The sequence below is a fragment of the Tachyglossus aculeatus genome, unplaced genomic scaffold (genome assembly GCF_015852505.1).
Source record: "Tachyglossus aculeatus isolate mTacAcu1 unplaced genomic scaffold, mTacAcu1.pri scaffold_105_arrow_ctg1, whole genome shotgun sequence".
In the NCBI taxonomy this organism is placed as follows: domain Eukaryota; kingdom Metazoa; phylum Chordata; class Mammalia; order Monotremata; family Tachyglossidae; genus Tachyglossus; species Tachyglossus aculeatus.
In genome coordinates, this window is record NW_024044844.1 from 800,938 (window position 1) to 945,116 (window position 144,179).

The following is a 144,179-nucleotide window of genomic DNA, read 5'->3' on the forward strand; positions in this document are numbered from 1 at the left end:
TCTCTGTTGACGGCTCTACCATCCTTCCCGTCTCACAAGCCCACAACCTTGGTGTCATCCTCGACTCCGCTCTCTCGTTCACCCCTCACATCCAAGCCGTCACCAAAACCTGCCGGTCTCAGCTCCGCAACCGTGCCAAGACCAGCCCTTTCCTCTCCATCCGCACTGCTACCCTTCTCATTCAAGCTCTCATCCTATCCCGTCTGGACTACTGCATCAGCCTTCTCTCTGATCTCCCATCCTCGTGTCTCTCTCCACTTCAATCCATACTTCATGCTGCTGCCCGGATTGTCTTTGTCCAGAAACGCTCTGGGCATATCACTCCCCTCCTCAAAAATCTCCAGTGGCTACCAATCAATCTGCGCATCAGGCAGAAACTCCTCACCCTGGGCTTCAAGGCTCTCCATCACCTCGCCCCCTCCTACCTCACCTCCCTTCTCCCCTTCTACAGCCCAGTCCGCATCCTCCGCTCCTCCACCGCTGATCTCCTCACCGTACCTCGCTCTCGCCTGTCCCACCATCGACCCCCAGCCCACGTCATCCTCCGGGCCTGGAATATCCTCCCTCTGCCCCTCCGCCAAGCTAGTTCTCATCCTCTCTTCAAGGCCCTGCTGAGAGCTCACCTCCTCCAGGAGGCCTTCCCAGACTGAGCCCCTTCCTTCCTCTCCCCCTCGTCCCCCTCTCCATCCCCCCATCTTACCTCCTTCCCTTCCCCACAGCACCTGTATATATGTATATATGTTTGTACATATTTATTACTCTATTTATTTATTTATTTATTTATTTATTTATTTATTTATTTGTACATATCTATTCTATTTATTTTATTTTGTTAGTATGTTTGGTTTTGTTCTCTGTCTCCCCCTTTTAGACTGTGAGCCCACTGTTGGGTAGGGACTGTCTCTATATGTTGCCAATTTGTACGCCCCAAGCGCTTAGTACAGTGCTCTGCACATAGTAAGCGCTCAATAAATGCGATTGATGATGATGATGATGATGATGATGATCAAAGTGTGTGGTCTGGGTTATGATAGAGCATCCAGGTGAGGTATGAGGTAATTTAGTGATTTAAGGGAAGGCCTCTTAGAGAAGCTGAGCCTTCGGTATTGCTCAGGGCCATGGACAGGACTCTCCCTCGGCTCAGTGAAGTTCTTGTGTTTATCCCAGTGCTAAGCAGAGTGCTCAGTTTAGCGTGAGCTCTTGATCAAGACCATACATTTCATAATGAACTCACTGACCTCACTGACCTGATGGTATTTATTGAGTGCTTGCTGTGTGAAGAGCATTCTATTGAGAGCTTGTAAGAGAGAAAGGGCTTGGCTGAAGTGCAGAACCCGGGCCTGGGAATCAGAAGGATCAGCGTTCTAATTCCTGCGCTGCCTTAAGAAAGTCACTTCACTTATTGGTGCCTCTGTTCCCTCATCTGTAAAATGAGGTTTAAGACTGTGATTCCCCACGTGGGACACGGACTGTGCCCATCCTGATTATCTTGTATCTACCCCAGTGCTTAGTATTGTGATAGGCACGAAGTAAGCACGTAACAGATACCATAAAAAATTGACAGTTAGTAATAGTAATAATTTTGGTATTTGTTAAGTGCTAACTACGTGCCAAGTTCTGTACTAAGCACTGGAGTAGTAGGAATTATTGTGGCATTTGTGAATTACTGTGTACCAAGTATTGGGGTAGATAAAAGGTAATCCAGTCTCACAGGGAACTCAGTTTAAGTAGGAAAGAGAACAGGTTTGAATCCCCCAGGGACTGTGTCCAACGTGGTAACCTTGTATCTAGCCCAGCTCTTACAACAGTGCTTGACACATAGTAGACTATAGGTTCACTGTGGGCAGGGAATGTGTCTTTTATATTGTTATATTGTACTGTCCCAAGTGCGTAGTACAGTGCTGTGCACATGGTAAGAGCTCAATAAATACGATTGACTGACTGGCATAGTCATTGTTTAACAATAACATAATTATTTAAAATAACTCTTTTCTGGCTGGAGGGCCAAATATGATACCACGAGGAGTCAGATAGTCTTCCCAATCCCCAAGAGGTGCTTCCTGTCCTAGCGAACCGTTTCCACGCTGCGACCCTCCTCAGGGCGTCCTTCATGTCCTTGTACCTCAGGCTGAGCATGAGGGGGTTCAGGGCGGGGGGCACCATGGCGTAGAACACGGACACCAGCAGGTCCAGCATCGAGAGGGAGTCTAGCACGGGTTTAAGGTAGGCCACCTCGCCGGTGGAAATTAATAAAGTGATGACGATGAGATGGGCAGGAGAAGGCTTAGGATTGGCTCCCTATGGGCAGCATCCTTAGCTTGGCCGAGAAGATGTGAATTTAGGAGACAACGATGGGGAAGAAACAGACCAAGCTCAGGCTTGTCGAAGGGATCATGGCTACAAATTCCCAAACATTCCCGTTGGAAATCGGATAATCTGATGACGTGGGGGATCTCACAGAAGAATTGATGGATCACACCGGTCCCTCCCAGGGGGACGAGAAGGTGGCAGTAGTATGCAGGATGGCAGAAAGGACCCAGCTTAGCCAGGAGGTGACTACTATCTTCTCAAAAGTCCCTCGATCCATGAGAACATCATAGCACAGGGGGAGACAGATGGCCACTTGACTTTCGAGGGAGATCGCCTTGAGGATGTAGAGCTCAGCACAAGCAAGCAGCAGTAAGAAAAACACTTGCAAGATGCACTCCAGGAAGGAAATGGAGCTGCAGTCGGTCCGGGAGTTGAGGATTGATTTGGGGACTATGACGAAGATATAGTAGAGGTCAAGGTCAGACTGGTGCCTGAGGAAGGAGTACATGGGGGTGTGGAGGTGCCGGTCGAGGGCAGTGAAGGCAATGATCAGGAGATTTCCCATCAACACTGCCAGGTAGACCAGGAGGAACAGTGTGGCGTGGATCAGCTGCAGCTCCTGGACCTCCAAGAACTCCAGAAGGAGGAATTCTGTAAGTACTGTGTGATTGGACATTTCATTCCTGCCAAGTCAAGGGAGAAGGTCCCAACCAGGAGTTCAAATGAGGAAAGGAGAAATTCAAAATGGCAGATCCTAAGAGCAGTAACTAACCTCTCTGTGGGCAGGAAGACGTCTACTTCCTCAGTGGAGCAGAGCCTGCCATTTCCTTAAAGATCTTCATGGGTGGAATCTCTTCCGTAGCAACCTACTCCAATTCCTTATCCGTGGTATACTGAAGAAGTCGTCCTTTACAACCCACCCAATCCTCTCCATGCTCTTTCATGACCCCCCCCCCTCATTTTGGATTCTCCTTGCTTGAGAAGCAGCGTGATCTAGTGGAGAGAGCACAGGACTGGGAGTCAGAGGCCTTGGGTTCTCATTCTGGTTCTGCCACATACTTGCTGTGTGACATTGGGCAAGTCCCTTAACTTCTCTGTTGCCTGAGTTCCCTCAGCAGCAAAGCGAGGATTCAATTCTTGTTCTCCCTCCTACATAGACGGTGAGCCCCATGTGGGACCTGATTATCTTATATCTATCTCAGCGCTTAGTACAATGCTTGGCATATAATAAGAGCTTTTGAAGTACCATAATTAATTACAATAGAGTAATTAATTGAGACCCCTTTCAGGGGCTCACCTGGAGTGTTTCCAGTACTCTACCAGTCTCGGCTATGGGAGGGAGAGTCAAGCAGAGGCCTACCCACTCCATTCCTAGCTTGGGCAGTGGCTAGCGAGTGGAAGGCAATCTGCTACAAGTCAAACCTTCCCTGCGCTGGGAAGCAGCAGTATGGGAGAGAGTTGGGGATGTAGACTCTAGTTTACTGCACGGAAGGAGGCAATGGTAAACCACGTCCACATTTTTACTAAGAAAACTCGACGGATAAACTACCAGAACGAATACAGATGGAGAGCGGGGCGTTCTGTGAGAGATGATCCCATGGTGTCGCTATGGGTCAGAAACAAATCAATAGCACGGGGCAAGACAAGACAATTAATTGAGTGATTAATTACAAGAGATATGATCTCTGCCCATAAGGAGCTTAATGTCTACAGTATCTCTCTCTTTCTCTCTGTCAATCTCAATCAATCAATCAATGATGTTTATTGAGCATCTACTGTGTGCAGAGCACTGTACTAAGTTTTTAGGAAAGTATTACTTAGGACGGGATTGTGTCCAACCTGATTAATTTGTATCTACCCAAGAGCTTAGTCCAGTGCTTGGTATATAGTAAGTGATTAACAAACACCATAATTAATCTCAGTTCAATAGAGTTGGTAGATGCAATCTCTGTCCACAAGGAATTTACAGTCTCTCTCTCTCTCCCCCTACCTCCCTCCTTCTCTATGCCCAATGTCATCTCTTGTGAGGAGAACTTGGAAAAGGTACCTCACAGAATTGCCTGGAACTGACATAGCCACAACAGTTAATGTATGACATTTATCAGGCACATACTCTGTACAGATCACTCTTCTAAATGCTTGTGAGATTAGAGTTAGAAGACATTAATCCCTTCCTTCAGGGAGCTTACAATCTAGTGTAGGAGATAGACATTAAAATGATCAAAACTAAGAGGAAGCCAGAGGATAAAGATGTGTCTATAAGTGCAATACGGTGTGTTAGAGTAGCCATGGTCATTGGGCAGGAATTACGGTGGGGAGATGAAAGAACATTCTGGGAAAATCTCTTGAAGGAGATGTGCTTGTAGAAAGATCTTGAAGATTCAGAGAGTGGTGGTCTGCCGGAGGTGAAGGTGGAGGGTGTTCCAGGGAGGGGAAAAGCAAGGAATTAATGGTGAGAAAGATAAGAATGAGGCAGGGTGGCATGAGAGGAATGAAATGTGTGAGCTGGGGTATTGTGGGAGAGGAGAGAGCTTAAGGGGAGAGGAAAGAGTTAATTGAGTGTCCTAAAGCCAGTAGTCAGGAGTTTCTGCTTCCTTATGATCCTTGCATTCATGCAATCAATTAATGAATCAATCAATCTCCAACTTAGACTGGCAGCCCCATGTGGGACAGGGATGGTGTCCACCCTGATAAAACACAAGTGCTTAGAATAGTGCTCTTCACATTGTAAGCACTCAATGAATACCATTGGTTGGATGAGAGTTGAGGACCTCCATCAAGCGATCAGAAACGCTCTGTGCATGTTACTCCCCTCCTCAAAAATCTCCAGTGGCTACCAATCAACCTACGCATCTGGCAGAAACTCCTCACCCTCGGCTTCAAGGCTCTCCATCACCTCGCCCCCTCCTAACTCACATCCCTTCTCTCCTTCTACAGTCCAGCCCGCACCCTCCGCTCCTCTGCCGCTACTCTCCTCACCGTGCCTCGTTCTCGCTTGTCCCGCCGTCGACCCCCGGCCCACATCATCCCCCTGGCCTGGAATGCCCTCCCTCCGAACATCCGCCAAGCTAGCTCTCTTCCTCCCTTGAAGGCCCTACTGAGAGCTCACCTCCTCCAGGAGGCCTTCCCAGACTGAGCCCCCTCCTTCCTCTCCTGCCTTACCTCCTTCCCTTCCCCACAGCACCTGTATATATGTATATATGTTTTTACGTATTTATTACTCTATTTTACTTGTACATATTCTATTTATTTTATTTTGTTAATATGTTTTGTTTTATTCTCTGTCTCCCCCTTCTAGACTGTGAGCCCACTGTTGGGTAGGGGCCGTCTCTATATGTTGCCAACTTGTACTTCCCAAGCGCTTAGTACAGTGCTCTGCACACAGTAAGCGCTCAATAAATACGATTGAAGGAAAGAAGGAAGGACCCCCCCCCACTCCTCCAGCCCTTAGGCTGCTACTCCCCACCTGGCAGTTCCCAAATTAACACCTCAGAGGTTCACCTGTAGTAGAGTTCAGACCTCAGCAGTGCCCCTCTCTCCTCCTTCATTTCTCCATTTATAAAATGGGGGCAGGGAGGGGTCCACCCAGGGAACCTCAGTTTGATTATGCCTTGGAGACCATGATGCGCACATCAGCTTTCTGATCGTTCCCTAGGAGAAGGTGAAATATCTGAGACCTCCGAATTTTGACTTGCTAGCTCTTCAAGGGTCTAGAGGACTCAAAATCTAAAGGGTGAAGCATTATGCTTTATTATCAAGATGTCTTTAGAGATAGTCTCCTGAGAGTCCTAAAGAACATAAAATACACACCCGATTCCCAGTGGGCCCTGCAGTGGCAGTACACTTTCCCTCTCCCCTTCTTCTTCCTCTCCCACTCACCTCTCTCCTGACTCCTGTCACTTTATTCGTCTCTGCATTGCTCTCTCACTTTCTCAATTCTCCCCTTCTCTTTCGTCCTCTTCCTCTGTTCAATCTCTCTCTGCTTTTTAGAACAAGATAATAATAATAATTATTATTATTATCATTATTATGGTATTTATTGAGCACTTACTATGACAGTCATAGTAATCAATCAGTGGTATTTGTTGAGCACTTACTATGTGCAGAGCACTGTATTAAGTGTTTGGGAAAGTACAGTACAGCAGAGTTGATAGACCCGATTCCTCCCCTCAAGGAACTTAAAGCCTGGGGGTGAAAGAGGTTGGTGGGGCGGTGCTGGGAGACTAAGGAGAGGGATGAATCATCAGGAAGCAGCGTGGTCCAATGGAAAGAGCACTGGCCTGCGAATCAGAGGAACTGCACTCCAATCCTGCTCTGCCACTTGCCTGCTGTGTGACTTTGGGCAAGTCACTTCACTTCTCTGTGCCTCAGTTACCTCATCTGCCAAATGGGGATTCAATACCTGTTTTCCTTCCTACTTAGACTATGAGCCCCATGTGGAACCTGATCATCTTGTATTTTTGTACAGTGCTTGGCACATAGTAAGCTCTTAACAAATACCACAATTACTATTATCACCATTACTACTACCATTACTACTACTGCCACTACTTCTATCATCACCATTACTACTACTACTGATGCATTATCCTTTTCCAAGCACTTAGTACAGTGAGTTGCACAGAAGTGCTTAATAAAAGCCATTGATTAATTACTATGACTATCATGACTACTGCTACTATTACTATTGCTGCAACTATTACTACTATTGTTACTATTATTACAACTACTACTACTATTTCTACTGCTACTACCATGGCTACTACTATTACCACTGCTATTACTACAAATATACCATTGCTAATATATACTAATTATACCACTGCTACTATTACTGGTACTATTACTCCTACTATTACTGTTACTACTATTACTAGTAGGAGTAGTGTCACCCGTCGTGCGGGGATGGGTTCGTTCAGTAATCGGTGAGGCAAGAGAGAGAGAGAAAGCCCGGGGATGGAAAGCCTGAGTTTTATATAAAATTTATTCCGCGAGGTGAATTGAATTATGTAGTTGTTTAGGCACAATGGATTGAGCTTCCCTTTCGGGAGGAATGTAATCAATTAGCAATATTAGAGCTTCCCTAACGGGAGGAAAACAATCATACATTAATCGCGCGTGGGTGAGGCGGCTAGCTCTCACCCATGTGCACTTCCCACTCGGGAAGAATCCACTTATTTTCCCACATGAGAGGAATTCATTCCATTACCCGGGCACGTGGGGGGCGGCTAGCTCTCACAATGTGCTCTCCCTACATGGGAGGAATCCACTCATGATTCCCATCAGCAGCGGGGCATCTGTGTCCCACCCACGAGACACTCACCCATCCAGCGGCCCTTGCCTCAGTGTGTTTGTTCTGGTTGCGGAGTGGTCAACTGGCCTTCTGGGCAAAGAAAGACACGTGGGCTGCCGCTGCTGTTGCAGTTCCTCCTGCTGCTGCGTGTCACGGTGTTCTGACCCCGAAAGTCAGAGGCGACAGGTATTTATCGCCTGTAGCCCTAGGCCATTCCAGCTTCCGGCCTCAGTCTATCCAATCTCTGCCCTCCCCCTTCCTCCATATCTAATTTGCTTGGCACGGGGGCAAGGGTCACCTTCTGTATTCCTGGCTTGGTCTGTCAATCTAGCAGTTTTGGTTGTGGGGACGGTATCCAACCCTCACTTCCGAATTCAGCCTGCTGGCTCAAGTTGTCACGAGATAGCATTTGACCTTGAGATTGCCGGTACCCCAGGGTCACCTCGGGACAAGTAGTAAAGAAACAGCGTGGCTTAGTGGAAGGAGCACGGGCTTGGGTGTCAGAGGTCGGGGGTTCTAATCTTGGCTCTGCCACTTGTCATCTGTGTAACTTTGGACAAGTCACTTGACTTCTCTGGTCCTCAGTTACCTCATCTGTTACATGGGGAATAAGACTGTGAGCCCCACGTTGGAAAACCTGATTACCTTGTATCTACCCCAGCACTTAAAACAGTGCTTGGCACATAGTGAACACTTAAAAAATTCCGTTATTATTATTATTACTATTGCTACTATTATTACTACTACTAAGGCTACTATTACTACTGCTGCTACTATGACAGCTACTGCTACAATTACTACTGCTACTACTCCCACTACTTCTATTACTATTACTTCTGCTGCTACTACTACTTCTACTAATAATAATTGTGGAATTTGTTAAGTGCTTCCTTTGTGCCAGGCACTGCACTAAGACCAGGGGTGGTTACAAGCAAATTGGATTGGACACAGCCCCAGTCCCATGTGGGGCTCACAGTCTCAACCCCCATTTTACAGATGAAGTAACTGAGGCACAGAGAAGAGAAGTGACTTGCCTAAGATCATACAAGTGGTGATCAGGGATTAGAGCTCATGACCTTCTGACTCCCAGGCCACTGCTCTATCCACTACACCAAAATACTCCTCCTCCTCCCCCTTCTCCTCCTCCTCCTCTTTCTACTAGAACTATAACCACCACTAATACTACTACTACTACTGCTATTACTACTACTACTACTACTATTACGGCTACTCATGCCCCATCCCACTTTGAGTCACTGTCTGTGTTTTGTTCCTTATCATCTTTGTGGAAACCTAACACATGAGGGTCTACCTTCCCTCTAGAAGTCCCACCTACAAGTCCTAGAACTTTGTAGAAGCCAAACAGGGCATAATGTAAAGATGCATTACCCACTCAAACTTGAAATAATCAAGACCAGTTTGGGTGGAAGGGTCCAGCAGATCTAGCTGGCATTCATTCATTCATTCAATCATATTAATTGAGCACTTACTGTGTGCAGAGCACTGTACTAGGTGCTTGGAAATTTCAATTCAGCAACAGAGACAATCTCTACCCAACAATGGGCTCACAGTCTAGAAGAGGAGAGACAGACAAAAAACAAGCAAAAACCCCAGGTTAACAGGCATCAATAGATTCAATATAAATAAATAGAATTATAGATTAATATACATCATTGATAAAATAAATGGAATAATAAATATCTACATATATACACAAGTGCTTTGGGGTGGTAAGTGGGGTAGAGCAGAGGGAGGGAATCGGGGTGATGGGGAGGGGAGGAGCAGCAGAGGAAAAGGGGGGCTCAGTCTGGGAAGACCTCCCGAAGGAGGTGAGTTTTCAGTAGGGCTTTGAAGGGAGAAGTGTGCTTGTTTGGCGGAAGTGAGGAAGGAGGGCATTCCAGGCCAGAGGTAGGATGTGGGCCAGGGGTCAATGATGGGACAGGTGAGAACGAAGCACAGTGAGGAGGTTAGCGGCAGAGGAGCAGAGTGTGAGGGCTGGGCTGTAGAAAGAGAAAAGGGAGGTGAGGTAGGAGAGGGCTGTTTGTCTATTGTTTCCTATAATTTCCTCAGATAGCCTCCAGGAACCTGGGACAGGCTCAGCTAAACCAGGATATATAAGTGGCTGAGAGGTGAGGATGTTCGTTAATGCCAACCTTTGAACAAGATGCTCCCATGAACTTCAGCTCTAAAGTCAGGGAACCACTGAATTAGAATCTAGGGTCTGGAAGGAAGGAAATGTATTATCATTTGTATTTCCCAACTGCTTAGTACACTGCTCTGCACACAGTAAGCGCTCAATAAATACGACTGAATGAATAAATGAATGAATGAATGAATGAATGAATGAATGTGGCTGCTCAGAGACCGAAATAGCACCCTGTACGTGCTGGTTGCTGATGATGCTTGAGGAGCTGTGTGGCCTAGTGGATAGAACCAGGGCCTGGGAGTCAGAGGACCTGAGTTCTAATCCTGGCTCCTCCACATACCTGATGCATGACCTTAGGCAAGTTGCTTAACTTCTCTATGCCTCAGTTACCTCATCTGCCAAATGGGGATTCAATCCCTGTTCTCCCTCCTACTTACACTGTGAGTCCAATATGGTACCTAATCATTTTGTATCTGCCCCAGCGCTTATTACAGTGGTTGGTACAAAGGACGTGCTTAAGAAATACCACTAGTATGATTGCTCTCTCCCCCCTACTAGATTGTGAGCTCGTTGTGGGCAGGGATTGTCTCTATTTGTTGTTGAATTGTACTTTCCAAGCGCTTAGTACAGTGCTCTGCACAAAGTAAGATCTCAATAAATACAATTGAATGAATGAATGAATGAATGAATTATTATTTTCATTACTCTGACTGTCACCTCCATTTCCTTCACATCCAGAGCAGTTACAGCCCCGTATCATCACCTCATTATCAATGGTATTTATTGAGTGCTTACTGTGTGCAGAACACTGTACTAAACACTTGGGAGAGTACAACACAACAGAGTTGGTAGATATGTTCCCTGTCCACAGTGAGCTTACGATCTAGAGAGGGAGATAGAAATTAATATAAACAAATAATTTATAATATACAATTCAAAGATTTGCACAGAAGTGTTGTGGGGTTGGGAGTGGGGCAGACATTGAATACCCAAACATCACAGATCCAAATGCATAGGTGATGCAGAACCGAGAGAGAGAGCCGGGGAAAAAGGGTTTATTTGGGGGAGATGAAATTTTAATATGGCTTTGATGGTGGGGAGCATCGTGGTGTGGTCCATATGAAGGGGAGGGAGTCCCAGGCTAGCTAAACCTGAAGCCCACTTATGACAAAATGTAACTGGAGGTAAGAACATGAGGGGTTCTGGGGAAGAAGAGAGCTTCTTCTCCCACCAATGGCAGGAGAGCAAACTCTTCCTTCCTGAACAGTAGAGAAGAGAACTGAGGTGATAATCTGTGAGAGGAACAGCATGGCCTAGTGGAAAGAACACTGCCCGGGGAATCAGAAACCTGGGTTCTAATTCCGTTTCCATCACATGCCTCCTGTGTGACCTTAGGCAAGTCACTTAACTTCTCTGGGCCTCAGTTTGCTCATCTTCAAATGAGTATTCAAAATTTGTTCTCCTTCCTACTTAGACTGTGAGCCCCATGTGGGAGCTGCTTTTCTTGAATCTATCCCAACGCTTAGTTCAGTGCTTGGCACATAGTAAGCACTTAACAAATATTCATGGATTCAATCATATTTATTGAGCGCTTACTGTGTTCAGAGCACTGTTCTAAGTGCCTGGGAGATTACAGTAAAACAATAAACAGACACATTCCCTACCCACAGAGAGTGTACAGATATGCACACAAGTGCTGTGGGGCTTGGAGGGGGAAGAACAAAGGAAGCAATTTCGGAGCGATGCAGAAGGGAAAGGAAAAAGAGGAAAGGAAGGCTTAATCAGGGAAGGCCTCCTGGAGGAGATGTGCCTGAAATAAGGCTTTGAAGTGGGAGAGACTAATTGGAGTTTAGGAGGGAGGGCATTCCAGGCCAGAGGCAGGACATGGACAAGGAGTCAGCGGTGAGATAGATGAGATAGAGGTACACTGATAAAGTTGGCATTGGAGGAGCGAAGTGTGTGGGCTGGGTAGTAGTAGAAGAGTAGCAAGGTGAGGTAGGAGGGTGCAAGGTAATGGAGTGCTCTAAAGCCAATGGTGAGGAGTTTTTGTTTGATACAGAGGTAGATGGGTAACCCTGGAGTTTCTTGACGAGTGGAGAAACATGTACTGAACGTTTTCGTAGAAAAATGATCCAGGCAGCAGAGTTAAGTATGATTTGGAGTGGGGAGAGGCAGGAGGCTGGAAGGTCAGCGGGGAGGTTGATGCAGTAATCCAGGCAGGATAGGATGAGTGACTGTATTAAGGTGGTAGCATTTGGGTGGAGAGGAAAGGGTGGATTTTGGCGATGCTGTGAAGGTGGGACTGACAGGATTTAGTGATGGATTGAATAGGTGGGTTGACTGAAAGAGAGAAGTCAAGGAAAAAAGAAAGTTTTAGCATGGCTGAGTTCAGAGGCCAGAAAGGCAGTATCTTTCCTGGCCTGAGCACAAGAAAAAGTCACCAGAGAGGGATGGAAGGAATGACCCCTTGAGGCTGCTTCAGGCAATGCATTTCTATGATTTGATTCCCTGCCCTGTCTAATTGAGCCTCTTGCCGCCTGGATATCTGGGGACCAAACAACATGCCAAGTCAGCACCACCTCTCTCCTCTCCATCTCCCTGCTCCCCAAAACCACCGCCCCAGAGAGAGATAATTTCTCCTGCATTGTCTATTCGGTTTAATCAGAGTTTTGCTTTTTGCCTTTTTCCCCAGGTCCCCAGTTAACTTTCCATAAAAATTCACCTCCAACCCCAGTCTGGCCTCACTACTGAAATGCAGAAGCCGGGAAAGATCCCTTGGTCTCAGTCGTGCCTCTCTTCGTCATCAGGAGAGCTGATTCCTATATGGCCTTCCATTCCACCCTTGTGGTAGGACTTTAATGTCCCGTCTCAGATCTGCAGCTGCTGTGCTCATTCTGCACATGGGGAAACTGTGGCCCGCTGAGGGGAAGATGCATTTCTAAGGGAAACCGGTTATGTAGCCTGCTTGGGTTCTCCATTTCGATTCCCGACTTCCATCCAAATTCCAGCTCAGAAGAAAGATACCCTGGGCTAAGGATTTTAGGTAGGTTGTTGGTTTTGAGGAGAAGATGAGGTACATCAGGCGTGGTCAGGGAATGTCAGTCCTTTTACCCAGAGTCCGTTGAAAGTCCAGGCCTCACTGGAGCTGCCCAAAAGCTGGACCAGCCACTGTGTGTGTTGAATACCTCTTAATGCCAAAATAATAATAATAGCATTTATTAAGCACTTACTATGTGGAAAGCACTGTTCTAAGCGCTGGATCCTTTCGTGTCTTAATCTAAGTGAGCCATTTTCATATTGTCTTCATTGTTTTTGTCCCATGGTATCTGTTTAGTGCTTACTACGTGCCAGACACTGTACTGAGCAATGGGGTGATACCAGGTAATTAGGTAGGACACAGTCCATGTCCTACATGGGGCTCACTGCCTTAATCCCCATTTTAAAGATGTGGTAACTGAGGCCCAGTGAAGTGAAGTAACCTGCCCAAAGTTACGCAGCAGACAACTAGTGGAGGAGCTCGTTTTGACTGTGAGCCCCATGTGGGACAGGGACTATGTCCAGCTTGATTGAATTGTTTCTACTCTAGCGCATAGAACAGTACTTAACACATAGTAAGTGCTTGGCCTAGTGGAAAGAGCACAGGTCTGGGAGTCAGAGGGATCTGGGTTTTAATCCCAACTCCACCACATGTCTGCTATGTGACCTTGGGCAAGTCATTCAACTCCTCTGGGCTTCAGTTACCTCATCTATAAAATGGGGATTAAGACTGAGCCCCATGTGGAACAAGGACTTTGTCCAACCTGATTACCTTGTATACACCCCAGTACTTAGAACTGTGCTTGACAAATAGTAAGTGCTTAACAAAAACCAATATCATCATTATTAACAAATATCATCAAAAATTTATAATGCTGGGTCACATACAGGTGTGTGTGATTAAGGACCTTTTTCCTGGAGCGGTGAAGGGGTCTCAGGAATCCATGTTCCAAGATCTTTAAATACATATCTTCACATGATCGTTTTAGTTTATTCTACTTGTTGACTGTAAACTCCTTGTACACAGGTTACATGTCTATCAGCTCTGTTGCATCATACTTTCCCAAACGCTTAGTGCAGTGCTCTACACACAATAAATGCTCAATAAATACCATTAATCGGTAGAATGGTTCTTAGTGTTAATAAGGAGTATGATGGTATTTGTTGTCTTGTCTCAAGCTGTCGAGTCATCAAAGGCCTATAGCGATGTCATGGACACGACTCTCCCAGAATGCCCCGCCTCCATCTACGATGGTTCTGGTAGCTTATCCATAGAGGTTTCTTGGTAAAAATACGGAAGTGGTTTACCATTGCTTCCTTCCGCACAGTAAACGTGATCTCCATCCTGGACTCTCTCCCATACTGCTGCTTCCCAACACAGGGGAGTTTTGACTTGTAGCAGATTGCCTTCCACTTGCTAGCCACTGCCCAAGCTAGAAATGTAATGGATATGCTTCTGCTTGACTCTTCCTCCCATAGTCAAGACAGATAGAGTACAGGAAACTCTCCAGGTGCGACCCTGAGAAGGAATGTTATTTGTTAGGTGCTTACTATGTGCCAAGAGCTGTGTTGAGCACTGGAGGACTTACAAGATCATCGAGTTATCTATTGTCCATAATCTATTGTCATCACTCTAGGTATCCATGAGAAGCAGTGTGGCCTGGTGGAAATGGAATGGACCTAGGAGCCAGAGGACTTGGGTTCTAAACCTCTAAACAAGCTGTGTGACCTTGAGCATGTCAATTCACTTCTCCTGGCTTCAGTTTCCTCACGTGTAAAATGAGAATTCAATACCTCTTCTCCCTCCTACTCTTAAACTGTAAACCTCATGTAGGACAGGGACTATGTCTGACCCGATTATCTTGTGGCAGAGCCAGAATTAGAATCCAGTTCCTCTGACTCCCAGGCACGTGCTCTTTCCACTAGGCCACACTGCTTCTCTACAGTGCCACAGCACTTGGCACATAGTAAGCACTTAAATGAAATAATAATAACAATAATAATAATGGTAACTTTTATTCATTCAATAGTATTTATTGAGGGCTTATTGTGTGCAGAGCACCGAACTAAGCTCTTGAGAAAGCACAATAGAACAATAAACGGACACATTCCCTTCCCACAAAGAGCATACAGTTTAGAGTGGGGGAGAAAGGCATTAATATAAATAAATGAATTAAAGATATATACATAAGTGCTGTAGGGATGGAAGTGGGGGAGAACAAAGGGAGAATGTCAGGGTGACGCAGAAAGGAGTGGGAGAAGAGGAAAGGGGGGGGCTTAGGGAAGGCCTCCTGGACGAGATGTGTCTTAAGTAAGGCTTTGAAGGGAGGAGAGTAATTGCTGGATTTGAGGATGCAGGGCGTTCTAGGTCGGAGGCAGGACTTGGGCAAGGGGTCAGGGGTGAGATAGGTGAGATTGAGGCCCAGTAACAAGGTTAGCAGTAGAGGAGTGAAGTGTGTGGTCTGGGTTGTAATAGGAGAGAAGCAAAGTTAGGTCGGAGTGGGCAAGGTGATGGAGTGTTTTATAGCCAATTGTGAGGAGTTTTTTTGAGGTGGAGGTAGATGGGCAACCATTGGAGTTTTTCGAGGAGCGGTTGACATATACTGAACGTTTTTGTAGAAACATGATCCAAGCAGCAGAGTGAAATATGGACTGGAGTGGGGAGAGGCAGGAGCCAGGGAGGTCAGCAAGGAGGCTGATGCAGTAATCCAGGCAGGATAGGATGAGTGGTATTAAGTATGAGTGCTAGGTATTAAGGTGGTAGCAGTTTGGGTGGAGAGGAAAGAGTGGATTTTAGTGATGTCGTGAAAGTGGGACCAACAAGATTTAGTGATGGATTGAATATGTGGATTGAATGAGAGAGAGGAGTCTAGGATCACACCAAAGTTATGGGCTAGTGAGATAGGAAGGCTGGAGGTTCGCTCTACAGGGATGGGAAAGTCATGGGGAGGAAAAGGTTAGCATGGGAAGAAAAGGAGTTCAGTTTTGGACACATTAAACCTGAGGGGTTGGGATGATCCAAGGAGAGATGTCTTGAAAGCAAGATGAAATGTGAGACTGCAGAGAGGGAGAGAAATCAGGGCTGGAGATGTAGATTTGTGTATCATCCACATAGTGGTGGTAGTTGAAGCCACGGGACTGAATGAGTTCTCCAAGGGAGTGGGTGTGGATGGAAAATGGAAGGGGACCCAGAACTGAACCTTGAGGGGCCCCCACAGTTAGGGGGTGGGAGGCAGAGGAAGAGCCCAACATGGAGAATGAATGGCCAGAGAGATAAGAGGAGAACCAGGAGAGGGGTTCGGGGGTGAGATAGGTGAGATCGAGGCCAGTGAGAAGGTTAGCATTAGAGGAGCGAAGTGTGTGGTCTGGGTTGTAGTAGGGGAGAAGCAAGGTGAGGTAGGAGGGGGTTACACGGTATTCGTGAAGTCAAGGTTGGATAACGTTTCCAGAAGAAGGGGATAGTCCACTCTGTCGAAGATGTCTGAGAGGTCTAGGAGGATTAGACCGTTGGATTTGGCAATAAGGAGATCATTGGTGACCTTCGAGAGGACGATTTTTCTGTGTAGTGAAGGGGGCAGAAGACAGATTGAAGAGAGTCAAGGAGAGAACTGGAGGAGAGGAATTTGATACAGCGGGTGTAGGCAACTCACCCAAGAAGTTTGAATAGAAGTGGTATGAGGGAGATGGGGAAATAACTGGAGGGAGTCATGGGGTCAAGGGAAGGATTTTTTAGGATTGGGGTGACATGGGCATGTTTGAAAGCAGTGAAGAAGCCAATGGAGAGCAAACTGTTGAAGATGGTTAGAGAAGAAGGAAGGGGGCAAGAATTTTGATAAGGTATGAAGTAATGTGTTTGGATGCGCAGGTGGAGGCTTGTGAACGGATGGCTTTTGAGCCGTGGCAGGAGATCTCCTCTTGAGATACTGCTGGGAAGGATGGGAAAGTTGAGAAGGGGACCGGAAAGGGGAGAGACTGAAGAGGGTTATGGGAGATTTTAGGGAGTTCGTGTATGACAGTGTCAGTTTTCTAAACAAAATAGGTAGCCAGATCATTAGGGGAAAGGGATGGGCGAGGCGGAGGGACAAGCGGCTTGAGGAGGGTGTTGCATGTCTGGAACAACTGGCTAGGATGATGGGCAAGAGTGCCAATAAGAGTGGAGAAATAATTCTGCTGGGCAGAGAAGAGGGCGGAGTTACAGCATGCAAGGAAAAACTTAAAATGGACAAAGTCGACCTACTATTTAGATTTCCACAAGCAGCATCTTGAGCACAAGAGTGAATGAGGCTGACTGTGCTGGTTATCCAGGGCTGTGGGTTAGTGGTACGAGAACAGCGAAGGGATAGGGGAGCAAGTGAGTTGAGATCCACAGAGAGGGTGGTGTTGAGAGCATCTATTTGGTCATGAAGGGAGAGTAGTTGAGGTATGAAGGCTAAGTAGGGCATGATGGGTTGAGAAAATTGGATTGGGTCAAAGTATAGGAGGTCTCTGTGGGCCAATAGCACAGATTTATGGGGAGGAGGAGTGTGGGAGAAGAGGCAAGTAAAGAGGTTGTGGTCACATAGAGGGATTTGAGAGTTGGTGAGTGTAGAGATCGTACAGTGGTTAGCGATGATGAGATCGAGTGTGTATTCAGGTAGGTGAGTGGGGGAGGTGGGGTGGAGTAGGAGGTAAAGCAGAGTTGAGGTGTAGTAGAAGGTGGTCATCAGAAGGGTCATCAGGAACATCTATTTCATATGATATACTCATCTCCTGATGGTAATCAATAATAATTGTGGTATTTGTTAAGTTTTTATTAATGGGTCAAGGACTATATAAAGCCTTGGGATAAGTACAAGATAATTAGGTCAGACACAGTCTTCATCCCACATGGGGTTCACAGACTAAGGGGGAAGGAGAAGAACTATCAGATCTCCATTTTAAAGATGAGGAAACTGAGGCCCAGAGACTTCAAGGAACGGGCAGCTACAGAAATAGAACCCAGGTCCTCCGACTCCCATATTCATTCATTCAATCGTATTTATTGAGCACTTACTGTGTGCAGAGCACTGTACTAAGCGCTTGAGAAATACAAATCGGCAACATATAGAGATGGTCCCTACCCAAAAACGGGCTCACAGTTTAGAAGGGGGAGACAGACATCAAAACAAAACATGTAGACAGGTGTCAACATCGTCAGAACAAATAGAATTGTAGCTAAATGCACATCATTAATAAAATAAATAGAATAGTAAACATGTTCAAGTAAAATAAATAGAGTAATATATCTGTACAAATATATACAAGTGCTGTGGGGAGGGGAAGGAGGTGGGGCGGGGGGGATGGGGAGGAGGGGATGAAAAAGGGGGCTCATTCTAGGAAGGCCTCCTGAAGGCGGTGAGCTCTCAGTAGGGCTGTGAAGGGAGGAAGAGAGCTAGCTTGGCGGATGTGTGGAGGGAGGGCATTCCAGGCCAGGGGAAGGACTTGGGCCCGGGGTCGATGGAGAGACAGGCGAGAAGGAGGCTCAGTGAGGAGGCTAGCAGCAGAGGAGCGGAGGGTGCGTGCTGGACTATAGAAGGAGAGAAGGGAGGTGAGGTAGGAGGGGGAGAGGTGATGGAGAGCCTTGTAGCCGAGGGTGAGGAGTTTTTGCTTGATTCGTAGGTTGACAGGCAGCCACTGAAGATATTTGAGGAGGGGAGTAACATGTGCAGAGCTCTGTGCTCTGTGCTCTTTCTTTTAGAAGTCTGATTCTCCTTTCGCCTCCAGGAAAACACAACGTGACCTTAAAAGCAGAGACAATAGCACAGCGGTGACAGAATTCCTCCTTCTGTGATTCTCAGAATTCCGAGAGTTGCAGCTGTTCCACGCCGCTCTGTTCCTCCTGCTCTACCTGGCAGCCCTGATGGGGAATCGCCTCCACACCCCCATGTACTTCTTTTTCAGGACCCTGTCCATCCTTGACCCCTGTCTCATCTCCACCATTGTCCCCAAGTCCATCCTCAACTCCATGACCAACAACAGATCCGTCTCTTTCCCGGGCTGCGTCCTCCAGGTGTTTTTCTTCGTATTTTCTGCCAGTTCCGAAATGGCCTTGCTCACGGCAATGTTCCAGGACTGCTACGTGGCCATTTGCTGCTCCCTTAGCTATGACATTATCATGTATCCGAGGGCTCGTGGGAAGATGGCGGTTGCCTCGTGGCTGAGCGGGGATCTCAATGGTCTCCTGCACACGGCTGCATCCTTCTCCACATCCTCCTGTGGGTCCGAAGTGATTAATTCTTTTGTGACATCCCTCCACTCCTGAGACTCTCCTGCTCCAGAGGTTTCCACAGTGAGCTGGGAGTCATTGCTTTCAACATGCTTATAGGCTTCGGACTGCTTTGCCTCCATAACTCTATCTTACATGCACATCTTCTCAGCTGTTCTGAGGACATGGTCCACAACAGGCCAGGCCAAAACTTTCTCCACCTGCCTGCCCCACATCACCATCGTGACTTTATTTGTCTCCCCATCCCTGTTAGAATATGCCACCGCTATCACCAAGCCCCCATCCATTCTGGACCTGGTAGGGTCCCTCTTCTACAGCGTGTGCCTCCCACCGTGAAACCCCTCATCTACAGCCTGAGGAACCGGGGCGTGAAGGGAGCAGTGAGAAAACTTGTCTGCAGATCGAAAATGATCTGAGACAGTCCCCTCCTCAGCTTTGCCATACCACATTCCCCTTTTTCAAAGCCCTAGTTGGTGGTCTCCAATGGAGTTGGCTGTGTGAATGCCTGTGTCAATGTGGATTGTCCTTGGTTAGTCCTTGTGCTTAAATGCATGACAAGATAGACTGGGGTGATTCCTTGAAGACCCCAAAATTGGACAGGAATACATAGAAAAATCCCTCTTGCCTGTAGGATTCTTGAGGCTAGGGATTGTGTCTACCAACTCGGTTGTATTGTATTTTCCCAAATGCTTACTACAGTGCTCTGTACACAGTAAACACTCAATAAATATCATTGAATGATTGATTGATTGAAACCGTTTGAGAAGGAGTGTGGCCGAGTGGAAAGAGCATGGGCCTGGGACTCAGAAGATATGGGTTCTAATCCTATCTCTGCCACTTGTCTACTGTGTGTGACCTAGTGCAAGTCACTCAACTTCTCTGTGCCACAGTTGCCTCATCTGTACGAAGGGGATTAAGACTGTGAGCTCCCTATGGGACAGGGACTGTGTCCAATCCAATTAGTTTGCACCTACCCCAGAGTTAGTACAGTACCAGTACCTGGCACATAGTAGGTGTTTAACAATAACCATAATTATCATTATTATTAGTGGTAATCACTCAGGCCTGTGCTCTTTCCAGTAGGCCGCACTGCTTCTCATTAAAAAACCCTCTCTTGACCCCACCTCCCTTCTAGTTATCGCCTATCTCCCTCCTACAATTCCTTTCCAAACTCCTTGAATGTGTCGTCTACACACGCTGCCTTGAATTCCTCAACGCCAATTCTCTCCTTGATCCCCTCCAATCTGGCTTCCGTCCCCTACATTCCACGTACACTGCCTTCTCACAGGTCACCAATGACCTCCTGTTTGCCAAATCCAATGGCTCCTACTCTTTCTTAATCTTCCTCGACCCCTCAACTGCCTTCGAAACTGTGGACCACCCCCTTCTCCTCAAAACGCTATCCAACCTTGGCTCTACACTCTGTCATCTCCTGGTTCTCCTCTTATCTCTCGGGCCAGTCATTCTCAGTCTCTTTTGCGGGGTCCTCTTCCCCCTCCCATCCCCTTACTGTAGGGGTTCCTCAAGGGTCAGTTCTTGGTCCCCTTCTGTTCTCTATCTACATTCACTCCCTTGGTGAACTCAATTGCTCCCACGGCTTCAACTATCATCTCTATGCTGATGACACCCAAATCTCCATCTCTGCCCCTGCTCTCTCTCCCTCCCTTCATGCTGGTGTCTCCTCCTGCCTTCAAGATATCTCCATCTGGATGTCTGCTTGCCATCTAAAACTCAATATGTCCAAGACTGAACTCCTTATTTTCCCTCCCAAACCCTGCCTTCTCTCTGACTTTCCCATTACTGTTCATGGCACTACCATCCTTCCCATATCACAAGCCCGAAACCTTGGTGTCATCCTCGACTCTGCTATAAAATTAGCTATACTTCTATGTATTCTGACAGTTTTGACACCTGTGTACATGTTTTGTCTTGCTGTCTGTCTCCCCGTTCTAGACTGTGAGCACGTTGTTGGGTTGGGGACGTCTCTATATGTTGCCGACTTTTACTTCCCAAGCGCTTAGTACAGTGCTCTGCACACCGTAAGCACTCAATAAATATGACTGAACGATTGAATGAACTAGTGGACTACTGTAGACTGTTAACTTGACTCTAGACTGTAAGCTTATTATGGGCAGAGAACATGGCTTCTAATTATGATTAATAATGTTAACAATAATAATGATGGTAATGATTGTGATATTTTTAAGGGCTTAGTATGTGCCAGGCACTGTGCTAATATCGGGGGTGGATACAAGCAGATTGGGTTTGACACAGTTCCTGTCCCACATGGGGCTCACCATCTTAATCCCCCTTTTACAGATGAGGTAACTGAGGCACGGAGAAGTGAAGTGGCTTAGCCAATGTCACACATGAAGCAAGTGGCAAAGCCAGGATTAGAACCCAAGACTGTTACATTCTGTTTTACTCTCCCAAGCGTTGAGTACAGTGCTCTGCAAATAGTAAGGTCTCAATAGATACCATTGATTGATAGTTTGGAAAGAGCACCTGCCTGCGAGTCAGAGGACAATGGTTCTAATCCCAGCTCTGCACTTCTCTGCTGGGTGACCTTGGGCAAGTCACTTAATTTCCCTGTGTCTCTGTTTCTTCGTCTGCCAAAAGGGGATTCAATACCCATCTCTCTCCTAATTAGACTACGAGCCCCACGTGGGACAGGGACTGTGTCCGACCTGATTAATTTGTATCTACCTAGCACTTAGAACAACACTTGATACATAGTAAGTGCTTAACAAATACCAGAAAAGAAATGACGAAACGTTTCTCGGAAAGTAGTAATAATAATAATAATAATAATAATACATATGGTTCTTGGAAAGCTCTTACTATGTGCCACACCCTGTTCTAAGTGCTGGAGTAGATACAGGTTCATCAGGTTGGACATAGTTCCTGCCCCACAGGGGGCTCACAATCTTATCCCCATTTTACAGGTAAGGTAAGTGAGGCATAGAGAAGTGAAGTGACATGCCGAAGGTCACTCAGCAGACAAGTGGCAGAGACAAGATTAGAACCCAGGTCCTTCTGACCCCCAGACCCTAGCTCTAAGCCAATTGGTCTCTACTTTAGTAGTCCAATATGGCCCACAGATTCTGGATTTCCAGTTCACCTCACCCACTCACGAACTTGGTCACACCCTCGACCTCATGGTCTCCTATCGCTGCACTATCGTCACCCTCACCAACTCTGAAATCCCTCTCTCTGATCATAACCCTCTCACCTGCCTCCTCACTCACACTCCTCTCCCCTGTAAATCTATATTACTTCCCCACAGAGACCTCCGCTCTCTCGACCCCATCCATCTTTCTGAGCGCCTCACACCCCACCTCGACTCCCTTTCCTCTCTACCCAATCTTGATGATCAGATTACTGCTCTCAACTCTATCCTCTCTACTCAGCTCCACTCCCTCGCTCCTCTTTCCCTTCGCCGCTCTCGTACCACTAACCCTCAGCCCTGGACCACTGCAACGGTCCGCCTCCTTCGCTGTTATGCTCGAGCTGCTGAACGCTGCTGGCGAAAGTCTAAACACCATGCCAACCTCATTCACTTCAGATTTATCCTTTCCTGCCTTAACTCTGCCCTCTCCTCTGCCAGACAAAACTATTTCTCCTCCCTTATTGACACCCATGCCCATCATCCCCGTAAGCTGTTCCATACATTTAACTCCCTTCTCATGTCCCCGTTCCTCCCCCTCCTCCTTCCCTCACCCCCAACGATCTGGCCTCCAAATTCATTAATAAAATTAAATCCATCATGTCTGAGCTACCCACAGTCACTCCTCCCCCTTCTCCAACACCCCCGGCTGTCAACCCTCTCTGCTACTCTCCCATCCTTCCCAGCAGTATCCTCAGAGGAGATCACCCTCCTCTCAAGTACTACTCCGGCCACCTGTGCTTCTGACCCCATTCCCTCTCATCTCATGTAATTTCTAGCTCTATCCCTTCTCCCCTCCTTACCTTCCATCTTCAACCGCTCACGCTCCACTGGTTCCTTCCCCTCTGCCTTCAAACATGCCCATGTCTCTCCCATCCTAAAAAAACCCTCTCTTGACCCCACCTCACCTTCTAGTTATCGCCCCATATCCCTCCTACTATTCCTTTCCAAACTCCTTGAACGAGTTGTCTACACGCGCTGCCTCGAAATCCTCAACACCAACTCTCTCCTCGACCCCCTCCAGTCTGGCTTCCGTCCCCTACATTCCACGGAAACTGCCCTCTCAAAGGTCACCAGTGACCTCATGCTTGCCAAATCCAACGGCTCATACTCTATCCTAATCCTCCTCGACCTCTCAGCTGCCTTCGACACTGTGGACCACCCCCTTCTCCTCAACACGCTATCCGACCTTGGCTTTACAGACTCCATCCTCTCCTGGTTCTCCTCTTATCTATCCGGTCGTTCATTCTCAGTCTCTTTTGCAGGCTCCTCCTCCCTCTCCCATCCCCTTACTATGGCGGTTCCTCAAGGTACATTGCTTGGTCCCATTCTGTTCTCGATCTACACTCACTCCCTTGGTGACCTCATTCGCTCCCACAGCTTCAACTATCATCTCTACCCTGATGACACCCAGATCTACATCTCTGCCCCTGCTCTCTCCCCCTCTCTCCAGGCTCGCATCTCCTCCTACCTTCAGGACATCTCCATCTGGATGTCTGCCCGGCACTTAAAACTCAACATGTCCAAGACTGAACTCCTTGTCTTCCTTCCCAAACACTGCCCTCTCCCTGACTTTCCCATCTCTGTTGACGGCACTACCATCCTTCCCATCTCAAAAGCCCGCAACCGTGGTGTCATCCTCGACTCCGCTCTTTCATTCACCCCGCACATCCAAGCCGTCACCAAACCCTGCCGGTCTCAGCTCTGCAACATCGCCAAGATCCGCCCTTTCCTCTCCATCCAAACTGCTACCCTGCTCGTTCAAGCTCTAATCCTATCCCGTCTGGACTACTGTATCAGCCTTTTCTCTGATCTCCCATCCTCATGTCTCTTCCCACTTCAATCCATACTTCATGCTGCTGCCCGGATTGTCTTTGTCCAGAAACGCGCTGGGCACGTTACTCCCCTCCTCAAAAATCTCCAGTGGCTACCAATCAATCTGCGCACCAGGCAGAAACTCCTCACCCTCGGTTTCAAGGCTCTCCATCACCTCGCCCCCTCCTACCACACCTCCCTTCTCTCCTTCTACAGTGCAGCCCACACCCTCCGCTCCTCTGCCGCTAATCTCCTCACCGTGCCTCGTTCTTGCCTGTCCCACCATCGACCCCCGGCCCACGTCATCCCCCGGGCCTGGAATGCCCTCCCTCTGCCCATCCGCCAAGCTAGCTCTCTTCCTCCCTTCAAGGCCCTAATGAGAGCTCATCTCCTCCAGGAGGCCTTCCCAGACTGAGGCCCTTCCTTCCTCTCCCCCTCGTCCCCCTCTCCATCCCCCCATCTTACCTCCTTCCCTTCCCCACAGCACCTGTATATATGTATATATGTTGGTACATATTTATTACTCTATTTATTTTACTTGTACATATCTATTCTATTTATTTTATTTTGTTAGTATGTTTGGTTTTGTTCTCTGTCTCCCCCTTTTAGATTGTGAGCCCACTGTTGGGTAGGGACTGTCTCTATATGTTGCCAACTTGTACTTCCCAAGCGCTTAGTACAGTGCTCTGCACACAGTAAGCGCTCAATAAATACGATTGATTGATTGATTGATTGACCCTCCTCCGCTCCTTAACTTCCATCTTCAACCGCTCACTCTCCACTGGTTCCTTCCCCTCTGCCTTCAAACATGCCCACGTCTCCCCCATCCTAAAAAAACCCTCTCTTGACCCTACCTCCCCTTCTAGTTATCGCCCTATCTCCCTCCTACCATTCCTTTCCAAACTCCTTGAACAATGTTGCGGAGCTGAGACCGGCAGGTTTTGGTGACGGCTTGGATGTGAGGGGTGAATGAGAGAGCGGAGTCGAGGATGACACCAAGGTTGCGGGCTTGTGAGACGGGAAGGATGGTAGTGCCGTCAACAGAGATGGGAAAGTCAGGGAGAGGACAAGGTTTGGGAGGGAAGACAAGGAGCTCAGTCTTCGACATGTTGAGCTTTAGGTGGCGGGCAGACATCCAGATGGAGATGTCCTGAAGGCAGGAGGAGATGCGAGCCTGGAGGGAGGGGGAGAGAGCAGGGGCAGAGATGTAGATTTGGGTGTCATCAGCGTAGAGATGATAGTTGAAGCCGTGGGGACTCCTTAAAGTTCCTTATGGGCAAGGAACATGTCTGCTTATTCCATTGTACTGTACTTTCCCAAACATTTAGTAAACGTTCTGCACGTAGTAAGTAATAAATACCAATGACTGATTGACTGTCTGTCTCCTCCTTAAGACCATAAACTCACTGTGAGCGGGTAGCATGTCTCCTAAGTCCTTAATACAGTGCTTTCAGCCATTAAGCCCTCAATAAATACCATCAATTGATTGATTAACGTCTGTCTCCCCCTATAAGCTCATTGCAGGAAGGAAATGTCTCTACCAACTCTGTTGTTCTCTCCCAAGTGCTTAGTACAGTGCTCTGCACACAGTAAGCACTCAATAAATGCCACTGATTGATTGATACTGTACTTGCTGTTCTTGGAGTCAATCTTCAGCTTCTCTTTACTTAGGAATTGCAGTCCTATTGGTTGGAGAAAACTTGCCATCTCCAGCTACTTCTCCTTTCATGTTCGCATTGCCCCATCCTGCTTTCTAGAAGAGAAACCTCTAGACTGGAAGCACCTTGTGGACAGGGCACCCGTCTACCAACTCTGTGATACTGTACTCTCCCACGTGTTTAGTCAAGTGCCATGCACAAGGTAAGCGCTCAAGAAATGCAATTGATTGATTAATTGATAAATGACCACAGAGCATCAGTTTCCATAGTGACCCAACCCACAGGGCAGATCTGCACCACCAAACTTAAGGCCAATCCTTTTGAAAAAAATGGGTGCCACAATACAGAGAGTCAGGATAGAAAGGGGATTTTGTTTTGTTTTGTTTTTCTAACATCAGACTTGATTCTGAGTAATGCCACAAAGCAGAAGCAGTTCCTTTGAAATGAGAATGCCCGCCCAGGGATAGATAATCATTAACTATCATTTCAACTTAATCTAACTTAATCAGGTAATAAGGATGGAAAGAGGATGTTGTTGTTTTTTTCTGACATAGGACTTGATTCTGAATAAGGCTACAAAGCTGAAGCAGTTCCTTTGAAATGAGAAAGCCTGCCCAGAGACAGATAATCATTTAATTGTCATTTCAACTTAATCCAGAGAGGAATTGTCTTCCTCATGAGAAATAAACTTCAAGAGGCTACAAATGAGATGCTGGGGGAGTGATTAAGAAAGATGGAACTTAAATCATTGGGGCCAGAAAGTAGAAGAGCTTATCTGTATAATAGCTCCCTCAGGCACTTAAGGAAAGTTTCAATGTATCTTAAGCCCTAAGCACTAAACCCTAATTAGTATTTACTGTTGGGTACAAGAAAGAGAAGAGTTCATGAAATTGCAGTTCCTCTGGGTGGATCAAGCTCTACTAAGTGAAACTTGATCTAGTCATCTTTAAGTCTCAGTTCCAAAGAAGGAAAATATTAGGGCTTTTGTAGGGTTTTAAAGTTCATCAGAGATAAATTGTGTTCATTCTCCTGATAATTTTTCCCAGGTAATATGTTTTCCACTTCAGCAGTTTGGCCTAGTAGAAAGAGCACTGACCTGGGTTCTAATCCCTGTTCTGCCACTTGTCTGCTGTGTGACCTTGGGCAAGTCATGTTACTTCCCTATGCCTGATTCCTCAACTGTAAAATGGAGTTGAAATACCTGTTCTCTCTCCTAGTTAGATTGTAAGTCCCATGTTGGGCAGAGACTTTGTTCGTCGTGATTAACTTGTATCTACCCCAGACCTTAGAATGGTGCTAGATACATAGTAAGTGCTTAACTAATACCGTAAAAGAAGCAGCATGGCTTAGTGATAAGAGCACGGGCTAGGGAGTCCGAGGACATGAATTCTAATCTTTGCTCCACCACTTGTCTGTTGTGTGACTTTGGGCAAGTCACTTTATTTCTCTGTGCTTCAGTTACCTCATCTGTAAAATGGGGATTAAGACTGTGAGCCCCACGTGCGACAACCTGATTACCTTGGATCTACCCCAACGCCTAGAACAGTGCTTGGCACACAGTAGGCGCTTAACAATTGCCATCATCATCATTATTATTATTATTATGATTGAGAAGCAGCGTGGTTTAGTGGAAAGAACATAAGCTTGAGAGTCAGAGATCTTGGGTTTTAATCCCTGATCCGCCATTTATCAGCTGTGTGACTTTCGGCAGGTCACTTAATTTCTCTGTGCCTCAGTTACCTCATCAGTAAAATGGGGATTAAGACTGTGAGCCCCATGTGGAACAACCTGATTACCTTGTATCTACCCTAGCACTTAGGACAGTGCTTGGCACATAGTAAGTGCTTAACAAATACCATCATTATTATTATAATTTGGGTGGGAATAATTACTGGGCCCTCTCTGTGTTCTTTATGAGGCTTACTCTGATTTAGCCTCTCAACTGGCTTGAGCTTTGCTGGTTTTGAAGAAGTTTGACTTTCACCACTGACGGCATAAACCCAGCAGCCAGAGTTAGAGCTATAGACACCAGGTGTTCTGATTCTCAGAGCCATGTTCTTTCCAGTAGCCTGCAGAAAAACCTTTCTGTACACCAGTTCTGATTATATTCACAAACTCCCTTTCTGGATCTCCCGTTTCCAAACCAGAATAATGATTGTGTAAATAACATTTGCACACGCTTTCTTTTATGCCTTTATCTTCCCATTACACAGTGTAAAGATAAAACATTTTCTGTCATTAATGTTTGCTTCCGGATCTACCTCCTCAATCAAGATTTGGCTTTCTTTCTGTGTTCTAGCTGGGTTTCTCAACCTTCCAATGCAAGTGAAAACGATGGCAGTCAACTGTTCAGAGTTGATTTTTTTCATAAAGGTGGAAATACAATAAAAATTAATCATCTGAACTTTCTCATTCATCACATATCAGGAAATTGCACCTCCCAGGTATGACTCAAACGTTCTTGCAGATCTAGAGAAGACAATTTTCTCTGCACCTCTGTTGCCAAAATTTACTGAAAATTTACCTTTCCAATCAATCAATGGTGTTTATTCATTCAATCGTGTTTATTGAGTGCTTACTGTGTGCAGAACACCGTACTCAGCACTTCTTACTGTGCGGAGAGCCCTGCAGTAAGCACTTGGGAGAGTACAATGCAACAGAGCTGGTAGACTTGCTTCCTTTCCAGAACAAGCTTACAGTCTAGAGGAGACTGGGAATCCGATAAATTGGTCAATCAACAGTATTTATTGAGAGCTTACAGTGTGTAGACCACAGTATTAAGCATTTGGGAGGGAACGACATAATTGGTAAACATGATGCTGCCCTCAAGGGGTCTACAATTTAGCATGGGAGGCAGTCACTAAATGAATTAGCTAGTGGAAGCAATAGCATATAAAGATATGTAATTAAGGGCACAAGTGTACAAGGGATGCAGAAGGAAGTGAGGACAGGGTTGAGATATGAGAATTTCTTTAATGGTATATATTAAGTACTTAAAATATGCCAGACACTGTACTAAGAATGGGGTAGATATAAGACAAGCAGGTAAGATTGGACACAGTCCATGTCCCAAATGGGTCTCACAGACTTAATCTTCATTTTATAGATGAGGTAACTGAGACACAGAGAAGTTAAGTGATTTTCCCAAGGTCGCACAGAAGACAAGTGTTAGAGCTAGGATTGGAACCTGGGTTCTCTGACTCCCTGGCTGGGACTCTTTCCACTAGGCCACACTCCTCCAAAAGATAGGCGAGATCCAGAATACTCAAAGCCCACATCCAAGAAGCCCCCAGAATATAGGACACTGGGCTGGTCCCACGTACTCTGCCAATCAATCAATCGTATTTATTGAGCGCTTACTGTGTGCAGAGCACTGTAAGTACACGTGCGCTTGGGAGGTACAAGTTGGCAACATATAGAGACAGTACCTACCCAACAGTGGGCTCACAGTCTAAAAGAATGTTAGACATTCCAATGTTAGAAACATGCCAATGTTAGACCATGACCTACATGGGCTAGTAGAAAGATCACAACCTGTTCTGCCACTGGCCTGCCATGTGGTTTTGGGAAAGTCACTGAACTTTTCTGTGCCTCTGTATCCTCAGTATTAAAATGGGGATTCAGACTATAAGACATTGTCTCCTACTCAGATTACGAGCCCCATGTGGGATAGGGAATGTGTCCAACCTGATGAACTTGCATCTATCCCAGGGCTGGCACATAGTAAGTGTGCTACTAATGCTTGATTGAGTATTTACTGATAAAGGTATGTGTTATCATATTACGGTATGTGTATGTTCATTCATTCATTCAATCATATTTATTGAGTGCTTACTGTGTGCAGGGCACTGTATTAAGCGCTTGGAATGTACAATTCAGCAACAGATAGAGACAATCCCTACCCAACAATGGGCCCATGATCTAGAACGGGGAGACAGAAAACAAAACAAGACAGGTAGACGGGTATCAATACCATCAAAGTAGATAAATAGAATAATAGATATACACACATCATTAATAAAATAGAGTAATAAATACATACAAATATACACAAGTGCTGGGGGGGAAGGCAGGAGAGTAGAGGGAGGGAGTAAGGCCGATGGGATTGGGAGGAGGAGAAGCAGAGGAAAAGGGGGGGCTCAATCTCGGAAGACCTCCTGGAGGAGGTGAGCTCTCAGTAGGGCTTTGAAGAGGAGAAGAAAGCCAGTTAGATGGATATGAGGAGGGAGGGCATTCCAGGCCAGAGGTAGGACGTGGGCCAGGGGTCAATGGCAGGACAGGCGATAATGAGGCACAGTGAGGAGGTTAGCGGCAGAGGAGCAGATTGTGTGGGCTGGGCTGTAGAAGGAGAGAAGGGAGATGCGATGAGGTGGGCAAGGTGATGGAGAGCTTTGAAGCCAATAGTGAGGAGTTATTGCTTCATGCGAAGTTTGAGATTTTTGAGGATTGGGAGTGTCATTCCCAGAGCATTTCTATAGAAGGGAAGCAGTGTGGCTCAGTGGAAAGAGTACGGGCTTTGGAGTCAGAGGTCATGGGTTCAAATCCTGGCTCTGCCAACTGTCATCTGTGTGACTTTGGGCAAGTCACTTCACTTCTCTGGGCCTCAGTTCCCTCGTCTGTAAAATGGGGATGAAGACTGTGACACCACCCCCCCCTCGGGGGACAACCCGGTCACCTTGTAACCTCCCCAGGGCTTAGAACAGTGCTTTGCACATAGTAAGCGCTTAATAAAGGCCATCATTATTATTATTATTATTATAAAAACTCCGGCTAACAGAGTGAAGTATAGAGTGAAGCGAGGAGAGAGAGGAGGATGGGAGACGAGAAAGGAGGCTGATGCAATAATCCTGTCAGAATATGATGAGAGATTGTACCAAGAAGGGAGTGGTTTCAATAGAGAGGAATGAGCGATCTTGGCGATATTGTGAAAGTGAGACCAGCAGGTTTTTGTGATGGATTGGATGTGTGGGGTGAATGAAAGAGCGGAGTCAAGGATGACACCAAGGTTGTGGGCTCATGAGACAAGAAAAATGGTAGTGCCGTCCACAGTGACGGGAAAGTCAGGGAAAGGACAGGGTTTGGGCGGAAGGGAGTGATCTACACTCACTCCCTTGGTGACCTCATTCGCTCCCACGGCTTCAACTATCATCTCTACGCTGATGACACCCAAATCTACATCTCTGCCCCTGCTCTCTCTCCCTCTCTCCAGGCTCACATCTCCTCCTGTATTCAGAACATCTCCCTCTGGATGTCTGCCGCCCCCTAAAACTCAACATGTCCAAGACTGAACTCCTTGTCTTCCCTCCCAAACTCTGCCCTCTCCCTGACTTTCCCATCACTGTTGATAACACTACCATCCTTCCCGTCTCACAAGCCCGCAACCCTGGTGTCATCCTCGACTCCACTCTCTCGTTCACCCCTCACTTCCAAGCCGTCTCCAAAACCTGCCCGTCTCACCTCCAAAACCTTGCCAAGATCCGCCCTTTCCTCTCCATCCAAACTGCTATCCTGCTCGTTCAAGCTCTCATCCTATCCCGTCTGGATTACTGTATCAGCTTCCTCTCCGATCTCCCATCCTCCTGTCTCTCTCCTCTTCAATCCATACTTCAAGCCGCTGCCCGGATTGTCTTTGTCCAGAAACGCTTTGGGCAGGTTACTCCCCTCCTCAAAAATCTCCAGTGGCTAACAATCAACCTAGGCATCAGGCAGAAACTCCTCACCCTCCCCTTCAAGGCTCTCCATCACCTCGCCTCCTCCTACCTCACCGCCCTTCTCTCCTTCTACAGCCCAGCCCGCACCTTCTGCTCCTCTGCCGCTAATCTCCTCACCGTGCCTCGTTCTCGCCTGTCCCGCCGTCGACCCCCGGCCCACGTCATCCCCCTGGCCTGGAGTGCCCTCCCTCCCCACTTCCGCCAAGCTAGCTCTCATCCTCCCTTCAAGGCCTTATTGAGAGCTCACCTCCTCCAGGAGGCCTTCCCAGACTGAGCCCCCTCTTACCTCTCCCCCTCCTCGCCCTCTCCATCCCCCCGCCTTACCTCCTTCCCCTCCTCACAGCACCTGTATGTATGTATATATGTTTGTATGTATTTCTCTATTCATTTATTTATTTTATTTGTACACATTTATTCTATTTATTTTATTTTGTCAATATGTTTTGTTTTGTTCTCTGTCTCCCCCTTCTAGCCTGTGAGCCCATTGTTGGATAGGGACCATCTCTATTTTGTTCCCAACTTGTACTTCCCAAGCGCTTAGTACAGTGCTCTGTACACAGTAAGCGCTCAATAAATACGATTGAATGAATGAATGAATGAATGAATGAATGAGAACAGAAGGGGACCAAGAACCGACACTTGGTGAACTCATTCCCTCCCACGGCTTCAACTACCACCTCTACGCAGATGACACCCAAATCTACATCTCCTCCCCTGTTCTCTCTCCCTCCTTTTAGGCTTGCATCTCCTCCTGCCTTCAGGACATCACCATCTGGATTTCTACCCACCACCTAAAACTCAAGATGTCAAAGACATTTTTATAATCATTCATTCATTCAATCGTATTTATTGAGCGCTTACTGCGTGCAGAGCACTGTACTGAGCGTTTGGGAAGTACAAGTCGGAAACATATAGAGATGGTCCCTACCCAACAACGGCCTCACAGTCTAGGAGGGGGAGACAGACAAAACAAAACATGTCGACAGGTGTCAAAACTTTCAGAATGAATACAGTTAAAGCTATACGCACATCATTAACAAAATGAATAGATTAGTAAATATGTGCAAGTAAAATAAATAGTGTAATAAATCTGTACAAATATATATATATATATATATACAAGTGCTGTGGGGAGAAGAAGGCGGTAGGGTGGGGGGCTGGATGGGGAGGAGGAGAGGAAAAAGGGGGCTCAATCTGGGAAGGCCACCTGGAGGAGCTGAGCTCTCAGTAGGGCTTTGAAGGGAGGAAGAGAGCTAGTTTGGCAGATGTTTGGAGGGAGGGCATTCCAGGCCAGGCGAGGGACGTGGGCCAGGGGTCGACAGCAGTACAGGCGAGAACGAAGCACAGTGAGGATGTTAGTGGCAGAGGAGTGAAGGGTGCGGGCTGGGATGTAGAAGAAGAGAAGGGAGGTGAGGTAGGAGGAGGCAAGGTGATGGGGAGCCTTGAAGCCGAGAGTGAGGAGTCTTTGCTTGATTCGTAGGTTGAGAGGCAACCACTAGAGATTTTCGAGGAAGGGAGGGACATGCCCAGAACCTTTCTGTACAAAAATAATCCGGACAGCAGAGTGAAGTATAGACTGAAGCGGGGAGAGACAGAAGGATGGGAGATCAGAGAGGAAGCTGATGCAGTAATCCAGTCGCGGTAGGATGAGAGATTGAACCAGCAAGGTAGCAGTTTAGATGGAGAGGAAAGGGTGGATCTTGGCGATATTATTGAGGTGAGACCAGCATGTTTTGGTGAAGGAACTCTAACTTACCATATCTGTTATTAATTATCTGTCTACCCCAAAAGATTTTAAACTCCTCCAGGGCAGGGGTGTACTCTTCCATGTGCAGAGTAGAATGTGTTTCTACCAGAAAATACTCGGTGAATACTAACGCTTGATTGGCAATATATAGGGGAGTATGGTATGCGTTCAGTGCTTACTATGTGTCAAACACTGTTCTGAGTGCTGAGAAGCGCACAAGTCAATTAGGTCAAAGTGTCTGTTCCACATGGGGCTCACAGTCTATCTAGGAGGGAGAACTGGTATTCACGTTTTACAGTTGAGGAAACTGAAGCGCAGAGAAGTTAAGTGACTTGCCGAGGTCACACAGCAAGAAACCGACACAGTTGGGATTAGAGCCTAGGTTCTTCTGACTCCCAGGCATGTGCTCTCTCCATTAGGCCATGCTGCCTCCCACCAATTAGTAAATATAATAAAGATGTAATGATAACGATAAAAACTAGTCAGAGGAATCCTTTTTTTATATAACTCTGACGCTTATTGAGGCAGAGACTGGAAGTTTTGCAGCTTCCTTTCCTCACTGTCTTTATGGACACCGTCTCTCAGTTTTCCAAGTTAAGGCTAACTGTTAAAGGGATTTGGGTTTTGGATCATTAATGCCTTCTAATCTTAGAAATATGGGAGCACATGACTGTGGTGTCTAGTTCCTCACAGGCCTGCAGTGAGCAAAACATATAAAACCTGCCCAATTCTTCTGATTTTGAAACCCACAAAGAAACCTCTCTGAACCAAGTCTGCCCTCCTCTGTAGAGAGAAATTTCCAAGAATTTGCTGCCCTCGAGAGAAGATTTTCTTCATTCTCTCTAATGTGCAGGAGATCAGGGTGAGGATTCCACAAGACCAAGGGGTAACCTTAGGGGATTTTTATGGTATTTGTTAAGCACTTGCTATGTTCCAAGCACTGTACTAAGAGGTGGCATAGATATAAGGTTGGACACAGTCCCTGTCCCATTTGGGGCTCACATTCTTAATCCTCATTTTACAGATGAAGGAACTGAGACTCAGAGAAGTGAAGTGATTTGCCCAAGGTCACACAGCAGACTAGTGGCAGAGCTGGAATTAGAACCCAGGTCCTTCTGACTCCCAGTCCGGGGCTCTATCCATTAGGCAAAACTGCTTCTAGAGATTGAGAGGGGGTGGAAATGAACGGGTCTCCTCGGCTTGGCCTGGAGCAGGGCCATAATAGGGAGACCATGTTCCCTTGTGATCCTTGAATGTATTGGTAAAAGTGATTTATGAAGCCCACAGTGGAATTTTTCCATCCTATCTTTCAGACTGTGAACCCTGGCTAGTCCAGGAAATGAGCCTCATTTATTGTCTCATATCTACCCCAGTCCCCTCTCAGGGTCACACCAGGAGAGTTCCCAGTACTCTACCAGTCTCAACTGCGGGAGGGAGAGTCAAGCAGAGGCATATCCATTACATTCCAAGCTTGTCCAGTGTCTAACGAGTGGAGGGCAATCTGCTACAAGTCAAAACTCACCTGTGTTGGGCAGCAGCGGCATCAGAGAGTATCAAGGGCAAAAACTCGAGTTAACTGCGTGGAAGGAGGCATTGGTAAACCACTTCTGTTAGAACAGTGCTTGGCACATAGTAAGCACTTAACAAATACCATCATTATTTTTACCAAGAAAAGTCTTGATACACTACCAGAATGATTGCAGATGGAGGTGGGTCATTCTGGAAGATATGTGTCCTTGGTATCGCTATGGGTTGAAGATGACTCGATGGCATTAGACAAGACAATCTACCCCAGATCTTAGCACTGTTCTTGGCACACAGAAAGTGCTTAATACTCTCTAGTAACAGTATTGCTAACAAGGGGAAGAGGTGTACCCTAGTGGACAGAGCACAGACCTGGGACTGAGAGGACCTAGGTTCTTTTAATTAGGGTATTTATTAAGTCACTTACAATGTGTCAAGCACTGTTCTACGCTCTGGGGTAGATACAAATAAATCAGGTCGAACACAGCTCCATCCCACATGGGACTTCCAGTCTAAGTAGGATGGAGAACAGGTAATGAATCCCCATTTTACAGATGAGGCAACTGAGGCTCCGATTTATTAAGTGACTTGCCCAAGGTTATACAACAAACAAGTGTGGAGCTAGGATTAGAACACAGGTCTTCTGAATGCCAGATCTGGGCTCTTTCCACATTTGGGAGGAAAATCCATCCCTTTGGTGTGGTCTCCAAGTCCCTTCAGTAATCTCCTACTACAACCCAGCCTGCACACTTCTTTCCTCTAATGCTAACTCTCTGATTGTACCTCAATCTCGCCTGTCTCCCTGCCGACCTCTCATCCACATCCCATCTCTGGCCTGGAACTTCCTCCCTCCTCATATCTGACAGATAATGACATTCCCCCCTTACAAAGCCTTACTGAAGGCACATCTCCTCTGAGAGGCCTTCCTTGATTAAGCCCTCCTTTCCTCTTTTCTCACTCCCTTCTGCATCACCCTGAGTTGCTCCCTTCATTCATCCACCTCCCAGCCCCAACACATTTATGTACATATGTGTAATTTCTTTATTTATTTATATTAATGTCTGTCCTCCCCTCTAGACTACTGTAAGCTCGTTGAGGGCAGTGAACGTGTCTTTTATATTGTTATCTCGTCCTCTCCCAAGCATTGAGTACAGTGCTTTGCACGCAGTAAGCACTCAATGAATATGATTGACTGAATGAATGAATGAATGAATGACAGGTTTGGGAGCACTGATGCCCATCTGCCCGAGCATTATGATTCCATCTACCATATCTACTTTTTCTCACTTGTGGTTCCCTCATGATCTTCCCTTGCAGTTCAAGACTGAATCAAGTCGGCACTGAGAAATTGAACCTCCGTGACAGAATTCATCCTCCTGGGTCTGACAGATGACCCCTCCTTGTAGGTTTGCCTTTACTTCTTTTTTTCTCCTTGCCTGCCTGCTGAGCATCACTGGCAATCTGACCATGTTCTCCCTCGCCCTCCTGGTCTCCCAACTTCACATGCCTATGTATTTCTCCCTTCAAGGCCCTACTGAGAGCTCACCTCCTCCAGGAGGCCTTCCCAGACTGAGCCTCCTCCTTCCTCTCCCCCTCCTTCCCCTCTCCATTCCCCCCGCCTTACCGCCTTCCCTTCTCCACAGCATCTGTATATATGTATATGTTTGTACGTATTTATCACTTTATTTATTTATTTTACTTGCACATATCTATTCTATTTTATTTTGTTAATACGTTTTGTTTTGTTCTCTGTCTCCCCCCTCTAGACTGTAAGCCCACTGTTGGGTAGGGACCGTCTCTATATGTTGCAAACTTGTACTTCCCAAGCGCTTAGTACAGTGCTCTGCACACAGTAAGCGCTCAATAAATACGATTGATTGATTGATTGATTGATTGATTCTTCCTGTGTAATTTCTCCCTCCTGGAAATCTCTCCGCATTTCTGTCTGCATTCTGCCTGAACGCAGAAATTTCTGTCTGCATTCCCAAATCGTTTGTGAGCATTTCAACAGGGAACAAAATCATCTCCTGTAATTGTTCTACAACCCAGATATTATTCTACATCCTACTGGGGGTGTCAGAGTTTCTGGCCTGCATGTCCTATGACCGCTATGTAGCCATCTGCAGACCTTTACACTACACAACCATCATGACCCCCAGAGTCTGTTCTCTGCTTATCCTCTGCTGCTACTTAGCAAGCTTCCTGGACACCCCTTGTCCCTGCAGCTGGATTTCTGTAACACCAATGACATCAATTACTTCAGGTGTGACACTGTCCCCTTGCTGCAGGTCTCTTGCTTGGACACACGATCCCTGGAGGCGCTGACACTTCATTCTGCCATGATCAAGCTGCTATCACTCTATCACTAGTGATCCTGTCCTACGTATACATCATTAAGACCATTTTGAAAATTGCCTCCACCCAGCAGAGGACAAAGGCCTTTTCCACCTGTCCTCCCCACATGGTGGTTGCCTCCCTGTCCTATGGCAGTTGTATCTTCATGTACATGGATCCTTCCAATAGGGAGGTGACAACGACCCAGAATGTGGGTGTTCTCAATACGTGTGTGGCCCTCATGCTCTATCCCTTTATTTACACACTGAGGGATCCGCAGGTAAAACAAGCATTCACAAACCTTTCCGGAAAAGTCTTTTCCTCACAGAAATGAAAGGCCCCGTTGGCCCTCAAGTGAACCCCTAATGGACAAACCTAATGAACTAATCCATCCACCGATCAATCATTCAATCGGTGGCATTTATTGAGGACCTCCTGGGTATGGAGCACTGTACTAAGTGTTTGGGAGAGTACATAGAGAAGCAGCGTGGCTCAGTGGAAAGAGCACGGGCTTTGGAGTCAGAGGTCATGGGTTCAAATCCCGAATCTGCCACTTAGCCGTGTGACTTTGGGCAAATCACTTAACTTCTCTGTGCCTCAGTTACCTTATCTGTAAAATGGGAGTGAAAACTGTGAGCCCCCCGTGGGAAACATGATCATCTTGTAACCCCCCCAGCGCTTAGAACAGTGCTTTGCACATAGTAAGCGCTTAACAAATACCATTATTATTATTATACAACAAGGTTGGTAAACAGGGTCCCTGCTCACAATGAGGTTACAGGCTAAAGGGGGGAGACAGAGTGTGATGTGAATAAATACATTATGGTTGTTCCAATAAGTGCTGTGGTACTGAGGGAAGGGTGAATAAAGGGTGAAAATTCCAGGGCAAGGGAGTGGGGGAAGAGGAAGTGAGGGCTTAGTTGGGGAAGGCCTGTCAACAATCAGTGGTAATTTGTAGGGGAGCCTGCTATGTTCAGTACTTAGTACAAAGTAATAGCTCAATAAATGCCATTGATTGATTGATTGATTTAATCAGAGCACAGTAATGAGAGCCTAGTAGGAGTATAACAAAGTAAGTACGTAAAATACCTGCCTTCAAGGAGTTTGCAGTCTGTAAGGCAGGGACAGGCAGGAAAATAAATGACAGGTCACAGAATCACCCAACTATAAGGATATTTACATAAATGTTGTGGAAGTGGGTGGCAAATACCTAAGTTCTTAGAGGGTAGAAGTGATGCAGAAAGGTGGGAAAATGGGTTGGGAAGATGAGAGATTCATCAGGGAAGGCTTCTTGGAGGAAATGTGATTCATTCATTCATTCAATCATATTTATTGAGAGCTTACTGTGTACAGAGCACTGTACTAAGTGCTTGGGAAGTACAAGTTGGCAACATATAGAGACGGTCCCTACCCAACAGCTAGCTCACAGTCTAGAAGGGGGAGACAAACAACAAAACAAAACATATTAACAAGATAAAATAAGTAGAATAAATATGTATAAATAAATAAATAGAGTAATAAATACATACAAACATATCTACATATATACAGGTGCTGTGGGGAGAGGAAGGAGGTAAGGCGGGGGGATGGGGAGGGGGGGGAGGGGGAGAGGTAGGAGGGGGCTCAGTCTGGGAAGGCCTCCTGGAGGGGGTGAGCTCTCAGTAAGGCTTTGCTCTCAGTAGGGATCTTAGTGGGGTTTCAAGGAAGGGGAGAAAAGCAGATTGTTAGACTGTCCCTTCTAGACTATAAGCTCGTTGAAAGCAAGGAGCATGTTTACCAGCTCTGCACAAAGCAAGTGCTCAATAAATCCGATCGTTTGATTGATATGAAGAAGGAGGGAGTTCCAGGCAGTGGGGAGGGAGGGAGGGAGCAAGTGGGTCAACTTCATGAGAAGTGAGATTCAGGCACAGTAGGTAGGTGGGTGTTGGAAGAGTGGTGCGTTCAGGTTGTAGTGGGAGAGGAGTGAACATAGGTAACGGGAGACAGTGTACTGAGTACCTACAAATATGTCCGTGATTTGACTTGTACTGTACTGTACCACCATGCCTCCTTATTCTCTTCTCTCGGGTCAATAATTATATATGTTATCTATAAATTGTGTATTTCTTATCTTACAGACTTTAAATTATTAATTTATTTATATTAATGCCTGTCTCCCCCTCCAAACTGTAAGCTCAGTGTGAGCAGGGAATGTGTCTGCCAACTCCGCTATGTTGTCCTCTGTCAAGCACTTAGTACAGTCTAGCACTTAGAACAGTGTGTGGCACATAGTAAGCTCTCAACAAATGCCATTATTATTATTATTATTACAGGGTTCTGCACACAGTAAGCATCCAATAAATATGATTGACTGATAAACTTACTTCTGTTTGATAACACTCTGACCCCATTCTCCTCCTTCACAAATAATACTAATATTGTTATTTGTTAAGCACTTACTGGTTGCCAAGCACTGTTCTAAGCGCTGAGGTAAATACAAGGTTATCAGGTTGTCCCACATGGGGCTCACAGTTTTAATCCCCATTTTATAGATGAGGTAACTGAGGCACAGAGAAATTAAGCGACTTGCCCAAGGTCACACAGCTGACAAGTGGCAGAGCCAGGATTAGAACCCATGACCTCTGACTCCCAAACTCAGGCTCTTTCCATTAAGCCATGCTGCTTCACATTCCATCTCAAGCCCCCTCACCTTCCATCTATCTTCCCAAATCAAATCCCTTTTACGCTTGTCTCCTATTAACTGACAACAACTTGCTTGCATTTGGATCCAGGAACCTGAAACCATTCTCTGCGTTCCCCGGTCCCGCTGAAAACAGTGTGGAAGGTGACGCCTAGTACAGTGCTTTGCACACAGTAAGCACTCAATAAATGTGAATGAATGAATGAATGAACTATGGCAATAATGATACACACACCAAAGTATGACGTGATTGATTCCATTAGTGGAACGAATTTTCTGAGCAGCATTGCATGTGGCCATATGCTCAGGACAAATTTCTTTCTCCTGTTTATGAGTAACTTGGCGAACTTGCAAAGATTTTGTTTGCTGCCACCTTGTGGCTGAACTGAGGTCTTACTTGGATTGCACGTCTGAGCTGTTTAAAGAGCATTAAATGATTTAATAATAATAATAATAATAATAGTGACATTTGTTAAGCTCTTCCTATGTGCAAAGCACTGTTCTAAGCGCTACGGAGGATACAAGGTGATCATTATCATCATCATCATCATCAATCGTATTTATTGAGCGCTTACTGTGTGCAGAGCACTGTACTAAGCGCTTGGGAAGTACAAGTTGGCAACATATAGAGACAGTCCCTACCCAACAGTGGGCTCACAGTCTAAAAGGGGGAGACAGAGAACAAAACCAAACATACTAACAAAATAAAATAAATAGAATAGATATGTACAAGTAAAATAAATAAATAAATGAGTAACAAATATGTACAAACATATATACATATATACAGGTGCTGTGGGGAAGGGAAGGAGGTAAGATGGAGGGGTGGAGAGGGGGACGAGGGGGAGAGGAAGGAAGGGGCTCAGTCTGGGAAGGCCTCCTGGAGTAGGTGAGCTCTCAGTAGGGCCTTGAAGGGAGGAAGAGAGCTAGCTTGGCGGATGGGCAGAGGGAGGGCATTCCAGGCCCGGGGGATGACGTGGGCCGGGGGTCGATGGCGGGACAGGCGAGAACGAGGTACGGTGAGGAGATTAGCGGCAGAGGAGCGGAGGGTGTGGGGTGGGCTGTAGAAGGAGAGAAGAGAGGTGAGGTAGGAGGGGGCGAGGTGATCAGGTTGTCCCACGAGGGGCTCACAGTCTTAATTCCAATTTTACAAATGAGGTAACTGAGACACAGAGAAGTTAAGTAACTTACCCAAAGTCACACAGTTGACAAGCGGTGAATCCGGAATTAGAACTCATGACCTCTGACTCCTCTGACTCTTAAACCTGTGCTCTTTCCACTGAGCCACGCTGCTTCTACAGTGGCATTTGTTAAGCACTTAATATGTGTCAAGCACTGCTCTGAGTGTTATTGCACAGACAAGCTAGTCATTCATTTATTCAATCGTATTTAATGAGCACTTACTGTGTGCAGAGCACTGTACTAAGCGCTTGGGAAGTACAACCTGGCAACATATAGAGACGGTCCCTACCCAACAGCGGGCTCACAGTCTAGAAGGGGGAGACAGACAACAAAACAAAATATATTAACAAAATAAAATAAATAGAATAAATGTGTACAAGTAAAATAAATAAATAGAGTATTAATATGTACAAACATATATACATATATACAGGTGCTGTGGGGAGGGGAAGGAGGTAAGGCGGGGGAATGGGGAGGGGGAGGAGGGGTAAAGGAAGGAGGGGGAGAGGAAGGAGGGGGAGAGGAAGGAGGGGGCTCAATCTGGGAAGGCCTCCTGAAGGAGGTGAGCTCTCAGTAGGGCATGTTGGACGCAGTCCCTGTCCCTAGTGGGGTTCACAGTCTTAATCCCCATTTGACAGATGAGGTAAGTGAGGCCCAGAGAAGTGAAGTGAGTTGCCCAATTTCATATAGCAGAGAAGTGGGGAAGCCAGGATTAGAACCCGGGTCCTGCTGATTCCGTGCTGTACTCACTAGGCCATGCTACTTCCAGTAGGCCATTTGTATAGCAATTTCTGTATCATTAGAGTGAGGATCACAGAACTTCGTTATGGGCCTAGTGGGTAGTGAACCTGAGAAGGGCATGCTGAGAAAGGAAATCACTCCAGTTGAACTGCAACTGGAGAAATCATAATAAACTGTGGTGTTTGTTAAGCGTTTGCTATGTACCTAACGCTGTAGTAAGTGCTGGGCCATATACAAGATAATCACGTCCCACATGGGGCTCACAGTCTAAGTGGGAGGGAGAGTGGGTATTGAATTCTACTCTTAATATGAAGAATCTGAGGCACGGAGAAAATGAAGTGACATGCCCAAGGTTATGCAGTAGGTAAGTGGCAGAGCTGGGATTGAAATAATAATAATAACTATGGTATTTGTTAAGCATTTGCTATGTGTCAAGCACTGTTCTAAGCACTGGTGTAGATACAAGGTAATTAGGTTTTCCCACGTGGGGTTCACAGTCTTAATCCCCATTTTACGGATGAGGGAACTGAGACATAGAAAAGTTAAGTGGCTTGCCCAAGGGGACACAGCATATAAGTGGCGGATCCGGGATTAGAACCCATGTCGTCTAACTCCCAAGCCTGTGCACTTTCCACTAAGCCATGCTACTTCTCCAGGTTGAAAAAACAATCCTTCTTTTCAAGAAATTTGCACTCAAATAGTTTTAAAGGTAGTGTTACATCCCTAAATGAGGGAGAATGGGTATTTTATTTCTTTTAATTGCATTTATTAAGCAATTACTGTATTCCATGCACTGGGTAGATACAAGCTAAAGAGGTTAGACACAGTCCATGTCCTACATAGGGCTCACAGTATTAATCCCCATTGTATAGATGAGGTAACAGAGGCCCAGAGAAGTGAAGTGACTTTCCCAACGTCACACAGCAGAGACATCACAGTGGGTGAATTAGAACCCAGGTTCTCCTGACTCCCAGGGCCAGGTTCCTTCCACTAGGCCAAGCTGTTTCTCAGTTAATCAGTTAATCAGATCGAGCAGACTGGATTTTAGTTTTGCATAGCCTGATGAGTTTTCTGTGATCTTATCATAATTATATCATGGTACTTAATAGTTAATAATAATAATTATGGCATTTGGTAAGCACTTACTATGTGCCAAGCACTGTTCTAAGCGCTGGGGTAGATGCAAAGTAATCAGGTTGGACACAGTCCTTGTCCCACATGGGGCTCAAAGTCTTACTCCCCATTTTGCAGATGAGGTAACTGAAGCACAGGGAAGTGAAGTGACTTGGCCAAGGTCACACAGCACATAGGTGGCAGAGTCGGGATTAGAACCCATGACCTTCTGACTGCCAGGCCTGTGCTGTACCCACTGTGCCAGGCACTGTACTAAACACTGGAGTAGAATCAATTTAATTGGATTGGACGCAGTCCATGTTGCATATGGGGCTCGCAATCTTAATCCCCATTATACAGATGAGGTAAAAGACTTCAAGCATATAGTGGGAACAATGGTTATGGAAGAACAGATTCCCTTCTTGGAGAAGCAGCATGGTGTAATTTATAGAGCACGGGCCTGGGAGTCAGAAGGACCCATATTCTAATGCCGGCTCTGCACCTTGTCTGCTATGTGACCTTGGGTATGTCATATAACTTCTCTGTGTCTCAGTTCCCTCATCTGTAAAATGGGGATTAAGACTGTAAACCCTGTGTGGGCCAGGGAATATGTCCAACCAGATTATCTTGTATTTACTCCAGTGCTTATAACAGTGACTGGCACACAATAAGCACTTCTAACACATGCCACAATTATTATTAGTATTATCATTATTATTACTGGCTCTCCCAACGTCCAACTAAGTGCTTAACTGAAGAAGGGTCGAAAGGGAGAAAGGAATATGAACTCGGTGTGAACACAAATATTATATGTCTTTGTGATACAAGGGGAAATGGCTTTCAAAACCAAAAAGACTGGAGAAGCAACATGACCTAGTGGAAAGAGCACAGGGCTGGAAGTCAGAAGACCTGGCTCCTTACCCCAGCTCTGCCACTTGTCTGCTATGTGACCTTGGGCACATCACTTCACTTCTCTGGGCCTCAATCACCTCATCTGTAAAATAAGGATTAAGTCTCATTAAGGAATAAGGATTTAGCCCAGGTGTGACAGAGCACTATCCGATATCTATCCGAGCACTTAGTATTCACTTATTCACTTATTCATTCATTTATACAATCGTGTTTTTTGAGCGATTACTGTGTGAAGACCACTGTAATAAGCACTTGGGAGAGTATAACAATAAATATTCACATTCCCTGCCCTTAATGATCATATGGTTGAGAGTTGGGGAGACAGACATCAATACAAATAAATGAAATTACAGATGTGTATGTAAGTGCTGTGGGGCTGGGAGGGGGAACGAGCAAAGACAGCAAGTCAGGGCAACGCAGAAGGGAGTGGAAAATGAGCAAAAGTGGGGCTTAGTCTGGGAGGCCTCTTGGAGGAGATGTGCGTTCAATAAAGCTTTCAAGTGAGGGAGAGTAATTGTCTCAGATTTGAGAAAGGAGAGCATTCCAAGTCAGAGGCTGGATGTGAACTAGCAGTTGACACGGTGAGAAGGTTCCACTAAAGGAGTGAAGTGTGTGGGCTGGGTTGTAGAAGGAGAGAAGTGAGGGTGAGGTAGGAGCGGGCAAGGTGATGGAGTGGATTAAAGCCAGTGGTGAGGGTTTTTAGTTTGATGCAGTGGTGGATGGTCAACCACTGTAGTTTTTTGAGGAGTGGGGTGACATATCCTGAACATTTTTGGAGAAAAATAATCTAGGCAGCAGAGTGAAGTATGGACCGGAATGGGGAGAGACAGGAGGCTGAGAGGTCAACAAAGAGGCTGATGCAGTAATCTAGGTGGGATATGATAAATGATTGTATTAACGTGGTAGTAGTATGCTATCTATGCTATCTATGGATGGAGAAGAAAGGGTGGATGTTAAGGATGTTTTCAAGGTAGGACTGACAGGATTTAGTGATGGATTGACTATGTGGGTTGAATGAGAGAATGGAGTCAGGGATATCCCTAAACCTTTGAGCTTGTGAGACAGAAAGAATCGTGGTGCCATCTACAGTGATGGGAAAGTCAGTTGGAGGACAGAGTTTGGGTGGGAGGATAAGGAACGATGTTTTGAACGTATTAAGTTTGAGGTGATAGGAGGACGTCCAAGTAGAGATGTCTTGAAGGCAGGAAGAGATGCAAGACTGGAGAGACGGAGAGAGATCAGAGCTGGAGATATGGATTTGGGTACCATCCGCCTAGAGGTGGAAGTTGAAGCCATGGAGGTGAATGAGTTCTCCAAGGGAGTGGGTGCAGATGGAGAATAGAAGGAGACCGAGAACTGAACCTTAAGGGACCCCCACAGTTAGGGAGTGGATGGCTGAGGAGGGGGCTCAGGGGGAACAGAGAATGAATGGCCAGAGAGATAAGAGGAGAACCAGGAGAACCAGGAAAGGACAGTCAGTGAAGCCACCAAGATTGAAAAACATTTCCAGTAAAAGGGGGCGGTCCAGTGTCGAAAGCAGCTAAGAGGTCAAGGAGGAGTAGGTTGCATTAGAGGTCATTGGATTAGGCAAAAAGGAGATCATTGGTGTCCTTTGAGACGGTGGTTTCTTTCATTCATTCATTCAGTTGTATTTATTGAGCGCTTACTGTGTGCAGAGCGCTGTACTAAGCGCTTGGAAACTACAATTCAGCAATATATAAGGTTTCTGTGGAGTGAGGGAGATGAAGGCCAGATTCTGGTCGTTCTTTTTCAGTCTCTTTTGCAGGCTTCTCCTCCCCCTCCCATCCCCTTACTGTGGGGGTTCCCCAAGGTTCAGTGCTTGGTCCCCTTCTGTTCTCGATCTATACGCTCTCCCTTGGTGACCTCATTCGCTCCCACGGCTTCAACTATCATCTCTACGCTGATGACACCCAAATCTACATCTCTGCCCCTGCTCCCTCCCCCTCCCTCCAGGCTCGCATCTCCTCCTGCCTTCAGGACATCTCCATCTGGATGTCTGCCCGCCACCTAAAACTCAACATGTCCGAGACTGAACTCCTTGTCTTCCCTCCCAAAAACTGCCCTCTCCCTGACTTTCCCATCACTGTTGACGGCACTACCATCCTTCCCGTCTCACAATCCCGCAACCTTGGTGTCATCCTCAACTCCGCTCTCTCATTCACCCCGCACATCTAAGCCGTCAACAAAACCTGCCGGTCTCAGCTCTGCAACATTGCCAAGATCCGCCCTTTCCTCTCCATCCAAACCGCTACCCTGCTCATTCAAGCTCTCATCCTATCCCGTCTGGACTACTGCATCAGCCTTCTCTCTGATCTCCAATCCTCGTTTCTCTCCCCACTTCAATCCATACTTCATGCTGCTGCCCGGATAGTCTTTGTCCAGAAACGCTCTGGGCACGTTACTCCCCTCCTCAAAAATCTCCAGTGGCTACCAATCAATCTGCGCATCAGACAGAAATTCCTCACCCTCGGTTTCAAGGTTCTCCATCACCTCGCCCCCTCCTACCTCACCTCCCGTCTCTCCTTCTACAGCCCAGCCCACACCCTCCGCTCCTCTGCCGCTAATCTCCTCACCGTGCCTAGTTCTCGCCTGTCCCACCGTCGACCCCCGGCCCAGGTCATCCCCCGGGCCTGGAATGCCCTCCCTCTGCCCATCCACCAAGCTAGCTCTCTTCCTCCCTTCAAGGCCCTACTGAGAGCTCACCTCCTCCAGGAGGCCTTCCCAGACTGAGCCCCCTCCTTCCTCTCCCCCTCGTCCCTCTCTGCCTCCCCCGTCTTACATCCTTCCCTTCCCCACAGCACCTGTATATATGTATATATGTTTGTACATATTTATTACTCTATTTATTTGCTTATTTATTTATTTATTTTGCTTGTACATATCTATTCTATTCATTTTATTTTGTTAATATGTTTGATTTTATTCTCTGTCTCCACCTTCTAGACTGTGAGCCCACTGTTGGTTAGGGACTGTCTCTATATGTTGCCAACTTGTACTTCCCAAGCGCTTAGTACAGTGCTTTCCACACAGTAAGCGCTCAATAAATACGATTGATTGATTGGAACCAGTCCAGCAAGGCCGCCACTGAGCCAGGAGGCGGCCGCCACTTTTCTACAGGCCCCTTTGCTCATGACAACATCATATAGCAGGGGGTGGCAGATGGTCGCCTAGCGGTCGTAGGATATCGCAGTGAGGACGCCCATCTCGGTAGACTCCAGGGAGATGAAGAGCACTTGAAAAACACAGTCTGGGAAACGAATATCATGCCTGTGGGCCAGGGAATTGAAGATGGATTTGGGGACGTTGACAGAGATGTAACTGACATCTATGAAGGAGAGGTTCCTGAGGAAGAAGTACATGGGGGTGTGGAGGCTCCGGTCGAGGGTGGTGATGTACGACGATGAGGCAATTCCCCATCAGTGCCACCAGGTAGACCAGGAGGAAGAGCGCGACATGGATCATCTGCAGCTCCTGCACCTCTGAGAAACCCAGGAGCAGAAATCTGGTCACACGTGTACAATTGACCATTCCTGTCCTGTGATGCCCTGAGCATGTTGAAGGGGGAGGGGGGTAGAGAATGGAGATTTAGAAGAAAGGATAATGCTACTTGGTCTCCAAACCACTGAAGACTGTAGAATGTAAGCTCCTTGTGGACAGGGAACGTGTCTACCAACTCTGTTACAGTGTACTCTCTCAAGAGCTTAGTACAGTGCTCCGCACACAATAAGTGCTCAATGAACACCATTTATTGATGGGTTAATTGATTAATGCCTGTCTCCCTATGTAGCCTGAAAGCTCATTATGGGCAGGAAACATGTCTATTAACTCTGTTTTATCGTACTTCCCCAAACGCTTAGATCATTGCTCTGCACATAGTAAGGACTCAATAAATACAATTGATTGAGAGTTGACGTAGTGATTCACATCCGACATAGTAATTTCTGTTATATTCTCCTAAGCACTTAGTACAGTGCTTTGCCCAAAGTAAATGTTCAGTGAATACAATTGATTGATTGATTGATTGATAATAAGAGTAAAGATATCTTAGTGCCCTCTGGGTGCAATTGCTCTTAGAGAAGCAGCCTGGCCTAGTGGAACATGCCCGGACCTGGGAGTCAGAAAGACCTGGGTTCTAATCCCAGCTCCACCACTTGTCTGCTGCGTGACCTTGAGTGAGTCACTTCACTTCTCTGTGCCTCAGCTCTCATCTGTAAAGTGGGGATCGTGACCCTGAGACCCATGTGGGCCAGGGACTCTATAATAATAATAATAATAATAATGGTATTTGTTAAACGTTTACTATGTGCCAAACACTGTTCAAAGCGCTGGGGTAGATGCAAGGTAATCAGGTTGTCTCACGTGGGGCTCACAGCCTTCAACCCCATTTTACAGATGAGGTAACCGAGGCACAAAGAAGTTCAGTGACTTGCTGACGTGTCAGAGACAGAATGAGGAACCATGACCTCTGACTCCCAAGCCTGGGCTCTTTCCACTAAGCCATGCCGATTACCTCATAATCTACCCTAGCACTTAGAACATTGCTCTTATTACTGGCTCTCTCAATGACCAGCCAGGAGCATGACTGAACAGGGATGGCCAGGTGTCCTTATTCCCGACAGTAGGGCTGACAGGTCAGTTAAACATTACTTGGGATACGTAACTTCCCACTCCAGGAAAGCAATCTCTAGCCAAGGTCCTTGGACCAGGCTACATCGTACTAGGAGGCATTGGATGAATCAGTCGGAAACTTAGGGTGGCCGTTTGTCCACTTTTACACTACACTGACTACTTGCTGTTCTGTCTTCTTGCTTGTAGGTGGCATCATGCCTGGGATTTTATTTTTGGTTCCTAACTTCCTTTCTCCCCAGCTGCTCTTCCTTGGCTCAAATGAAAGTTGTTCCTGGGTTTAGAGGGGCCTGGAAAGCGAAGGCAAAGATCAGGCTCGTCTGCTGTGTGATCTTAGGCAAGTCACTTCACTTCTCTGTGCCTCAATTACCTCATTTGTAAAATGGGGAATAAAAGTGTAAGCCCTAATGTGGGACAGGAACTGTGTCCAACCCGATTATCTAATGTCTATCCCAGCACTTACTACAGTGTCTGACACTTACCAAATACCACAATTATTAATGGTTAGGGTTCTGAGCCCTTCAAGGGACCCACCCTAGGTTTGAACAGATGCAGGGGAACTTTTGGAAAATGTTATTTATGACACAGACTGCAAGCTTGCTGTCGTCAGGGAATGTGCCTGCTACACTGTTATGGTGTATTCTCCCAAGCACTTAGAACAGTGCTCTGCACACAGTAAGTGCTCAATAAATACGATTGATGGAATTATGCCGAGTTCCCATTGAAATGCCTACTATGTCATGGATACCTTGGTGACCAGAATCTGCAAGCAAAGGCCACAACAACCATACTGGGACAGGACTCTCATTCATTCATTCAATCTTGCAGGCAAGAGGGACTTTTCTGTGTATTCCTGTCCAATTCTGGGGTCTTCAAGGAATCACCACAATCTATCTTGTCATGCATATGATCACAAGGACTGACCAAAGACAATCCGCATTGATACAGTCATTCACACAGCCAACTCCAATGGAGACCATCCACAAGGGCTTAGAAAAATGGGGACGTGGTATGGAAAAGCTGAGGAGGAGACTGTCTCAGATCATTTTCCATCTGCAGACAGGTTTTCTCACTGCTGCCTTCACTTCCTGGTTCCTCAGGCTGTAGATGAGGGGGTTGAGGATGGGAGGGACAGCGGTGTAGAAGAGGGACCCTACAAGGTCCAAAGTGGATGGGGGCTTGGAGATGGAGGTGGAATATTCTAACAGGGCTGGGGAGACAAATAAAGTCACGACGGCTAGGTGGGGCAGGCAGGTGGAGAAGACTTAGGCCCAGCTGCTGTGAAACACATCCTCAGCACAGCCGAGAAGATGTGCATGTAAGATAGAGTTATGTAGGCAAAGCATCCCGACCCTATAAGCATGTTGAAAGCAATGACTCCCAGCTCACTGTGGAAACCCATGGAGTAGGAGAGTCTCAGGAGCGGAGGGATGTCACAGAAGAATTGATTAATCACTTTGAACCCACAGAAGGGTGTGGAGAAGGTCGCAGATGTGTGCCGGAGTCCATTGAGAGCCCCTCTGAGCCAGGAGGCAACCGCCATCTTCCCACAAGGCTTTGGATGCATAATAATGTCATAGCTCAGGGGGCAGCAAATGGCCACGTAGCAGTTGTGGGACATTGCCGTGAAGAAGGCCATTTCAGAACTGCCAGCAAATCCGAAGAAAAACACCTGGAGGACACAGCCCGGGAAAGAGATAGATCTGTTGTTGGTCAGGGAGCTGAGGATGGACTTGGGGACAATGGTGCAGATGAAGCAGAGGTCGAGGATGGACAGGTTCTTGAGAACGAAGTACATGGGGGTGCGGAGGCGCCGGTCAAGGGCGGTGACAGCGACAATGAGGAGATTCCCCACCAGGGCCGCCAGGTAGAATAGGAGGAACAGAGCGGCGTGGAAAAGCTGCAGCTCCCAGACCTCTGAGAATCCCAGGAGGAGGAATTCTGTCACCGCCGTGCCATTGCCCATGCTTTTAAGGTGATGTTGTGTTTTCCTGGAGGAGGGAGGAAAATCCAGACATCAGTAGGAAAGAGCACAGACTTGGGAGTAGGAGGACCTGGGTTTTATTCCTGTAGCTGCCCGTTGCTTGAAGTCTCTGGGACTCAGTTTCCTCATCTTTTAAATGGGGATCTGATTGTTCTTCTCCCTCACCCTTAGGCTGTGAACCCCATGTGGAATGGAGACTGTGTCTGACCTAATTATCTTGTATTTATCCCAAGGCTTAATATAGTCCTTGACCCATTATAAAAACTTAAGAAATACCACAATTATTATTTATTACCATTAGGAGATGAGTATAATATCATATGAAACAGATGTTCCTGATGACCCTTCTGCTGACCACCTTCTATTACTCCTCAACTCCGCTGACCTCCTGTTCTACCCCATTTCCCCCACTCACCAACCTGGACAGATACTCGATTTCATCATCGCTAACCACTGTAGAATCTCTACCCTCACCAACTCTCATATCCCGCTATGTGACCACAACCTCTTTACTTGCCTCCACTCCCACACTCCTCCTCCCCATAAATCTGTGTTATTCCGCCACAGAGACATCTGATATTTTGACCCCATCCAATTTTCTCAGCTCATCATGCCCCACCTAGCCTTCATACCCCAACTACCCTCCCTTGATGACCAGAGAAGCAGCGTGGCTCAATGGAAAGATCCCGGGCTGGGAGTCCAGGGTTATGGGTTCTAATCCCGGCTCAGCTTCTTGGCAGCTGTGTGACTGTGGGCAAGTCACTTAACTTCTCTGTGCCTCATTTAATTCATCTGTAACAGTCACACACAGTCTTCGTCCCACGTGGGGCAAACATATCACCTTGCATCCTCCCCAGCGCTTAGAACAGTGCTTTGCACATAGTAAGCGCTTAACAAATAACATTATTATTATTATTATTATTATTATTATTATTATTATTATTATTATTATTATTATTAAATAGGCACTCTCAACACCACCCTCTCTGTGGAACTCAGCTCACTTGCTCCCCTATCCCTTTGTTGTTCTAACACACAGCCCTGGATCACCTGCACAATACGCCTCATTCGCTCTTGTGCTCAAACTGCTGCTGGTAGAAATCTAAATATCAGGTCAACTTGGTCCATTTCACGTTTACGCTTGCAGGCTTTAACTCTGCCCTGTCCTCTGCCCCGCAGAATTCTTTCTCCACGCTTATTGGCACTCTTGCCCATCATCCTCTCCAGTTGTTCCAGACATTTAACCCCTTCCTCAAGCCCCCTGTCCCTCTTCCTCGCCCATCCCTTTCCCCTAAAGACCTGACCACCTGCTTTATTTATAAAATTGACACTGTCAGACGTGAGCTCCCTAAAATCTCCCTTTACCCTCTTCAGTCCCTCCTTCTTCCGGCTCCCTCTTCAACTTTCCCATCAGTATCTCTAGGATACCTCACCTTGCTTCTCTACTATTACATCCCAGACCACACACTTCGCTCCTCTAATGATAAACTTCTTCAACTTTCCCATCCTTCCCAGCAGTATCTCTAGAGATCTCCTACCTCCTCTCAGAAGCCACCACTCCACCTGCACATCCTACCACATTCCTTCATACCTTATCAAAACTCTTGCCCCTTCCCTTTTTCCCTAATAGCTATCTTCAACAGTTTGCTCTCCATTGGCTTCTTCCCCACTGCTTTCAAACATGCCCATGTCTCCTCAATCCTAAAAAAACCCTCCCTTGACCAGACGGCTCTCTCCAGTTATTTCCCCATCTCCCTCATACCATTTCTCCCCACCCGCTGTCTCAAAGTCTTCTCCTCCAGTTCTCTCCGCATCCCTTTCCAATCTGTCTTCTGCACCATTCACTACAGAGGAATCGCCCTCTCAAAAGTCAACAATGATCTCCTTCTTTCCAAATACAACGGCCTCTACTCCATCTTAATCCTCCTAGACCTCTCACACATCTTGGACAGAGTGGACTACCCCCTTCTCCTGGAAACGTTTTCTAACCTTGACTTCACCGATTCTTTCCTCTCCTGGTTCTCCTCTTATCTCTCTGCTCTTTCATTCTCAATCTCCTTTGTGGACTCCTCCTCTGCGTCCTACCCCCTAACTGTGGGGGTCCCTCAAGGTTCAGTTCTACATCCCCTTCTATTTTCCATCCATACCCACTCCCTTGGAGAACTCACTCACTCCCGTGGCTTCAACTACCACCTCTATGTAGATGATACCCAAATCTACATCTCCAGTCCTGAACTCTCTCCCTCTCTGCAGTCTCACATTTCATCTTGCCTCCAAGACATCTCTACTTGGATTTCCTCCCATCACTCAGGTTTAACATATTCAAAACTGAACTCCTTAACTTCCCACCCAAACCTTGTCCTCCCCCTGACTTTCCCATCCCTGTAGAGAGCACGACCATCCTTCCTGTCTCAGGGATATCCTTGGCATATCCTTGGCGTTGTCCTTGACTCATCTCTCACATTCAACCCACATATTCAATCCACAATTTAATACTGTTGGCCCCACTTTCACGACATTGCTAAAATCCACCCTTTCCTCTCCACCCAAACTGCTGCTGCTGTAATACAATCACTCAACCTATCTCGCCTGGATTACTGAATCAGCCTCTTTGCTGATCTCCCAGCCTCCTGCCTCTCCCTACTCCAGTCCATATTTCACTCTGCTCCCTGGATTATTTTCCTACAAAAACGTTCAGGACATGTCACCTGCTCCTCAAAAATCGTCAATGGTTGCCCATCCACCTCCACATCAAAGAAAAACTCTTCACCATTGGCTTTAAAGCACTCCATCACCATGCCCCCTCCTTCCTCACCTTGCTTCTCTCCTATTACAACCCAGATCACACATTTCACTCTTCTAATGCTAAACTTCTCACTGGGCCACGATCTCACATATCACGCCCCCGACTCCTCGCCCAAGTCCTGCCTCTGACCTGTAATGCCCTGCCTCCTCAAATCCAACAGACAATTACTCTGCCCCACTTCAAAGCCTTATTGAAGGCACATCTCCTCCAGGAGGCCTTCCCTGACTAAGCCCCCCACTTTCCTCTTTTCCCACTCCCTTCGGCGTCACCCTGACGTTCTCCTCTTGTTCTTCCCCACTTCCAGTCCTACAGCACTTATGCACATATCTGTAATTTATTTGTTTGTATTAATGTCTATCTCCCCCTGCTTTAGACTGTAAACTCTTTGTGGGTAGGGAATGTGTCTGTTTACAGTTGTATTGTACTCTCCCAAACACATTGTACAGTGCTCTGGGCACATTAAGCACTGAATAAATATGATTGAATCAATGAATATTCGTTAAGCACTTACTATGTGCCAAGCACTGAACTAAGCGCTGGGGTAAATACAAGAAAAGCAGCTCCCACATGAGGCTCACAGTCTATGTAGTAAGGAGAACAAATATTGAATACCCATTTGCAGATGAGTGAACTGAGGCCCAGAGAAGTCAAGTGACTTGCCTAAGGCCACACAGCAGGCATGTGGTGGAAACGGAAGTAGAACCCAGGTCTCTGACTCCCAGGGAAGTGTTCTTTCCACTAGACCAAGCTGCTTCTCTCATAGATCATCAACTCAGTTCTCCCCTCTACTTTTCAGGAAGGAACAGTTTGCTCTCCTGCCATTGGTGGGAGAAGAAGCTCTCTTTTCCCCCAGAATCCCTCATGTTCTTACCTCCAGTTCCATTTTGGCTTAAGTGGGCTTCAGGTCTAGCTAGCCTGGGACTCCCTCCCCTTCATATGCACCAGACCGCCACTCTATCCACCTTCAAAGCCTTAATAAGAGTGCATCTCCTCCAAAAGGTTTTCCCCTAAAAAGCTCTCTTTTCCCCAGCCCTCTCTCTCCTCTTCATCCACCTATGCACTTGGATCTGTGATATTTGGGTATTTAATATCTGCCCCACTCCCAACCCCACAACTCCTCTGCGCATAACTTTGAATTATATATTATAAATTATTTGTTTATATTAATTTCTGTCTCCCCTTTGTGATTGTAAGCTCTTTGTGAACAGGGAACATATCTACCAACTCTGTTGTGTTGTACTCTCCCAAGTGTTTAGTACAGTGCTCTGCACACAGTAAGCACTCAATAAATACCATTGAATGAATGAATGAATAAATACCACTGATGATGAGGTAGAGGGGGGTGCAGGTGCACTGGATGTGAAGGAAATGGAGGTGTTAGAGTTATAAAAATAATAATTCATTCATTCATTCAATCATATTTATTGAGAGCTGTGTGCAGAGCACTGTACTAAGCGCTTTGAAAGTACAGTTCAACAACAAATAGAGACAATCCCTGCCCACAACGGCTCACAGTCTAGAAGGGGGGAGAGAGAACAATCATCATAGTGGTATTTGTTAAGCACTTCCTATGTACCAACCACTGTACTGAGTGCTTGGGTAGATACCAGATGATCAGGTCCCAAATGGGACTCACAGTCTAAGTAGGAGGGAGAACAGGGATTGAATCCCCCTTTGGCAGATGAGGTAACTGAGGCATAGAGAGGTTAAGCAACTTGTCCAGGGTCTTACAGCAGGTATGTGGAGGAGTCAGGTTTACAACTCAGGTCCTCTGACTATCAGGCCCTGGTTCTATCCACTAGACCACACTGCTCCTCAAGCATCATCAGTAACCAGCACGTACAGGACGCTCTTCTGGGCTCTGAGTAGTCACAGAGATGATAATACCCTTCCTTCCTTCCTTCATTCCTTCCTTCCAGGCTCTACAGTCGAATTGAGTGGTTCCCTAACTTTAGGGGTGGAGCTCATGGCAGCATCTTGTTCAAAGGTTGCAGTCAACAAACATCCTCACCTCTCAGCCACTTTTTATCCAGGTTTAGTTGAGCCTGTCCCAGATTCCTGGAGGCTGTCTGAGAAAATTATAGAAAAACAATAGACAAACAATGCCCTCACTTCTCTCCTTTTACAGCCCAGCCCGCATACTCTGCTCCTCTGATGCTAACCTCCTCACTGTGCCTCATTCTCGCCTGTCCCGCCGTCAACCCCTGGCACACATCCTACCTCTGGCCTGGAATGCCCTCCTTCCTCACATCTGCCAAACTAGCACATTTCCCCCTTCAAAGCCCTACTGAAAGCTCACCTGCTTCAGGAGGCCTTCCCAGACTGAGCTCCCCTTTTCCTCTGCTCCTCCTCCCCTCCCCATTGCCCCAAATCCCTCCCACGTCTCTACCCCCCCTCCCTTCCCCAAAGCACTTGTGTACAAATGTGCCTATTTATCATTGTATTTATTTTATTAATGATGTATATAAATCTATAATTCTATTATGTTATATTGATGCTATTGATGCCTGTTTACTTGAGGATTTTTGTTTTGTTGTCTGTCTCCCCTCTTCTAGACTGTGAGTCCGTTGTTGGGTAGAGATTGCCCCTATTTGTTGCTGAATTGTAATTTCCAAGCACTTAGTACAGTGCTCTGCACACAGTAAGCACTCAATAAATATGATTGAATGAATGAATGTCAGCTATATCTGCTGGACCCTCCCACCCAAACTGGTCTTGATCATTTCAAGTTTGAGTTGGTAAAGCATCTTTACATTGTGTCTTGTTTGGCTTCACCAAAGTTCTAGGACTTGTATGTGGGACTCCTAGAGGGAAGGTAGACCCTCATGTGTTAGATTTCCGCGGTGATATGTTCAGAAGAATCAAACGCAGAGAGTGACTGAAAGCGGGATGGGGCATGAATAGCCATAATAGTAGTAGTAGTAGTGGTGGTGGTAATAGCAGTAGTAGAAAGTGGAGGAGGAGGAGAAGGCGGAGGAGAAGAGGGAGAAGGAGAAGTATTTTTGTAGTAGATAGAACACTGGCCTGGGAGTCAGAAGGTCAAGGGGTCTAATCCCTGCTCCACCACTTGTCTGCTGTATGATCTCGGGCAAGTCACTTCACTTCTTTTTCAGGCACTCAGTTTACCTCTTTCCTCTCCCCTTAAGTTCTCTCCTCTCCCACAGTACCCCATCTCACACTTCATTCCTCTCATGCCACCTTGCCTCATTCTTATCTTTCTCACCATCAATCTCTTGCTTTTCCCCTCCCTGAAACACCCTCCACCATCACATCCGGCAGACCACCACTCTCCACATCTGCAAGATCTTTCTAGAATCACATCTCCTTCAAGAGGTCTTCCCAGATTATTGTTTCATCTCCCCACCGTATTTCCTCCCCAATGACCATGGTTACTCTCACACAGCACATTGCACGTATAGACACATCTTTACTCTCTCTGGATTCCTCTTAGCTGTAATTATTTTAATGTCTATCTCCCACACTAGATTGTAAGCTCCTTGAAGGAAGGGATTAATGTCTTCTAACTCTATGGTATTCTCACAAGCATTTAGGACAGTGATCTGTACAGAGTATGTGCCTGATAAATATCATCCATTGACTGACTGCTGTGGCTATGTCAGTTCCAAGCAATTCTGTGAGGTACCCTCTCCATATCCTCCTCATAAGGGAAGGTATTTAGCACAGAGAAGGAGGGAGGGAGAGGGGAGAGAGAGAGAGAGAGAGAGAGAGAGAGAGAGAGAGATGGCGAGAGAGAGAGATGGAGAAAGAGAGAGACTGAGAGAGAGAGACTGTAAGCTCCTTGTGGACAGAGATTGCATCTACCAACTCTATTGTATTGATCTTAATTACGGTGTTTGTTAAACACTTACTATATACCAAGCATTGGACTAAGCTCTGGGGTAGATACAAATTAATCAGGTTGGACCCAGTCCCCATCCTAAGTAATGCTTCCCTAAAAACTTAGTACAGTGCTATGCACACCATCGATTGATTGAGTGAGACAGAGAGAAAGAGAGAGATACTGTAGACTGTAAGCTTCTTGTGGACAGAGATTTTATCTATTGTAATTAATCACTCAGTTGTCTTGTCTTGTTTCATGCTATCGAGTTGTTTCCGACCCATAGCGACACGACGGACACATGTCTCCCAGAACAACCCGCTATCCATCTGCAATCGTTCTGGTAGTGGATCTGTAGAGTTTTCTTGGTAAAAATGCGGAGGTGGTTTACCATTGCCTCCTTCCATTCAGTAAACTAGAGTCTCCATCCTCAACTTTCTCCAATACTGCTGCTTCCCAGCACAGGGAAGTTTGGACTTGTAGCAGATTCCCTTCCATTCACTAGCCACTGCCCAAGCTAGGAATGGAATGGATAGGCCTCTGTTTGACTCTCCATCCTATAGCCGAGACTGGTAGAGTACTGGAAACTCTCCAGGTGCGACTCTGAGAGGGGTCTCAATTAATTACTCTATTGTAATTAATTATGGTACTTCAAAAGCTCTTATTATATGCCAAGCACTGTAATAAGCGCTGGGATGGATGTAAGATAATCAGGTCCCACATGGGGCTCACCGTCTATGTAGGAGGGAGAACAAGAATTGAGTCCCTGCTTTGCTGCTGAGGGAACTCAGGCAACAGAGAAGTTAAGTGATTTGCCCAATGTCACACAGCAAGTATGTGGCAGAGCCAGAATGAGAACCCAGGGTCTCTGACTCCCAGGCCTGTGCTCTCTCCACTAGATCATGATGCCTCTCAAGCGAGGAGAACACAAAATGATGGAGGCCATGGAAGAACATGGAGAGGATTTGGTGGGATGTAAAGGAAAACTCTGTTAGTAGACCAGAGATAAGGAATTGGAGTAGGCTGCTACTGAGAAGAGGGAAGTTTGGACTTGTAGCAGATTCCCTTCCATTCACTAGCCACTGCCCAAGCTAGGAATGGAATGGATAGGCCTCTGCTTAACTCTCCATCCTATAGCCGAGACTGGTAGAGTACTGGAAACTCTCCTGGTGCGACTCTGAGAGGGGTCTCAATTAATTACTCTATTGTAATTAATTATGGTACTTCAAAAGCTCTTATTATATGCCAAGCACTGTAATAAGCGCTGGGATGGATATAAGATAATCAGGTCCCACATGGGGCTCACCGTCTATGTAGGAGGGAGAACAAGAATTGAGTCCCTGCTTTGCTGCTGAGGGAACTCAGGCAACAGAGAAGTTAAGTGACTTGTCCGATGTCACACAGCAAGTATGTGGCAGAGCCAGGATGAGAACCCAGGGTCTCTGACTCCCAGGCCTGTGCTCTCTCCACTAGATCATGATGCCTCTCAAGCGAGGAGAACACAAAATGATGGAGGCCATGAAAGAACATGGAGAGGATTTGGTGGGATGTAAAGGAAAACTCTGTTAGTAGACCAGAGATAAGGAATTGGAGTAGGCTGCTACTGAGAAGATTCCACCCATGGAGGTCTTTAAGGAAATGGCAGGCTCTGCTCCACTGTAAAGTCGACATCTTCCTGCCCACAGAGAGATTATTCGCTGCTCTAAGGATCTGATATTTTGAATTTCTCCTTTCATCATCAGAACTCCTCGTTGGGACCTTTTCCCTTGAAGTGGCAGAAAAGAAATGGTCAATCGTACAGTAGTGATAGAATCCTTCCTCCTGGAGTTTTGGAGGTCCAGGAGCTGCAGCTGGTCCACGTTGCACTGTTCCTCCTGGTCTACCTGGCAGCCCTGATGGGAATCTCCTGATCCTTGCCTTCACTGTCCTCGACCGGTACCTCCACACCCTCATGTACTTCTTTCTCAGGCACCTCTCTGTCCTTGACCTTTGCTACATCTTCGTCACCATCCCCAAGTTAATCCTCAACTCCTGGACCATTTTGGTTCCCCTGGGAGGGACCATTGTGATAGACCAATTCTTCTGTGAGATCCCCCAGGTCATCAGACTCTCTGTTTCCAATGGGAAGGCCTGAGCTTGGTCTGTTTCTTGTCCTTCATTGTCTTCTACGTTCACATTTTCTCAGCCATGTTGAAGATGCTGTCCGGAGACAGCAAATCCGAAGCCTTCTCCACCCACCTGCCCCACCTCATCGTCATCACTTTATCAATTTCCACCGGTGAGGTGACCTATCTTGAACCCGTGTCCGACTCCCCGTCGATGCTGGACCTGCTGGTGTCTGTGTTCTATGCCATGGTCCCCCCAGCCACGAACCCCTCATCTACAGCCAGAGGTACAGGAACATGAAGGCAGCCCAGAGGAGGATCACAGGTGTGGAAATGGTTCTCCTAGGACAGGAAGTACCTCTTGGGGGTTGGGAACACTATCTGACTCCTCAAGGTATGAAATGTGGCCATCCAGCCAGGGGAGAGGTATTTAAAGTAATTATGTTACTTGTTAAGCAATGACTATGCCAGTCACTCAGTCAATCGTATTTATTGAGCACTTACCAGGTGCAGAGCACTGTACTAAGTACTTGGGAAAGTACAATATAACAATATGAAAGACACATTTCCTGACCAAAGTGAATTTATACTATGTGCCAAGTACTGTTGTTAAGAGCTGGGCTAGATACAGGGTTACCAGGCTGGACACAGTCCCTGGGGGAGTCAAGCCTGTTTTCCTTCCTACTTAAACTCTGAATTCCCTGTGAGACCTGATTACCTTGTATCTACACCAATGCTTGGTACACAGTAATTCACAATTACCACAATAATTCTTACTAGCCCAGTGCTTAGTACAGAGCGTGGCACCTCGTAAGCACTTAACAAAGACCACAATTATTACTATTACTTTCTCTGTCAATATTTTATAATATCTGTTACATGCTTACTTTGTGCCTGCCTCCATACTAAGCACTGGGGTAGATACAAGATAATCAGGATGGACACAGTCCGTGTCCCATGTGGCGAATCACAGTCTTAATCCCCATTTTACAGATGAGGGAACCGAGGCACCAAGAAGTGAAGTGAGTTGCTTAAAGCAAAGCTGGGATTAGAACGCTGATTCCTCTGTTTCCCAGGCCCGGGCTCTGCACTTTCCCCAAGCCCTTGCTTTCTCACAAGCTCTTAATAGAATGCTCTTCACACAGCAGGCACTCAATAAATACCATCGATTGATTGCTTGACTGCGGGCTGCTGATGTTTCTCTCTCTCTCTGGCCCACCATTGCTGGGAGCTCTGGGAGAGTCTGAAGCACACCCTCACCCAAGCACTGATATGCACAAGCAGCTGGTCTGGGGTTCTCTCTTAAATGGGGCAGGTGGATGTCCACACCCACAAGGCCACCAGGGGAGATGGGAAGGCTCGGAAGACAGGATTCTGTAGGTGAGGCCAGACCACTGCCCACCCTTTGTCATTTCGACAAAGTTCCCACACCTTCTGTAGTGTGATTCCTGCTCTACTGCAGGCTGAGAAGCTCTCCGACGCTGGCAGGGAGGGAGATCGTCCAGGAGTTCTGGGCAGATGCCAGGGCAGCTCTTAGACACCCACCATGCCAACCCAGTAAGCCTCCACTCTCACACCCAAATGGCACAACCAAAACCCTGTCATTGGCCAGGGGACAGAGGAGGCAATGTCTTGCTCTGATCCTGGAAAGCTCTCTGCAGCCCCTGTTCATTCATTGCATTTATTAAGCGCTTACTATGTGCAAAGCAGTGAACTAAGCACTTGGGAGAGCCCACCTGGCTGGTCCTTCCAATCAATCAATTAATCAATCAATGGAATTTATTGAATGCTTACTACGTGCAGAGCATTGTATTAACCACTTAACCATGGTAGTCTCCCATCAGTCCACCAATAATAATAATAATGGTACTTCTTAAGTGCTTGCTATGTGCCAAGCACTGCTCTAAGTACTGGGATAGATACAAGGTAATCAGGTTGGACAGAGCCCCTTTCCCACATAGGGGTCAAACTCTTAATTCCCATTTTGCAGATGAGGTAACTGAGGCCCAGAAAAGTTAAGTGACCTGCTGCCCAACGTCATGCACCTGATATGTGGCAGAGCTGGGAATAGAACCCAGGTCCTTCTGACTCCCAGGCCCATGCTCTATCCACTAAATCATGCTCCTCTAATATCTTCTAGACTGTAAGCTCACTGTAGGCAGTGAATGTGTCTATCACCTATGTTTTATTGTACTCTCCCAAGTGATAAGCAGTGTTTCCTAATGGATACAGCATGGGCCTGGAAGTCAGAAGGACGTATGTTCTAAATCTGGCTCTGCCACCTGCCTGCTGTGTGATGTTGAGCAGGTCACTTCGTTTCTCTGAGATTCAGTGCCCTCACCTGTGAAATGGGAATTAAGACTATGAGCCCTGTGGCACGGGGATGGTGTCCAACCTGATTAACTTGTATCTACTCTTAGCGCTTAGTACAGTGCCTGGAACATAGCAAGAGCTTAACAAAAAAAAAATTTTAAAAAGTCCAGCTCTGGACACCATTCTATAGAGTAGATCCGGTTCTGGAAGCTATGTTCTGGACATAATGCCCTGGAGTTGCTCAGGTTCAGGACACAATACTCTATAATGGATCCAGTTCTGGAAATCATGCCTTAGAGTGGCTCTGGTTCTGGACACACTAATCTGAAGTGGATCCAGGCCTGGACACAATGCCCTAGAGTGGCTCTAGATCCATGCAGAGTCTGAGTGAGTTGACAGGGAAGCTGCCCTACAATAAGAACTGTTACCCTCTCCTCATTTTTTTTGTCTTACTCGGGTCCCTTTAACTCCAGAGCATTGAAAGGCCAGAAGCAATTCCTTCTGGATTTTTCTGAGGAAGCAGCCCAGATTCTGAAGCCACTTGAACACACATGGTTGCCCCAGAGGCCTAGTTTGGCAGATCGTCTGGAAACGGTCATGATTCTCAGGCCTAATGAGGCTCCTCGGCCCTGCTCTCAACCAGTCCTATTGGCAGAAGTCCCTATTTCCCCGCCCCTATCCAAGGCTGCTCTCAGTGGACAGGCTGGGGACAAGTGAAGAACAGTTCAGTTCCATGGAGAGCTTCTCTCAGGCTTAAAATCAAAGTTATTTCATTATCTGCAAACCTCAGCGAGATTTGGGAGTGATGTACCGTAGACCAACAGACAAGTGAAGAACAAGAGAATGCGGCCTGGACCGGTAATCACAAGTCCTCTCGAGGTCAGTGAGTTCATTATGAAATGTGCAGTCTTCATCAAGTGTTCACACTAAACTACACACTCTACTTAACAATGGGATAACCACAAGATCATCACTGAGCTCAGGGAGAGTCCTGTCTATCGCCCTGTGCCTTATTGAAGGGAAGGCTTTTCCAAGAGGCCTTCCCTTAAAGCACTAAATTACCTTGCCCCCAATGCCTCTCCTCACTGCTCTATCATAATCCACCCCACACATTTTGCTCCTCTATGTCATGCTCTTCACTGTACTTCGATCTCTTCTATCTCGCCGCCGACCCCCCACCAACGTCCTGCTTCTGGCCTGGAACGCTCTCCTTCTTCATATCCGAGAGATGATTGCTCTGCCCACCTTCAAAGCCTTATTGAAGGCACATCTCCTCCAAGAAACCTTCCCTGACTAAGCCCTCATTTACTGTTCTCCCACTCCCTTTCGTGTCACCCTGATTTGTTTCCTTTATCTTCCCCCACCCCCCACCCAGCCCCACTACACTAATGTCCATATATGTAATTTATTTATTTTCATTAATGCATATCCACTGTGGTCAGGAAAAGTTTCTGTTATTTTGTTCTATTGTACTCTGCCAGGCACTTAGTACAGTGCTCTGCATGCAATCTTTGCTCAATAAATACGATTGACTGATTGATTAGTCATGGACCATCAGGCACAATGAGGAAATTCTCTCCTGATGTCAATTGGTCTCCAGCCAGAAACTCAGATTTTCTACCATGGACCAATCAAATGATCAATCACTGGTATTTCCTGAGAATTTACAGGGTGCAGTGCACTGTAATAAGTACCTGGGAGAGTACAATAGAACAGAATTGGCAAACACATTCCCTACCCACAACAAGGTGACAGTCTAGAAGGGGAGACAGACAATAATAGAAATAAATAAATTACAGATATATATATCAAGCTCTGGAGGGCTAAGGGTGGGGGTGAATAAAGGGTTCAAATCGAAGTAAAAGATCAATCAATCAATGGGGTTTTTGTATGTCATTTGTTAAACACTATGTGTCAGTCACTGTTCTCAGCGCTGAGGTTGATAGACGTAAGGCACGGGGAAGTTAAATGACTTGCTCATGGTCACACAGCAAGCAATTTCCAGATCTGTGATTACAACCCAGGTCCTCTGACTCTCAGGCCCAGGATCGTTCCACTAGGCCAAGATGCTTCTATTTTTTGAATGCTTACTGTGTATAGAGCGTTGTAGAGGTAACTGAGGCACAGAGAAGTAAAGTGACTTGCCTGAGGTCACACAACAGAAAAGTGGTGAAGCTGGCAGTAGCACCCAGATCATCTGGCTCCCAGGACAATGCTCTTGACACTAGGCCGTGATGCTTTTCCATGTGGGGAGGGAATGCAGTCTTGAACTCTCCTAGGCGCTTAGTACAATGCTCTGCACACAGTAAACACTCAATGAATACCATTGATTGCTTGAATTCAATCATCTTTATTGAGCACTCACTGTGTGAAAAGAAGTTTTCCTTCACCTGCGTATCTGTTATAATTTTTTTTCTGTCACCCCAGCCAGATTCTAAACTGTTCCTTGTCCCTGTAGATGGTCTCAGAAATCTCCAGGAAATATTCAGTGTCCCCAGGTTGAAGGAATTACTGTTCCTAGGATTCTCGGAGGTCCGGGCGCTGCACTTTGTCCATGCCGCACTGTTCCTCCTAGCCTACCTGGCGACCCTGACGGGGAATCTCCTCATCGTCGCTGTTATCGACCTCGACCGGCGCCTCCACACCCCCATGTACTTCTTCCTCAGGAACCTGTCCCTCGTCGAACTCTGCCTCATCTCCATCACCGTCACCGCCCCCTAATCCATCCACAACTCCCTGATGAACCGTAGATCCATTTCCTTCCTGGGCTGTGCCACCCAGGTCTTCTCGGTGACCCTGTTTGCCATTTCAGAAGTTTTCATCCTCACGGTGATGTCCGACGACCAATTCGTATCCATCTGCCTTCCCCTGCGCTATGAGATCATCATGAACCAAGGTGCCTGTGGGAAGATGGTGGCACCTCCTGGTTCAGTGGGGGTCTCATAGCAGTGATGCCCTCAGCTGGGACACCATGCCCTTCTGTGGTTCCGAGGAGGTCCCCCAATTTTTCTGTGACTTCTCCTCCATAATCAAGTTCTCCTGCTCTAAAATTCAAACCGCCTTCAATGTGACCATAGCCATCAGTGCTTGTCTTGGTATCTTCTTCCTGGTTTGCATCTTTGTCTCGTACGTGTACATCTTCTGGGCCGTGCTGAGGATGTCGGCTGCTGAGGGCCTGTCCCAAGGTGACCATGAGGTACTGGACATCTCAAGGACAAATGCTATCTTGTGACCACCTGAGCCAGCAGGCTGAACTCGGAAGTGAGGGTGGGATACCGCCCCCACAACCGAAACTGCTAGATTGACAGCCCAAGCTGGGAATACAGAAGGTGTCCTTCGCACCCGTGCCAATCAAATTAGGTATGGGGGGGGGGCAGAGATTGGATAAGCTGAAGCCGGGAAATGGAATGGCCTAGGAACACAGGTGATCAATCAATCAATCAATCAATCGTATTTATTGAGCGCTTACTGTGTGCAGAGCACTGTACTAAGCTCTTGGGAAGTACAAGTTGGCAACACATAGAGACAGTCCCTACGCAACAGTGGGCTCACAGTCTAAAAGGGGGAGACAGAGAACAAAAGCAAACATACTAACAAAATAAAATAAATAGAATAGATATGTACAAGTAAAATAAATAAATAAATAGACTAATAAATATGTACAAACATATATACAGGTGTTGTGGGGAAGGGAAGGAGGTAAGATGGGGGGATGGAGAGGGGGACGAGGGGGAGAGGAAGGAAGGGGCTCAGTCTGGAAAGGCCTCCTGAAGGAGGTGAGCTCTCAGTAGGGCCTTCAAGGGAGGAAGAGAGCTAGATTAGCGGATGTGCAGAGGGAGAGCATTCCAGGCCCGGGGGGTGAAGTGGGCCGGGGGTCGATGGCGGGACAGGCGAGAACGAGGCACGGTGAGGAGATTAGCGGCAGAGGAGCAGAGGGTGCGGGGTGGGCTGTAGAAGGAGAGAAGGCATGTGTTCTAGTCCAGACTCTGTCACTTGTCTGCTGTGTGACCTTGGGCAAATAACTTCACTTCTTTGGGCCTCAGTTTCCTCATCTGTAAAATGGAGATTAAGACTGTGAGCTCCATGTGGGACAGGGACTCTGTCCAACCTGATGGTCTTGTATCTACCACAGTGCTTTGAACTGTGTTTGACACTTAATAAGCTTTTAACAAATTCCATCATTATTATTATTATCATCCTAAAGTTCAGGACAGTGTTTGACACATGGAAAAGTGTTTCACGAATACCACAATTATTATTACCATTATTAGCGAGAGGAGGCAGCTTTCCTGGTACCCTAAGAGGGATTCAGATTGGGAACAGGAGAGTCCCGTTTCCAAAATGTCCTCATTCTCCTGTCACCCTGAATTATCAGGAATGGACTCATGGATGAGGAGATGAAAGCCAACACCATGTGGCTGTTCACCAGCAAAGAGGACTTCTCTTTCGTGTTTAGTAAGGCGCTGAGCATGATGGTCTGCCTCCCACAGAGGAGGACAAATAGGGTAACAAGGCCCACGACCCTCTTGGCCACCCTGACCTCGGGCATCGCCGCGGGAGGCCGTCCGGGCGTGTGGAGGTGTCAGACCTGTCGGTGGTGCCTGTGCAGGATAAACACCACGTAGCTGCTGGCCACGCTCATGAACTCCAGGAAGAACAAGTCACTGAGGAAGAGCATGATGGCGATGAGCAGGGTGTTTTCCGTGCTGATGCTGACTTTGGAGCAATATTTGTGGTCCAGCATGAGTTGAACACTTCTGCTGTTCCGGGGGCCTGTAACATTCATGATCGTATCCAAATCAGTGAACAGGCTGAGTCCCCAGAACACGAGGCAGGAGGGGATGATGCACTGGGGCAACCTGGCTTTGACCGTGGCCCACCAGCGGGTCCCGATGATGATGATGACGGCCTAGACCACGCTCAGGAGGCAGGTGCTGCAGATGGCCAGACCCCGGCACACTCAGTCCATATACGTGAGGATTTTAAAGCCAACATTGTTCAGGAAATTCCTCAGTCCCCAAACTGACAAGATCTCGGGCAAACCCCTGGTAAGAAGTACTATGGCGTTGGACAGGGCCAAGTGGAAAAGGATCAAGTCGGAGGAGCTGAGCTTCAGGCTGGCAGAGACCCTATGGGCATAGAACAGGAGGAGGAAAATATTTCCTGAGACCCCCATGCTGATCTGTAATAGCAGCACAAAACCAATAGAAAGGTCAACGGCATCTATTGTCGGACATTTCCAATTAGAAGAAGAGAAGGACACCCGCAAAGCTACCTGGAGGGGACAAGTGAGAGACGAAGAGAGAGAGAGAGAGAGAGAGAGAGAGAGAGAGAGAGAGAGAGACAGAGAGAGACAGAGAGAGAGAGAGACAGAGAGAGACAGAGAGAGACACAAAGGACACTGAGGGACAAAGACAGAGAGATCATTTTTTACTTTTCTATAACAAATCTCTAAACCACTTTTTATGGTATTTGTTACGTGCTTCTTCTTCTTCTTATTATTATTTTTGTTGTTGTACTTATTAAGTGCTTTTTAGTACGCAGTGGGGTACATACAAGGTAATCAGGTTGGACACAGTCCCTTTCTCTCATAGGTGTCACAGTCTGAATCCTTATTTTACAGACATGGTAACTGAGACAGAGAGAAGTGAACCGACTCGCTCAAGCTCACCCAGTAAGCAAGTGGTGGATCCAGGGTTAGAACCCAGGTCCGCTGACTCCAAGGCCCGTACTCTCTCCACTAATCCACACTGCTTATAAAACCAAATCAGTCCCAAATTTCTGGTCAGTTCTTCAGTCCAAGCCAAAGACAGTGTCCTGATGAGTGCTCTGTGGAAGAAGGATAGCACGTTCTAGTGGAGAGCACAAGGGCTCGGGAGTCCGAAGAACCTGGGTTCTCAACCCAGATCCGCACTTGTCTGTTGTGTGACCTTGGGAAAGTCATTTCCCTTCTCTGTACCTGTTATTTCACCTGTAAAATGGGGATTAAGACTTTGAGCCCCATGTCAGACAGGGACTGGATCCAAGCGGATGAGCTTATACCTACCCCAGAGTTTAACACAGTGCCTGACACATAGTAAGCGCTCAAAAAATACCATGAAAAAGAGAATATTCCAGGATGCAAACGCTCTCAGAATTTTGGAGAAGTATGCCGTGAATGTGTATCATTCTTGGGAGGACTCAGCAGAGAGAGATGAGACTACCTGGGGTTGACCTCGAGTAGAATGAAGGGTGAGGGGTAGGACTGAGTGAGGAAATGATTTGGGTTTCAATCCCTCTGCTTCACCGGGTTAACGAGAGAATCTATAGAACCAAATACTTTGGTAGTGATAATTACGGTATTTGTTGAAGTGTTTACTAAGTGCAAAGCACCTTACTAAGCGCTGGGGAAGATACAAAATAATCGGATCAGAGTCCCTGTCTCACATGAGGCTCACAGTCTAAGTACGAGGGAGGACGAATATTCAATCCCTATTTTATGGATGAGGAAACTGAGGCACAGAGAAGTGAAGTGACTTGTCCACACACAGCAGATGATTGGCAGAGTGAGGATTAGATCCCGGATCCTCTGACCCCCTCGTCCGTGATCTGTACGCTGAGACCGAGGTACAAGAGGACTTCAGAAATTCCACTCTAGCTCAGACCATGGTCAGTCCAGCCCAGTAGTTGTGGAAGCACAAGGGTCAAGGTCTTGCATTTTCCCTCTTTCTCTCTGAGCCCTTTCAGCTCTAGGCCTGATGGATCGCCCCTGGGTGTGGTTGCCAAGGCAATCAATTTAACAACCCATCTTCCCTTTGTTCTCTATGTCTGTTGAAAGGAGTAACCAAAAACAAGATGAAGCTACTCCTTCAGTGAGGCTGAGGAGCGCTTAATCTCTCTCTGCTTAAACAAGGTGAGGGACTGGATGGGAAACCCCTTCCCAAGGAGGTATTGCTACCCATCTAGATATATTTATCCTTATTTGTACTCTATGATTAAATTAGAAACTCTGGATCACTCAGAGGTGAGCTGGCAGTTGAGGAACTGCCCATCAACTGGAGTGGAGTTGAGTTGAATGGAATTGAGGAAACTTTTTCCATCAACCGTACTAGTGCTTGAAGAAGCGCTTGTAATAATAAACTTGTCTTTAACATACCTGCTCAAATAAAATGCGGAGTCCATGAAGTTTTTCTTCCACATAGTCTACCCTTTATAATCTTTCCGGACACTTGGAAGAACGGAGGTGGAGGTTTGATATGTCCCATTACACCCATCTCCAACTCCAGTGACCCAAAACATTGCCTTTATCACCCCTTTATAGACCAAGGGGAAGCAACAAGGTCTAATGGAAGAGCTCAGGCCTGGGTGTCAGAAGGACCTGGGTTCTAATCCCGGATCCGGCACTTGTCTGCTGTGTGACCTTGGGCAACTTCTCTGCTCCTCTGTTACCTCATCTGTAAAAAAGAGATTTAGACTGTGAGTCCAATGTGGGAAAGGGTCTGTGTCCAATCTGACTAGCTTGTATTAACCCCAGGGCTTAGAACACTGCTTGGCACATCGTAAACCCTTAACAAATACCATCATTAATATTATCTGAAACTTATTTCAGGGGCCCTGCTGCCCATCCTTGCAGTATAATATTAATTTTATTATCATCATCATTATTATTAAGGTACTTTCATTCATTCATTCAATCATATTTATTGAGCGCTTACTCGTTAAGTGCTTACTATATGCCAAGCACTGTGCTAAGTGCTGGGATAGATACAAGCTCATTAGGTCCCAAATGGAGATCACAGTGTAAGTAGGAGGGATAAAAGGGAACGAGCGTGGCCTAGTGGAAAGGACCCAAGCCTGGAAGTCAGAGGGCCTGGATTCTAATCCCAGCTCCGCCACCTGTCTGCCTATTGACCTTGGGCAAGTTTCTGATCTTCTCTGGGCCTCAGGTACCTCATCTATAAAATGGAAAAAAAATCCTCCTCCCTCCAATTTAGCCTGTGAGCACTCATTGGGAAAGGGACTGTGCCTTACATTACCTCAAACCAAAAAAAAAAGTTATTGAATCCCCATTTTACAGATGAGGGATGTGAGAAGTGAAGCAACCTGCCCAGGTTCACACAGAAGATAACTGGCAGGGCCAGGGTTAGAACGCCGAGGAGGTAGCAATGTAATGGATTCGGAGTAGTGGAGGAGGAGTGGGTCCGCCTGGCTGAGATGTCCCTGGAGAGGGACAACGTCAGGCAGGCCGTCTTCTGCTACACCAAAGGTCGGCGGGCCCCGGGAGAGAGACTATATAGATGTATATATGTTTGTACGTATTTATTACTCTACTTTTTTTGTACAGATTAATTCTATTTATTTTATTTTGTTAATGCATTGTCTTGTTGTCCATCTACCCCTTCCAGACTGTGAGCCCTGGGTAGGGACTGGGTAGGGTCCGTCTCTATATGTTGCCAACTTGTACTTCCCAAGCGCTTAGTCCAGTACTCTGCAGACAGTAAGCGCTCAATAAATACGATTGAATGAATGAATGAATGAATGAAGCAGGCCATCTTCTGCTACACCAAAGGTCGGCAGGCCCCGGGGGAGAGACGCGCAGAGACGGGCGGGAGTCCGGGGAGAGAGACTGTATAGATGTATATATGTTTGTGAGTATTAATTACTCATTTATTTTATTTGTACAGATTGATTCTATTTATTTTATTTTGTTAATATGTTTTGTTTTGTTGTCCGTCTCCCCCTTCTAGACTGTGAGCCCACTGTTGGGTAGGGACCGTCTCTAGATGTTGCCAACTTGTCCTTCCCAAGCGCTTAGTCCAGAGCTCTGCACACAGTAAGCGCTCAATAAATACTATTGAATGAATGAATGAATGAATGAAAGAATGGAATCGGTACACACACATTTGCCCACTTCCACCTCCCTGTTGTCCCGACAGTTTGACATGTTGAGCCTCGAGTTTTCCCCCGATGAATAAATATGTACAAATATACACAAGTGCTGTGGGGAGAGGAAGGGGGTAGGGCAGAGGGAGGGAGGGGGCGATGGAGAGGGGAGGAGGAGGAGAGGAAAAGAGGGTCTCAGTCTGGGAAGGCTTCCTCTAGGAGGTGAGGTCTCAGTAAGGCTTTGAAGGGAGGAAGAGAACTAGTTTAGCAGATGTGTGGAGGGAGGGCGTTCCAGGCCAGAGGCAGGACGTGGGCCAGGGATTGATGGCAGAACAGTCAAGAATGACACACAGTGAAGAGGTTAGCAGCAAAGGAGCATAGTGTGCCGGCTGGAGTGTAGAAGGAGAGATGGGAGGTGAGGTAGGAGTGGGCGAGGTGAGGACAGTTTTGAAGCCGAGAGTAAGAAGTTTTTGCTTGATTAGAAGGTTGATAGGCAACCACTGGAGATTTTTAAGGAGGGGAGTAACATGCCCGAGGCGTTTCTGTAGAAAGATAATCCGGGCATCAGAGTGAAGTGTAGACTAGCCAGGAGGGGAGGGATAAGAACGGGTCTTGAGGATGGTGAGGGTGAGAGAGGGGTTGACTGAGAAGAAGGAGGACGAGGAGGAGGAAGAGTGAGAGGCTGGAGAAGATCTGACTTCAGCCGGGTTGGACTCCGTCGCCGTGTGCCTCAGGTAACTGAGGCACAGAAACGTTATATGACCCAGGATTATGCAGCAGGCAAGTGGTGGAGTCGGGATTAGAACCCTGGTCCTCTGACTCCCAGCCCCATGTTCTTTCCACGAGGCACATTCCCAGGGTTGACCAGTCATTGCCCCATCCCACAGTCCCACCTAAAACCACGGGAGAAACATTGCCGCCCTGAATCCTCACTTTCCAAGTTCGGGCTCTGTCCTTTCTCATCCATCTACTTCGCTCGCACTGCAGATTGATTCTGAGGCTGAGACAACTCCTTCTCAGTCCCTTTTCTCATCTCTTCCCCTCCCCCGAAGAGTCATTAATGTTCGTGGGTGTGTTTGTGTGAGTGTGTGAGGGAATGACTGAGCATCGATTTGTTCTGGCGTTCCAACTGGGATATCCCCGGAAAGGCCCACTTTCCCCTCCCCGTTGTCCCGACAATTTGACAAGTCGAGCCTCGAATTCTCCCCGTGATGATCCGCTGATAATTCACCTTCCGAGACAATGTGTCAGCCTCAGTGCTGTGTCCGGCTCCTCCAAGATACCTCCCGGCTCCCACTCTCACGGGCTCGGCCGTGAGCCCAGGCTGCGTGATTGTGTGTGTGTGTGTGTGTGTGTGTGTGTGTGTGTGTGTGTGTGTGATACTACCATTGCAAGCGCTACGCTTGCAGGTTGCTCCAATAACAAAGTCTCTATCAGTCCAGTCTGTATATATTTGTCTCGATGTAATCTTCACTTCGGAATGCAAAGCTTATGGTATTTGCTAAATGCTTACTATGTGTCAAACGCGTAGTGGGTAGAGCAGTGGCTTGGGAATCATAAGTACAGCCTTTTGTCTGCTGGGTGACCTTGGGCAAGTCACTTCACTTTTCTGTGGCTCAGTTGCCTCATCTGTAAAATGGGGATTAAGACTCAGAGCCCCATCTGGAACTGTTCAACCTGATTATCTTCTGTTCATTCATTTATTGATTCAGTTGTATTTATTGAATGCTTATTGTGTGCAGAGCACTGTTCTAAGCTCTTGGAAAGTACAATTCAACAACAGAGACAATCCCTGCCCACAGAAGGCTCACAGTCCAGAAGGGGGGAGACAGACATCAGAACACGTAAACAGGCATCAATAGCATCAATATAAATAAATAGGATTATATATATATATATATATATATACATACATATATATACATGGCTTCATGGTTCTTTTTCCCTCCTCATAAGAATCGTGTCTTCTAACTCTATCATGCTCTCGCAAGAGCTCAGTATAGAACTCTGCACACAATAACGGCTCAATCAATACCATTGACTGACAGAATGATCGACAAACCAAGAAAGGAGAAGGGAAAGGGATCTCTGCTAAACTGTCTTCTCCCAGATTCTCCCAAATCAGAACTAGTAAAACATACATTGAAATAAATAAATAGAATTATAGATATGTACATATATACAGAAGTGTTGTGGGACTTGGGGGTAGAGGAAAGGGAGTGAGTCGAGGCGAGGATGCGCAGTGGAGCTGAGGAAAAGGGGGACTTAGTCCTCAGTGCTTAGTAAAGTGCCTTTCACATAGTAAGAACTTGACAAATACCACAGAAAAGTACTGTACTAAACAATGGTATAGATACAAGATAATCAGGTCCCACATGGGGCTCACAGTCTAAGGAGGAGACAGAACAGGTATTAAATACCCATTTTGCAGTTGAGGGAACTGAGGCAGAAAAGTGAAATGACTTGCCCAAGTACACGCAGCAGGCACGTAGCAGAGCAGGGGTTAGAAACCAGGTCTTCTGACTTCCAGGCCATTAGGCCATTAGGCCACGCTGCTGCTCTGTATTCTCCCTCTCCCTCTAGACTGTAAGCTTGTAGTGGGAAGGAAATGTGTCTACCAACTCTCTCGTTCTGTACTCTTCCAAGCATGTAGTACCGCGTTCTATACTCAGTAAGTGCTCAGTAAATTCCATCTATTGATTCGTTGATTGATTGATTTAAAGCTCATGGTCAAGAATGACTAGCACTACCCTATGAATTGAAAACTCCTTCTGTAGACTGTAAGCTCCTTCCAGGAAGGCATCATGTCTACCTACTCTATTGCATTGTACTCTCCCAAGTGCTTGATATAGTGCTCTGTACACAGTAATAAATGAATACGATTAATTGATTACTCCTTGGATTTCAGGTGGATGTTGTGCTTGGTGGGGAGGGAGAAATCTGTGGATTTTAGAGACAATATTCCCACCCAGAATTCCCAGTCATGCCCATCACCAACCCACTCTTACTCTCCTCAGCTGCTGCTTTGGTGGAGGTTTCATTCATTTATTCATTCGGTCGCATTTAATGAACTCTTATTGGGTGCGCAGCACTGTACTAAGCACTTGGGGGAGTAAAATACAACAATAAAAAGACACATTTCCTGCCCACGATAAGTCCAATCGACCCTCCCCTGGGAGAAGACAGTTTAGCAGAGACCCCTTTCCCTTTCTCCCTTTCCGGTTTGTCAATCATTCTGTCAGTCAATGGTATTGATTCAGCCTTTATTGTGTGCAGAGTTTTATAGTGAGCTCTTGCGAGAGTATGGTAGAGTTAGAAGACACCATTCCTATGAGGAGGAAAAGCCAATCGACTTTATGGACAGAGATACATTTTCCAAGATTGAGTATTTTAGAGGCCACATTATGTAATGACTAGTTTTTTTTTTAAATGGTACTTGTTAAACGCTTACTATGTTCCAGGAACTGTCCTAATCACTGGGGAAGATGCGAGATAGTCAGGTTGGATACAGTCCATGTCCCACATGGGGCTCACAGTCTTAATCCCCATTTTACAGATGAGGAATTGAGGCACAGATAAGTCAGAACCCTTCCTCATCTAATCCCGGCTCTGCCACTCGTCTGCCATGTGACCTCTGGTGAGTCATTTTGCTGGGCCTCAGTTCCCTCATCTGTAAAATGGGAATTAAGACTGTGAGCCGAATGTAGACAGAGACTATGTCCAACCCAATTGTCTTACATCTACCCCAGCTCTAAGAACAGTGCTTGGTACATAGTGTTTAACAAAGTGCTCAAGTGCTTAAAACAGTGCTGTGGGCACTGTAAGTGCTCAATAAACATGATCAACTGACTGCCTAAGTAGGAAGGGAAACAGGAGAAATGAGGCACAAAGAAGTTAAGCGACTGGCCCAAAGTCACACATCAATCATTTGGCAGAGCAGGGATGAGGAAGTAGTGTGGATTAGTGAATAGAGAATGGATAGTGCCTGGCACATAGTAAGCGCTTAATAAATACCTGGGAGTCAGGAGGAACTGGGTTCAAATCCTGGCTCCACCACATGTCTGCTCTGTGACCCTGGGCACGTCATTTGTTTCTCCTGCACGTTAATTGCTAACTGCTCTCTGTGATTCATTCATTCATTCATTCAATCGTATTTATTGAGCGCTTACTGTGTGCAGAGCACTGTACTATGCGCTTGGGAAGTACAAGTTGGCAACATATAGAGACGGTCCCTACCCAACAGCGGACTTACCCGCTTTTCTTCCCCCCTTTAGATCCCATATTATTCTCCTCTACCACCCCCTCCAGATTCTTGTAGCCGTCATCTACGGCCCCGCTAGCCCCACCTCCAATATTTTGTAACGACTTTGACCCCTTTCTCACCTTCCTTCTTTCCTTTTTCATGCCCACTCTGATCCTCGCAGACGTCAAAATCCACATGGATGTCCCTGGTGACTCCTCTGCCGCCCGCCTTCTATCTCTCTTTGACGATTCCAACTTCCTGTTCACACCCCACCTCGCCCACTCACCAACTTGGTCACACTCTCGATCTCATCATTTCCTACCGTTGCACTATCTCCACCCTCACCAACTCTGAAATCCCTCTCTCTGATCATAAACTTCTGACCTGCCTCCTTACTCATACTCCTCCCCCCGTAAATCTATATTACTACCCCACAGAGACCTCTGCTCTCTCAGCCTCATCCATCTTTCTCAGTGCATCACACCCCACCTCGCCTCCCTACCCTCTCTACCCAATCTTGATGACCGGATTACTGTTCTTAACTCCACCCTCTCTACTCAACTCAACTCGTTCGCTCCCCTTTACCTTCGCCGCTCTCGCACCACGAACTCACAGCCTTGGATCAATGCCACTATCTGCTGACTTCGATCTTATGCTCGAGCTGCTGAACGCTGCTGGTGAAAGTCTAAACACCAAGCCAACCTTGTTTACTTCGGGTTTATCCTTTCCTGCCTTAACTCTGACCTCTCCTCTGCCAGGAAAAACTATTTCTCCTCCCTTATTGACACCCATGCCCATCATCCCCGTCAGATGTTCCGAACATTTAACTCCCTTCTCAGGCCCCCTGTTCCTCCCCATCCTCTATACCTCACCCCAAATGATTTGGCTTCCTATTCCATCAGTAAAAATTAACTAGATCAGGTCTGAGCTCCCCAAAGTCACTCCTCCCCCTTCTCCAACCCCCCCGCTCACAACCCTCTGCGCTATATCCCCCATCCTTCCCAGCAGTATCTTCAGATGAAGTCTCCTCCCTCCTCTCAAGTGCTACTCCAGCCACCTGTGCTTCAGACCCCATTCCCTCTCATCTTATGAAATCTCTCGCCCCTTCCCTCCTCCCCTCTGAAACGTCCATCTTCAACAGCTCACTCTCCACTGGTTTCTTCCCCTTTGCCTTCAAATGTGCCCATGTCTCCAACATCCTAAAAAACACTCTCTTGATCCCACCTCCAGTTCTATTTGTCGTCCTATCTCCCTCCTAACTCTCCTATCCAAATTCCTAGAACGTGTCGTCTACACTCGCTGCCTCGAATTGTTCAACGCCAGCTCTCTCCTTGACCCCCCCCCCGCCCCAATCTGGCTTCCGTCCCCTACACTCCACATAAACCGCCCTCCCGAAGGTCACCAATGATCTTCTTCTTGCTACATCCAACGGCTCCTACACTATCCTAGTCCTCCTCGACCTCTCATCTGCCTTCGACACTGTGGATCACCCCCTTCTCCTCAACACGCTATCCAACTTTGGCTTCACAGACTCCGTCCTCTCCTGGATCTCCTCTTATCCCTCCGGCCGTTCATTCTCAGTCTCCTTTGCATGCTCCTCCTCCCACTCCCATACCTTTACTGTAGGGGCTCCTCAAGGGTCAGTTTTACATCCCCTTCTGTTCTCTATCTACACTCATTCCCTTGGTGAACTCATTGGCTCCCACGGCTTCAACTATCATCTCTATGCTGATGACACCCAAATCTACATCTCTGTCCCTGTTCTCTCTTCCTCCCTCCAGGCTCGTATCTCCTGCCTTCAGGACATCTACATCTGGATGTCTGCCCGCCATCTAAAACGAAACATGTCCAAGACTGAACTCCTTATCTTCCCTCCCAAACTCTACCCTCTCCATGACTTTCCCGTTACTGTAGACGGCACTACCATCCTTCCCTTCTCACAAGCCCGCAACCTTGGTGTCCTCCTCGACTACGCTCTCTCGTTCAGCCCACACATCCAGTCCATCACCAAAACCTGCCGGTCCCACCTCAATACCATCACCAAGATCCACCCTATCCTCTCCATCCAAACCGATACCTTGCTGATTCAATCTCTCATCCTATCCCGACTGGATTACTGCATCAGCCTCCTCTCTGATCTCCGATTCTCCTGTCTCTCCCCACTTCAGTCTATACTTTGCTCTGCTGCCCGGATTATCTTTGTACAGAAACAATCTGGGTATGTGATTCCCCTCCTCAAAAATCTCCAGTGGCTGCCTGTCATCCTATGCATCAGGAAAAAAACTCCTCACTCTCGGCTTCAAGGCTCTCCATCACCTCGCCCCTCCTACCTCACCTCCCTTCTCTCATTCTACACTCCAGCCCGCACCTTCCACTCCTCTGCCACTAACTAACCTTCTTACTGGGCCTCGTTATCACCTGTCCCGCCGTCGACCCCGGCCCACGTCCTTCTCCTGGCCTGGAATGCTCTCCCTCCACACATCCGCCAAACAAGCTCTCTTCCTCCCTTCAAAACCCCACGAGATCTCACCTCCTCCAGGATGTCTTCCCAAACTGAGCCCCCTTTTTCCTCTCCTCCTCCCTATCCCCAACTGCCCTACCTCCTTCCCCTCCCCACAGCACTTTTATATATTAGTACGTATTTTTCACTCCATTTTTTTACTTGTACATATTTACTCTTCTATTGATTTTGTTAATGATGTGCATAGAGCTGTAATTATATTTGCTCTGACGATTTAGACACCTGTCCACATTTTTGTTTTGTTGTCTTTCTCCCCCTTCTAGACTGTGAGACCGTTTTCGGGTAGGAACCGTCTCTATATGTTGCCTACTTGTACTTCCCAAGAGCTTAGTACAGTGCTCTGCGTGCAGTAAGCGCTCAGTTAATACCATTGAATGAATGAATGAATGAATTTAACTTCTCCAAGCCTCAGGTACCTCATCTGTAAAATTGGGATTAAGATTGTGAGCCCCATGTGGGACAGGGACTGTGTCCAACCTAATTGACCTGTATCTACCCCAACGCTTAGAACAGTGCTTGACACGTAGTAAAAGCTTAACAAGTGCCATTATTCATAGTAGTAGTATTATTAACCCAGGTCCTTTTACCCCAAGACCCATGCTCTTTCCACAAGGCCATGTTGCTTCTCCAAGTACCAGAAGCCTCCTCCCAAAGCCTCTGCCAAATTATAGGGTGACTAGGGGGTATGAGAAATCTACATGTGGATATTTCCCTTCCGTCTTCTCCCTCTCCTTGACCAGATGATGAAGACAAGACATGCCAATAGGAGCAATGGCCCAGCATCGGCTGTGTCTCTGCGTGAGCTGGAGCTGAGAGTGTCGGGCACGGCCCAGAGACACGGACCTGGCTACTGGCACCCCTTCCTACCTCACCTAGCTACTCTCCTACTACAGCCTAGCCCGCACACTTGGCTCCTCTAATGCTAACCTTGTCACTGGACCTCGACCTTGTCTATCTTGCCCACATCCTGCCTCTGGCCTGGAACGCCCTTCATCCTCATACCGTCAGATAATATCTCCCACTTCAAAGCCTTACTGAAGGCACATCTCCTCCAAGAGGCCTTCCCTGACTAAGCCCTCCTTTGGTCTTCTCTATCTCCCCTCTGCGTTGCTCTGACTTGCTCCTTTATTCATCACCCCTCCCAGCCAGATAGCACTTATGTACATACCTGTTATTTATTTATTTATTTATATAAATGTCTGTCTTCCCCTCTAGACTGTAAGCCCATTGTGGTCAGGGAAAGTGTCTGTTTATTGCTATGTCATACTCTCCAAATCCCTTAGTACAGTGTTCTACACACAGTAAGTGCTCTATGAATGTGACTGAGTGAATGAATGAAATAGCCCGGATAATAGTAATAATAATAATAATGGCATTTATTAAGCACTTAATATGTGCAAAGCACTGTTCTAAGCGCTGGCATAGAATGCTAAGCTTCCACGTGTCTACAGGAGCGTCTTACTGGGTGTAACAGGATGAGGACTCTGAGCTCATCTCTTCCCAGCTCGGGAGAGATTATGAGGAAAGAGAAAGCAGGCACGTCCAGGGGTTTCCCTGTCGGAGAGTCAGAGTGGATTAAAATTCAGTCATCCACTCATTCAGGCACGAGCTAATCTGCCCCTGAGGGAGGGGAGGCTTAAAAAAAGTGGATGATAAATTCCACTTCGGCCCATTCCTGCCAGAGTCTGATTGACTGCCCTCTGCCCTTCCGGCCAGTGGGAGAGATGCGGGTGGGTGAGTTGCCTCTCCATCACAGAATTTCTGGATTTCAAATTGCTTTTGAATGGTGACTTGGGAGCTTTGGACTGGAGCAGTATAGTGGGAGCCCTCGGTATCCATTTCTGAACCAGTCTTCTGACACGATTCTCACTTCTTCCATCCCCAAGACCTCTGGAGAAGGGGCCCCTTTGAATTAGATGAGATAACCTTGTACATATGTACATATGTACATATGTACATACTTGTACATATTTACTATTCTATTTATTTTATTTTGTTAATATGTATTGTTTTGTTGTCTGTCTCCCCCTTCTAGACTGTGAGCCCGTTGTTGGATAGGGACCGTCTCTATTTGTTGCCAACTTGTTCTTCCCAAGCATTTAGTACACTGCTCTGCACACAGTAAGCGCTCAATGAATACGATTGAATGAATCAATGAATGAATGAACCATCGTTCTGTGGTCGGGCAGAAATGTCTGTCCCACATGGGGCTCACAGTCTAAGGAGGACGGAGGGTACTTTAATCCTCATTTTATAGATAAGGTAACTGAGGCCTGAGGGAAAGAGAAGAGCAAGGGCCTGGGAGTAAAAGGACCTTGGTTCTAATCCTAGTTCTTTCATTGTAATTTCATTTATTTATACTAATTCCTGTCTTCCCCTCTAGACCATAAGATCATGGTAGGCGCGGAATGTGTCTGCTATATTGTTATATTGTACTCTCCTAAGCGCTTAGTAGAGCGCTCTGCACACAGTAAGCACTCCATAAATATGATTGAATGACGGCTGTGGGACCTTGGGCAAATCATTTCACCTTTCTGCTTCAGTTTCTTCATTTTTAAAATTGGGAGTCAAAACCTGTACTCTCTCCTATTTAGATGGTGAGACCCATGTGGAACAGGGACTGTGTCGAGCTTGGTTAACTTTATCAACCAGAGTGTTTAGAACAGTGCCTTGTAAATAGTAAGTGCATTACAAATGCCATAAAAAAATAAGCTGACATCCGGGGCAGCATCCTCGGAAAGGAGAGATGCAACCTCAGATGAGTCCCACTGGTAGACACAAAAAGCAGCGTCGCCTAGTGGATAGAACACGGTCCTGGGAGTCAGAAGGATCTGGGTTCTAATCCTGACTCCATCATGTTTCTGCTGGGTTATCTTGGGCAAGTCACTTCATTTTTCTATGCCTCAGTTAACTCATTTGTAAAATGGGGATTAAGAAGGTGATCCCCTTGTGGGACAGGGACTGTGTCCAACCCGATTTGCTCAGATTCACGCCAGTGGTTAGTGCCTGGCACATACTAAGCGCTTAACAAATACTACAATTATTAGTAGTATCATTATCATTACCATTATCATTAGTAATTATAATAATACTAATTATGGCATTGTTAAGTGCTTACTATGTACAAAGCACTGTTCTAAGAGCTGGGGAGGATACAAGTTGATCAGGTTTTCCCACGTGGGGCTCACAGTTTTAATTCCCCATTTTACAGATGAGGTAACTGAGGCACAGAGAAGTTAAGTGACTTGCCCAAAGTCACACAGCTAACAATTGGCGGAGCCGGGATTTGAACCAATGACCTCTGACTCCCAAGCCCGTGCTCTTTCCACTAAGCCATGCTGCTTCTCTCGTAAAAAGGACAGGGACCACTGAATCGGTCAATCAACGAGGATTAGTAAGTGAATCCCTGCTTGCAGAACACCAGACTATGTGCTTGAAGAATGTGATAAAAGCAGAAAACATGACCCTCAGGGAGCTTGCAATATAATGTGGGAGACAGACTGGCGCACATTAATAATAGCCATTATAGTGATGGCACTTGTTAAGCATTTAGTATGTGCCAAGCACTGTTCCATGTTCTGAGACAGACACAAAGTAATCACACTGGACACAGTCCCTATCCCACAAAGGGTTCACAGCCTCACGGTCCAACCTTATTATCTCATATTTACACCAGTGCTTAGAACAGTGCTTGACACATATTAAGTGTTTAATAAATACCATCTCTTATTTATGCCCATTTTCCAGATGAGGTAATTGAGGTCCAGAGGAGTTAAGTGACTTGCCCAAAGTCACACAGCAGAAAGGAGCCAGGACTAGAACGCAGGTCCTTCTGACTCCCAGCCCGTGCTCTATCCACTAGGCGGCGCTGCTTCTCACAGCCTATGAAGGCAGCTGAAAGACGAATGCTACAGTGATTCATAGGAGGCTGGCAGGGTTAGTCAATGAATAAGGGTTATGTTACATCAGGATGGGTTTGGACTTTTCCTTCAGTTTGAAGATGAGGCTGCTGACTATGAGATGAATGTGTTTGAGGGAACCTTCCTTGCCTACTTGGGCTCTGACCCCCACATGAGACAGGGACTCTTTCCTGCGCTTCGTACAGTGCCTGGAATGTAGCAAGTACTTAACAAATACCATTACAAAAAAGAAAAGGGTGTGGACTCAACTTCATTGCAAGTAAAATGGAGATCTCATCCCTTCCTGCTAACTCACCCTAGGCATTCATTCACTCATTCATCATCATCAATCGTATTTATTGAGCGCTTACTATGTGCAGAGCACTGTACTAAGCGCTTGGGAAAGTACAATACACCAATAAACAGTGACATTCCCTGCCCCAGTCGTGAGGTAACTTCCCCTCCCATCCCCCAGACTCCTCTATTTTACTCCACAACCCTTTTAAACTTTCTCCCACATTTTCCTCAACCCCTTATGCTTCTGAAAATCACTTCTCCATTACCTTCCCTTCCCTGTGACCTCACCCTCACTATTGCTGTGACTTCAGACTAGTGCCCAAAAGGAGGCTATTGATATAAAAAATCCCAAATGATGTATCGTAAAAGTGAAACCTGGTGTAAATTTCGCTATGTTGTCAATTTTGTTCTTCATTGTAAATGCCAAGGACGTCTTGTTGATACAATTTTTTTTATTTTTGTTATGCACTTACTATGTCAGACACTGTATGCAGCGTTGGTACAGATACAAGCTAATCAAGTTGGAGACAGTCCCTGTCCCACATAGGGCTCACAGTCTTAATCCCCACTATACAGATGAGGTAATGAGGCAAGAGAGAATGTCCACATTAACTCTTTCCCTCTCCTTCCTCCCTCTTTTTCACCCTTGCTCACTTTCTCTTACTACCCTTCCTCATTCTTTCTCACCCTTGTTATTTCTCTCCCCTTCCTTTTTCGTTGTTCTCAATCTCTCTCCCCCCTTCCTCAGTCTTTCTCACCCTTGCTTTCCTTTTCTCCCCTTCCTCATTCCTTGCTCATTCTCTTTCTCTCCCTCCTCTTCCTCACTTTCTCGCCCTTGTTCTCTCTCTCCTCTTCCTCACTCCTCACTCATTCTTTCTCTACCCTTCCTCACTCTCACCCTTGCTCTCTCCCTCTCTCCCCTTCCTCACTATTTTCACCCTTATTCTTTCTCGCTCCCCTTCTTCATTCTACCTCTCTTTCTCTCTCCTTTTCCTCACTCTTACCCTTGCTCTCTCCCTTTCGCTCTCCCCCTTCCACACCCTTTCTCACTCTTGCTCTTTTTCTCTCTACCCTTCTTCACTCTTTCTCTCTTCGTCTCTCCTTCCTCACTCTTTCTCACTCTTGCTCTTTTTCTCTCTCCCCTTCTTCACTCTTTCTTCCTCTCTCTCTCCTTCCTCATTCTTTCTCACCTTTGCTCTTTCTCTCTCCCCTTCCTCACTTTCTTATGTCCTTCACACCCTCCCTTTCCTCCCTCTCACCCTTGCTCTTTCGCTCTCTCCCTCTCTTTCTCTGTCCCCTTCCTCACGCTATCTCACCTTTGCTGTCTTTCTTTAACTCCCCTTCCCCATTCTTTCTCACCCTTGTTCTTTTTCTCTTTCTTCCTTTCTTCATTCTATCTCGCCCTTGTTCTTCCCCTTCTCTTCCTCACTCTTTCTTACTCTGGCTCTCCTTATCTCTCTTCCCTTCCTCCATCTTTCTCAGCCTTGCTTTCTTTATCTCTCTCCCCTTCTTCACTGTTTCTTAACCTCTCTCTCTCTCTCTTTCTCTCTCTCCCTCCCTCCTTCCCTCTCTCTCTCCCTTTGCCTTCCTCTCATTTTGCTCTGCAGGCTTCTTCCAGGTCTAACTGGAAATTCACGAAGATGAATGCCATGGAATTTGCGGGGCGGGGGAGTTTGTGATGCTATTGCAGATGAGCACTGGGGTCTCGGGAAATGTATTTCTCCTTCTGTTTTACATCCACCTGGCCTCCAGCAGCGCCTGGCTCAGCTCCTCGGACTTGATCCTCGCCCATCTGGCACTGGCGAACACCACAATATTTCTCACCAGGGGCATCCCGGACACACTTTCAGATTGGGGATGGAGAATTTTCCTGGGCAATGTGGGGTGTAAAACACTTCTGTATCTGTACCGAGTGGCCCGGGGCCTTATCTGTGTCACCTGCCTCCTGAGCGTCTTCCAGGCTGTCACCATCAGCCCCAGAACCCCCCGGTGGTCTCGGATCAAGGCCAGATTCCCCAAGTGTGTCGTCCCCTTCTTCCTCCTGTCCGGGATCCTCAATCTGTTGATTTACATTAGTGTGCCAATGGGCGTGAGAGGCGCCCAGAACAGCAGCATTATTTCAATATCGCTGGATCTCAAATATTATTCATCAGTCTATATTGTTGCACAAAGACTCTTGGTCATATTCATTCATTCAATCGTATTTATGGAGCACTTACTGTGTGCAAAGCACTGTATGAAGCGCTTCGGAAGTACAAGTTCATATCAGCCGTGATCTCCCTCCAGGATCTATTCTTCGTGGAGCTCATGAGCGTGGCCAGTGGCTACCTGGTCTGGGTCCTGTACAAGGACCACCGGCAGGTCCGACACCTCCGGGATGATGCCTGAGGTCAGAGCAGTCAAAGGAGTCGTGGCCCTGGTCACCCTCTTCATCCTCCACTGTGGGTGACAGTCCATCATGCTGAGCATTTTAATAAATGTGAAAGAGAAGTCAGGTTTACTGATGAACAGTCACCTGATGTTGTCCTTCACATTCTCAGTCATCAGTCCCTTCCCCATGGTTTCCGAGGACAGGAGGATGAGAAGATTCTGGAAGACAGAATCTCCAGTTTCCAACATGGGTCCCTCATAGGAAGGACCCGGAAGGATCCCTGTCTGCACACCTCATCCCACCAGAATAGGGTGACCAGGCGTCCCAGACGGAATGGCACCGAACTAGTGATGAAGGGGTCTTGTCCCTCATCCCCCAGGGCTCAGGCGGTTATAGGTGTAGTTAAGGCGGCTTCTGTCTTCCTGATGGGGCTTGAGGTGGTAGCCTGCCTCCAACTCTGGGAAGCAGTATGGCCTAGTGGAGAGAGCACAAGCCTGGGCATCAAAAGGACCTGGGTTCTAATCCTGGCTCTGCCACTTATCTGCTGTGTGATCTTGGGCAAGTCACTTCACTTCTCTGGGTCTCAGTTACCTCATCTGTAAATTGGGGATTAAGACTGAGAGCCCCATGTGGGACACGGATCAGGTCCAACCTGATTACCTTGTATCTCCCTCAGTGCTTAGAACGCTGCATGAGACATAGTAAACGTTTAGCAAATACCATCATCATCATCACCCCAGTTCTGTCTGCATTGGGATCTCCCCTTCCCCATTTTGGTAAAAGTTGATCTGGACTTGCCTCATGGGGACAGAGACATTGGTTCTGCTCAGCAGGGTGACACCAAATGTCCATCAATCTATCAATCACATTTATTCAGCATTTATTGTGTGCACAGCACTGTACTCAGCACTTGGGAGAGTACAATATAACAGAGTTGGTAGGCATGTTCCCTGCCCTCAGTGATATTACAGTCTTGAAGGGCAGACAGACTTCAATGAATAATGTTCAATAATAATTATTATTATTATATAATATGATTATTATTATTAGGGTGTTTGTGAAGCCCTTACTATGTGCCAAGCACTGTTCTAAGCGCTGGGGTAGATATAAAGTAATCAGGTTAATCCCCATTTCACAGATGAGGTAACTGAGGCCTAGGGAAGCTAAGTGATTTGCCCAAGGTCACACAGCAAGCATGTGGCAGAGCTGGGATAAAAACCCAGGACCTTCTGACTTCCAGGTCCATGCTATATCCATTCAGCCATACTGCCTGTCTTACTGGGTGCAGGGCACTATCCTATGCCCTTGGGAGACATCAATATATATAAGGAGAATACACTATAATGGAGCTGGTAGAATTTTTTCCTGCCCACAAAGAGCTTACAGTCTAGAATGGTGAACCAATGTGCATAAGACTCAGTCAATAAATAAGTGGTATTTATTGAGCACTTATTGTATGCAGAGCACTGTATTATGAACTTGGGAGAGTACAATAGAGTTGGTAGTCTAGTGAGAGGAGACCTGGCCTGGGAGTCAGAGAACCTGGGTTCTAATTCCACCTCCGCCACTTGTCTGCTGTGTGACCTTGGGGAAGTCACTTGACTTCTCTGGGCCTCCGTTCCATCATCTGTAAAACGGGGATTAAGACTGTGAGCCCCATGTGGGTCATGGATTGCATCTGACCTGATTAGTTTGTATCTATCCCATCATTTAGTAAAGTACCTGGCACATAGTAAGGATTTAACAAATGCCATTAAAATAAATAAATGAATAAATACAATGATTGATTGATTGATTACCTCTTGAGGGTGGAATTATTTTCAAGCAGCTGCTTTGACTTTTTACTTTTTGGGTGCTGTGCTGAGCCTCCTAAACTGGGGAAACCATGGCAACCTGACGGATAAGCTGTTGCTACCCGTCGCTGGTGTCATCAGTGCCAGAGAGCTGACATGGTCACAACTTATTGCCAAAGTACACTCGGGAAGGAAGGAAGGAAGGAAGGAAGGAAGGAAGGAAGGGAGGAAGGAAGGAAGGAAGAGAGGGAGGGAGGGAAGGACACTAAAATAAATAAAAATTTGTGGGTATGTACATAAGTGATGTGGAGCTGAGTATGGGATGAATATTAAGCCCTGGTGGTAGAGAAGCAGCATGGCTCAGTGGAAAGAGCACGGGCTTGGGAGTCAGAGGATAGGGGTTCTAATCCTGGCTCTGCCAATTGTTAGCTGTGTGACTTTGGGAAAGTCCATTAACTTCTCTCTGCCTCAGTTATCTCACCTGTAAAATCAGGATTAAGACTGAGACCCACGTGGGACAATCTGATTATCTTATATCCCTTCTCCTCAGCGCTTAGAACAGTGCTTGACGCATGAGTGCTTAACAAATATTGTTATTATTATTATAGTCTATTAGCTATTTAAAAATTTGGATGCTTTCATAGTTATTTGAAAAGTAAAAAAATGAACCTAATACAGCTGGCATTATATTGGATTATTTAAGGTGAGACAATGCCAGCTGTTAGGGTATTTTACTTTTCAAATACCTTTTTTGTTACGTCCAAAACAATGATCAATAATAAAGTCATTGTAGTGGAATTTAACTTGGGCACCTTGTAATTGTGAAAATTATATTTCAGCTTCAATGACAATGGCACTAAAGTTCAGTTATTTAAACCTGGACGTATAATAATCACAATAATTATCATATTTGTTAAGCACTTACTATGTGGCGAGCATTATACCAAGCGCTGGGGTAGACAAGAGATAATCAGGTCAGATACAGTCCTTGTCCCACATGAGGTTCGTTCTCTAAGTAGGCGAGAGAAGAGGTACTGAAGGGAGTATGGAAAATTTTTGTGATGTTCCTCTCTAAATCACTGTCCATGCATGTGAGGTGATATGTAGCTTGAGAAAGCAGAATAAGTGGTGTGCATTTAGATGAACCCATTGTTGGGTAGGGACCGTCTCTACACGTTGCCGATTCTTCGGACGTTGTGGTCCAAGTCCTTGACGCCCGGGACCCAATCGGCACTCGCTCCCCTCACATCGAGGCCTACCTGAAGAAAGAGAAACCCTGGAAGCACCTCATCTTTGTCCTGAACAAGTGCGATCTCGTCCCTACCTGGGCCACAGTAAGTCCAGCTTGGGGGGGTCCCTCCTCGGGGAAGAGCCCGAGGCCTCAGCGTGGAATGGGCGGGAGCGGCCGGGAAGGGATGGGATTTGGGGGTCCTGAGGTACCGAGGTTTTTGCGGTTACCTGGTGCTGCTTATGGTTGTACATATTTATTACTCTATTTATTTATTTATTTTGCTTGTACATATCTATCCTATTTATTTTATTTTGTTGGTATGTTTGATTTTGTTCTCTGTCTCCCCCTTTTAGACTGTGAGCCCACTGTTGGGTAGGGACTGTCTCTATGTGCTGCCAATTTGTACTTCCCAAGCGCTTAGTACAGTGCTCTGCACATAGTAAGCGCTCAATAAATACGATTGATGATGATGATGATGATGTACTTCCCAAGCCCTAAATACAGTGCTCTGCACACAGTAAGCTCTCAATAAACACGGTTGAATAAAATGAATGGTTTTCTCTACGCCTCTACCCCTCCCCCATCATCCCCCAACTGAGTCTACTTTTCACAGGTACCACCTTTTCATATTGTGCCCCCGGGGGGGGCGGGCAGAGGGTGGAAGTGGGCTGAGATTTTAGGAGGAATTTTTACGGTAGGGGACAGACTTCATAAAGATATCGTTTTTGTACCTTTTGTACCTTTTGTACCTTTTCATCTCTGGAAAACTTTGAAATCTTGTCAGAGAACTGGAATGAACAATCCTGGAGCATAGCTCAAAAAGTTACGCCGTTAGGGCATGGAGTGAATGTATTTGTCTGGCCTTTTTTGCTAGTGGGAGTCGATGAATTTCTTCACTGCAGTCTCTTAGCTCAGGAATGGGATTTTTTTTTCAAGCTGTCCTGAAGGTCTAGTTTCTAAACTAGAAGCACCGTGGTGAGGTGGATAGAGCATGGGCCTGAGAGTCAGAAGGTTCCATTCCCGGCTCTTCCACTTGTCTGCTGTGTGACCTTGGGCAAGTCACTTAACCTCTCTGTGCCTCAGTTACCTCATCTGTAAAATGGGGCTCGAGACTGTGAGCCCACATGGGAGAGGGACTGTGTCCAACCCAATTTGCTTGTATTCACCCCAGTGCTTAGTATAGTGCCTGGCACACAGTAAGTGTTTAATAAATACCATAATTATTATTATATCATTTTACAGATGAGGAACGTGAGGCACGCAGCCATGAAGATACTTGCCCAAAGTTACCCAGCTGGCAAGTAGAGGAGCCAGGATGAGAACCCAAGTCCTCTGACTCCCAGGTCCGTGCTCTTTCCACCTAATTTTGACTTCTAGACTGTAGACTTTATGGTCACTGTGGGCAGGGAACGTGTCTACCAACTCTGTTATAGTGCAGCCAGTGAAAGATATGGTCTTGTCCCCGGTGCCGATGTTGACCAGCATTTTGGGAACAAAGATAGAGGTGAAGGAGATCTCCAAGAAAGTGATGTTGCGGAGAAAGAAGTACATGGGGGTGTGCAGGTGGGAAATCCAGCAGGGTGAAGGTGATGATGGTCGGATTGCCGATGATGCTCAATGCATAAGTGAGGAAAAGAAAGCAGAAAAACACATCTTAGAATTCCGGATCACTTGTCAGTCTGAGTAGGATGAATTCCTTCACCGTTGTTTCGTTTTCCATAATGGAATCCTGATGGCATTGAGCGAAAAATAGAGAAATGTTTGAGAATGCAAGTGGGAAATGAATTAAAAAGTCAGTGGAGTAGTAAAAATTCTCAAGTGGCTTATTGGATAGAGCACGGGCTTGGGAGTCAGAAGGACCTAGGTTATCATCCCAGCTATGCCACATGTCTGCCGTGTGACCTTGAGCAAGCTACTTACATTTATTCATTCATTCAATCATATTTATTGAGCGCTTACTGTACGCAGAGAGCACTGTACTAAATGCTTGGAAAGTACAATTCGGGAACACATAGAGGCAATCCTCACCGAACAACGGGCTCACAGTCTAGAAGGGGGAGACAGACAACAAAACAAAGCAAGTAGACAGGCGTCAATGCCATCAAAATAGATAAATAGAATTATAGATATATACACATCATCAATAAAATAAAGTAATAAATATGTACAAATATACACAAGTGCTGTGCAGAGGAGGAGGGGGTAGAGCAGAGGGAGGGAGTAGGGGAGATTGGGAGGGGAGGAGGAGCAGAGGAAAAAGGGGGCTCAGTCTGGGAAGGCCTCCTGGAGGAAGTGAGCTCTCAGTAGGGCTTTGAGGGGAGGAATAGAGCTAGTTTGGCGAATGTTTGGAGGGAGGGCATTCCAGTCCAGAGATAGGATGTGGGCCAGGGGTCGAAGGCGGGACAGGTGAGAACGCGGCACAGTGAGGAGGTTCATTCATTCATTCAATCGCATTTATTGAGTGCTTATTGTGTGCAGAGCACTGTACTAAGCGCTTGGGAAGTACAAGTTGGCAACATATAAAGACGGTGCCTACCCAACAGTGGGCTCGCAGTCTAGAAGGGGGAGACAGACAACAAAACAAAACACATTAACAAAGCAAAATAAATAGAATAAATATGTACAAGTCAAATAAATAAATAGAGTAATAAATATGTACAGACATATACATATATGCAGGTGTTGTGGGGAGGGGAAGGAGGTAAGGCGGGGGGATGGGGAAGGGGGGTTAGCGACAGAGGAGGAGAGGGTGCAGGCTGGGCTGTGGAAGGAGAGAAGGAAGGTGAGGTAGGAGGCGTCAAGGTGATGGAGAGCTTTGAAGCCAATAGTGAGAAGGTTTGGTTTCATGCGAAGTTTGGTAGGCAACCACTGGAGATTTTCGAGGAGGGGAGTGACATGCCCAGAGCGTTTATGTATAAAGATAATCTTGACAGCAGAGTGAAGTATAGACTGAAGTGGGGAGAGACAGGAGGATGGGAGATCAGAAAGGATGCTGATGCGGTAATCTAGTCAGGATAGGGTGAGAGATTTTACCAACAAGGTAGCGGTTTGTATGGAGAGGAAAGGGCAGATCTTGGTAATGTTGTGAAGGTGAGACCAGAAAGTTTTGGCGATGGGTTGGATGCGTGGGGTGAAAGAGAGAGCAGAGTCAAGGATGATACCAAGGTTGTGGGCTTGTGAGACGGGAAGAAACTTCTCTGGGCCTCAGTTACCTCAATAGGGATTAAGAGCGTAAGCCCAATGAGGGCCAGGGACTGTATCCAACCTGATTAACTTGTATCTACCCCCCACACTTAGAATAGTGCTTGGCACATAGAAAACACTTAACCAGTCCCACAATTATTCTTCTTATTATAATTATTATTATTATTCATTAGAGTTGGTAGACACGTTCCCTGCCCACAGTGAGCTTACAACACGGAGTTCACAGTCTTCACATTCTAAATTATTCCCTGCATTCAAATCGCATGTTCTTTTCTCCTCCTAATTGTCCCTCACTCTCAACTCTCTCACCTTAAACCAATTGCTCGCACACTTCCCACTTCCTGGGACTCCTTTCTGCTTCAAATCTGCTAGACCATGATATATAATGATATAATAATGGCATTTGTTAAGCACTTACTATGTCTCAAGCAATATGCCGAGCGCTGGGGTCGATACAAGACGATCAGGTTGGGCACAGTCCCTGTCCCATACTCTAAGATGGAGTTCACGTTGCTCCCCAAATTCAAAGCAAGATCATCCGGGATGCACTTCAACGAAAATTTTCTATATTTAATGGTGTTATTGTTTAAGTGCTTATTATGTGCCTAGCACTGTTTTAAGCACTAGGGTAGATGCAAAATGATCAGGTCCCACATGGGGCTTACAGTCTAAGTAGGATGGAGAACAGGTAGTGAATCGCCTTTTATAAATGAGGTAACTGAGGCACAGAGTAGTGAAATGATTTGCCAAAGGTCCCACAGCAGACTAGTGGAGTAGTCAGGATTACAACCCAGATCCCCAGACTGCCAGGACGGTGATCTTTGCAGCAGGCCTCACTGTTTCTCTAATTTCTGTAGAAACTAGAGCGCATTCACTACTAAAAATAATCAGACCATTTCAATTAAGTCTCGGGGAAATGACGGAGTGGCAATATTTTCTACTTCTCTCCAAATAATCCATTATGGGTCACAGAAACCCTGCTTTTTGTCTTCTGAATTATAAAGGCTGCAAAAGAATCAACCCAGACCAATAGAGGAAACAGGAAGAAAGTCAACCATACTTGGGAAAACCCAAAATCCAGATAAATCTATTTACTTAGATTGGGACTGAGTCCAATCTGATTACTTTCTACCCACCCCAACACTTAGAACAGTGATTTCATTTTCTTTAATGGTATTTGTTAAGCACTTACTACATACCAGACCCTATACTAAGTGTTAGGATAGGAATAAAATAATCAAGTTGGTCACCATCCATCTCCCACATGGAGCTCACAGCCTTAATTCCCATTTTACAGAGAAGGTAAACGAGGCTCAGAGAAGTTAAGTGACTCCCCAAGAGCACAAAGCAGACAAGTGGTGGAGTCAGGATTTGAACCCAGGTCTGCTGATTCCCAGGCCCGTGCTCTATTCACTAAACCATGCTGCTTCTCTGATTGACACATAGTAAACACTTGATAAATACCATAATAAATGTACTTTCCTAACAGAAGAAAACGGTCTTTTCAAGAAAGACTAATGTTTTGTTACACTATTAAAAATACTTGTCCCTTTACTTTCTACAGACTTAATATTAGAATAGGAAAATACCATCTCCTGAGACAATAGGCCACTGAACTTATTATTTTGTCTGCCAGTAGAATGAGATGTTGGCAGAACAGAAGGAACTTGCCCTAGTGAAAACAGCACAGGCCTGCAAGTCAGGGGGCCCTGGGTTCTAATCCCAAATCTGCCCCTTGTCGGCTGGGTGGCCTTAGGCAAGTCACCTAACTTCTCTGTGCCTCGGTTTCCTCATCAGTAAAATGGGGATTAAATCTGATTTGGAATGTGAGGCCTATATGGGACAGGGACCGTGTCTTACCTGATTATCGTGTATCTACCCCAGTGCTTAGAACTGGGCCTGGCACTTAGAAAGCAGTTAACCAATACCATAAAAGAATAGAAGGGTCCCAATATTTCGTCCAGCTTTCTGAAACCAAATCTCACCATTTGTAAGATTTTCATTGCCTATTTCCAATGACAGACCTGTGCCCAAAGCTTTCTAAAACCAATTTTCACCATTTGGAAGATTTTCATTGCCTATTTCCAACGACTATCCAGTGTCCAACCTGATTATCTCATATCTATCTTGGCGTTTAGAAGTGTGCTTGACACATAGTAAGCACTTAACAAATACCATAAAAAATAACTGTCAACTCCCTGGAATGTAAATCAATCAATCAATCAATCAATCGTATTTATTGAGCGCTTACTATGTGCAGAGCACTGTACTAAGCGCTTGGGAAGTACAAATTGGCATCACACAGAGACAGTCCCTACCCAACAGTGGGCTCACAGTCTAAAAGGGGGAGACAGAGAACAGAACCAAACATACCAACAAAATAAAATAAGTAGGATAGAAATGTACAAGTAAAATAAATAAATAAATAGATAAATAGAGTAATAAATATGTACAACCATATATACATATATACAGGTGCTGTGGGGAAGGGAAGGAGGTAAGACGGGAGGATGGAGAGGGGGACGAGGGGGAGAGGAAAGAAGGGGCTCAGTCTGGGAAGGCCTCCTGGAGGAGGTGAGCTCTCAGCAGGGCCTTGAAGGGAGGAAGAGAGCTAGCTTGGCGGATGGGCAGAGGGAGGACATTCCAGGCCCGGGGGAGGACGTGGGCCGGGGGTCGATGGCGGGACAGGCGAGAGCGAGGTACAGTGAGGAGATTAGTGGTGGAGGAGCGGAGGGTGCGGGCTGGGCAGTAGAAGGAGAGAAGGGAGGTGAGGTAGGAGGGGGCGAGGTGATGGAGAGCCTTGAAGCCCAGGGTGAGGAGTTTCTGCTTGATGCGCAGATTGATCGGTAGCCATTGGAGGTTTTTGAGGAGGGGAGTGATATGTCCAGAGCGTTTCTGGACAAAGATAATCCGGGCAGCAGCATGAAGTATGGATTGAAGTGGAGAGAGACGCGAGGATGGGAGATCAGAGAGAAGGCTAGTGCAGTAGTCCAGACGGGATAGGATGAGAGCTTGAATGAGCAGGGTAGCGGTTTGGATGGAGAGGAAAGGGCGGATCTTGGCAATGTTGCGGAGCTGAGACCGACAGGTTTTGGTGACGGCTTGGATGTGAGGGGTGAATGAGAGAGCGGAGTCGAGGATGACACCAAGGTTGCGGGCTTGTGAGACGGGAAGGATGGTAGTGCCGTCAACAGAGATGGGACAGTCAGGGAGAGGACAAGGTTTGGGAGGGAAGACAAGGAGCTCAGTCTTCGACATGTTGAGCTTTAGGTGGCGGGCGGACATCCAGAAGCATCCAGAAGCAAAGACAATGTGAGAAACTCAGGTTGAGTGGACAAAATGGAGTAAAAGAATAGATTCAAATATTTGATGAGGACATGGTTTTTGATAAACTGTGGATTGAACCTAAATTCTCTCTCATGCACAAACTGTTCAAACTACTTTTATTGCCTTTTTATTTTTCCACATTGAATCATTTAGTCATAGAACTGGAAGGGAGACTTTCCACTCAATCAATCCATCAATGGTATTTACTGAGTGTGCACTGTGGGCAGAGCACTGTACTAAGCGATTGGGAAAGTATGATTCAGTAGATGTAAACTTTGTCCATATGGGACTTACAATCTACTGGGGGAAGCCGTCATTAAAATAATCCAGGGATAGTGGAAATAGGTTATAAGGGTTTGGACATGAGCATTGAAGGGCTGGGTGAGTGCTTGGATCTGTCTCCACTTCCTCTCCTCCAATTCTCTCCTTGATCCCCTGCAATCTGATTTCCACCCACTTCGCTCCACAGAAACAGCCCCCTCTAAAGTCACCAATAACGTTCTTCTCGACAGATCTTCTGGCCTCTATTCCATCCTAATCCTCCTCGACCTCTCAGCCGTCGACCATCTCCTTTTGGAAACATTATCCAACCTCGGCTTCAGTGACACCGTCCTCTCCTAGTTCTCCTATCTGTCTGTCTGCTCATTCTCAATCTCTTTCACGGGCCCCTCGTCTCCCATCCTCTGACGGTGGGGGCTCTTCAAGGCTCATTTCTGTGTCCTCTTCTATTCTCTGTCTACACCTACTCCTTTGGAGAATTCATTCACTCCCATGGCTACAATTACCATCGTTACACTGATAATCACAAATTTTCATCTCCAGCCCTGACCTCTCTCCTTCTCTGTAGTCTCACAATTCCTCCTGCCTTCAGGACATTTTTACTTGGATGTCCCGCCAACACCCCAAACTTAGCATGTCCCAAACAGAACTCCTCATCTTCTCACCTAAACCCTGTTCTCCCAATATTTCTCCCATCACTGTAGAAGGCACCATCACCCTCACTTTCTCACAAGCCCAATAAACTTGGTATTACCCACGACTCGTCTCTCTCTTTCAACCCACATATTCCATCGGTCACCAAATCATATCGGTTCAATCTTCACAGCATGACTAAAACCCACCCTTTGTTCTCTGTCCAAACTTCTATAACATTAATCCAGGCACTTATCGTATCCCACCTTGATCACTGTTTCGGACTTCCCACTGAGTTATCTGCCCCCTGTCTCTCCCCACTCAAGTCCGTATTTCACTCTGCTGTCTGTATCATTTTTCTAAAACATCCAATCCACGTGCTCCTGCTACTCAAGAACCTCCAGTAGTTGCCCATCCACTTCCACGACAAACAGAAACTTCTTACCATCAGCTTTAAAACACTCAATCAGTTCAACCCCTTCCTACTTTACCTCCCTGATCTCCTGCTAGAGTCCAGCGCACACACTTTGCTCCTCTAACGCCAACCTACTCACTGTACCGCGATCTCATCTCTCTCACCGCCGACCTCTCACCCATATCAGGCCTCTGGCCTGGAACTCTGTCCCTCTTCGTATTTGACAGTCCACCACTCTCCCCACCTTCACATCCTTATTAAACTGACATTTCCTCCAAGAGGCCTTCCCATGTTAAGCACTCTTTCCCCCAACTTTCTCTCCCTTCTGCATCGTCTACACACTTTCATCTGTAACCTCTGAACACTTGATATTAACCTCACCCTCAGCCCCACAGCTCTTATGTACATACCCATAATGTATTTATTTGTGTTAATGTGTGTCTCCCTCTATAGAATGTAAGCTGGGAAGGTGTCTACCAAATCCGTTGTATTGTACTCACCCAAGAGCTTAGCACAGTGCTCTGCACATAGCAACTGCTCAATAAATACCATTGATTGGTTGCTCTTCACACTGTAAGTGCTCAATACATATCATTAATTGATAGATTGATAATCCATCTGAAGGTAGGTGAATTGACACCTGTCTACTCGTTTTATTTTGTTGTCTGTCTCCCCCTTGTAGACTGTGAGCCCGTTGTTGGGTAGGGACTGTCTCTATATGTTGCCGATTTGTACTTCCCAAGCGCTTAGTACAGTGCTCGGCACACAGTAAGCGCTCAATAAATACGATTGAATGAATGAATGAATCAATAAGGAGATCATTCAGTTTTGAGGCTAATCTATCCTTAAATACTTCCAAAGATAGAGAATTAGATCCACATTTCACTCTCCTGGCTAAAAGGATTTGGAGTTCTAGGAGCTAGGTTAGTTTTCACTGATGGAAATTCCCTAGAATGAAGGTGCCAGAGAGCAGGTGCAAAAAATTAAAAGCAGCACAAGAAATGTTAGCTTACCATCATCCATAAAAGCCCTCTCACCTATCTCACATGAAGAATGGTGCTACCTTCTCTCCAAAGGGCTCTGGTTTGGGCTCAGTAAGACTTTTTGAGGTCTTTTGTGGCTTCAGGGAATAGATCCTTGAGGTCTCCAGAAAGACACGGATCAATTAAATAATTTGTGCAAAGGACTGGACAGATTCAATCCAGTCCTCCCTTCTGCTTTCCTGTCTCTAATTCACAATAGAAATGCCGGGTGGCCTAACAGATAGAGTATGGGCCTGGGAGTCAGAAGGACTTGGATTTTAATCCGCACTCTGCCACTTTTCTGTTGTGTGACCTTGGGCAAGTGACTTCACAGTTACCTCATCTCGAAAATGGGGATTAAGACTGTGAGACCCATGTGGGACAGGGACTGTATCTAACACGATTAGATTGTATCTATCCCACCACTTAGAACAGTGCTTGACATACAGTAAGCACTTAACAAATACCATTATTATTATTATTATCATTATTATTATTATTATTATGGTGTTTCAGAGCTGGGCCTGGCATCTGGGGTTGTGAACAGCTTTTTTGGTCAGCATGTTTAATCACAGATCTGCTACTGGCCTCTTATGTGACATTGGATATACCACTTCACTAGTCTGTGCCTCAGTTCTCTCATCTGTAAAAAGGGGCAAAGATACCTGTTCTCCCTCCCCCTTAGATTGTGAGCTTCATGGGTAGCAGGGACGGTGTCCGATCACATTGTGTTTGGCACATAAAAAGCGCTTAACAAATACTTAGGTAACTGAGGAACAGTGTGCCCTAGCAAAAAGAAGTCGGGCTTAGGAGCCAGAGGAACTAGGTTCTAATCCTGGCTCTACCACTTTCCTGCTGTTTGAATCTGAGCAAGTCACCTAACTGCTCTGTGCCTCAGTTTCCCCAATTGGAAAATAGTGATTCATTACCTATTCGTACTCCTACTCAGACTGTGAGTCCCATGTGGGACAGGGACTGGGTCCAAACTGATTAACTTGTAACTACTTAGTGCTTGACTCTTAGTAAGCACTAGCAAATACCATTATTATGAATAATAATAAAAACGGCATTTGTTATTTGATATTAACATCATCCTCATCATTGTTATCAGCAAAAGCACTTATTGAGGACCTAATGTATTCAGAACACAAAATTAGATGCTTAAGAACATTTAGTAGTAGTAAAAGACATGATCCATATCATCAAGGACATTATAATTTAATGATGAAGACAAGCAGATATAGTGCCAAATACATTATATATTAATTTGTATAGAAATATAATTAAATTTCACATACACACATATGCACACTCACTAATACTATATATGTTTTTTTATCGCATTTGCTAAGCACTTACTACGTGTCAAGCACTTTTCACAGTGGTGCAGTGGATATAAGTTAATCGAGTTGGACACGGTCCCTCTCCTACTGAAGGTTCACAGTGTAAACCTGTGTATTGTAGGTTTGTAGATGCAGGAACTGAGGCACAGAAAAGTGAAGTGACTGGACAAGGTCACAGAGCAGACAAGTCTGTTGTTGGATAGGGATAGTCTCTATATGTGGCCAATTTGTACTTCCCAAGCACTTAGTACAGTGCTCTGCACACAGTAAGGGCTCAATAAATACGATTGAATGAATGAATGAACCCAGGTCCTCTGACTCCCAAGCTGGTGCTCTTGGCACTAGGGTGTGCTCCTTCTTATCTACCTGTCTTTTGAATTGAATCAATCAATCATATTTATTGAGCGCTTATTGTGTGCATATTCCTGTACTAAGCATCTCCCCCTTTAGACTGTAAGCTCTCTGTGGGCAGGGAAGGTGTCAGTTTATTGTTGTATTGTACTCTCCCTAACTGTTCTGCACACAGTAAGTGCTTAATAAAAACGATTGACTGACCGACTACAACACAACAAAAAACAGACACATTCCTTGGCCACATCGAAGTCAAAGAAGACAACCCTGGTAGTAATAATAATAATAATAACAATGGTATTTGTTAAGCAGGTACTATGTGCCAGGCATTGTACTAAGTGCTGGAGTGGATTCAGGCAAATCTGGTTGGACACAGTCCCTATCCCACACAGGGCTCGCAGTCTCATTCCCCATTTTACAGATGAGGTAACTGAGGCACAGAGAAGTTGAGTGACTTGCCCAAGGTCACACAGAAGACAAGTAAAATTCACCTTTGGATGAGCAGGGGCTGAAAAGGCTAAAGCAAAACCCACCATCTCAGTTCTATTGTGCACACACAAAAGCCATCTCTTTGTGAGCTGTCAAGTTTTGCTGAGAAGCAGTGTTGCCTAATGGAAAGAGCATGGGCCCGCGAGTCAGAGAACCTGGGTTCTAATACTAATTCCACCACATACTTGCTGTGTGACCTTAGGCAAGTCACTTCAGTTCTCTGTGCTGCAGTTATCTCATCTCTAAAATGGGGATTTAAAACCGTGATTCCCCACATAGCACAAAGACTGTGTCTAACCTGATAAACTTGTATCAACCCCAGCACTTAGTACAGTGCCTGCTACAGAGAAAGCACTTAACAAATTCTATAAATAAAATAAAAAATGATGCATGGCAGGGAGGTGGCAAAGCTGTGCTCATGGATGGATTTTTGTCTTTGGGTCTTTATTCGGAGATAGGGGATATACCAGGGAAAGGTTTGTGTGGGGGTCAGGCAATAATCTCAGCTCTGTTCACACCACTTTACCCCTCTAGACGGTATGCTCATCGTGGTCAGGGACTGTGTCTGTTTATTGTTACGTTGTACTCTCCCAAGCGCTTAGTGCAGTGCTCTGTGCATAGTAAGCCCTCAATAAATATGATTGAATGAATGAATGAATGAATGAATGAACACATAGGGCATTGCCTGCTCTTAGGTAACTATCCAATGGAAAACCAGGGAGGAGTCATATGCACTCTGGCTAGGAGAACCCTCTGAATAACAACAACAACAATAATAATAATGATAACAATAAAAATAATGCTATTTTTTAAGTACTTACTATGTGCCAAGCACTGTTATAAGCACTGGGGTAGATAGATACAAGCTAATCAGGTTGGATGAAATCTCTGTCTCACATGGGACTCACAGTCCGAATGACCATTCTACAGATGATGAGGAAACTGAGGCCCAGAGAAGTGAAGTGACTTGCCCAAGGTGACACAGCAGATAGAATGTGTTCATTCATTAATTCATTCATTCATTCAATCCCAGCAGACATGTGGCAGAGCTGGGATCAGAACCCAGGTCCTTCTGACTCCCAGGCTCGGGATCGAGCCACTAGGCCATGCTGCTTCCAGTTTGATATTCACCCCACAGAACTTATGTACATTCCCTCTAGATTGTAAGCTCGTTGTGAGCAGCAAACCCGTCTACCTCTATTGCATTATACTCTCCTAAGCGCTTAGTACAGTCCTCTGCACACAGTAAGTGCTCAACAAATACCATTGATTGATTAATTAAGCAGCATGGCTTAGTGGCAAGAGCACGGGCTTGGGAGTCAGAGGACGTGTGTTCTAATCCCGGCTCACCACTTGTCTGCTGTGTGACCTTGGTCAAGCCACTTCACTTCTCTGTGCCTCAGTTACCTCATCTGTAAAATGGGGATTAAGACTGTGAGCCCCACGTGGAACAACTTGATTACCTTGTATCTACCCCAGCACTTAGTAAGAGCTTAATAAATGCCATCATCATTATTATTATTATTATTATTATCAATGTCCATCTCCCCCTCTAAAGTTCGTTATGGGCAAGGAACATGTCTGCTAAACCCATTGTATTGTACTCTCCCAAGCATTTAGCAAACGTTCTGCACGTAGTAAGTGCACAATAAATACCAGTGACTGATTGATTGTTTGTCTCCTCCTCAAGACCATAAGCTCACTGTGAGCAGGTAGCATGTCTCCCAAGTTCTTAGTACAGGACCTTTACACAATAAGGGCTAAATAAATACCATTAATTGATTGATAAATGCCTGTCTCTCCCTATTGAGTGTAAGCTCATTGCAGGCAGGAAACGTCTCTACCTACTCTGTTGTACTCTCCCAAGTGCTTAGTACAATGCTCAGCACATAGGAAGCACTAAATAAATGCCATTGATTGATTGACCCTGTATTTGCTGTTCTTGGAGGCAATCTTCAGCTTCTCTTTACTTAGGAATTGCAGTCCTATTGGTTGGAGAAAACTTGCCATCTTCAGCTACTTCTCCTTTCATGTTTGTATTGCCCCATCCTGCTTTCTAGAGGAAACACCTCTATACTCGAAGCACCTTGTGCACTGGGAATCCGTTTAGCAACTCTGTGATACTGTACTCTCCTAAGTGCATAGGCAAGTGCCATGCACACAGTAAGCGGTCAATAAGTACAATTGATTGATCGATTGAGAAATGACCACAGAGCGTCAGTTTCCATAGTGACACATCCCACAGAGATCTACACCACTGAATTTAAGGCCAATCCAGCTGAACAAAATAGTTTCCACAATACAGAGGGTCAGGATGGAAAGGGGATTTTGTTTTATTTCTAACATCAGACTTGAGTCTGAGTAATGCCACAAAGCTAAAGCAGTTCCTTTGAAATGAGAAAGCCCGCCCAGGGATACATAATCATTAACTGTCATTTCAAGTTAATCCAATTTAATCAGATAGGTAGGATGGAAAGGGGATATTATTTTTTCTGACATAGGACTTGATTCTGAGTAATGCTACAAAGCTGAAGCAGGTCTTTTGAAATGAGAAAGTCTGCCCAGGGACAGATAATCATTTAATTTCCATTTCAAATTAATCCAAAGAGGAATTGACTTGCTCATGAGAAATAAACTTCGAGAGGCTACAAATGAGACGCTGGGGTAGTGATTAAGAAAGATGGAAGTTAAATCATTGGTGCCAGAAAATAGAAGAGCTTATCTATATAACAGCTCCCTCAGGCACCTGAAAAAAGTTTCAATGCATCTTAAGCCCTAAGCTCTAATTGGTATTTGCTGTTGGGTAGAAGAAAGAGAAGAGTTTATGAAATTGGGGTTCCTCTGGGTGGAACAAACTCTACTAAGCGAAACTTGATCTAGTCATCTCTAAGTCTCAATTCCTAAGAGGGAAAATATTAGGGCTTTTGTAGAGTTTTAAAGTTCATCAGAGATAAATTGCGTTCATTCTCCTGGTAATTTTTCCCAGGTAATATGCTTTCCAATTCAGCAGCTTGGCCTAGTGGAATGAGCACAGACATGGGTTCTAATCCCTGCTCTGCCACTTGTCTGCTGGGTGACCTTGGGAAAGTCATGTTACTTCCCTATGTCTGTTTCCTCAACTGCAATATGGAGGTGAAATACCTGCTCTCCCTCCTATTTAGATGAAATACCTGTTCTCCCTCCTATTTAGAGAAGCAGTGTGGCTCAGTGGAAAGAGCACGGGATTGGAAGTCAGAGGTCATGGGTTCTAATCCCGATCGCCACTTGTCAGCTGTGTGACTTTGTGCAAGTCACTTCACTTCTCTGTGCCTCAGTTATCTCATCTGTAAAATGGGGATTAAGACTGTGAGCCCCATGTGGGACAACCTGATAATCTTGTATCTACCCCAGTGCTTAGAATAGTGCTGGGCACATAGTAAGTACTTAACAAATACCATTATTATTATTATTATTATTATTATTATTATTATTATTATTATGGGAATAATTACTGTTCTCTCTCTGTGTTCTTTGTGATGCTTAGGGTTGCTCTGATTTAGCCTCCCAACTGGCTTGAGCTTTGCTGGTTTTGAAGACGTTTGGCTTTCACCACCGACGGCATAAACGCAGCAGGCAGAATTAGAGCTATAGAAACCTGGTTTTCTGATTCTCAGAGCCATGTTCTTTGCAGTAGCCTGCAGAAAAACTTTTCTGTTAACCAGTTCTGTTTATATTCACAAACTCCCTTTCTGGATCTCCCATTTCTAAACCAGAATAAAGACTGTATAAATATTTGCGCATGCTTTCTTTTACACCTTCATCATCCCATTACACAGTGTAAAGATAAAATATTTTATGTCATCAATGTTTGCTTCAGAATCTACCTCCTCAATCACGACTTGGCTTTCTTCCTGTGTTCTAGTTGGGTTTCTTAATCTTCCAATGCAAGTGAAAATGAGGGTGATCAATTGTTGAGAGTTGATTTTTTTCATAAATGTGGAAATACAAAAAAATTAATTATCTGAATTTTCTCATTCATCACATGTCAGGAAATTGCACCTCCTAAGAGTGAGTGAAAACTTCTTCCCTATCTAGAGAAGACAGCTTTCCCTTCACCTGTTGCCAAAATTTACTGAAAATTTACCTTTCCATTCAATCAATGGTGTTTATTCAATCATATTTATTGAGTGCTTACTGTGTGCAGAGCACTGTACTAAGCGTTTATTACTGATTACTGTGTGGAGAACACTGTATTAAGCACTTGGGAGAGTACAAAGAAGCAGAGGTGGTAGACTTGTTCCCCATCCACATCAAGCTTACAGTCTAGAAGAGAGTGGAAATCTAGTTAATTGATCAATCAACCGTATTTATTGAGAGCTTACCGGGTGTAGAGCACAGTACTGAGCATTCGGGAGGGTACAGCAGAATTGGTAGACATGATCCTGCCCTCAAGGGGTCTACAATTTACCATGGGAAGCAGTCATGAAATGAATTAGTTAGTGGAAGCAATAGCATATAAGGATATGTAATTAAGAGCTTTGTCGTTGGTATGGGTAGGTATCAAAGTTCTGAAGGGATGAGGGCACAAGTGTTTAAGGGATGCAGAAGGGAGTGAGGACAGGGTGGAGAGATGAGAATTTCTTTAATGGTATTTATTAAGTGTACTAAGCATGGGGCAGATACAAGACAATCAGGTTAGATTGGACACAGTCCATGTCCCAAATGGGACTCACAGAGTTAATCTCCACTTTATAGATGAGGTAACTGAGACACAGAGAAGGTAAGTGATTTTCCCAAGGACACACAGCAGACGAGTGTTAGAGCGGGGATTAGAACTTGGGTTCTCTGACACCCTGACTGGGACTCTTTCCACAAGGCCACACTCCTTCTCCAAAAGACAGGTGAGATCCAGGAGGCTCAAAGCCCACATCGAAGAAGCCCCCATAATATAGGACATTGGGCTCGTCCCACATACTTTCCCAATGTTGGACCATGACCTATTTACCCATGAGAAGCCACATGGGCTAGTAGAAATATCACAGCCTGCTCTGCCACTTGCCTTCTGTGTGACCTTGGGCAAGTCGCTTAACCTTTCTGTGCCTCTGTATCCTCAACAGTAAAATGGGGATTCAGACTATGAGCCATGGTCAACTACAAAGATTATGAGCCCCATGTGGGATAGGAATGCGTCCAATCTGATGAATTTGTATCTATCCCAGGGCTGGCACATAGTAAGTGCTTGAGTGAGTATTGATCGATAATGGCATGTGTTATCATTTTATGGTATGTGTTATGGTACGTGTACGTGCATACTTTTATATTCTAACTTGCCATATCTGTAATTAATTATCTGTCTCCCCCACTAGATTTTAAACTCCTTGAGGGCAGGGATCTACTCTCCCATGGGCACAGTAAAATGTTTTTCAACCAGTAAATACTCAGTAAACACTATCGCTTGATGGATTGATTGGCAATTTATAGGGGAGTATGGTATGTGTTATGTGCTTACTATGTGTAAAACATTGTTCTGGAGCACATGTCTATGTTTTCTTTAGTTCCTCGTAGGCCTGCAGTGAGCAAAACAGATAAAACCCGCCCAGTTATCGTGATTGTGAAACCCACAAAGAAACTCCTCTGAACCGAGTCTGCCTTTCTCGGTAGAGAGAAAGTTTCAAGAATTTTCTGCCCTCGAGAGCGGATTGGTGGTATGAGAGTGGAGAAAGGAAAGGGGAGAGAGCGAGTTGATTTGAGTAGAGAGGGTGGAGTTAAGATCAGTAATCTGGTCGTCAAGAGTGGGTTGAGAGGATACAGAGGCAAGGTGGAGTATGATGCGCTGAGAAAGATGGAGGGGGTCGGGAGAGTGGAGGTCTCTGTGGGATAGTAATATAGATTTACAGGGGAGAGGAGTGTGAGTGAGGAGGCAGGTGAGAAGGTCATGATCAAAGAGAGAGATTAAAGGGTTGGTGAGGGTGGATATAGTGCAGTGGTAGGAGATAATGAGGTCGAGGGTGTGACCAGGTTGGTGAGTGGGGGAGGTAGGGTGGAGCAGGAGGTTGGCAGCGTCAAGGAGAGATAGAAGGCAGGCGACAGAGGAGTCACCAGAAACATTCATGTGGATGTCGAAGTTTCTGAGGATCAGAGTGGTCATGGAAAAGGAGAGAAGGAAGGTGAGAAAGGGGTCAAAATCGTTTAAAAAAGTTGGAGGTGGGACCGGGGGGGCGTTAGATGATGGCTACAAGAATCTGGAAGAGGTGGTAGAGGCAAATGATATGGGCGTCAAAAGAAGTGATGGAAAGGGAAAGGGGAGGAGGGATAGTGCGAAAGCGACATTGGGGTGCAAGACGGAAACAGACACCTCCTCCTTTTCCGGTGAGTCTGGGGAAGTGGGAGGAGAAGAGGCCTCCGCTGGAGAGAGCAGCAGAAGAGACCGTGTCATCTGGGGTGAGCCATATTTCGGTTAGGGCGAGAAGGAGGAGAGAGCTGGAAAGGAACAGGCACTACCATCCTTCCCGTTTCACAAGCCTACAACCTTGGTGTCATCCTCGACTCCGTTCTCTCATTCACCCCTCACATCCGATCCGTCACCAAAACCTGCCGGTCTCACCTCCACAATATGGCCAAGATGCGCCCTTTCCTCTCCATCCAAACTGCTACCTTGCTGGTTCAATCTCTCGTCCTATCCCGACTGGATTACTGCATCAACTTCCTCTCTCTTCTCCCATCCTCTTGTCTGTCCCCGCTTCAGTCTATACTTCACTCTGCTCCCCGGATTATCTTTGTACATAAATGCTCTGGGCATGTCACTCCCCTCCTCAAAAATCTATGGTGGGTGCCTGTCAACCTACGAATCAAGCAAAAACTCCTCACTCTCGCCTTCAAGGCTCTCCATCACCTCGCCCCATCTTACCTCACCTCCCTTCTCTCCTTCTACACTCCGGCCCGCATCCTCCGCTCCCCTGCCACTAACCTCCTCACTGGGCCTCATTCTCGCCTGTCCCGCCGTCGACCCACGGCACACGTCCTTCCCCTGGCCTGGAATGCCCTCCTTCCACACATCCACCAAGCTAGCTCTCTTCCTCTCTCCCAAGCCCTACTGAGAGCTCACCTCCTCCAGGAGGCCTTCCCAGACTGAGCCCCCTTTTTCCTCTCCTCCTCCCCATCCCCCCAGCTCTACCTCCTTCCCCTCCCCACAGTACTTGTATATATTTATACAGATTTATTACTCTATTCATTTTAATTGTACGCATTTATTATTTTATTCATTTTGTTAATGATGTGCGTGTAGCCATAATTTTATTTGTTCTGACGATTTTGACACCTGTCTACGTGTTTTGTTTTGTTTTGTTGTCTGTCTCCCCTTTTTAGGAGTCCGTTGTTGGGTAAGGATCGTCTCCATATGTTGCCGTCTTGTACTTCCCAAGCACTTAGTTCAGTGCTCGGCACACAGGTAAGTGCTCAATAAATACGACTGAATGAATGAATGAATGAATGAATGATCTCTAATGTGCAAGAGATCACAGTGAGCCAACTGTTAGGATTCCACAGAACCAAGGAATGGGAGGCCTTATGGGATTATTATTTTAAGGTATTTGTTAAGCATTTACTATGTGCCAAGCACTGTACTAAGTGCTGGGGTAGATGCAAGGTTGGACACAGTCCCTGTCCTGTATGGGGCTCACATTCTTAATCTTCGTTTTACGGATGAATGACCTGAGACCCAGAGAAGTGAAGTGATTTCCCCAAGGTCACATAGCAGACAAGTGGCAGACCTGGGATTAGAACCCAGTTCCTTCTGACTCCCAGGCCCGGGCCACACTGCTTCTAGTGATTGAGAAGAAGTGGAAATGAACGGGTCTCCTCAGTTTGGCCTGCAGCAGGGCCATAATAGGGAGACCATATTCCCTTGCGAGCCTTGAATGTATTGGTGAAAGTGGTTTATGAGGCCCACAGAGGAATTTGTCTGTCCTGTCTTTCAGACTGTGAAACCTGGCTGGGTCAGGATATGAGCCTCATTCATTGTCTCATATCTACCCCAGTCCACTCTCAGGGTCAGGCCTGGAGAGTTACCAGTACTCTACCAGTCTCAACTGCAAGAGGGAGAGTCACACAGAGGTATACCCATTCCATTTCTAGCTTGGCCAGTGGCTAGTGAGTGGAAGGCAATCTGCTACAAGTCAAAACTTACCTGTGCTGGGCTTTAGTGGCATTGGAGAGAATCAAGGGTGAAAACTCACGTTTATTGCACGGAAGGAGGCAATGGTAAACCACTTCTGTATTGTTACCAAGAAAACTCCATGGCTACACTACCAGAACGATTGCAGATGGAGGTGGGGCATTCTGGAAGAGATGTGTCCTTGGTGTTGCTATGGGTTGAAGATGACTCGACGGCATAAGGCAATACAATCTACCCCAGATCTTAGCACTGTTCTTAGCACATGGAAAGTGCTTAATACTCTCTAGTAACAATACTAATAGCAAGAGGAAGGAGTGTACCCTAGTGGGCATAGCACAGACCTGGGACTCAGGGGACCTAGGTTCTCCTAATTAGGGTATTTACAATGTGACAAGCACTGTTCTAAGCTCTGGAGTAGATACAAATTAATCGGGTCAAACATAGCCCTGTCCCTCATGTGACTCCCAATCTAAGTAGGAGGGAGAACAGGTATTGAATCCCCATTTTATGGGTAAGGCAACCGAGGTACAGACATATTAAGTAACTTGCCCAAAGTCATACAGCAAACTAATGGTGGAGCCAGGATTAGAACCCAGGTCCTGGGATCTTTCCACATTTGGGTGGAATATCCATCCCTTTGTCATCGTCTCCAAGTCCCCTTAGTAATCTCCTACTAGAACCCAGCCTGCACACTTCTTTTCTCTAATGTTAACTCTGATTGTACCTCGATCCCGTCTGTCTCCCTGCCGACCCCTCGTCCACATCCCGTCTCTAGCCTGGAACTCCCTCCCTCATCATATCCAACAGACGATGGCACTCCCCCCTTACAAAGCCTCTCGGAGGAGGCATATCTCCTCGGAGAGGCCTTCCTTGAATAAGCCCTCCTTTCCTCTTCTCTCACTCCCTCCTGTGTCACCCTGACTTGCTCCCTTCATTCATCCACCTCCCAGCCCCACGACATTTACATACATATCTGTAATTTATTTATTTATATTAATGCCTGTCTCCCCCTCTAGACTGTAAGCTCGTTGAGGTCAGGGTATCTGTCTTTTATATTGTTATATCGTCCTCTCCCAAGCATTGAGTACAATACTTTGCACACAGTAAGAGCTCAGTTAATATGATTGACTGTCTGACTGACTGACTGACTCAGGTTTGGGAGCACTGATGCCCTTTTGTCCGAGCGTTATGATTCTATCTACCATATCTACTTTTTCTCACTTGTGGTTCTCCCATGATCTTCCCTTGCCGTTCAAGATTGAATCAAGTCGGCACTGAGAAACTGAACCTCCGTGACAGAATTCATCCTCCCGGGTCTGACAGATGACCCCACCTTGTAGGTTTGCCTTTTCTCCTTTTTTCTCCTTGCCTTCCTGCTCAGCATCACCAGCAATCTGACCATCATCACCCTCGCTCTCCTGGTGCCCCCCTTCATACGCCTCTGTATTTATTCCTGTATAGGTTCTCCCTCCTGGAAATCTCTGTCTGCATTTCTGTCTGCATTTTGTATGAATGCAGAAATTTATGTCTGCATTCCCAACTCGTTTGTGAGCATTTCGACAGGGAACAAAATCATCTCCTATAATTGTTGTAGAACCCAGATATCCTTCTACGTCCTATAGGGGGGCACGGGGGTGGGGGGGCGTCAGAGGTCTGGCCTGCATGTCCTATGACCGTTATGTGCCCATCTGCAGACCTTTACACTACACAACCATCATGACCCCCATAGTCGGTATTTTGCTCATCCTCTGCTGCTACTTGGCAGGCTTCCTGGACACCACTTTGTCCTGCAGCTGGATTTCTGTACGACCAATTACATCAATCACTTCAGGTGTGACACTGTCCCCTTGTTGCAAATCTCTTGCTAGGACAAACAATCCGTGGAGGTACTGACATTTTATTCTGCCATGATCAGGCTGCTATCACTCTATCACTAGTGATCCTGTCCTACGTATACATCAATAAGACCGTTTTGATAATTCTGTCCACCCAGCAGAGGTGGGTCGGTGGCCCAGCAGACGCCTCCACCCAGGACCTTTGCACCTGTTCTTCCCACATGATGGTTGTCTCCCTGTCCTATGGCAGTTGTATCATCATATACATCAATCTTTCCAATAGGGAGGTGACAACCACCCAGATGGTGGCCGTTCTCAATACGTGTGTGGCCCCCATGCTCATTCCCTTCATTTACACACGGAGGAACCCACTGGTAACACAAGCATTCACAAACATGGCCTGGAAAGTCTTGTCATCCCAGAAACGAAAAGCCTTATTGGCACTCAAGTGAACCCCTAATGGACAATTCCGCTTAAAACAGTGCTTTGTACATAGTAAGCAGTTACCAAATACCATCATTACTATTACTCGTCCATCCACCGATCAACCAATCAATAGGTGGTATTTATTGACCACTTCCTGGGTTTGGAGCACTGTACTAAGTGCTTGGGAGAGTACATGCAACAAAGTTGGTAGATAGGCTCCCTGCCCACAGTGAGCTTACAGTCTAAAGGGGGGAGACAGAGTTTGCTGTGAATACATACATTAAGGATGTGTTCATAAGTGCCGTGGGACTAAGGGAGGGGTGAAAAAAGGCTGTGAATCTCAGGGCAAGGAAGCAGGAGAACAGGGAGCGAGGGCTTAGTTGGGGAAGGCCTCTCAACAGTCAGTGGTAATTTGTAGGGGGCCTGCTAAATTCAGCACTTAGTACAAAGTAAGCGCTCATTAAATACCATTGATTGATTGATTGAATTAGAGCACAGTAATGAGAGTTTAGAAGGAGAATACCAAAGTAAGTAGATAAAATACCTGCCCTCAAGGAGTTTACAATCTCCAGGGCAGGGATAGGCAGGAAAATACATTACAGGTCATGGAATCACCCAACTATAAGGGCATTTGCATAAATGTTGTGGGGGTGGATGGTAAACGCCTAAGTTCTTAGAGGGTAGAGGTGATGCAGAAAGGTGGGAAAATAGGCTGGGGAGATGAGAGATTCATCAGGGAAGGCTTCCTGGAAGAAACGTGATCTTAGTTTCGGGGAAGGGGAGAAAAGCGGATTGTTAGACTGTCCCTTCTGGACTGTAAGCTCGTTGTGAGCATGGAACATATTTACCAACTCTGCACAAAGTGCTAAATAAATACCATTGATTGATTGATTGATTGATGTGATGAAGGAGGGAGTTCCAGGCTGTGGGAAGGGAGTGAGCAAGGGGGTCAACTGCATGAGAAATGAGATTCAAGCACAGTAAGTAGGAGGGTGTTGGAGGAGTGTTGCGTTCAGGTTGTAGTGGGAGAGGAGTGAACATAGGTAAGAGGAGAGAGTGGGCTGAGCGCCTACAAATATGTCCATGATTTGCCTTTTATTGTATTGTACCACTGTGACTCCTTATTCTCTTCTCTGCAGTCAAAAATTATGTATGTTATCTATAAATGATGTATTTCATATCTTATAGATTTTAAATTATTTGTTTATTTATATTATTGTCTGTCTCTCCCTCCAAACTATAAGCTCACTGTGAGCAGGGGATGTGTCCGCCAACTCTGCTGTGTTGTGCTCCTCTGCCAAGCACTTAGTACAGTCTAGCGCTTAGAACAGTGCTTGGCACATAGTAAGCTCTTAACAAATGCCATCATCATCATTATTATTACAGGGCTCTGCACACAGTAAGCATCCAGTAAGTATAATTGATTGACCGATAAACTTCGTTCTGTTTGGCAACACTCTGACTCCATTCTCCTTCACATAATAATTATAATAATAATAGTAATAATAATAATAGTAATGGTATTTGTTAAGTGCTTACTGTGTGCCAAGCACTGTCTCTAAGCACTGAGGTAGATACAAGCTTATCAGGTTGTCCCACATGGGGATCCCAGGCTTAATCCCCATTTGACAAATAAAGTAACTGAGGCACAGAGAAATTAAGTGACTTTCTCATGTCACACAGCTGACTGGTGGCGGAACCAGGACTAGAACCCCACGACCTCTGACCCCCAAGCCCAGGTTCTTTCCACTAAGCCATGCTGCTTCACATTCCATCTCAAGCCCCCTCACCTTCCATCTATCTTCCCAAATCGAATCACTTTTCATTCAATCAATCGTATTTCTTGAGCACTTACTGTGTGCAGAGCACTGTACTAAGCGCTTGGGAAGTACAAGTCGGCAACATATAGAGACAGTCCCTACCCAGCAACTGGCTCACAGTCTTTTACCCTCGTCTCCCATTAACTGACAACAACTTGTCTGTATTTGGATCCAGGAGCCTGGAACCGTTCTCTGCGTTCCCCAGACCCTCTGAAAACATTGTGGATGGTGACGCCTAGTATAGTGCTTTGCACACAGTAAGCACTCAATGAATGTGATTGAATGAATGAATGAATGAACGATGACAATAATGATACACACACCAAAGTGTGACATGATTGATTCCATTAGTGGAAGGAATTTTGTGAGCAGCATTGCATGTGGCCATATGCTCAAGACAATTTTCTTCCCCCTGTTTATGTGTAACTTTTCGAACTTGCAAAGATTTCTTTTATTTTGCTGCCACCTTGTGGCTGAACCGAGGTCTTACCTGGATTGCACGACTGAGCAGTTCTAAAGTACATCCACTAGTTATGTTGGAAACAGTCCCTGTCTCTCATCGGGCTCACAGGCTTGATCCCCATTTGACAGATGAGGTAACTGAGACCCAGAGAAATGAGTGTGTTGCCCAAGGTCACATAGCAGACAAGTGGTGAAGCCAGGATTAGAACCCAGGTCCTTCTGATTCCCAGGCCCGTGTTGTACTCACTAGGCCATTCTACTTCCATTAGGCCATTTGCATAGCAATCTCTGGATTATTAGAGTGAGGATCGCAGAACTTCATTATGGGCCTAGTTAGTAGTGAACCTGAGCAGGGCATGCTAAGAAAGGAAATCACTCCAGATGAACTGGAACTGGACAAATCATAATGAATTGTGGTATTTGTTAAACGTTTGCTATGTACCTAACGCTATAGTAAGTGATGGGGCAGATACAAGATAATCATGTCCCACATGGGGCTTACAGTCTAAATGGGAGGGAGAGTGGGTATTGAATTCTGCTCTTAAAATGAGGAATGTGAGGCATGGAGAAGTGAAGTGACATGCCCAAGGTTGCACAGCAGGCAGGTGGCAGAGCTGGGATTGAAATAATAACAATGATAATAACTGTGGTATTTGTTAAGCACTTACTATGTGCCAAGCACTGTTCTAAGCACTGTTGTAGATACAAGGTAATCCAATATTAATCTCCATTTTACAGATGAGGGAACTGAGGCACAAAGAAGTTAAGTGGCTTGTCCAAGGTCACACAGCAGACAAGCCACGGAGCCTGGATTAGAACCAATGTCCTCTAACTCCCAAGCCCGTGTGCTTTCCACTAAACCATGCTGCTTTTCCAGGTTGAAGAAACAATCCTTGTTTTCAGGGTATTACACTCTAATAGTGTTAATGGTAGTGTTACATCCCTAAATGGATATTGAGGGAGAATGGGTATTTTTTTCTTTTAATTGCATTTATTAAGCACTTACTGAATGTCATGCACTGTATTAAGCACTGGGTAGATACAAGCTAAAGAGGTTGCACACATTCCATGCCCCACAGTACTAATCCCCATTGTATAGATGAGGTAACAGAGGCCCAGAGAAGTGAAGTGACTTTCCCAAGATCACACAGCAGAGAAATCACAATGGGTGGATTAGAACCCAGGTTCTTCTGACTCCCAGGGCCGGGCTCCTTCCACTAGGCCAAACTGTTTCTCAGTTAATCCGTTAATCATATCCAGCAGACTGGATTTTAGTTTTGCATAGCCTGATGGGTTTTCTCTGATCTTATCATAATTATGGTACTTAATAATTAATAATAATGATTATGGCATTTGTTAAACACTTACTATATGCCAAGCATTGTTCTAAGAGCTGGGGTAGATACAGAGTAATCACGTTGGGCATAATCCCTGTCCCACATGGGGCTCACAGTCTTACTCCCCATTTTGCAGATGAGGTAACTGAGGCACAGAGAAATGAAGTGACTTGCCCAAGGTCACACAGCACATAGGTGGCAGGGCCAGGATTAGAACCATGACCTTCTGACTCCCAGGGCTGTGTTCTATCCACTGTGCTATCCACTGTGCCAGGCACTGTACTAAACACTGGGGTAGATAATTAGATAATTAGATAGGACAAAGTCCATGTTGCACATGGGGCTCACAATCTGAATCCCAATTTGCAGGTGAGGCAAAAGACTTCAAGCATATAGGGGGAACAATGGTTATGGCAGAATAGAGTCCCTTCTTGGAGAAGCAGCATGGCATAGTGCATAGAGCAAGGGCCTGGGAGACAGAAGGCCCCAGGTTTTAATGCCATCTACACACATTGTCTGCTATGCCAACTTGGAAATGCCACTTAGCTTCTTGTTACCTCAGTTCCCTCATCTGTAAAATGGGGATTAAGACTGTGAGCCCTGTGTGGGCCAGGGACTGTGTCCAACCAGTTTATCTTGTATCTACTCCAGTGTTTAGAACAGTGACTGCACATAGTCACTCTTAACAAATATCACAATTATTATTAGTATTATCATTATAATTACTGGCTCTTCCAAAATCCAACTAGGTGTTCAAATGAAGAGGGGTCAAAAGGGAGAAAATATTATAAACACCGTAATACAAATAATGTATGTCTTTGTGATACAAAGGGAAATGGCTTTCAGAACCAAAAACCCTGGAGAAGCAACATGATCTGGTGGGAAGAGCACATCCCTGGAAGTCAAAAGACTTGGGTCCTTACCCCAGCTCTGCCATTTGTCTGCTATGTGACCTTGGACAAGTCACTTCACTTATCTGGGCCTCACTCGCCTCATCTGTAAAATTGGGATTAAGTCTCTGAGCTCCAGGTGGGACAGAGACTGTGTTCAAACTGATTATTTGTTTCTATCCGAGCACTTAGTATTCACTCATTCATTCATGCTGCTTGGAGAAGCAGCATGACTCAGTGGAAAAAGCACGGGCTTTGGAGTCAGAGGTCATAGGTCCAAATCCCAGCTCCACCAACTGTCAGCTATGTGACTTTGGGCAAGTCACTTAACTTCTCTGTGCCTCATTTACCTCACCTGTAAAATGGGGATTAAAACTGTGAGCCCCCCGTGGGACAACCTTATCACCTTGTAACCTCCCCAGCGCTTAGAACAGTGCTTTGCACATAGTAAGTGCTTAACAAATACCATTATTATTATTATTATTCATGCATACAATCATTCATTCACTCATTCGTATTTATTGAGCGCTTACTGTGTGCAGAGCACTGTACTAAGCGCTAGGAAAGTACACTTTGGCAACAGATAGAGACAATCTCTACCCAACAACGGGCTCACAGTGTAGAAGGGGGAGACAGGCAACAAAATAAAACAATAACATCAATAAAATAAAAATGGATAAATATAATTATCGGTATATACACATCATTAATAGAATAAATAGAATAATAAAATAAATATGTACAAATGTACACAAGTGCTAGAGCAGAAGGAGGGATTGGGGCGATGGGGAGGGTAGGAGGAGCAGAGGAAATACAATCGTATTCATTGAGTGATTACTGTGTGAAGAGCACTGTACTAAGCACTTGGGAGAGTACAACAATAAACAGTTACATTCCCTGCACCCAACGAGCGCACCGTTCAGCGTGGGGGAGACAGACATCAGTACAAATAAATGAAATTACAGATATGTACGTAAGTGCTGTGGGGCTGGGAGTTGGGTAGAGCAAAATGAGCAAATCAGGGCAACGCAGAAGAAATTGGAAGATGAGGAAAAGTGGGGCTTAGTCTGGGAGACCTCTTGGAGGAGATGTGCTATCAATAAAGTTTTGAAGTGGGGGACGGTAATTGTCTGTCAGATTTGAGGAGGGAGGGCACTCCAGGTCAGAGGCTGGATGTGGGCTAGCAGTTCGCAGGGAGGCAGGCGAGATCAAGGCACAGTGAGACAGTTAGCACTAAAGGAGCTGGTTTGTGAGGGCTGGGTTATAGAAGGAGAGAAAAGAGGTGAGGTAGGAAGGGGCAAGGTTATGGAGTGCTTTAAAGCCAATTGTGAGGAGTTTTTGTCTGATGCAGATGTGGATGGGCAACCACTAAAGTTTTTTGAGGGGTGGGATGACATGTCCTGCACATTTTTTAGAAAAATGATCTGGGCAGCAGAGTGAAGTATGGACTAGAATGACGAGAGACAGGTAACTAGGAGGTCAACAAGGAGGCTGATGCAGAAATATAGGCAGGATATAATGAGTGATTGTATTACTGTGGTAGTAGCATGGATAGAGAGGAAAGGGTGGATTTTATGATGTTGTCAAGGTGGGACTGGCAAGAGTTAGTGATGGATTGAGTATGTGGGTTGAACAGTGCTCTACACACAGTAAGCCCTCAATAAATACGATTGAATGAATGATAACCCCAAGGCTTTGAGCCTGTGAGACAGGAAGAATGGTGGTGTCATCTACAGTGATGAGAAAGTCAAGGGGAGGACAAAGTTTGGGTGGGAAGATAAGTAGCTCTGATTTGAACATGTTAAGCTTGAGGTGATGGGAGGACATCCAAGTAGAGATGTCGTGAAGGTAGGAGGAGATGCAAGACTGGAGAGAGAGAGAGAGAGAGAGAGAGAGATCAGAGCTGGAGATGTAGATTCGGGTATCATCCGCATAGAGGTGGTAGTTGAAGCCATGGGAGTGAATGAGTTCTCCAAGGGAATGGGTGTAGATGGAGAATAGAAGGGGACCCAGAACTGAACTTTGAGGGATTCCCCTCCACAGTTAGGGGGTGGGAGACAGATTAGGAGCCCACAGGGAAACTGAGAATGAATGGCCAGAGACATAAGAGGAGACTCAGGAGAGGAAAGAGCCAGTGAAGTCAAGGTTAAATAACATTTCTAGTAGAAGGGGGCCGTCCACAGTGTCAAGAGCAGCTAGGCGGCCAAGGAGGAGTAGGTTGCATTAGAGGTCACCGGATTTGGCAAGAAGGAGATCATTGGTACCTTTTGAGAGGGTGTTTTTTGTTGAGTGAAGGAGATGGAAGCCAGAATGGAAGGGATAAAGGAGAAGCTGGTGTAGAAGCTAGCTCAAGGAGTTTGGAAAGGAATGGAGTGAGGGAGGTGGGGCAATAACTCGAGGGAGCCGTGGGGTCAAGGAAGGTTTTTTTTAGGATAGGGGAGACAAGGGCATGTTTGAAAGCAGTGGAGAAGAATTCATTAAGAACGCAAATGGTTGAAGATGGCTGTTAATGCTGGAAGAAGGGAGGGGGCAAGAGTTTTGATAAGGTGCCCGGAACATAATAAGAGCTTAACAAATACTGTTTTTAACAAAAGGACATTTCAAGCTATACGGAAGGTTTTCTTCCCAGAATCTTCCCCAGGGCTGATTTCATGCCCCGGTTCCTCAGGCTGTAGATGAGGGGGTTCAGGGCAGGGGGCACCACGGCCTAGATCATGGACAGGAACAAATCCAGGGCAGATGGGGAATCTGCCGTCGGCTTTGAGTAGGTGAAGCTACTCATTGAGAGAAAATAAAATCTCCAAGACGAGGTGGGGCAGTCAGGGGGCGAGCGCTTTAGAACGGCCCTCTGCCGATGGCATCCGCAGCACAGTGGAAATGATGCAAACATTAGACACAACCATGGAAACAAAACAGGCGAGGGCGAGACTTCTAGTTCGCAGAGAGACTCCCACTTCTGTAACGTTGCCTTTACTATGGGCTATTCTTACGAGCTGGGGTATGTCACAGAAGAGCTGTTGGATCATGTTGCAACCACAGTAGGGTCCAGAGAAGGTGGCAGCCGTGACCATCATTCCAGCAAGGCCGCTGAGCCAGGAGGCAGTCGTCATCTTCCCACAGGCCCTTTTGCTCATGACGACATCATAGAGCAGGGGGCGGCAGATGGAGGCGTAGCGGTCATAGACCATTGCCGTGAGGATGCCCATCTCAGCACACGCCAGGGAGATGAAGAAGAACGCTTGAAGAACACAGTCTGGGAATCGAATATCACACCTGTGGTCCAGGGAATTGAAAATAGATTTGGGGATGGTGACGGAGATGCAGCAGACGTCTATGAAGGAGAGGTTGCTGAGGAAGTACATGGGGGTGTGGAGGCGCCAGTCGAGGGTGGTGATGGTGACAATGAGGAGATTCCCCGTCAGGGCCACCAGGTAGATCAGAAGGAAGAGACCAGCGCAGACCAGCTGCAGCTCCCGGACCTCCAAGAAACCCAGGAACAGGAATCTAGTCACACGTGTACAATTAGCCATTCCTGTCCTGTGATCCCCTTAGCTTCTTGAAGGGGGGAAGAGAATGGAGATTTAGAAGAAAGGATAATGCTATTTGGTCTCCAAACCACCGGAGACTGTACAATTAAATCTCCTTGTGGACAGGGAACGTGTCTACCAACTCTGTTACTGTGTACTCTCCCAAGGGCTTCGTACAGTGCTCCTCACACAGTAACTGCTCAATAAATACCAATTATTGATGGGTTAACTGATTAATGCCTGTCTCCCTCTGCAGACTGTAAGCTTACTATGGTCAGGAAACATGTCTATCAACTCTGTTTTTATCTTACTTCCCCAAGCACTTAGTATCGTGATCTGAACATAGTAAGGACTCAATAAATACAATTGTTTGAGAGCTGACAATGATTGACATCCGACACAGATATCTCTGCTATATTGTATTCTCCTAAGCACTTAGTGCAGTGCTTTGCCCAAAGTAAATATTCAATAAATACAATTAATTGATTTATTGGTAGTAAGAGTAAAGGTATCTTAGTGCCCTCTAGGTGCAATTCATTGTACCAAGCAGTTGCCCTTAGAGAAGCAGCGTGACCTAGTGGAACGAGCCCGGACATGGGTAGTCAGAAAGACCTGGATTCTAATAACAGCTCCACCACTTACCTGCTGTGTGACCTTAGGTGAGTCATTTCACTTCTCTGTGCCTCAGCTCTCATCTGTAAATTTCGGGTCATGACCGTGAGCCCCATGTGGGACAGAGACTCTATAATAATAATGATAATAATAATAGTATTTGTTAAGCATTTACTATGTGCCAAGCACAGTTCTAAGCACTAGGGGAGATACAAAGTTATCAGGAGGCCCTACGTGGGGCTCACAGGCTTCTTTGCCATTTTACAGATGAGGTACAGAGAAGTTCAGTGACTTGCTGATGAGTGGCAGAGGCTGAATTAGAACCCACGACCTCTGACTCCTAAGCCCTGGCCCTTTACACTAAGCCACGCTGATTACCTCATATCTACCCTAGCGCTTAGAACATTGCTCTTATTACTGGCTTTCCCAATGTCCAACCAGGAACATGACTGAACAGGGATGGCCAGGTGTCCTGATTCTCACAGTAGGGCTGACAGGTCAGTTAAACATTACTTGGAGTAAGTAACTCCCCACTCCAGGAAAGCAATCCCTAGCCAAGATCCTTGGACCAAGTTACATGGTACCAAGAGGCATTGGTTGAATCAGTCAGAAATTTAGGGTGGCCATTTGTCCAGTTTTACACTAGACAGTCTGACTACTTGCTGTTCTGTCTTGCTGCTTGGAGGTGGCATAATGCCTGGGATTTTATTTTTGGTTCTGAACTTCCTTCCTCCCCAGCTGCTCTTCCTTGGCTCAGCGAAAGTTGTTCCTGGGTTTAGAGGGGCCTAGAAAGCGAAGGCAAAGATCTGGCATGTCTGCTGTGTGACCTTAGGCAAGTCACTTCACTTCTCTGTGCCTCAATTACCTCCTCTGTAAAGTGGGGAATAAAAGAGTGAGCCCTAATGTGGGACATGAACTGAGTCCAACCCGATTATCTCATGTCTACCCCAGTGCTTATTACAGTGCAATCTTGCTCTTAACAAATACCACAATCATTAATGGAAAGGGTTCTGAGCCCTTCAAGGGACCCGTCCTAAGTTTGGACAGATGCAGGGGAACCTTTGCAATATGTTTCTTATGAAACAGACTGTACGTTTGCTGTGGTCAGGGAATGTGTCTGCTATATTGTTATATTGTATTCTCCCAAACACTTAGTACAGTGTTCTGCACACAGTAAGTGCTCAATAAATACGATTGATGGAATTATGCCATGTTCCCGTTGAAATGCCTGCCATGTCATGGGTCCTTTGGTGACCAGAATCTGCAAGCACTGGCCACAACCACAATACTGGGACAGGACTCTCATTCATTCATTCATTCAATCGTATTTATTGAGTGCTTACTGTGTACAGAGCACTGTACTAAGCGATTGGGAAGTACAAATTGGCAACATATAGAGATGGTCCTTACCCAAAAACGGGCTCACAGGCTAGAAGGGCGAGAGAGACAACAAACCAAAACATGCGGAAAGGTATCAAGTCGTCAGAACAAATAGAATTAAAGCTAAATGCACATCATTAACAAAACAAATAGAATAGTAAATATGAACAAGTAAAATAAATAGAGTAATAAATCTGTACCACCAGATATACAGGTGCTGTGGGGAGGGAATGAGGTAGGGCGGAGGGATGGGGAGGAGGAGAGGAAAAAGGGGGCTCAGTCTGTGAAGGCCTCCTAGAGGAGGTGAGCTCTCAGTAGGGCTTTGAAGGGAGGAAGAGAGCTAGCTTGGCGGATGTGCGGAAGGAGGGCATTCCAGGCCAGGGGGAGGATGTGGGCAGGGTGTCGACGGCGGGAGAGGCGAGAACGAGGCACAGTGAGGAGGTTAGCGGCAGAGGAGTGGAGGGTGCGGGCTGGGCTGTAGAAGGAGAGAAGGGAGGTGAGGTAAGTGGGGCCGAGGTGATGGAGAGCCTTGAAGCCGCGTGAGGAGTTTTTGCTTGATGTGTAGGTTGACAGGCAGCCACTGGAGATCTTTGAGGAGGAGAGTAACATGCCCAGAGCGTTTCTGCACAAGGATGATCCGGGTAGCAGCGTGAAGTATGGACTGCAGTGGGGAGAGATAGGAGGATGGGCGATCAGAGAGGAGGCTGATGCAGTAATCCAGTCGGGATAAAGTGAGAGATTGAACCAGCAAGGTAGCGGTTTGGATGGAGAGGAAAGGGCAGAACATAGCGATGTTGTAGAGGTGAGACCGGCAGGGTTTGGAGACAGATTGGATATGTGGGGTGAACGAGAGAGCATAGTCGAGGATGACACCAAGGTTGCGGGCTTGTGAGACTGGAAGGATGGTAGTGCCGTCTACAGTGACGGGAAAGTCAGGGAGAGGGTAGGGTTTGGGAGGAAGATAAGGGCTTCAGTCTTGGACATATTGAGTTTTGATGGCGGGCAGACATCCAGATGGAAATGTCCTGAAGGCAAGAGGAGACCCGAGCCTGAAGGGAGTGAGAGAGAGCAGGGGCAGAGATGTAGATTTGGGTGTCATCAGTGTAGAGATGATAGTTGAAGCCATGGGAGCGAATGAGTTCACCAAGGCAATGAGTGTAGATAGAGAATAAAAGGGGAACAAGAACTGACCCTTGAGGAACCCCTACAGTAATGGGACAGGAGGGGGAGGAGGAGCCCGCAAGGGAGACGGAGAATGAACGGCCGGAGAGATAAGAGGAGAACCAGGAGAGGACGGAGTCTGTGAAGCCAAGGTTGGATAGCGTGTTGAGGAGAAGGGGGTGGTCCACAGTGTTGAAGGCAGATGAGCGGTTGAGGAGGATTAGGATAGAGTCGGAGCCGTTGGATCTGGCAAGAAGGAGGTCACTGGTGACCTTTGAGAGGGCAGTTTCAGTGGAGTGTAGGGGACAGAAGCCAGATTGGAGGGGGTCAAGGAGAGAGGTGGTGTTGAGGAATTCGCGGCAACGTGTGTAGACGACTCGTTCTAGGAGTTTGGAAAGAAATGGTAGGAGGGAGATAGGGAGATAACTAGAAGGGGAGGTGGTGTCAAGAGAGGGTTTTTTAGGATGGGAGAGACGTGGGCATGTTTGAAGGCAGAGGGGAAAGAACCAGTGGAGAGTGAGCGGTTGAAGATGGATGTTAAGGAGGGGAGGAGGGAAGGCGCGAGAGATTTCAGAAAATGAGAGGGAATGGGGTCTGAAGCACAGGTGGATGGAGTAGCACTTCAGAGGAGGGAGGAGATCTCATCTGAAGATACTGCTGGGACGGATGGGAGAGTAGCGCAGACGGTTGAGAGCGGGGGGGTTGGAGAAGGAGGAGGAGTGACTTTGGGGAACTCAGAACTGATGGAGTTAATTTTAGTAATGAAGTAGGAGGCCAGATCGTTGGGGTGAGGGATGGAGGAGGGGGAGGAACAGGGGGCCTGAGAAGGGAGTTAAATGTACGGAAGAGCTGACTGGAATGATGGGCATCGGTGTCAATAAGGGAGGAGAAATAGTTTCGCCTTGCTGAGGAGAGGGCAGAGTTAAGGCAGGAAAAGATAAACCTGAAGTGAAGAAGTTTGGCCAGGTGTTTAGACTTTCGTCAGCAGCGTTCAGCAGCTCGAGGATAAGAGCGAAGGTGATGGACAGTGGCAGTGATCCAATGCTGTGTGTTAGTGGTACAAGAGTGGTGAAGGGAAAGGGGGGCGAGCGAGTTGAGTTGAGTAGAGAGGGTAGAGTGGAGAGCAGTAATCTGGTCATCAAGATTGGGCGGAGAGGAAAGGGAGGTGAGGTGGGGTGTGATGCGCTGAGAAAGATGGATGGGGTCGAGAGAGTGGAGGTCTCTTTGAGGTAGGAATATAGATTTACAGGGGAGAGGCGTGTAAGTGAGAAGGCAGGGGAGAAAGTTGTGATCAGAAAGAGGGATTTCAGAGTTAGTGAAGGTGGAGATAGTGCAGCGGTAGGAGATGATGAGGTCGAGGGTGTGACCAAGGTGGTTAGTTGGCGAGGTGAACTGTAATTCCAGAATCTTTGGGCCATATTGGACCACTAAAGTAGAGACTAATTGGCTTAGAGCTCGTGTCTGGGAGTCAGAAGGACCTGGGTTCTAATCTTGTCTCTGCCACTTGTCTGCTGTGTGACCTTTAGCATATCACTTCACTTCTCTGTGCCTCACTTACCTCACCTGTAAAATGGGGATAAGAGAGTGAACCCCTTGTGGGACAGGAACTGTGTTCAACCCGATTAACCTGTATCTATTCCAGCACTTAGAACAGGGTGTGGTACATAGTAAGAGCTCAACGAGAACCATATGTATTATTATTATTATTATTATTATTATTATTATTATTATTCCTACTTTCCCAGAAATGTTTCATCATGTCTGGTATTTGTTAAGCACTTACTATGTGTCAAGCATTGTTCTAAGTGCTGGGTAGATACAAGTTATTCAGATCAGACACAGTCCCTGTCCCACATGGGGCTCACAGTCTAATTAGGAGAGAGAATGGGTATGCCATGTTGCTTCTCCAATATATTCTATAGTAATAATAATGTTATTTGTTAAGCATTTACTATGAGCTGAGCACTATTCTAAGCGCTGAGCACTGTTTATCTGTAATATATTTTACGGCCTGCCTTCCCCAGCCGACTGTCAGATCCTGGAGAGTAAGAATCACGTCTACTAAATCTACTTTACTCTCCCAAGCGCTTAGTATAAAGGTCTGTGCATAGGAAGTAGCATTATTGATGGGCACTAGGTTCTGCATTCTTTGGGCATTTCGTAGCGACTCCATCCTCAGTCCCACAGCACTTATGGCCCTATCTGTAATTTATTTATTTATATTAATGCTTGTCTCCCCCTCTAGACTGTAAGCTCACTGTGGGCAGGAATTGTATCTATCAATTCTGTTGTACTCCCCCTAGTGCTTAGCACAGTGCTTCTCGCACAGTAATCACTCAATAAATAGCACTGATTGACAGACTGATTCCTCTAGAATGTAGGTTCGCTGTAGGCAGGGAATATGTCTATCACCTCTGCTGTATTGTTATCTCCCAAGCGCTCAAAACAGTTCTCTGCATATAGTAAGTGCTCAGTCTAATGGGGGAGACAGACATTAATATGAATAAATAAACTATAGCTATGGACATAAATGCTGTGGGGCTGAGATTCCACCACCCGTTCTCCAGAGGTGATCTCAGCAATCCCCCAGAAATGATCAGTGTCTCCAAGATGACATTCCTGCTGCCAGGATTCTCGGAGGTCCGGGAGCTGCAGCTGGTCTACTCCGCGCTGTTCCTCCTGGTCTACCTGGAGGCCCTTGTGGGGAATCTCCTCATCGTCGTCGTCACCGCCCTCGACCGGAGCCTACACGCGCCCATGTACTTCTTGCTCAGGAACCTGTCCGTCCTCGACCTCTGCTACATCTCCGTCACCGTCCCCAAATCCATCCACATCTCCCTGACCGACTGTAGATCCATCTCCTTCCTGGGCTGTGCCACCCAGGTATTCTTGGTGGTTCTGTTAGATGGTTCAGAGGTGTTCCTCCTCACGGTGATGTCCCATGATCGCTACGCCGCCATTTGCCTCCCCCTGCCCTACGAGATCATCATGGAACGAGGGGCCTGTGGGAAGTTGGCAGCCTCCTCAAGGCTCAATGGGGGGCTGGTTGCAGTGATGTCACCCTCTGGGACCTTCTCCCTAGCCTTCTGCGGATCCTTCCTGATCCGATAGTTCTTCTGTGATATCGCCAACGTGGTCCGACTCAACTGCTCCGACACTCACCTCGTCATCGATGTGATCGTAGTCACCGTGGCCCTTTTGGCCATCTCCTGCTTCGTCTCCATTGTCGGCTCGTACGTGTGCATCTTGCGGGCCGTGCTGAGGATGCCAGCCGCCGAGGACCGGGCCAAAGCTTTCTCCACCTGCCTGCCTCACCTCGTCTTCACAACTGTGTTTTTCACCTCGGCTGCCTTCGGTACCTGAAATCCACCCTCAGATTCTTCCTCAGCTCTGGACCTGCGGGTATCCGTGTTCTACACCGTGGTCCTCCCGCCCTGAACACCCTCATCCACAGCCTGAGGAACCGGGACGCCATGGGGAAGGTCATAGGTGGGAGTCCTTTCCCCCAGGATAGAATGTTCCTAATGATGCCTTGATACTTTCGTTTCCCTCTCCTTGGATTGATTCTGAGCAAGGCATCAGAGAAGCTGCGTTTCCTAGTGGGAAGAGCACGGGTCTAGGGGTTAGAGGACCTGGGTTCTAATCCTGGCTCTGCCACGTGACCACTGTGAGACCTTGGGCAAGTCACGTAACTTCTCTAGATTTCAGTTTTTCCATATGTAAAATGGGGATTTAATCCCTACTCCTTCCTACTTAGACGGTAACTGGGACAGGGATTGTTTCCAAATCCATTATCTTGTTTCAGCACCAGCGTTTAGTACAGCCCATGGCACATAGTAAGCTCTTAACAAATGCTATTATTATTACTATTACCCCCATCTTTCAGGGTGTCCTTTTGTGCTTGGTCATGTTTATTCTCTCAGCCCTCCAGGCAGGATCGATTGTAGTAAGCGCTTAGTGGTGTTCTGCACACAGTGAGCGCTCAATAAATATGATTTAATGAATTGATCAATCGATGAACTGTGTTTATTGAGCACTTACTGTGTCCTGAATACTGTACTAAGCACTTGGGAGACTATAATAGAACGCTATAACAGACACATTCCCTCCCAAAGGGTTATTACAGTCTAGACGGGGAGACAGACATAAATATCAATAAATATAGTACGGATATGTGCATTTGTGTTCTGGGACTGGGCAGGTGAAAAGGGATCAAATCAAGGTGACGTAGAAAAGGGTGGGAGACAAGTAATTGAGGGTTTAGCCGGGGAAGACCTCTTGGAGGTGATGTGCCTTCAATGTAGCAGTGCATCCTATGTGCAGTTGAAGATATACAGTGAGGGTGAGAATTGAATACCAACAGACATTGACACCAGGAGCGTAGTCTTAGAGAGGGCTGGGAGAGTAGCGAGTGGGATCAGGAGTGAGAGCGTTGAAGTGAGGTCTGGAAGAGGGCGGACTAGTACATCCAAATCATTTTAAAATAGCCATCCCTCAGCCGTGAAGCGGATGAAGCCGATGGAGTACTGACAAAAAACCAAGATGGACACCTCATTGTCATTTCTGCAGTTCCTCTGGAGGTTCTCCCAGTGAGACTCATTCCAGTGTGACGGATCACAGAGTTGTCACGTGGGGCAGGGCAATTACCCCACCCAAGGACCCAAGGTCCCCAGCGGCGCCAGGCCCCGGAGGAGCCAGGCCCGAACAGGACATAATGAGGCCCCTCAGCCCAATATGTGACCCGTCCCCGTGGGGGAGTCCCGCAAGGAATTCTTCTGGAAAGGCCCGGCTTCGGCGAGGTCTCGACGTGCTCCAAGCAGGAAGACAGAAGATCCAGGACCCCGCACACCTCCTGGAGATCCTCCCGCGGCCGATGTTCAGGAGCTGAAGGGATGGGGTATGGTTGAGGGACGACAGAAACCAGAGCCCGCTCGCTCCCGGCTGACCAGTGATTATGGGCCGGTGATTACACGGGTGGGTAGGGGGTCTTACAGGAGATCCAGCAGTGACAGAGACCTAGAATCTCCTCACGCCTCCATGCATAAAACAGATCTCTCCCTGCAGCATCTCCATGGCTTTCCATCCCCTGGACCTACTGGGTGTGCTGCGGGGATGGACGGGGATGGATCGGTGACAAATGGTCTGGGTGGCCAATCGATCATAGTTATTGAGCACTTACTGTGTGGAGGGCACCGAGCTAAGTGCTGGGGAAAGTAAAATATAAGATTGGCAGACATATTCCCTGTTCGTAAGGAGCTTACAGTCTAGAAGGGGAAACAAACATTAATAGAAATACATAAATTATGAATCTATACATAAATGCCGTGGCGATCGAAAGAGCGGTGAATAAAGGGTTCAGATTGAAGTGAAGGACGACACGGAAGGGAGTGTGAGAAGAGGAAATCAGGAATTATTCGGGGAAGGCCTCTTGGAGATGTGATTTTAATAAGGATTTGAAGGTGGGGAGAGTGAATGTCTGTCGGCTATGAAGAGGGAGGAAATTCCAGGGAAGAAACGGGACGTGGATGAGAGGTCGTTGTCCGGGGAGACAAGACGTAGGTACAGTGAATAGGTTGGCTTAAGAGGAGCGAAGTGTGCGGGCTGGCTTGTAGTAAGAGTGTAGCGAGGTGAAATAGGAGGGGGCAAGGGGATTGAGAGCTTTAAAATGATGGTGAGGAGTTTCTGTTTGATGCAGAGGTGGACGGACAACCACTGGAGGTTCTTGAGGAGTGGGGAAACATGGTCAGAGCTGGTAACGTCTGCCGTCTCAGTGGTGTTTACTACGCACCTACTATCAGAAGAGCACCGTGTTCAGCTGTGAGGAAGAAAACGACGGTAGGTACATTAGACATGGTCCTTTGAGAGGGTCTTCATTGACAACTAGGTGAGGGTTGAGCTCACATGTGAGAGAAAAGGCTCTCCTACCCCAGATTTGCCATGAAACAGGAGACCACATCTGGTGAGGGGTCATTTATTTCGTTGTGCTCAGCACAGCGCTTTGCACATAGTAAGTAGTGAAGATATCTGAGCGATTGATTGATTTTGGTTTCGTTCTGCCTGTAGGTTGAAGATTAAATGGGACAGCTTCTCATGGTCACCCAGCCCACACATCTGGCTCATCTAAAACCAACCTACTCACTTAATTTCAGTCTCATCTATCCCGCTACTGACCCCGGCCCATGACCTTCCATTTGCCTGGAACTCCCTCCATCTTCATATAATGATAGTTATAATAATAAGTATTATAATTATATTTGGCAGCACTGTTCTAAGCGCTGGGGCAGATTCAAGGTTATCAGGTTGGACACAGTCCCTGATCCACATGGGGCTCATGGGCTTAATCCCCAATATACAGATGAGGGAACTGAGGCACAGAAAAGTGAAGTGACCCAAACCCTGTCCACTCCCTGAGTTTCCTTGACTCCGCTCTCTCATTCACCCCACACATCCAATCCATCACCAAAACCTGCCGGTCTTACATCCACAACATCGCCAAGATCCACCCTTTCCTCTCCATCCAAACCGCTACATTGCTGGATCAATATCTCATCCTATCCCGACTGAATTACTGCATCACCCTCCTCTCTGATCTCCCATTCTCCTGTCTCTCCCCGCTTCAGTCTATAGTTCACTCTACTGCCCGGTTAATCTTTGTGCATAAGCGCTCTGGGCACGTTACTCCCATCCTCAAAAATCTCCAGTGGCTGCCTGTCAACCTATGAATCAAGCAAAAACTCACTCTTGGCTTCAATGCTCTCCATCCCCTCGCCTCCTCCTACCTCACCTCCCTTCTCTCCTTCTCCAGCTCAGCCCACACCCTCTGCTCCTCTGGAGCAGCTAACCTCCTCACTGGGCCTTCTTCTTGCCGGTCCCGCCGTCGACCCCCGGCCCGCGTCCTTCCCCTGGCCTGGAATGCCCTCCCTCTTCACATCTGCCTAACTAGCTCTCTTCTTCCATTCAAAGCCCTACTGAAAGCTCACCTCCTCCAGGAGGCCTTCCCAGACCGAGCCCCTCTTTTCCTCTCCTCCTTCCCATACCCCCCGCCCAACCTCCTTCCCCTCCCCACAGCACTTGTATATATTTGTACAGATTTATTACTCTATTTTACTTGTACATATTCACTATTTATTTATTATGTATTTATTTTGCTAATGATGTGCATATAGCTTTAATTCTATTTGTTCTGATTATTTTGACACCTGTCTACATGTTTTGATTTGTTGTCTGTCTCCCCCTTCTAGATTGAGAGCCCGTTGTTGGGGAGGGACCGTCTCTATATGTTGTTGACTTGTACTTTCCAAGCGCTTAGTACAGTGCTCTGCACATAGTAAGCGCTCCATAAATACGATTGATTGAATGAATGGATGAATCCAATCCTTCGCATAAACATGACGATCTCACCACCAAAACGTTGTCAGGATCTGCCCTTTCCTCTCCATCCAAACCGCTACTTTGCTGGTTCAATCTCTCAGCCTATCCCGACTGGATTACTGCATCAGCCTCCTCTCTGATCTCACATCCTCCTGTGTCTCCCCGCTTTAGTCTGTACTTCACTCTGGTGCCCGGATTATCTTTGTACAGAAACGTTCTGGGCATGTCACCTCCGCTCCTCAAAAATCTCCAGTAGTTGCCTATCAACCTTCAAGTGAAGGTTAGGAGTTCAAAAACTCCTAACTATAGGTTTCAAAGCTCTCCATCACCTCGCCCCTCCTCCCTCAGCTCCCTTCTCTCCTTCTCCAGCCCAGCCTGAACACTCAGCTCCTCTAGTGCCACTAACCTCCTCACTGGGCCTCCTTCTCACCTTTTCCGCTGTCGAACCCTGGCCCACGTCCTACCTCTGGCCTGGAGTGCCTTCCCTCCTCAAATCTGCCAAAGTAGCTCTCTTCCCCTTTTCAAAGCCCTACTGAGAGCTCACCTCTTCCAGGAGGGATTCCCAAACTGTGCCCTCCCTTTTCCTCTGCTCCTCCTCCCCTCCCCATCGCCCTACTCCGTCCCTCTGCTCTACCCCCTTCCCTTCCCCACAGCACTTGTGTAAATTTGTACATATTTATTATTCCATTTATTCTATTAATGATGTGTATATATCTATAATCTATCAATTTCGATGGCATTGACGCCTGTCAACTTGCTTTTTTAAGTTCTCTGTTCCCCTCTTCTAGACTGTGAGCCCATTGCTGGGTGGGGATTGTCTCTGTTGCCGAATTGTACTTTCCAACCACTTAGTACAGTGCTTTGCACTCAGTAAGCACTCAACAAATGCAATTGAATGAATGACTGAATGAATGACGTGACTTGCACAAGGTCACACAGCAGGCAAGTGGCAGAGCCAGGACTGGAACCCAGGTCCTTCTGACCCTCAGGTCCTTGATCTTTCCATTAGGTCTCGCTGTCTACTCTGACAGACCATCACTCTCCCCACTTTCAGAGACTTCTTAAAATCACAGCTCCTCCAAGAGGCCTTCCCCGACTAAGCGCTCATTTTCCCGACTTTCTCTCCCTTCTGCCTTGCCCTTGCACTTGGATTTGCACCCCTTATTCTCCCCACTCTCATCCCCACAGCACGCATGTACATATTTCAAATTCATTTCAATATATGTCTCCCTGTGTAGCCTGTAAGCTCCTAGAATGCAGCAAATATGCCTGCCAACTCTGCTCTATTGCACTCTCTTAATCGCTTAGTATAATACTCTGCAAATCGTAAGTGCTCAATAAATACAATATATGGATTGATTTGACTGTCATTGTCTGTTGAGGTTCTGAAATAGCTTCTACCTCATTGTTTTTGTAGGTGGTCTCGGCAATTCTTGAGAAATGGTCAACGTTACAGCAGTGAGGGAATTCCTCCTGCTGGATTTCTTGGAGATCCGGGAGCTGCACCTGGTCCAGGCCGTGCTGTTCCTCCTGGTCTACCTGGCTGCCCTGATGGGAAATCTCCTCATCGTCACCGTCACCGTCCTCGACCTGAGCCTCCACATCCCCATGTACTTCTTCCTCAAGAATCTGTCCGTCTTCGACCTCTGAATGACCGTAGATCCATCTCTTTCCTGGGCTGTGCCACCCAGGTCTTCTCGGTGGTTCTGTCTGGTGGTTCAGAGGTGTTCCTCCTCACGGCGATGTCCTACGACCGCTACGCCGCCATCTGGCTCCCCCTGCGCTATGAGGTCATAATGGACCGAGGGGCCTGTGAAAAGATGGCTGCTGCCTCCTGGCTCTGCGGGGGGCTGCTTGCAGTGATGTCATCCTCTGGGACGTTCTCCTTACCCTTATCCGACAGTTCTTCTGTGATATCCCCTCCGTGTTCCAACTCCCCTGCTCCGAAACACACCTCGTAGTCGATGTGATCGTAGTCACCGGGGCTCTTTTGGGCTTCTTCTGCTTCGTCTCCATTGTGGTCTCGTACGTGCTCATCTTCTGGGCCGTGCTGAGGATGCCAGCCTCTGAGTGCCGGGCCAAAGTCTTCTCCACCTGCCTGCCCCACCTCACTGTCACGACCGTTTTTTTCACCACTGTTGTCTTTGGTACCTTATATCCACCCTCAGACTCCTCCTCAGTTCTGGACCAGCTGGTGTCCGTGATCTACACCGTGGTGCCTCCTGACCTGAACGCCCTCATATACAGCCTGAGGAACTGGGATGTGAAGGCCGTAATGGGGTGGGTCCTAAGTGGGGGTCCTATCACCCAGGATAGAAAGTTCCTAATGATGCCTTGATCCTTTGGTTTCTTTCTCCTTGGTTTGACTCTGAGCAAGACTCATCCAACTAGAGAAGCAGCATACCCTACAGGAAAGAGCACGGGCCTGGGAGTCAGATGACCCGGTTCGAATGGCTGCTCTGCCACGTGACCCTGTGAGACCTTGGGCAAGTCACTTAACTTCTCTGGCCTTCAGTTTCTCCATCTGTAAAATGGGGATTAAATCCTACTCCTTCCTACTTAGACTGTAACTGGGACAGGGATTGTTACCAACTCCTTTATCTTGTTTCTACCTCAGCATTTAGTACAGCCCATGGCACATAGTAAGCTCTTAACAAATGCTATTATTATTATTACTTCAATCTTTCAGGGTACCCTTTTGTGCTTGGCCATTATTCTTGTCTCACCCCTCCAGGCAGGATCGATTGTGCAAAACGCTAATGGTGTTCTGCACACAGTAAGTGCTCAATGAATATGATTGAATGAATTGATCAATCGATAAACTGTATTTATTGAGCACTTACTGTGTCCTGAGTACTGTACTAAGCAGTTGGGAGACTATAATAGAACACTATAACAGACACATTCCCCACCAAAGGGTTATTGCAGTCTAGACGGGGAGACAGACATTAATATCAATAAATATTTTACAGATATGTACCTATGTGTTCTGGGACTGGGCAGGTGATAAAGGGAGCAAATCAAAGTGTCGCAGAAAGTGGCGCGGTGACAAGGAATTGAGGGCCTAGCCAGGGAAGGGCTCTTAGAAGAGATGTACCTTCAGTGTAGCAGTGCATCCTATGTGGAGTTGAAGACATACAGTAAGGGTGAGAATTGAATACCGGCAGACGTTGACACAAGGAGTGTAGGGATCAGGAGTAGGAGGGTTGAAGTGAGGTCTGAAGGAAGGAGGACTAGTACATCCAAAGCATTTTAAAATGGCCTCCCCTCAGCCGTGAAGCAGATGAAGCCTGTGGATTACTGATAAAAAACCAAGATGGACACCTCATTGTCATTTCCGCAGTTCCTCTGGAGGTTCTCCCCTGAGACGCATGACAGTGTGACGGGTCAGTGTCCCCAGTGGGGTTGTCACGTGGGGCAGAGCAACTACTCCACCCAAGGTCCCCAAGGTCCCCAGTGGTGCCGTACCCAAGGGAAGCCAGGCCCGAGCAGGACATAATGAGGTGTCTCAGACCAAACTGTGACACGTCTCTGGGGGTGAGTCTCCCAGGGAACTTTTCCAGAAAGGCCCGGCTTCGCCGAAGACCCAACGCACTCCAGGCAGGAAGCCAGAAGAGCCAGGACCCCGTACACATCCCGTAGATCCTCCCGTGGAGACATCCTGGAACTGAGGGGACCGGGAATATTTGAAGGACTACAGAGACCAGAGCCTGCTCGCTCCAGAATGACCAGTGAGTCTGGGCCGAAGACAACACTGATGAGTAGGAGGTCTTACAGGGGAGACGGCGGTGACACAGAGTAAAACAGATCTCTCCACCCGGAGTCTCCGTGGCTCTCCTGGATCTACTGGGTGGGTGGTGGGGATCGACGGAGATGGATCGGTGTCAAACGATCTGGGTGGCTAATCGTTAATAATTATTGAGCAATTACTATGTAGAGAGCACCATTCTAAGTGCTTGGGAGAGTATAATATAAAATTGGCAGACATATTTCCTGCGCATAAGGAGTTTGCAGTCTAGAAGGGGAGAAAAACATTAATAGAAATACATAGATTATGGATCCATATATAAGTGCCATGGGATCGAGAGAGCAGTGAAGAAAGGGGGCAAATTCAAGTGAAGGGAGACACGGAAGGGAGTGTGAGAAGAAGAAATCAAGAATTAGTAGTGGAAGGCCTCTTGGAGGAGATGTGATTTTAATAAGGCTTTGAAGGTGGGGAGAATGAACGTCTGTCGGCTATAAAGAGGGAGGAAACGGGATGTGGACGGGATGTCATTGGCCGGAGAGACGAGATGGAGGTACGGTGAATAAGTTGGTATTAGAGGACAAAGTCTGCGGGCTGTCTTGTAGTAGGAGAGTAGTGAGGTGAGATAGGAGGGGGCGAGGGGATTGAAAGCTTTAAAACTGATGATGAGTTTCTGTTTGACGCAAGGGTGGACAGACAACCACTGGAGGTTCTCGAGGAGTGGGGAAACACGGTCAGAGCTGGTAACGTCTGCCATCTCAGTGGTGTTTACTAAGCACCTATTATCAGAAGAGCACTGTGCTCAGTTCTGAGGAACAAAATGACGGTGGCTACATTATACAGGGTTCTTTGAGAGGGCTGTTACTGACAACTAGATGAGGGTTAAGCTCACATGGGAGAAAAAAGGCTCTCCTACCCCAGATTTGCCATGAAACAGGAGACCACATCTGGTGAGAAATCATTTACTTGGTTGTGCTCAGCACAGCGCTCTACACAAAGTAAGTGTTCAGGATATTTGATCGATTGAGTGTTATTAGTTTCCTTCTGCCTGAAGGTTGAGGTTTAAGAGGCTCAGCTTCTCATGGTCACCCAGTCCAAACATTTGGCTCGTCGAAAACCAACCTACTCAGTGTATTTTGGTCTCATCTATCCCGCTAATGATGCCCATGCCATTCCACTGGCCTGGAACTCCCTCCCTCTTCATATAATAATAATAATAATGATTGTATTTGACAGCACTGTTCTAAGCATTGGGGTAGATCCACGATTATCAGATTGGAAACAGTCCCTGCTCCACATGGGGCTCATGGGCTTAATTCACTTTACAAATGAAGGAACTGAGGCACAGAGAAGTGAACTGACTTGCAGAAGATCACACAACAGGCAAGTGGCAAAGCTAGGACTGGAACCCAGGTCCTTCTGACCCTCAGGTCCTTGCTTTTTTCACTAGGCCTCGCTGTCTACGCTGACAGACCATTGCTCTCCCGACTTTCAGAGACTTCTTAAAATAACATCTCCTCCAAGAGACCTTCCCCTAATAAGCCCTCATTTTCCTTACTTTATCTCCTTTCTGCCTTGCCGTTGCGCTTGGATTTTCTCCCCTTTGTTCTCATCACACTCATCTCCACAGCACTTATTTTCATACGTGAAATTTATTTCAATGAATGTTTCCCCCTCTAGCCTGTAAGCTCCTCGTGGGCAGCAAATATGCCTGCCAACTCTGCTATGCTATACTCTCCCAATGCTTAGTATAGTGCTCTGCACAAAGTAAGTGCTCAATAAATACAACTGATGGATTGATTTGAATGTCATTTTCTGTTGAGGTTCTGAAATACCTTCCACCTCATTGTCTTTTTGCCATCAAATATTGTTATCTGTGATATCATCATCTGCTAATTTTATTATTGCCATAGCATGTTAATTGTTAGCCACTCCTGTGATGTCATCACCTACTTATTTTATTATTGCTACTGCATTATTACCACTGCATGTTAATTGTTAACTACCCGCTGTGCTGTCATTTACTTTGCTGACCTCACCACGAACTACCAATTTCCCTGCTCCCAACTGCCCTTCCCATTCCTCATCTTCCCCTTCCCCTCTCCCACCCAGCTCTTTCTCTCCCTTTTCCTCACCCCCAGCCTTCCCCCGCCCCCTCCCCAGAATCCCTCTGTACCAATGCAAAACCTCAACTCCTCCGTTCCAACCTCCTCCCTCCCCTCCTCCCCGCCACCACCCCATTCTACTTCTCATTTTTCATCGCCACACCTCTTCCCACTCTCCCCGCCCAGGCCCCCACCAACTCATCCCAATCCCAGCCCACCCGCCCCTCGCACCCTTCCCCCTCCCACTTCTCCCTCCACAGCTGCTGCCAAATGTGGCCTTTGGAACCCCCGCCCCAATATAGGTAAGCTCCTTTTCATCCTGGACCTATTCCTTTCCAGCTCTCTCCTCCTCCTCGCCCTAACCGAAACATGGCTCTCTCCGGATGACACGGTCTCTTCTGCTGCTCTCTCACACTCCACCAGACTCACCAGAAAAGGAGGAGGTGTCGGCTTCCTTCTCGCTCCCCAATGTTACTTTCGCACTATCCCCCCTTCCCTTTCCTTCCCCTCATTTGAAGCCTACATTAGTCGCCTCTGCCACCCCCTCCAAATTCTTGTAGCCGTGATCTACCACCCCCCCGACCCCCCTCCAACTTCTTTAACGCTTCTGACCCCTTTCTCACCTTCCTTCTCTCCTTTTCCATGTCCACTCTGATCCTCGGAGACTTCAACATCCACATGGATGTCCCTGGTGACTACTCTGTAGCCCGCCTTCTATCTCTCCTTGTCGCTGCCAACCACCTCCTCCAACCCACCTCGCCCACTCACCAACTTGGTCCCACCCTCTACCTCATCATCTCCTACCGCTGCACAATCTCCACTCTCACCAACTATGAAATCTCCCTCTCTGATCATAACCTTCTCACCTGCCTCCTCACTCACACTCCTCTGCCCTTTAAATCTATATTCCTACCTCACGGAGACCTCCGCTCTCGACCCTATCCATCATTCTCAGCGCATAACACCTCACCTCGCCTCCTTTTCCTCTCTACCCAATCTTGATGACCAGATTACTGCTCTCATCTCTACCCTCTCTACTCAACTCAACTCGCTCGCTCCCCTTTCCCTTCGCCGCTCTTGTACCACTAAACCACAGCCTTGGATCACTGCCACTGTCTGCCTCCTTCGCTCTTATGCTCGAGCTGCTGAACGCTGCTGGCGAAAGTCTAAACACCAAACCAAACTTGTTCACTTCAGGTTTATCCTTTCCTGCCGTAACTCTGCCCTCTCCTTAGCCAGGCAAAATTATTTCTCCTTCCTCATTGACACCCATGCCCATCATCCCCGTCAGCTCTTCCATACATTTAACTACATTCTCAGGCCCCCTGTTCCTCCCCCTCTTCCATCCCTCACCCCCAACGATCTGACCTCTTACTTCATTAGTAAAATTAACTCAAGCAGGTCTGAGCTCCCCAAATTCACTCCTCCCCCTTCTACAACCCCCACCCCTGCTCTCAACCCTCTCCGTTACTCTCCCATCCTTCCCAGCAGTATCTTCAGATGAGTTCTCCTCCCCCCATCGAGTGCTACTCCATCTACATGTGCCTCTCATTCCGTTTCATCTTATGAAATCTCTCGCCCCTTTCCCTCCTCCCCTCCTTAACTTCCATCTTCAACCGCTCACTCTCCACTGATTCCTTCCCCTCTGCCTTCAAACATGCCCAAGTCTCCCCCATCCGAAATTAAATCTTCTCATGACCCCACCTCCCCTTCTACGTATCACCCTATCTCCTTCCTACCATTCCTTTCCAAACTCCTAGAACGAGTCGTCTACACCCGCTGCCTCCAATTCTTCAACGCCAACTCCCTCCTTGACCTACTCCAATCTGGCTTCCGTCCCCTATACTCCACCTAAACCGCCCTCTCATAGGTCACCAATGACCTCCCTCTTGCCAAATCCAACGTCTCCTACTCTATGCTAATCCTCCTCCACCTCTTAGCTGCCTTTGAGACTGTCGAACACCGTCTTCCCCTCAACAAGCTACCCAACCTTAGCTTCACAGAATCCACCCCCTCCTGGTTCTCTTCTTATCTCTCCGGCCATCCCCTCCTGGTTCTCCTTTTATCTCTCCAGCCGTTCATTCTCAATCTCCTTTGCTTGCTCCTCCTTCCACTCCTATCCCTTTACCGTAGGGGCTCCTCAAGGGTCAGTTCTATATCCTCTTCTGTTCTCTATCTACACTCACTCTCTTGGTGAACCCCTTCGCTCCCACGGCTTCAACTATCGTCTCTACGCTGATGACACCCAAATCTACATCTCTGCCCCTGCTCTCTCTCCCTCCCTTCAGGCTCGTGTCTCCTCCTGCCTTCAGGACATTTCCATCTGGATGTCTGCTCTCCATCTAAAACTCAATATGCCCAAGACTGAACTCCTTATCTTCCCTCCCAAACCCTGCCCTCTCCCTGACTTTCCCATCACTGTAGACAGCACTACCATCCTTCCCGTCTCACAAGCCCGCAACCTTGGTGTCATCCTCGACTCCGCTCTCTCGTTCACCCCTCACATCCAATCCATCATTAAAACCTGCCGGTCTCACCTCCACAACATCGCCAAGATCCGCCCTTTCCTCTCCATCCAAACCACTACCTTGCTGGGTCAATCTCTCATCCTGCCCTGACTGGATTACTGCAGCAGCCGTCTCTCTGATCTCCCATCCTCCTGTCTCTCCCCGCATTACTCTATATTTCACTTTACTGCCCGGATTATCTTTGTATAGGAACGCTCTGGGAATGTCACTACACTCTTCAAAAATCTCCAGTGGTTGCCTGTCAATCTTCACATGAAGCATAAACTCCTCACTATTGCTTTCAAAACTCTCCATCCCCTTGCCCCCTTCTCTCTCACCTCCCTTCTCTCCTTCTCCATCCCAGCCTTTCGCTCCTCTGCAGCTAACCTCCTCACTGGACCTCGTTCTCACCTGTCCTGCCGTCCACCCGTGGCCCACGTCCTACGTCTGGCCAGGAATGCCCCCCCTCACAACCACCAAACTAGCTCTCTTCCCCTTTTCACAACCCTACTGAGAGCGCACCTCTTCCACGAGGCCTTCACAGACTGAGCCCCCTTTTCCTCTGCTCCTCCTCCCCTTCCTATAGCCCTACTCCCTCCCTCTGCTCTACTCCCTTCCCCTCCCCACAGCCCTTGTGTATATTTGTAGATATTTATTATTCTATTTATTTTATTAATGATGTGTATATATCTATAATTCTGTTTATCTAGTTTATTGTTAATGACGCCTGCCTACTTGTTTTGTTTTGTGGTCTGTCTCCCCCTTCTAGACTGTGAGCTCTTTTTTTGGGTAGGGATTGTCTCTCTCTGTTACCCTAATTGTACTTTCCAAGCGCTTAGTACAGTGCTCTGTACACAGTAAGCACTCACGAAATACCACTGAATGAATGAATGAATGAATGACATGACTTGCACAAATTCACACAGCAGGCAAGTAGCAGAGGCAGGACTGGAACCCAGGTCCTTCTGACTCTCAGGCCCTTGCTCTTTCCACTAGGCCTCGCTGTCTACGGTGACAGCCCATCGCTCTATCTACTTTCAGAGATTTCTTAAAATCACAGCTCCTCCAAGAGGCCTTCCCCGACTAAGTCCTCTTTTTCCCGACTTTCTATCCATTCTGCCTTGCCCTTACCCTTGGATTTGCACCCCTTATTCTCCGCATCCGCATCCCCACAGAACTTTTATACAGATGTGAAATTTATTTCAATGTATGTCTCCCCCTCTAACCTGTAAGCTCCTTGTGGGCAGCAAATATGCCTGCCAACTCTGCTCTATTACACTCTACCAATTGCTTAGTATAGTACTCTGGAAAAGGTAAGTGCTCAATAAATACAATTCACACACCCATGTACTTCTTCCTCAGGAACCTGTCCGTCCTCGACCTCTGCTACATCTCCGTCCCCGACCCCAAATCCAAACACAGCTCCCTGACCGAATGTAGATACAAATCTTTCCTGGGCTGTGCCACCCAGGTCTTCTCAGGGGTTCTGTTTCGTGGTTCAGAGATGTTCCTCCTCACGGCGATGTTCCACGATCGCTACGCCGCCATCTGCATCCCCCTAGGCTACGAGGCCCTCATGGACCTAGGGAACTGTGGGAAGATGGCGGCCGCCCCATGGCTCGGCGGGGTGTGTTTGCACTGATATCCCCTAGGACGTTCTCCCTACCTTTCTGCGGGTCCTACCTGTTCCAACAGTTCTTCTGTGATATCGCCTCCATGGTCCGACTCTCCTGCTCCAAAACGCACCTCGTCATCGATGTGATCGAAGTCACCGGGGTCCTTTCGTGTGTCTTCTGCTTCGTCTCCATCGTGGTCTCGTACGTGCGCCTCTTCCGGACTATGCTGAGGATGCCGGCCTCCGAGGGCCGGGCTAAAGCCTTCTGCACCTGCCTGCCCCACCTCGTCGTCACGACCGTGTTTTTCACCTCGGCTAACTTCGGTACCTTATATCCAACCACAGGGTCCTCCACAGCTCTGGACCTGCTGGCGTCCGTGCTCTACACGGTGGTGCCTCCTGCCCTGAACCCCCTCATCTACAGTCTGAGGAACAGGGCCGGGTCTCTTCCTGCCTTCAAGACATCTCCATCTGGATGTCTGCCCGCTATCACAAACTCAGTATGTCCAAGACTGAACTCCTTATCTTCCCTCCCAAACCCTGCCCTCTCCCTGACTTTCCCATGACTGTAGATGGCACTACCATCCTTCCCGTCTCACAAGCCCGCACCCTTGGTGTCAGCCTCGACTCCGCTTTCTCGTTCACCCCTCACACCCAATCCATCACCAAAACCAGCCGGTCTCAGCTCCGCAACATCGCCAAGATCCGCCCTTTCCTCTCCATCCTAACCGCTACCCTGCTGGTTCAATCTCTCATCCTATCCCGACTGGATTACTGGGTCAACCTCCTCTCCGATCTCCAACTCTCCTGTCTCTCCCCACCTCAAACTATATTTCACGCTGCTGCCCGGATCATCTTTGTGCAGAAACGCTCTAGGCATGTTACTCCCCTCCTCAAAAATCTCCATTTGCTACCAATCAACCTACGCATAAGACAAAAACTCCTCACTCTCGGCTTCAAGGCTCTCCATCACCTCCCCCCTTTCTACTTCTCCTCCTTTCTTTCCTTCGACAGCCCACCCCGCACCCTCCGCTCCTCTGCCGCTAACCTCCTCACTGTGCCTCGATCTCGCCTGTCCCGCCGTCGACCCCCGGACCACGTCTTTCCCCTGGCCTGGAATGCCCTCCCTCCGCACATCTGCCAAGCTCTCTTCCTCCCTTCAAAGCCCTAATGAGAGCTCACGTCCTCCAGGAGGCCTTCCCAGACTGAGCCCCTCCTTCCTTTCCCCCTCCTCCCCCTCGCCATCCCCCCGCCTTACCTCTTTCCCCTCCCCACAGCACCTGTATATATGTTTGTACAGATTTATTACTCTATTTTACTTGTACATATTTATTCTATTTATTTTATTTTGTTAATACGTTTTGTTTTGTAGTCTGTCTCCCCCTTCTAGACTGTGAGCCCGCTGTTGTGTAGGGACCGTCTCTATAGGTTGCCAACTTGGACTTCCCAAGCGCTTAGTACAGTGCTCTGCACACAGTAAGCGCTCAATAACTACGATTGAATGAATGAAAGAATGAATGAATGACATGGACTTTGTCCAACCTGATTAGCCTGTATCTACCCCAGTGGTTAATACAGTGCCTGGTACATAGTAAGTGCTTAAGCAATACCATTAAAGAAAATTGAAGAGGTAGCTGCCGAAGGGTGCTTTAGACTTAAATTTTACCCTCAAATATGCCCCAGAATCAGGAGCAGGAGAAGAGGTTGAATTTTTCCAACCACTTAATGCTCACAGTTGTCACTCAATAAAAACCATTATGATTTCTCCCCCTACTCGTACTGTTGCTACTATTGTTATTTATTGTATAATATACTTCAATATTTAACAATTAATTCAATCAATCAAATAGGAGTACAACAGAAGGCCAAGACACATTTTTTGCACACAAGGAGCTTACACTTTTCAAAAACGTTACAGGTGCCTGCGACCTCCAGTCATTCAGTGTTTAAACTGGAATGAGATCTTGGGGTCCTTTTCTTTTTGTTTTTGCCAAGCCAATTTGAATATTGGATTCAACCATGACTAACCAAATGGGCTAGGGTGACTATTTTCCCTACCACGATATCTCTCCAATCCCCAGAGTTGAAACAGAATCAAGGAAAGAGAACGATGAGTCCGTTGAGGTTGTTCTAAGAAGGAGTCCCAGAATGGGGACCACGTGGGACTGGGCGGTTATTTAGGTTGCGGGGGTCGGGACCACAGAGAACCCACGATCCCGGCCTTCCGAAATTCCCGGACGGTCAGCCATCTCAGCGGAGCCCCAGGTCCATCCTCCGACGGAGAATCCCCCAGGAAATATCCCGGCCATCATCTGAGGGGACGGCACAGCCAGCCGCAGAGCAGAGAGGGGGAGAGAGGATTCTGACAGCCCCCACCCTTCACCCAGACCTTCCTGTCACCCCCACCCGTGTCCAGGACTGACGAGATGAAGTGAGCTTCTCTATCAGCCGAGGTCGGTGCTCCTCAGCCCAGGACAGGCCCGGTGACTCTGGAGAGAAGCAGGGGAAAGGTGAGGGCCAGGGACAGGGAAGGGAAATTTCAATGTAAGCCTAGAATAAGAGGATCAAAGTTAGAATTCGGCCTATTCTTTCACGTTACTTCCCTGAGGAGAGATGAACCATTCCAACTAGTACCCCTACCAGGGCCAGATGAGGGGGTGGGGATCTTTGTGACTGAGGGGATCTCAGCCACCAATCAGTTGTCAATGGAAAGAACCGGGTTCTGAGACTCAGAAGACCCCCATCTCTGCCACTGGCCTGATGAGTGACCTCTGTAAAGCCGCTTAATCTCTCTGTGCTCCAGTTTCCTTATCTGCCAAGTGTTTATACTAAGCCTAATACCCGGTGAGTGCTCACCAGATATCGTTGATTGATTCACTGTTGGTAGAGATCCAAAAGTCCATTATACTGTAAACTCCTCAAAGGCAAGGATATCATTTTTGCTCTCCCACTCTCTTAGACTGTAAGCCTCAGGGAGACCAGATACTGTGTCCAACGTACCTATCCCAGTTCTTGGCATACAGTAGGAGCAAAATGGAGATTCAACATCAGTTCTCCCTCATACTGAGACTAGGGGCCCTAAAAGGGACCTGATTATCTTGTATCTACCTCAGGACGTAGTATATTGCCTGACACTTAGTACGCGCTTAACAAATACCACAATTATTGTAATTATATTATCTAGATCATACATTAATATATATTCTTATTATAGTGCTTATAAAATGCTCTAGGTATTTTAATGATTTGCAAATTGTAAAGTAAGGAAAAGGGGCAGGTTCGAGACTAGGGTGAGGGATATAAATAAACTGGTCTCAAGACTGAGAACTCATTGTGGATAGGGAAAACATCTACCAATTCTGTTGCATTGTCCTCTCCCAAGCGCTCAGTACAGTGCTCTGCACACAGTAAGCACTCAATAAATCCTATCGACGGATTGAATGTGGGCAGGGAACGTGTCTAGCAACTCCGTTGTATTCTCCCAGCCATTTAGTTCAGTGCTCTGCACACAGTAAGCGCTCAATAAATACCATTGATTGTGGGAAGGGATGTTGTCTGCCAACCATGTTGTATTGTAATCTCCCAAGTGCTTAGGAGAGTGTTCTGCACTGTAAATGCTCAATAATTATCATTGATTGATTAAGGTTGTCTTCTGGTTTAAGACTGGTTGAGGGATAAGGAAGAAGTCATAATTTAGTGTTGGCCCTTGGGAAGCATAAGACCAGTATTGACATGTTCCCTGCCCGCAAAGAGCTGAGACTGATCAATCAATCAATCAATAACATTTATTGAGCGCTGACTGGGGGCAGAGCACTGTTCTAAGCACTTGGGAGAATGCAATAGAGCAGAGCTGGTAGGCCTGTTACCTTCGCGCTTAGAATAGTGCTTTGCAGACAGTAAACGCTTAGTAAATGCCATGAAAAAGCTTATGGTCAGCGTGGCTCAGTGGAAAGAGCACGGGCTATGGAGTCAGATGTCATGGGTTCAAATCCCGACTCCACCAACTGTCAGACTGTAAGCCCACTTTCTAGACTGCGAGCCCACTGTTGGGTAGGGACGGTCTCTGCATGTTGCCAACTTGTACTTCCCAAGCGCTTAGTACAGTGCTCTGCACATAGTAAGCGCTCAATAAATACGATTGATTGATTGTCAGCTGTGTGACTTTGGACAAGTCACTTAACTTCTCTGGGCCTCGGTTCCCTCATCTGTAAAATGGGGATTAAGACTGTGAGCTCCATGTGGGACAACCTGATCACCTTGTATCCCCCCAGCCCTTAGAACAGTGCTTTGCACATAGTAAGTGCTTAACAAGTACCATCAGAAGGGGTAGGCAGACATTAATAAATGTAAAGGGGAGATAGACATAGAAGTATTCACAGCAGAGCAATCTAGAGAGTTGGCTGTGCAATAGAGTAAAGCAATATACATGCAAGGAGGATTACCAGTCGGTACATGATGGGTAGAGATGGTGGATGGGTTTGTCTGTATGAGAGTAAACTGGGAAAAGCTCATTGGAGGAGAAGGGCTTTTGCGCAGGAAATGGAACGTGAGCAGACTGTGGTCTGTCAGGAGGAACAGCATGGTGGAGTGGACAGGTCTGGGAGTCAAAAGGTCATGGGTTCTAATCCCGGCTCCACTACTTGTCTGCTGCGTGACTTTGGGCAAGTCACTTAATTTTTCTTGGCCTCAGTTACCTCATCTGAAAAATGGGGGTTGAGACTGTGAGCCCCACGTGAGACCGGCCCGATTTGCCTGTATCTGCCCCAGCGCTTAGTACAGTGACTCACACAAAGTAAGCGCTTAACACATACTGAAATTATTATTTGAAGAGGTGGGACTTCGAAGCTGGGGGAACAGCCCGAGAGAGGGGAGAGACAGTAGTAATGACAGTGAGGCAGTGCTAGAAGATTGGCCAGGGATGAATTATTCATTCATTCATTCATTCAATCATATTTATTGAGCGCTTACTGTGTGCAGAGCACTGTACTAAGTGCTTGGGAAGTACAAGTCCTCAACATCTAGAGACAGTATTTACCCAACAACGGGTTCTAGAAGGGAAAGAATTAGAAGAATATGTTAGGGAATAGAAGGTGAGGTAAACAGATATGAAAGATAAAGGAGCTATTGAATAGGAATAAAGTGATAGGAAGTTATTTGACTAGTACATAATAATAATGATAATAATGGTATTTTATGAACATACTACGTGGTAAGCACTGTACTAAGTGCTGGGGTAGATACAAGTTTATCAGGTCTCTCATGGACCCCACAGTCTAAATAAGAGGGAGAACAGGTACTGAATCGCCATTTTGCAAATGTGGGAACTGAGGCCCAGAGAAGTGAAGTGACTTGCCCAAGGTCACACAGCATGTAACTGGCAGAGCAGGGATTAAAAGCAGGATCCTCTGCTTCCCAGGTCTGAGCTCTTTCCACCAGGCTGTGCTGCTTCTCAAATGATGTGGAATTATGTGTCTACAATCCTTGCAGATTTGCAAGGATTACAAGATTGCAAGGATTACACTTGCAAGATTTGCAAGTGTAATAGACACCAAGGAGACAGGAATGGTTTCTGTGTTGGCCTGATCAGAGGCAGGTGAACTGAGGGAGATGAACAGCGTGATTAGCTTCTAGCTACCCTAGCACCTAATGGACTGCTTGGTACGTAGTATGAACTTAACAAATACCATGAAAAACGCAAAAATATGAGATTTCCCTCCAACCCAAAGATTTTCTCCGCCTCTGTACACTTTTCTCTGGATAACTCTCGTCTGCATTTGAATCTACGTCTCTTTTCTAAATGTCCTTTCTGTGGATCTGGTTTGCGATTTTTGAGTATTTCGTCCTCACGGCGATGTCCTACAACCGCTATGCCGCCATCTGCCTCCCCCCGCGCTACGAGGTCTTCATGGATCAAGGTGCCTGTGGGAAGACGGCCGCGCCTCCTGGCTCGGCGGAAGATTGATTGGGGTCTTGCTTTCAGTTTCGATCTTCTCCATGTCCTTCTGCGGGTACAACGTTATCCCCCAGTTCTTCTGTCACGTGTCTGCTGTGCTGAAAATCTCCTGCTCCGAGGAACATGTTGTCGAAGACATGAGCGTGGCCATAGGGGTAGTGGTAGCCGTTGTCTGCATCGTGTTCATCGTCGTCTCGTACTTCCACATTTTCTGGGACGTGCTGAGGATGCCGGCTGCCGAGGGCTGGGCCAAAGCCTTCTCCACCTGCCTGCCCCATCTCGCCGTCGTCATTGCTTTTTTCTGTACCACGTCTTCCGCCTACCTCCAACTGCCCTCAGACTTCCCCTGAACGCTGGATCTGCTGCCGCCCACGTTCTACACAGTGGTACCCCCCACCCTCAACTCCCTAATCTACAGCCTGAGGAGTAAAAATTTGACGTCTGTCCTTGGGAGGGTCCTAAAGGGTTTACTCTCCCAGCTCCCTCTCTGGCATAAAATGTCGTGCCAGTGATAGCAGCCATCATCAGAGGGACTGTCCACAGATTTGTTCAGATATACAGCCGTCCTCCAGCTCTAAAGACAGAGTTCCAACAGTGAAGGTTTTACGATGCGTGCTGCTGTGGATGAGAAGGCCCTTCTTCATGATCAGGATTTAGAGATATTTCCTTGATTCCTGTTAGATTTGCATGGGAAAAATGCAAGGTACCCAATAAGCACTCAATAAATACGATGGATTGAATGAATGAATGATTATTTCCTTCCCGATCCACTCATTTTCTAGCAACCACCTGCGCACGACAGTCCCCTCAAATGAAAAAAAATGAACACCCCTAGTCTGAATCTCAATCAAACAATCAGGAGTATTTATTGAGTTGTTATTCTGTGTGTAGCACTATACTAAGCTCATGGAAAAGTATGATAGATTTGGTATGCGTGATCTCCGCACTCAGAGAGTTTATAATCTAGTGGTGGACTTAAACACTAAAATAAAATGTAGGTGGGGAAAGCGAAACAGTATAATGATACGTATATAAGAACAATGAGGGAGATTTTCGGTATCCAAGCGCTTAGGGTTACAGGGAAATACTGATTTGGTAGTTGGGGTAGGGACAGGGCAGGCAAAAGGGAGTGTGTGGGAAAGCAACAGGTAATGAAAGAGATGAGAATAAGTCACCGTGAGCAGATTAAATTGAGAGTAGTAAAGTGTGGTTGTTGGGATGTAGTGGGAGAGGCAGAGGATGAAATGTGGAGAAAGAACCGATGATCAGAAGTTTTTGCAGACGGGAATGGACAGCCAGTGAGAATTTCACGGGGTTGGAGAAAGAGACATGCAGTCCGATGTTTTGGAAAGAATGACCCAAACAGCAGGGCTTGTTATGAACTGGAGAGGTGAGAAACTGGTGGCAGGGATGTCGACGAGGTGGCTGATGCATTAGTCGAGAAGGGACACGACCAGTGTCCGCACCAGCATAAAGCCAATTTGGATGGAGAAGGAAGAGCAGATTATGGAGATGCTGTGGAGGAAGAATCAGGATGGAAGAGAGAAAGAGAGAGAAAGAGATTGGGAGGAAATCAATCAACCAGTCAACGAAGAAGGGGATGCAAAACTGAACCTTGAGGGACTCCCAGGGTTACAGGATGGGAGGCCGAGGAGGACCAAGCCAGCAAAGTTGGAGAAGAAGTGGGGGAGGACTG

General features: G+C 46.7%; 5 non-coding genes and 3 pseudogenes across 5 annotated transcripts; 3 read left to right on the forward strand and 5 right to left on the reverse strand.

The window, feature by feature from the left end:
* The first annotated feature begins 3,589 nt into the window (after window positions 1-3,589).
* LOC119922526 lies at window positions 3,590-3,727 on the forward strand. The gene has a single exon (XR_005448661.1). It is a non-coding gene; the product is annotated as a small nucleolar RNA SNORA7 (small nucleolar RNA).
* Window positions 3,728-13,996: 10,269 nt separating this feature from the next.
* Window positions 13,997-19,445, forward strand: LOC119922497 (annotated as a pseudogene).
* Window positions 14,177-14,314, reverse strand: LOC119922520. The gene has a single exon (XR_005448656.1). It is a non-coding gene; the product is annotated as a small nucleolar RNA SNORA7 (small nucleolar RNA).
* A 29,851-nt stretch (window positions 19,446-49,296) lies between the features above and the next one.
* Window positions 49,297-50,225, reverse strand: LOC119922491 (annotated as a pseudogene).
* Window positions 50,226-57,362: 7,137 nt separating this feature from the next.
* Window positions 57,363-57,500, reverse strand: LOC119922524. Its single transcript, XR_005448659.1, has one exon. It is a non-coding gene; the product is annotated as a small nucleolar RNA SNORA7 (small nucleolar RNA).
* A 436-nt stretch (window positions 57,501-57,936) lies between these two features.
* On the reverse strand, window positions 57,937-58,074 carry LOC119922525. The gene has a single exon (XR_005448660.1). It is a non-coding gene; the product is annotated as a small nucleolar RNA SNORA7 (small nucleolar RNA).
* A 7,528-nt stretch (window positions 58,075-65,602) lies between these two features.
* On the reverse strand, window positions 65,603-82,600 carry LOC119922499 (annotated as a pseudogene).
* A 23,001-nt stretch (window positions 82,601-105,601) lies between these two features.
* LOC119922519 lies at window positions 105,602-105,739 on the forward strand. Its single transcript, XR_005448655.1, has one exon. It is a non-coding gene; the product is annotated as a small nucleolar RNA SNORA7 (small nucleolar RNA).
* The last annotated feature ends 38,440 nt before the right edge of the window (window positions 105,740-144,179 follow it).